The following is a 144179-nucleotide window of genomic DNA, read 5'->3' as shown; positions in this document are numbered from 1 at the left end:
CCCATGAGGTGGACACTGGTGACAGTCTGCCTGTCATGAGTAAAATCTACAGGCAACCTGACCACGGCAGGGACTGCATAAAGACAGAGGTACAGAAGATGTTGGAGCTGGGAGTTATTGAGCCTTCAGAGAGCCCCTAGGCCAGTCCAGTAGTCCTTGTGCCACAGCCTCATACCCAAGATGGTAAGAGAGAGATGTGGTTGTGTGTGGAATACAGAGCTCTCAATGCTGTCACTAGGACAGATGCCCACCCAATTCCCAGGGCAGATGAGCTCATAGACAGATTGGCTTCTGCCAAGTTTTTGAGCACATTTGACCTGACAGCAGGCTACTGGCAGATCGGACTAGCTGATGATGCAAAAGCCAAAACAGCATTCTCAACCCCAGGAGTTCATTACCAATTTGTGGTGATGTCCTTTGGCTTGCAGACTGCACCTGCCACTTTCCAAAGGTTGGTGAACCAAGTTCTCTCTGGGTTGGATGACTTTTGTGCAGCTTATCTTGATGATATTGCTGTCTTCAGCTCCACCTGAGAGGATCACCTGATCCACCTGAAGAAAGTTGTGGAGGCCCTGCAGAAGGCAGGCTTCACTATCAAGGCCACTAAGTGCCAGATAGGTCAGAGTAAGGTTGTGTACCTGGGCCACCTTGTAGGTGGGGGACAGGTTCAACCACTGGAGAGCAAGATCCAGACCATCAAGGACTGGGCTCCTCCAACCACCCAGACACAGGTCAGAGCTTTCTTGGGCCTGCATGGTTATTACAGGAAGTTTGTTAAGAATTATGGGTCCATTGTGACACCACTTAATGACTTAACCTCAAAGAAAATGCCAAAGAAAGTTCAGTGGACAGTCAGCTGTCAGAAAGCATTTGATGACCTGAAGCAGGCCATGTGCTCTGCACTTATTCTGCAAAGTCCAGATTACTCCAAAGAATTCATTGTCCAAACAGATTCTTCTGAGTTGGGTGTGGGAGCTGTTCTTTCACAATTGAATAAAGATGGTCAAGACCAGCCCATTGCTTTTATTAGCAGAAGGTTGACCCCCTAGAGAGAAACGTTGGTCAGCTATTGAGAGGGAGGCCTTTGCTGTGGTTTGAGCCCTGAAGAAGCTGAGGCCATACTTGTTTGGTACTCACTTCAAGATTCAGACAGACCATAAGCCCCTCTTGTGGCTAAATCAGATGACGGGTGAAAACCCCAAACTTCTTAGGTGGTCCATTTCCCTACAGGGGATGGACTTTACAGTAGAACATAGACCTGGGACTGACCATGCAAATGCAGATGGACTCTCCAGATATTTCCACTTAGAACATGAAGACTCAACTGGTCAAGGTTTTGGGGGGGGGGGAGTTTGTGTAGGAGAGTAGGGTCTGCTTCCTATGGTCACCCCCGCTTTTTGCTTTGCTTTACTCATTTTTTTTTACTTTAGTGTGGCTGTGAGCCTGCTGATCAGACCCACAGCCCAGCTGTTCTCTCTCTAAATTCATACCATGTACTTTAGGTACATATCCAATTGGGAATTGGGTCACCTTGTGAGCCCCTGTATAGTATACCTTAGGTACCCAGGACATAGGTGCATCCAAGGCCTACCAGGGGCTGCAGCATGTATTATTATGCCACCCCTGGCTGGCCATCCACATTAAGAAACAAAACAGGTATGTGGAGGGTTGAGGGGAATCTTTAACGACCTGTCTGCTCATACCCCTTATGCCAATATTCAATATACAAAAAAGCAGACCAGGTCTAGGAACAATGTGTGGCTCTACCAGTCACCGTGGTCACACGTAGTGTGTATGCAAGTGAGGATTGTTGTCCGTATAGATTCATTGAGAACACATTATAACAACAATTATTGAACAAAGACTAAAGCGATTCCCATCAGATCACCCTTCTTGGTGGATTTAGCGTCATGTGGGGATCGCTGAACATTCCATCCGACCATGTAGTGCCGGTGTGGGAATGAAGTAACAATGATGTAGTCATAATACACATCCCAGAAAGCTGTTGGTGAAAGAGTGCAGTGCTACAGTGATGGTGATTAATAAAAATGACTACACAGACTCAGAACATGGTTTAAACAAAAGTCCATGTGCCAGAAGTTAAGAAAGCGCCAAGTAGTAAGGCTGCCTACTGGCGCAGTGCAGAGCGGTCGACATGTTTCAGCCGTAGGGGACAGTGCCCCGGCTTTCTTCAGGACCTTGTAACATAAAATGGCTACTGCACCTACATCGAAGTGAAGAATATGCAAAAAATGTACTACAAACACAATATATAAATTATTGTCTACCAGGAACTCCAATACTTATGTGTCCACTGGAGGGAGATCAATGTGTTTTCTTCCTATCAAAAAACATGAAAACATTTCATCAGACAACACTAGACTGTACATAAACAACCACATGTTTACACAGAGACCGATTGGCCACAACTGCAAGAATAATTTGCATTTTGCATTTTTAACATTTATAAACAATTATAAACAAGCATACTAGCTTCATCCCCATGAGGCATTTCCCCATGGTGATACTCACCCAGCTTTGTGTGGGTGAAGACCTCAACTCGCCCGGCGACCGCTCGGGAGTATGAGGCCCCGCTCTGTAGTGTAGAAAAAGGGGGGGGCGGTAAGTACATAGCTTCACAGTACCCAATCAAATTACTCTACACTCATATCCCAACAGACGTGTGCAAGCGATCCTTCTTCCCCAAAAGGAAACTGCCCAAGGGGGTCCCGTAAACCATATGGGGACCACATAGCCTGCAATATATTTCATTTTGCAGGGTATCATATAGGCACTAATGTGCATATCTGGATGACTAATCCTTCAGTAGCATTGAAGGTCTGTACGCTGACCTAGCACCACTGTACATTGACATCGGTGGGAGGTACTATAAGGCACCAAAGAATGGCCAAATTGTGACATCCATAATCATATTGTCCCCTCATTACTAAGGAGCAAAAACGACTAGAGACACATAAAGAGTTCACCTAGCACCACTGTGCAATTACATCAGTGGGAGGTACTATAGGGCACAAAAGAATGGCCGAATTGCGACATCATTAATCACATTGTCCCCTCATTACTAAGGAGCAAAAACGACTAGAGACAAATAAAGAGTTCCAGGGAATACTTGCTGCTTCATTCCCCATTGCCTTACGATAAATGTGCTGCCCCTATCTTCGCTACACGTACTATACCCTTAGGGTGCATGTGTTGGCTCTAGCTGTTACGTAGGAACCAACATCTCAAAATTGTATAGACCGGAGATAAAGTTAAAAACAGGGACAGCAGGCGGCTTACCTCTCCGTCGGTACCTCCCGTCTTGTTGCGAGCGGAAGTGGAGGTGTAGGTAATGCCGCCTAGTCCCCATAAATAGTAATCGGTAATTGGAAGCCGGTTGTGTGGAATTTTACCGGAAGCGAGTGCGAAGGGAAGCACTGCTTATTCGCGCATGCGCGATGGTCGAAACGCGCTGTTTCACCGCATCTGCGCAGTAAAACGTTGACGCCCAGCTTTAGCGTCAGGGCTTTAGCGCTCTCGTAATAACGAGAAGAATGCCTTGAAAGTTATCATTATAAACCAGGGTGAAGTGACCTGGCATGAATGGGTCTAGCTTTGTAGTCATCATATTTTTATTTTACTTGGTCAAACATCGTGTGGCAAAAGAGCACTTTCACTGAAAAGGTCATGAATCTCAAATAGTCTCTAGATATATGTTGTACCATAGTGAAGTCTGTCAAAGCCTAAGTAAGGTCAGAGATTGCTAAATCAAGCCCCTTCATTGGTAATCTTCAATTAGAATTTTCACACAGTGTGTGTTGTTATATTAGAATGTTTAGGAGAAGTAGGAGGGCGGCTTGCACAAATGAGTTGGGAGAGCTATGGAAGCGAACAACGCTGTGTTCGCATTTATGTGTAATGACCCGCAACTGAACAGTTGCTCTAAACAGTAAGAAACAAAACAGGTATGTGGAGGGTCGAGGGGAATCTTTAACGACCTGTCTGCTCATACCCCTTATGCCAATATTCAATATACAAAAAAGCAGACCAGGTCTAGGAACAATGTGTGGCTCTACCAGTCACCGTGGTCACACGTAGTGTGTATGCAAGTGAGGATTGTTGTCCGTATAGATTCATTGAGAACACATTATAACAACAATTATTGAACAAAGACTAAAGCGATTCCCATCAGATCACCCTTCTTGGTGGATTTAGCGTCATGTGGGGATCGCTGAACATTCCATCCGACCATGTAGTGCCGGTGTGGGAATGAAGTAACAATGATGTAGTCATAATACACATCCCAGAAAGGTGTTGGTGAAAGAGTGCAGTGCTACAGTGATGGTGATTAATAAAAATGACTACACAGACTCAGAACATGGTTTAAACAAAAGTCCATGTGCCAGAAGTTAAGAAAGCGCCAAGTAGTAAGGCTGCCTACTGGCGCAGTGCAGAGCGGTCGACATGCTTCAGCCGTAGGGGACAGTGCCCCGGCTTTCTTCAGGACCTTGTAACATAAAATGGCTACTGCACCTACATAGTCATTTTTATTAATCACCATCACTGTAGCACTGCACTCTTTCACCAACACCTTTCTGGGATGTGTATTATGACTACATCATTGTTACTTCATTCCCACACCGGCACTACATGGTCGGATGGAATGTTCAGCGATCCCCACATGACGCTAAATCCACCAAGAAGGGTGATCTGATGGGAATCGCTTTAGTCTTTGTTCAATAATTGTTGTTATAATGTGTTCTCAATGAATCTATACGGACAACAATCCTCACTTGCATACACACTCCGTGTGACCACGGTGACTGGTAGAGCCACACATTGTTCCTAGACCTGGTCTGCTTTTTTGTATATTGAATATTGGCCATCCACATTGACACAACTGGCTGATCACTCAGCTGGGGCAAGGTCATGTAATCACCCCTTGCTTAGGTATAGTATCCCTATACCTCACATTATATATAGACACATATGCACCTATAAGTCACTCCTATGGCAGGCCTTAACAATCCTGAAGGCAGAGTGCTTGGTTTTATGTGAGATGGTGCTCTAGCATGAGATGAGCCAGTCTGCGGCTTTCGGAACCATGTCCCTATAGCTGTTCTATGATATAAAACACAACAAAAAAGTGGCCCTTGGTAAACTTGATAAACTTAACTAGTAATACCTAGACTTCAAACACACTCCATTCATACTGGTGTCACAAATCAAAATGCCCCCTTTGTGTGTACAAGTATACAATCTAAAAAAGAGGTATTTGCAGGAAAAATTTAAATTCTAGTACAATTTATTGATGCGAATCAATAAAACCTTTTAAAACAATTTTATACATACATGATCAGCCTATTTAATACAACAATATAATATCAGAGACAAAAAAGTGCATTTTATACAAAAACATCAAAATACATTAATCCGATTAGAATCTAAAGGGTTATATCCCATAGATGTTCAAAGATGGCACCCTACTCGTTCCTCTGATTTAAATATACTTGTATACACATAGGGGGCATCTTGATTTGTGACACCAGTATGAATGGAGTGTGTTTGAAGTCTAGGTATTACTAGTTAAGTTTATCAAGTTTACCAAGGGCCACTTTTTTGTTGTGTTTTACTTTGGTACCCAGTCCCTTGGTGGTGGGTCGCTCCCGAAACTCTTTTTTGTTCTATGATATAGCCATACGATATACTCTTAAGTGCATTATAATCCTCGCGGTTGAATGCTAGCTTTAATTTGGCTTTATCAAAACATGTTGTGTAAGGTGTCATACGCTTTGGAATACTACCCCCTCGCCAGTTCTGGCAACGGGGTAGCATTCCACCCTTCTAGAGGGAGAAGGCATTTTGTTCCTGTTAATCCCGGTTAAAGTTAACCAGAGCCTCAGCATCACAAAATGGATGCTACTGCCACAGACACAAGTCTGACCCCCGCTGCTGGGAGTCCTTCCAGCGAGGGAGGCTTGGACAATAGGTTTCCTGTTTTGGGAGGTGCTAGCACCACCCCAGACAGGCCATAGTGTATTGGGGCAGGGAGGGCTGAATGAAACGAGACACTGCCTGGGTAACAGAAGGTGCTCCATGCATAGTCTGGTTGAAACCAGTTGCTGGGGCACTCCAGCCCCAGCTCTGGTGCGAAACTGGACAAAGGGAATGGGGTGTAACCACCCCCTTCCCTGGTCCCACCCATAGGAGGGACCTAGCAGGTAATCCAGCCCTTTTGATTAGTATATAGGTAGGAGTTGAGTCTAGAGACTTTAGATTATCCTGATCTAAAACTTGAAATGAAACTCTGGACCTTCGACATTCTACTGCAACTAGAAGACTGAAGAATCTCCCATGTGGTCAAGGAGTGACCACCCTGTGCAAACAGGCACTATCCAGCGATCTGCGGTTTTCTTTGTCGATGCTCCCGCCAGAGCCCATGCACAGAGCCTGACAAGAACCAGACTTCCAGACTTCTTTGACCCCGATCCACAGCCACAGCAAAGCTGAGACCCGTGGAGGCGACGAGAGACGTGGGACCAGCCATCTTAGAAAACTCGCTCATTGCTACTTGTGCAGCTTCTGAGGCACCCTCGAAGTTGTGCATTGGGGATTGAGAAGCTCCAGCCCTGAGCACCTTTTGCACCAACGCACAGCCCTCCACACTCCACGAGTGCCGCTTGGGGCCTGCTAGTGTTTTTGTGCTTGATGCGTCTGTCCGGTCACTTGCCCGTTGGCTAGTGGCCTCTGTGACGATGAACCTTTGAACTTACACCACTGGCCTGGTTGTTCCAGGCTGGCCCCTGCTTCCCTGAAAAGGAGAAGCCCCCAGACCTTGCTGGTCTGCTACAGAAGCCATCTTTGATTCCTGCATGGGTTGCCTTTGCCAAGGCTTGCTAACTCCAATATGGAAGCCGACACCGCCAAAAGCGAGATCCATTGTGGGACAGTCCGTATCCAGCTCCTGGTTGTCGTCAATGCCTCCTGGTCCACATGGCTGCAGAGACAAGCTTCACGACATCACCTGATTGCTTCACAACATCGCCTGGTTCCTTCCTGGTTCCTTCCTTGTCACTAGCTAGTGACCCAGACTCTGTCCCCTCTGCTTTCAGGTACTCTTCATCCTCGATCCACCCTTGGATCCAACCGGACACTTCTCTCCTGGTCGCCTGCAGCATCTTTTCACAGGTCTTCATAGGATTCAGCGACGAAACCCGACACACTTTGACACCTATGCACCCGGCTCCTGTGGGTGAGGTAACGCGAGTACTCTGGTGCTCCTGTGGGTATTGACTATCCAAGTGTCCTAGTTTTCAGTAGCTTTCTCCTAGTTCATCCGGAAGTGTCCTAAATCAACTAGTTTCTAATTCTTTCGTTCCCATTGCATTCCTATGAGAACCTGTGTGTGTGTTTAGACACTGCACACGCTTCCCGTGGGCCTCCTGCTTCCTAAACTTTGGCAGTTCAGTGTAGCCCCAGCGATTCCCTAGGCCTACTCCCTGTTTGTGACGTGGTTCTTCTACCACTATTTTAGCATATGGTTTGCAACGCCCCTAGGGCTCGACTGTATTTTGTGCAACTTATTGTATGATAATTAAGTATCTTGTTATGTGCTTGTGCCTCTGACCTCATAAAGAGTTCAGAGGGGTTGTGTTAGTAATAAATACATATATATTTTGATATATAACCTGTGTGGTGTCCTTTCATTTGGTATTAAAGGGGTTACATATGGTAAAACAGCTGGCTTCACATGCTCTCTGAAGTTTTAGCCTAAGACTGCTTTGTCCATGCTACCACTAGGATAGCTGGTCTATAAGGTTGACTTTACAACCATCACCATAAGGGTTGTTTGGACTGATACAGGGTGCCCACTAGAATAGTGGACATCATATATCAGGCCAACTTCTCACAAAGATGTAAAGGCCTTCTGAAGAGTCAGAATATGGTCCTCCGACAGGGTGGCTGGTGCTAGGCATCTGGCCAGCAGGCCTGCCCACATCATAGGCTGTAGGATGGCCAGCAGCCAGCTGCAAGGCTTGTCAGAAAAGATGAGTCTTTAAAAGCTTCTTGGATCTCAGAAAATTATTCCCAGTCCCAGATGTGATGAGAATGAGTTCCATAAGAGTGATCCCCGGGAATGAACAGATTTACTTCGCAGATACGTCTGATTTAATCCTGAGTTTCCTGGAGTAACTCACACCTATTCATTGAATAAAATGCATGTGGAATATATTGATGGGTCGCCCGGGTTTGTACCTTTTCGTAGATGTGAAGTCGTATTGCATATTGTTGGATTGGAAGCAAGTGTGGGAGTTCCCTGCCAGCGCCCCAAGTGCGTTCTGGATGGGGACAGAGAGGGAGTCAATGCGGATTTAGAGATATCAGGAGCAGACAAAACCATCCAGGCACTTTAAATCTACCCACTTCCCATGCTGGTGCCACTGAGCCTACAGCTCTGTCTTTGTCTCCATTGAGTCTCCAGCTCTGTCTTTGTATACATTGAGTCTCCAGCTCTGTCTTTGTCTCCATGAGTCTCCAGCTCTGTCTTTGTATACATTGAGTCTCCAGCTCTGTCTTTGTCTCCATTGAGGCTCCAGCTCTCTCTTTGTATACATAGAGTCTCCAGCTCTTTCTTTGTATACATTGAGGCTCCAGCTCTCTCTTTGTAGGACTGCTCAGTCTCCAGCTCTCTCTCTTTGTAGGTCAGCTCAGTCTCCAGCTCTCTCTCATTGTAGGTCTGTGCAGTCTCCAGCTCTGTCTCTGTCTCCATTGGGTCTCCAGCTCTCTCTCATTGTAGGTCTGCTCAGTCTCCAGCTCTGTCTCTGTCTCCATTGGGTCTCCAGCTCTCTCTCATTGTAGGTCTGCTCAGTCTCCAACTCTGTCTCTGTCTCCATTGGGTCTCCAGCTCTCTCTCAATGTAGGTCTGCTCAGTCTCCAGCTCTGTCTCTGTCTCCATTGGGTCTCCAGCTCTCTCTCATTGTAGGTCTGCTCAGTCTCCAGCTCTGTCTCTGTCTCCATTGGGTCTCCAGCTCTCTCTCATTGTAGGTCTGCGCAGTCTCCAGCGCTGTCTCTGTCTCCATTGGGTCTCCAGCTCTCTCTCATTGTAGGTCTGCTCAGTCTCCAGCTCTGTCTCTGTCTACATTGGGTCTCCAGCTCTCTCTCATTGTAGGTCTGCTCAGTCTCCAGCTCTCTCTCATTGTAGGTCTGCTCAGTCTCCAGCTCTGTCTCTGTCTCCATTGGGTCTCCAGCTCTCTCTCATTGTAGGTCTGCTCAGTCTCCAGCTCTGTCTCATTGTAGGTCTGCTCAGTCTCTAGCTATGTCTCTGTCTCCATTGGGTCTCCAGCTCTCTCTCATTGTAGGTCTGCTCAGTCTCCAGCTCTCTCTCATTGTAGGTCTGCTCAGTCTCCAGCTCTGTCTCTGTCTCCATTGGGTCTCCAGCTCTCTCTCATTGTAGGTCTGCTCAGTCTCCAGCTCTGTCTCTGTCTCCATTGGGTCTCCAGCTCTCTCTCATTGTAGGTCTGCTCAGTCTCCAGCTCTGTCTCTGTCTCCATTGGGTCTCCAGCTCTCTCTCATTGTAGGTCTGCGCAGTCTCCAGCTCTGTCTCTGTCTCCATTGGGTCTCCAGCTCTCTCTCATTGTAGGTCTGCTCAGTCTCCAGCTCTGTCTCTGTCTCCATTGGGTCTCCAGCTCTCTCTCATTGTAGGTCTGCTCAGTCTCCAGCTCTCTCTCATTGTAGGTCTGCTCAGTCTCCAGCTCTGTCTCTGTCTCCATTGGGTCTCCAGCTCTCTCTCATTGTAGGTCTGCTCAGTCTCCAGCTCTGTCTCTGTCTCCATTGGGTCTCCAGCTCTCTCTCATTGTAGGTCTGCTCAGTCTCCAGCTCTGTCTCATTGTAGGTATGCTCAGTCTCTAGCTATGTCTCTGTCTCCATTGGGTCTCCAGCTCTTTCTCATTGTAGGTCTGCTCAGTCTCCAGCTCTGTCTCTGTCTCCATTGGGTCTCCAGCTCTCTCTCGTTGTAGGTCTGCTCAGTCTCCAACTCTGTCTCTGTCTCCATTGGGTCTCCAGCTCTCTCTCAATGTAGGTCTGCTCTGTCTCCAGCTCTGTCTCTGTCTCCATTGGGTCTCCAGCTCTCTCTCATTGTAGGTCTGCTCAGTCTCCAGCTCTGTCTCTGTCTCCATTGGGTCTCCAGCTCTCTCTCATTGTAGGTCTGCTCAGTCTCCAGCTCTCTCTCATTGTAGGTCTGCTCAGTCTCCAGCTATGTCTCTGCCTCCATTGGGTCTCCAGCTCTCTCTCATTGTAGGTCTGCTCAGTCTCCAGCTCTCTCTCATTGTAGGTCTGCTCAGTCTCCAGCTCTGTCTCTGTCTCCATTGGGTCTCCAGCTCTCTCTTTGTATCTCTGCCCAGTCTCAAGCTCTGACTTGTCTTCACTGAGTCTCCAGCACTATCTTTGTCTCTGCTAAGTTCCCAGCTCTGTCTGATTCCCCAGCGCTGTCTATGCTCTTACAATGAAGGAACATATTTAGAGAGTACGTGTAACTTTAGTATAATGCACAGAATAATTCAAACTTTAAAAAAACAAAGAGGTCTGCTTGATTTATAACCACCAAACTCGCACCTGTCGTTGAATTACCAGTCTTTATAGAAGGGGGAAAACTACTGGCTGAGAACCCCCTCTTTTCAGGTTACAACCTTGAAAGGTTATTTGTTGTAAGGGTGTAAGGTTGTGCTCACAGGGCCGACTGAGTTGCCCTGCAGGCCTTTGCATATGAAATGCAGGCGGGCGAATCCCGAAATGCACGATGCTTCTTTTGAACGTCAAGGAGATGAATTTCTTTTTTAAGGAGACCATTTCCTCTAGGACAGTGTTTCCCAAACTGTGGTCCGCGGACCCCCAGGGGTCCGAGACACATTCCCAGGGAGTCCTCAGGCAGTAATATTAAAAGCACAACTAAGTTCCTTGTAGAATTTGCAGTTTTCCAGCAACAATAAAAGTGTTAAGATAACATCAGTGATTAATGAACCTGCTGAAGAGATATGAGAGTTTTGTCAAGTGGCAGCTTTGACTTATCTAATGTAGCACAGAGGGTTAATATGCCTACTGCAAAGAACGTGTACCATGCATTTTAAAAAACTGTTTTTTATGTGCATAGGTTTGTGGTTACTGCTTTTGTCACAGAGATTCTTTTGTTACTGTGCAGTTCATAAGTGACGATCGTAATCTAGCACAGGGACCTATAAAATGTCATCAAAGAGCTGCTTTCAAACTGCATGGTACAAGTTAGAAACATATGTCATTTCCAAGTCTTTCATTATCTGATGCTGCTAAAAAGGTTAATTTTGGTGGAAATACATTTTTATTGTTAAAGTCAATGCTAACCACTGTGTTATGTTCTGAGACCTGAGTTTGTGCTTCTCCAGACCAAGTACTCTTTAAAAATGCCTGCCAGTATGAATGATATGTGAATCCTACACCTTATAGTCGCATTTGCCTTATGTAACATTTTCTATAAACTGATTTACACGTATGAATCATTGTCACAACGAACCCTAGCCAGGCGGCCACCAACCTCACGAAGTGGATCAGCGACTGCGCAGACGAGCTCGCCCCCTTGAGGACCCCGCCCAGCAGACCCGGTAGCAAGAAAGCCCCATGGTTCACCGACGAACTCAAGAGCTCCAAGAAGAACTGCCGAGCCCTCGAGAGAACCTGGCGCAGAGACCCAACACTGGACAACATGACGGCCCTCAAGCTCGCCACCCGAAAACACCACCAACTCATCCGCGCCACCAAGAAAACTGCATTCAAGGAACGACTGGATAACAACGCCCACAACAGCAGGGAACTCTTCAACATCGTCAAAGAGCTCTCCAACCCCAACGCCGGAAACAACGACATCACCCCATCGCAAGACCTCTGCAACTCCCTCGCCTCCTACTTCCACAACAGGATCGCGGACATACACAACAGCTTCAGCACTCAACCGACGATCACCACGACCGAACCACCGACCCCCACCACCACCCTGGACTCCAATCAGCACCGAAGACACCGTCCGCACGATGAACTCCATCCACTCCGGATCTCCGACCGACCCCTGCCCTCACCACGTCTTCAACAAGGCCGACACTATCATCGCACCCCACCTGCGGGACATCATCAACACCTCCTTCGACACTGCTACCTTCCCGGAGAGCTGGAAGCACGCCGAACTCAGCGCTCTACTCAAGAAGCCATCGGCTGACCCCACCGACCTCAAAAACTACCGCCCCATCTCGCTGCTCCCGTTTCCTGCAAAAGTCATCGAGAAGACCGTCAACAAGCAGCTGGCTGCCTTCCTCGAGACGAACGGATCCCTCGACCCCTCGCAGTCTGGCTTCCGGGCCAACCACAGCACCGAGACCGCCCTGATCGCAGTCACCGATGACATCCGAGCGCTTCTCGACAACGGAGAAACAGCGGCCCTCATCCTCCTCGACCTCTCCGCGGCCTTCGACACTGTCTGCCATCGTACCCTAGTACAACACCTCAGCAACGTCTGAGTCGAGGAGAAGGCACTGGAGTGGATCATCTCCTTCCTCGCCGGAAGGAAACAGAGAGTCCGCCTCCCTCCGTTCAGATCAGAAGCCACCGAAGTCATCTGCGGCGTCCCTCAAGGCTCCTCGCTCAGTTCAACCCTCTTCAACATCTACATGAGCCCCCTCGCAGACATCGCATGCCAGCACAACCTCAACATCATCTCCTACGCCGACGACACCCAGCTGATCCTCTCCTTTACCAACGACCCCGCCACCGCCAGAGCCAACCTTCATGAAGGGATGAAAGAGGTAGCCGAATGGATGAAGAACAGCCGCCTGAAACTGAACTCAGATAAGACGGAAGTCCTCATCCTAGGATCCTCACCCGCCGCTTGGGACGACTCCTGGTGGCCCCCCGCCCTAGGCAGCGCACCCAAACCAACAGACCACGCACGCAACCTGGGCTTCATCCTGGACTCCTCCCTCTCCATGACCAGACAAGTCAACGCCGTCTCCTCGTCATGCTTCAACATCCTGCGCATGCTACGTAAGATCTTCCGGTGGATCCCCACCGAGACCAGGAAGACGGTCACCCAGGCCCTCATCACCAGCCGTCTGAACTACGGCAACACCCTCTACGCCGGAACCACCGCCAAACTCCAGAAGAGACTCCAGCGGATCCATAACGACTCATCCTGGACATCCCCCGTCGCAGCCACATCTCCGGACACCTGAGAGATCTGCACTGGCTCCCGGTAAACAAGAGAATCACCTTCCGTCTCCTCACCCACGCACACAAAGCCCTACACAGCCAAGGCCCAGGATACCTCAACAGCCGCCTCAACTTCTACGCTCCCAAACGCCAGCTTCGATCGACCAGCCTCGCCCTCGCCGCCGTCCCCCACATCCGAAGAACCACCACAGGGGGACGGTCCTTCTCCTACCTCACCGCCAAGACATGGAACTCCCTCCCCACCCACCTCCGCCTGACCCAGGACCACCTCGCCTTCAGCAAGCAACTCAAGACCTGGTTGTTCGAGCAGTAGCAGATCCCCCCCTCTCCCCCCCAGCGCCTTGAGACCCTCCGGGTAAGTAGCGCGCTATATAAATGCAATGATTGATTGATTGATTGATCTCTATGGGGCAGATTTACAAGGAAAGTGACTCAGTATGTGCCGCAAGCCAGTCACTTTCAAAGCACAGGGATGCAACATATTTACAACAATATGTTGCATCTCTGTGCTTCCCCCTGCGCTGGCGCACAAACGGCTGCCATGCGCTTGCACAGGCACATTTACACCATGATTGTAGGATTCCTGCGTCGTGGTGAGATGGTTTATATGCAGAAAGGGTTCCCTTCCTGCACATAAACAATCAGAAATTGTGTTTTTCAACTTCTAAGTGTGCTGCATTAGCACACATAGAATCTGCAAAATGTCATTGTTTTACTGATTGTTTATGTGCAGGAAGGGACACATTCCTGTGCATAAACAATCACCAGAGGTGATATCCTCTTTCTATGCGTGCTGCAGAATGCAACACGCATTGAAAGAGAACAAAAACGAGGAGAAATTAATACATTTCTCATTGTTGCGCCTCCCTACTCCTCCCCTGGGGAGGCATAGCATTCACACATATTTCAAGATTCACGATTTCTAGTAAATCTGGAAATGTGTCTGGTTTCATGGCTGTTGCGTAGGGACACCAACAGCAACACCCAAGGATCACCCCTTTCACGCAAAGTGCTGTGTGCATATGGGCCATATTTACAAGACCAGGAAAAGTCATGCACTGTGGCTTTTCCTGCCTTGGAAATATGGGGCACTTAAATGCACCACCTGTGCGTCACTTTTTGTGACGCCCCCGTGGCGCAAGGGGCTTGTTAACCTGCCCCTATATGTGTGTGATGTAAAGTGCCTTCAATGGTATGAGAGATGCTATAAAACGAATGAAATACATGTGAAAGAGGTACTATGGAGAGATGAGTCACTGTTGGAGGGTGATAATAAGGGAATCATTGAAGAACCCCAACAAAGATTGTCATATCCTCCTGGTGCATAGTAAGGCCATCATTTACTATTCTTTAACCCTTTCGATGCTGATGACGAGCTCAGCTCGTCATCACCCACGGGTGTCGTGTGCTGATGACGAGCTGAGCTCGTCATGGTGCCACTAAAATGGCATTTTCCAGCACAGGGGGGGGGAAACGCCCAGCAGCCATGTGGTTAAAAGCTGATACAATTCAATATATAATGATACATTTGTTGCAGAATGCACTATTGTTTCCTACATTTTCTTGGAGGGAGAGCCTCCCAAAGCCCCCTTTGTAGTGGTCAGGCTCACTCACTGCACTTGGGGTGCAGTGTATGGGGACTGGTCTGAAAACATTTGCCAGGGCTGCTTTGGGTTTCCAGTTCGGCCCTGGCAGGAGCCTTATACTGCACAATGAAACCAATCATTTAAAAGTTAGTCACAGAGATGCAGCACTAACCTTCCTGTTTTTTGCAAATTCTTCCAACATAAAATACTAAAATCCTTAGTAATTTGAGTATTTATTTTGTGTGCACCCGTGTGTTTATTGTTTTCGAATTACTGTTTTAATGTTTGAAATTTAAATCATAAAAATTGCTTGGGGGTCCCCGGCTTCCAGTGGTGACTCAATGGGGGTCCTCAGGAGTCAAACGTTTAGGAACCACTGCTCTAGGAGATGAATCCATATCTGTTGGATACCGTCAAACTTCTGGGAGGAGATACTCGCCAAACCCTCGGAGTTGAATGCCTATTTTAGGCGAACTGGTAAACTTCTTGGAGAAGTATACCTTCCTAAAACACCGAAAGATGATTACTTTCTATCGAGACCATCTCCAAACCCCTGGAGGGGGAGGGGGGGGATCCCTTTCAAAACGCAACTCTCGGTGCACATCTGGAAGATGAATCCCTTTCTATAGGAGGACATCCTCCCTAAACCTCTGGGCAATTCATGCTGTCCTGGAAGAGGCCCCTTTACGCGGTCAGACGATGAATCTTTTCCCTTTTTGCAGAATGGATGAACCGAGAGAGCAGCCCCAGTTCTCGCGATAGTAGAAGTGAGTGAAATATACATTCTTCGCATAAGAAGGACTAGGGTTGTGGAGTTTGGCGAGAGTGTAGTAGTGTTAGGGGGAGGGGTCCCCTGGCACATACGGCCTCCAGTGAGACTTCTCATTCACGGCTTTCTCACATAGAACAATCAGGGACTTTGTTGGCGCACCCTCCCCTCTCCTTCCACCCCCCGCCCCCCAAAGGATGTAACATTGGATCCTCAGTGCTGAACGCTCTTGTTATTCCAAATTACCAGGCGCCCCCACCCTTCCTGCCACAGCCTCCTTCATTTGCGTAAATGCTAATTCCTAATGGCATAACTGCAACCAGATCCCCGGCCCTCCCCCGCACGGGCCAAAACGCGCACGGAGGGTGCCCCACCCACGTCAGCACCCACCCCCACCTTTCTCCCGTGGTTGACATGGAAAATACCCCCTCCAGATCTCAGTGAAACGGAGCTGTAAACTATCCGCTCTAGTTCTCTTGAGGTCAGGAAGTGCCCTCTTGCCCACATCTTTATTTTCTCTCTTTGGCACTGAGACGGACGTTGATAGCCCCCTCGCGTGCTCATAAGTCTTATGAGGTCAGAGGTCCACATTGTGCAAGCAGCACGAGTCTTACCTCAGGGGTGGTCCTTATGTGCTCCTTTGTGGTCAGGTGACGTCTGAGCACAGCGCTGCGGGTCTGCCCGGGGGCTATGAAGCCATGCACGAATTATACCACACTGGGCCACGCGCCCATGACGCACCATTTATTTTATGGAACATTATCAGGGATTCTGATGGTGGCCCACCTGCGCCGTTGGGGGTTGCAGGGGCATTTATTATACCGGCTTTCGCTCCTATTGCATTGACAACAGGAGCTTCCTGAACCGTTTAAGGAAAAAATGAACAAACTATTTGAAACATTTTAAGTGCTTGAAGTTGAAACGCCTTTGGTGTGGCACATGGGGCCAGTTAAAAAACATAGGCATTGAGGTCCCGATTCACAGAACTAACTTAAGACAAAATTCTAAACTTACTACCCTTTTGTTATTCACAGAAGGCAATTACTCATTTCGGTATACACAGAAGTTCGGAGTCCTAACTTTAGGACTCCTAAATGCCTTCTGTGAATACCGAAAGTCTTAAAGTTAGGATTTTTCTCAGTTTAGGAGTAGTAAAGTTAGGACTCCTAACTTTAGAACTCCTAAATTCCTTCTATGAATACGGAATGTCTTAAAGTTAGGATTTTTCTCAGTTTAGAAGTCCTAAAGTTAACAGTCCTAACTTTACTACTCCTAAACTGAGAAAAATCCTATTTTTAAGACTTTCGGTATTCACCGAAGCATTTAGGAGTCCTGAAGTTAGGAGTCCTAACTTCTGTGAATACCGAAATGAGTAAGTGCCTTCTGTGAATACCAAAATGAGTAAGTGCCTTCTGTGAATACCAAAATGGTAGTAAGTTTTGAATTTTGTCTTAAGTTAGTTCTGTGAATCGGGCCCAGACAAAGTCGGTAGGCTGGATTAATCTGTTATCAGGTAGGGACATTTTAAGGATTTTAAAGGCCTCTGTTTGGAAAAGCTTCGACTTTATGATCCAATTTCAGCTCTTTCATGCCCTCTTTGGCCAGGTCACTGACACTGCATGGGCAAACTGGCCCAAATTCTAAATGTGTTTCCATCTAATATTCAGGGATAGTGAGGTGTCTTATCTTATCTTATCTTAAAAGGGACTTGTATAGCGCTCTGTCACCATAGGTTTCCTGGCGCTGGGTGGTACTGAGAGATGTAGAGAGGGGGAGCTAGCCAGACTGTGTAAAAAGATTGGTTTTAAGAAGTTTTCTGAATTCCAGCAGAGACATGGAGGATTTGAAAGATAACGGCAACTGGTTCCAGAGTTTGGGAGCCAGATGAGCAAATCTGCAACCACCATATTTTTTGAGTTTGATTGGGACTGCGGTCAGAAGTTGACGGTGGGAGGACCGAAGGTTGCGTGCCGGACGGTAAGGAGTCACTAGGGACTTCAGAAAGACGGGGGACGTACCAGTCACAGCTTTGTAGGTCAGGCAGCCGATCTTAAATGCGGCTCTCTGTTCGACCGGCAACCAGTGGAGTTTACAGAGTAGTGGTTTTGCAGACTTCCACTTCGGGGTCTTAAAGGGTAGTCGGGCCGCCTGATTCTGCACGACTTGCAGCCTATGAAGCAGGTATTTCGGTAGGCCATGATACAAGGAGTTGGAAAAATCCAGGCGGGAGAGCACAAGGGCGATTAAAAGTTGTATCAGGGCTTGAGGCGAGAGTAGGTGGGAAACTTTCCTGATTCTCCGAAGCTGAAACATACACGAGGATACAACTGCACCAACCTGAGGCTTGAGGCAGAGCTCTGAGTCTATGATAACCCCCAGGCTCTTTGCCGATTTAGCCGGGATGGGCGGGGAGCCCAGCTCTGTAGGCCAAAACTGTGGGCCCCAGTGAGTGGAGCTACTGCCAGGGAGAATTAGCTCAGTCTTCCCTGGGTTCAGCTTGAGCTGATTATGGTTCATCCATTGCTGGATATGTAACATGACCGCCTGACAGTCGAGAGCTGCGTTAGGGGTGTTAAGAGGGAAGATGATTTGCAGGTCGTCTGCATAATTGAAGACGGTAATGTCCCAGCTCTTCAGGGAATGGATGAGCGGGCGAAGAGAAAGATTAAAAAGCAGGGGAGACAGCGAGGAACCCTGAGGCACTCCACAGATGAATGGTTCCCTAGTAGCCGTGAAAGGACCAAGGTGAACAGCCTGGGTTCTGCCTGTCAAGAAGGATTTAATCCAGACCAGAGCCGAGCCCCGGATACCGGCTTGCTCGACACGGTGGAGAAGGATGTTATGGTCCACCGTGTCGAACGCTGCCGACAAGTCCAGAAGGATCAGGGCCTGAGGAGACCCTTTGTCGGCGTTGCTCCTGAGAGAGTCCATAACCGCTAAGATCACAGCCTCAGTAGAGTGGGCAGGTCTGAAGCCAGCTTGGTTAGGCTCAAGGTAGCCGGAGGACTCGATGAACTGAGAGAGGCAGCAGGTGACATGTGCCTCCAAGATCTTAGAAAAATAAGGCAGGAGAGAAATAGGCCGATAGTTGGCAAGGTCCTCTGGGTCGACTCGGGTTTTTTCAGCAATGGTACCAAGGCAGCTTCCTTGAAGGAGTTGGGTACGATGCCGGCCTCAAGAGAGGTGTTTAGTAGAGGCAAGATGCAGTTGGGCAGAGCCAAGCAGATGTCCCTGAAGACAGAGGGAGGGCAGCAATCATTGGGGGAGCTAGATTTGACTCGGGAGGCAAGTTTGGCGAGGGAAGAAGAGTCGAGGAGGGGAAAGTGTGACAGTGAACATGGGTTACCAAGGGAGGGGACAAGTGGAGCAGCAGGGGGGGCGGGGGATAGTGTTCTTGATCTTAATGATCTTTTCAGTGAAAAAGCTATTTAGAGCATCACAGGATTGTTGGGTGGGGACCTGGGAGGGGAGAGTTCTGGCATCAGACGTCAACTCGCCCATAATTCTGAATATTTCCTTGGACTTATTGGGGGCGACAGAGATTCTTTCGGAGAAGTATGAAGATTTCGCAGCTATAATTGCACTTTTGTATATTTTTCGTGCCTCAACGTAAGCCTCTCTGTCGAGTGGTAAGTAGAAACGCCTCCACCTGCGTTCCATCTGACGCAGTTTGAGCTGCTGGGATTTCAGGGAGGTATTGAACCACCTGTGTGAATTGCTGTGGCGAGAACGGGGAAATTTAGAGAGGGGGCAAAAAGATCACTGGCTTTGGTGATCCAACTGGAAAGGTCGTTTTCCAAGGCCTGGACTGTCGCATTGCTGCGCAATGGAGGTTGAGTGTCAGCCAAGGAAGATAGGAAACCTTGCAAATCAAGGGTGCCCCATTTGCGAGCGACCCTGCCTGCTACGGCAGGAGCTTTAACACGGCCCCTGACTGTAATCACCGTGTCGATTAGGTGATGGTCCGACCAAATACAGGGGGTAACCACAGGACAGGAGAGAGTGAGATTGTAGGTCCAGATGTGGTCTAATATGTGACCCCTGACGTGAGTGGGGGAAGAGACAAGTTGATTCATGTTGAAGCTAGAGAGGACTTCAAACAGCTCTGCAGCATGGGGGCCAGCATCGCTGTCGTTGTACCAATATTTAAAATCACCGAAGATGGCGAGTCGGGCAGATGAGGTGATCAGATTGGCTAATTGTTCGCTAAAAATGGCAGGAAACAAAGGCATAGGGGACGGGGGACGATAGAGGACAATGAGAGTAAGGGCTCCCTCTCCTGTTTCAAGACTGATGATAAGATTGTCTACATCGATAAGAGTGAAGGAGGATGTGGAGATGATTTTAAACTCCTTCCGTATGATAGCTGCCACCCCACCACCGGCGCGGCCGGGGGGACGATTGATGTTAAACATATAGTAGTCAGGGGGTAGGGCTGCCAAAATATCGGGGAGTGAGTCATCAGTTAGCCAAGTCTCAGTGATTAAAAGGATATCAGGGCACTCATCAGTGAGTAGGATAAAAAGGTCAACATGATGTTTGACGAAAGATCGTGTGTTTAAGTATAAGACACGTATGCGTGACTCTTGATTATCCGTGCATACTGGGAGATGGGCACTAGGGTGAGGAGAGGAGGCAGTGCGCGCAATGCCCAATAAAGAAATGCGATCACGACAGGCAGGGGGTAGGTTGCAATGTTTGGGTTGTAGATTTCTCAGGGCAGAGGGAGTATATGTGACAGCGGTGACAGAGTCCCTGGCCCCTGAGCCCGTTCGGCCGCGGACGGGCGCAGACGGGCAGGACTCTGGGTGTGTTCTCAATATTGTAATATAGGAGTAGGTCACCAATATTATTGCAAATAATCTCTGTGACCTGTTGCCATTTCTCATATGCGAGGACAGTTTTGATCTAAATGGAACTTTTTTTTTTAGGATGTTGCATGGTGTTGAAAAATAAACAACATTTGTCTGCAAAATGTCTGTAACAGACTCCCATATATCACTTGCTTTAGAAATAAATTAAAGGAAAATGGTATTTAAAACAATCTATCTTTAAGATTAATTCAAGGTCATGAGGGCAGGACTGTGTGGAGAACAGCACTGGCTCTATCAGAGGGCCCTCCTGATAGGTTGGGGCCCTAGGTCAGAGCCCACTTTGCCAATGCTTTAAAACGTCTCTGATCACAGGTAGTTCTTTCTAACAGATGATTAGAGTTCGACAAGTGAGAGGGTGTGGGAGGAGCTGACAGAGAGAAGTATAGATGCAAAATAGTTCCTCATTCAGTTAAGTGGAGGTGAAAGCAGTACCTAATTTGAGCCAGTAGTTTACGGTGCTCAGAACTGGCACATAATCATCGACACCAGGCTTTTCATGGGCACCAATTAAGGACATATTCATTCATGTCAGAGGGAGATTAAGTGATTGGCCCAGAATCACAGGATGTTGAGCCAACGCTGAGATTCGAACCTGGTTCCCCAGCCTCTGAAATCAGCATGTCTGGCCATTACACCACATCCTCTTCCAACTTTCATGGTTGGCAGTCGGTTCTGTTTTAGGTGGTGCTAACGGGAGAAATGTGCTGGTGCAATTTGCCTCCTGACAAGAGCAAAAGACACATAATTGATGGACGGAATGCAGAACAAATCAAAACATTCACCCCCAGTCAAGAGATCTGGGGTAAATCCATCATTCTTTTGCTCACCATGCCACCCCAGTTTAGACATGACCATATGCAAATCAGTCTTGACCCTGTGCCTCATGGGAACAGTCCAATCCGAACTGCCAAGCCAGGTCCTCCCTGGACCGGAAACAAGCTTCCGAGGACCGGTTTCCGGGTTTCACCCCTCTTCAGCCAGGGTAGCTTGAATTCAGTGGCGCAGTGAGCCCAGGACCCACGTCTGGGCATACCCGGCACACTTAGGGCGAGAAAGCAAAAGACACAAAATTGATGGACGGAATGCAGAACAAATCAAAACATTCACGCACTTTCCATTGAAAAGGCATTTTTGATTACCCACAACTTTTTTAACTTGTATACAGACGTCTAAGAAATTTGGCAAATCAGTGCCTTAGATAGATGCTAATCTGCATGCAGAGCCATGCAGCGGAAAAAGGTAAAGGGGTGAAATTAGAAAAGATCTCCTATTCTAATTCCCTTAGAATGTTTTGCTTGTGCCTACAAGCCAAACGGGTAAACTGATTTGCATCCGACTTCTCATGAATGTAAAACTTTACTCAGAAAATGTGCTTTTGTTTGTTTGGTATAAGTATGTTGAGTATATTTCAAAGGTATGAGCAGTTCTAAAATAAGTTGCAAAAAAAGGCAAATTATGCAGAATAACGCAGCCCGTTTGTAGTAATAATATTTCATCATTTCATCATTTTTAAACTTCGTAACACTGTATGGGCATTGGTTGCACCTCATTAGTACCAGTTTAACATCAAAATATAGCTTTAAGTTACAGAAAGTTAATCAGTCCAGATCTGCAAAGGGCCTTTGTTAGACCCAGTGGTTTGGGGCTGAGAAAGACGCTTCAAACCCAGTCAGACTCCACAGTTCCAAATAGGACAGTCCAGGCTCAGGTTTCCCCAACACCCCTTGGACACCACATACTCTGGTTGCAAGCAGAGGTCACTCAGATTCTGCAAGCTTCTCTTGTACTCCTCTAATTCCTCATGTCCATGCACCTCAGGTGGCTGTTGATCTTTGCGCCCACTCACCTCTTGCACAGCAAGATGATGGTGCATATCTGGACTGTCCTTGTCCCAATCACAATCACTTCCGCCTGTCTCCACTGCATCCAGTACGGTCCTTATGATCTCGTAAAGATAGTCAGAGCCTTTGCATCCCTGGGATCTTGTGGACAGGAGGCCAGCTCACCGGCCCTTGGAGAGTACTTCAAGCCCAAGCCAAGACAGTTGGCAGAAGCTGCAGGCCAACAAAGTCCAGGCGAAATCCATCAAGTGATAGTCCCCTTCCTGGAGCATGACAAGTTCCAAGCCAAAACAAGTCTGCGGATAGTCCAGTTGCAGTCCCCCCTGTCCTACTGATTCCTCATGTCAATGTCCCAGTATTGAACCAGCGTAGTATGGTTCCAAATGCAAAAGAACCTCTACTTTTGGATGCAGAAGCCCCAGTAGTTATTCCCACTATTGACTTTGAAGATTCAATCAGTTCAAAAGGCCACCTTTGAAATGCACAGGCCCACTCTAAATGTTATCCTGTCTGCCATCCTACCCCGGGAGGTTTCATCACAATCTTCAGTGGAGCCCAGACCCTGTCCCTTTAAATGCCGGTGCCAATTCCATTGCCACGTAACCATAAAATGCACCATTTAGCAACATTTATTTCTGGTGGATATATACGGAAAGAGAGCGATTTTCCTGATTGTGTGCTTGAAAGGTTGGTAGATTTGAGACTAAATCTATCACCTTTTTTTCCTCTTCCCTCCCCAGTTCTTACCTCCTTATCTCCTCTCCTCTTGGCATTCTGTTTTTTCTTTCTCTAAATCGGACTGTGTTAGCCACCTTCGTTTGTTTTCTATCCCTCCCTGCACTGTTTTCCTATTTTTTATGTTGTATTTTTATCTCTGTTTTGCTTCCTTACCGCCTTCCGACTATGTAATGCAATGTTCTTCTGTCTTTACTGTGTGTATGTAAAGCGCGCTGATACCCACCGGTCAAGCTAGCGCTATATAAAACTTTTAAATAAATAAATAATAATAAATAATCCCAGAAAGGCCTCTCAGACTCAGAGGTCCCCAGTCACCTGTGAACCCCTAGTTTACAACCCTCTATTAGGAATGCACTGATGTAGCTGTTCCCTAGCACCCAGTTGTGAATTAGGAGACAAGCCGCCAGGCACACTACACACATGGAAATGTGCACTTTTTCAAAGTGACATTTCCATTACATTAATGTCGAACCCAATCATACTACCGGAGAGGATTCGCCATTACGAACTCATCAATACCAAAAACTATACTGTTACTATTCCCCCAGTAAGAAATAATGCTCAAGAGCCTTTCCTACCTCAATCATGCTATTCCAGTGCGAGAAGCAGGCCCTGTCATACCCAACATTCCACTTGAGGCCATTCATGACTCTTGCATGCAACGCACAAACACACACGCCCAACTTCTTCCAAACACTGTACCCTGTCACCAGGGAGAACTCAGATATTAGCAGGAGACATGCAGAACCTTGACACATAGCTTTTTAAACGCCAAACCGAGAATTAGTACCCCATGCACACAGGCTCCACCAGGGCAAACCTGTGGCACAATCGATGCGCTACCTCTCTGGATGGCACAACCAGTCCAGCAGGCCCACGGAGGCCCATTTGAGATACATGCCCCTGGTAGAGGTCTTATCCCATGGCAAGGGACTTACAGCTAACTCAAAGCAGCCCATCATATATACACTGCTCCACAGTATGTATATGATGAGCATAGTGCTTTGAGACTGCACTGTAGTGCTAGACGCACTCGTGTCCTAAGGCTAACATCCAGAGCACCAGAAAACTGGGAAGGAGAAAAGCAAAAGGTTGAGAGAAACCACCTTAGAAAGAGCCATTTCCAACAGCCTGCCACTGTGTGGCAACACGTGGCGCCACATTTTAATCTTTTGAACGATTAAGCTAGAAAAAAATTTGGGGATAAAATCTGCAGATTATGTGGCAGATGATGGATTTTGTGGTGAATGCGACAAATCTATACTAATAGGAAAAACGCCGCACAATCGCATAATTCCAGTGGCTCTGCAAATACCAGCCACCCAAGCCATTCTTATAGCTTTGGGGGCCGCGAACAATCTGAAATGTCACACTTGTAGCAGTGGGTGGCGCAAGCTGTGGTGGCCTTCTGACGAGGGCCCTGGCACTTTTTTTAATATAAATTAAGCATTGGGTATAAGCATTTCAGAAAGTTGTTGCGCTGACCTTAAGGAGTTATCATTTTTAGGTCTCGCCTGTCGATGCGCATGCGCATCGAGCAAGCGAGACTATTGCGAGTTATCCACTCTTTATCCACACTGCAAGGAATCGTGGCGATTCCTTGCAGTGCCCGTGACTTTTAAGGTCAATGCGCATGCGCATTAAGCTTATGCGCATGCGCATTGACCTTAAAAGTCACGGGCGCGTGCATGTCCGTCTCTGTTTACCCGCTCCGCCCCCTCCCCTTCCCGCCGTGTCGCATTTCTCCTCCCCCCTCCCCTCTCTTCCCTCCAGCTTGTTGTTTGTATAATTTAACCCGCTCCGCCCCCTCCCCTTCCCTCCGTGTCGCATTTCTCCTCCCCCCTCCCCTCTCTTCCCTCCGGCTTGTTTGTTTATTTGAGCCGCACCGCCCCCTCCCCTTCCCGCCGTGTCGCATCTCTCCTCCCCCCTCCCCTCTCTTCCCTCCGTCTTGTTAATTTTAGGATCAAGACAGCACTTCCACTGTCCTGCTACAGGCACAATGTTTTGTGAGTAAAGGTTTTCTGCGCAACTCGTGTTTCTGTGCGCTTTGTGCAGCACCCAGCCCAGCCGGGGCCAGAGGTCGTTAGTGCGTGGCACGCCTTTGATTAATTCAAGATGCTGTGAACAGTTTACCGCCTTCAGCCCTGAAGATTTGTAGGCGTGCGCACCTCTCAACGTGTAGCCTGTATTAAGTCAAGCCTCAATTGCTTGTTACTTATTTTCTGGATCGCCTTTGTTTGCCTGAGTGCAGTATAACATCTGCTCCGGTTTGGGATCCTGTGATCTCTCGGGCCACTGGGGTAATCCGGGCTTTTGCTATAGCTGTCATCTAACCCGAGCGCAGCCAGTTGTCGCGGTTTCCAACCAGCACTACTTCACGTTGGCGCCTTTAGGCTTACTTATGAGAAGTAAGGTGAAACTACAAGTCCCAGAATGCTTAGTGCGGGTAGCAGAACACATGGGACTGGATGAAGGTCAGTTCTATGAAATGAGATGATTTCACTGCTATGTTTTGCTGGCAGTTTACTGTCCCTGCTGGATAGTAAGATTAAGTCACAGTCATTGGTCAGCCACATGCTGGCACACTGGACTCGGAGTCTTACCTCTACTTACCTTTGATTTGAAAACACGGCGCATGAGTCACCCCTGCCTCTCCCAGTTCTAAAATGTTACTGCCCCTTCCTTTTGCCCTGCACTCGCCATTCTCCCTACGGGATAGTAAGATTAAGTCACAGTCATTGGTCAGCCACATGCTGGCACACTGGACTCGGAGTCTTACCTCTACTTACCTTTGATTTGAAAACACGGCGCATGAGTCACCCCTGCCTCTCCCAGTTCTAAAATGTTACTGCCCCTTCCTTTTGCCCTGCACTCGCCATTCTATTAATAGGGCCATGTATCTGTGCACTCTGGCGCTGACTGGTCGAGCGGAACAACTTTCAACGCAATACTGACTAGAAACAATTGGTAAATTGTGTAAAAAAGTTGTCTGGAGCTATTTTTGAAAGCAACAGTTACTCCCTTGTGCTTCATAAAAGCATGGCTGATGGCCGAGCCCTCGCCCCACGCAGGGGAGTCACTGCCTCTGCCAGACGAGGTGTTTCACCACTTGAGGAATTCCCGCCTTACGGATGTTGTGAGGCGCTCGCTCTGGAGAAAACACCTTTCCTTCAGCTGCCTGAGTCATCGCATGAATGGTGTATGAATGCACTCGGTGCTCACGGAAGATGGCCGCAGACAGCTGCAGGGCCCGGCTGGCCAGCCCTCGTCATGGAGCGAATGTGCCTGGGGCTGGACCTTCTTTAATTGTTTGCTTGCTGAAATTAGCAATACTATTAAAAATAACTCGACCAGAAGGTATTGCATAAGGACTGTTTCCTGACATGCTTATATATTGAAAAAAATGTGGGACTGCTTCTGTAGAGTTTTGTAAATATGGCAAAATAGAATGCAAACTTACCGGCCAGAAGCATTGACTAAAAGAGCGCCCAATAGTAAGTTGAATCCAAAGTAAGGAAGCCTATTGCCTAAACGAGACAATCTCATTGCGTGATCCAACTCGTTCAGCCAATCAGATTGGCAAATTAACAAGTGTGGGTGAAGTAATGCTGGAAGTCATTCCAACGATAGGTCTTTATGGCTCCATTTCTTCCAATCTATGGAAAAGATATGCCTGGTAAGATTTAAATCATAAATCTAGCACCCGTAAATGGTTGGGTCATCCCAAAGTGCATCACTTCCTGTGATAGAGAAACCTATGGCATGGTCTCTTTAGTATGAAAAGTCGATTATTGTGATCCTTGTACTTGGGCATTCTGCATTAATCTGCATCCTTTGATATCCCATTGGCCGCTGTTTCAATATTACAAATCTGTAGTTAACTCCAAACATGAGTTACATGTCGGGGAGGTGCATTACAACATACAGCTGTGAATAACATACAGCTGTGATCACAACCCTCTGCTTCTTCATGAGAGCTTGAAGACTGATTTACTAAAACAAACATTGTCTATGTAAAGGGTGTCTGGTTTACAACTTTCTTCGCCTTTAATCTAGTCTATATCAGTGGTTATTAATATAAGTGATCAATGAAAGGATATGAAATATTATGTTTTTTTTTATTTACACATTTTGTGTCTCAACATGCTTTCTATAAAGGACGCTGCGTAAAAATCCTATTTTGAACGACAGACACATTTCTAATTGTTTCAAGGGTGGGCCTTTTGCCTTTGGCAATGCTTGTTTTCTTTTGTGATGGTTTTGTTAAAACTTTATTGTTGAGTAGGCTGACTTGCATTCAGCAATACAAAAATAACAATGTTGCCAAAAGCAAAGCCTCACCCTCACTCACCCTCACCCTCACTCACCCTCACTCTCACACACCCTCACCCTCACCCTCACTCTCACTCACCCTCAACACCTCACCCTCAACGCCTCACCCTCAACGCCTCACCCTCAACGCCTCACCCTCACTCACCCTCACCCTCACTCACCCTCACTCTCACTCACCCTCACTCACCCTCACTCTCACTCACCCTCAACACCTCACCCTCAACACCTCACCCTCAACACCTCACCCTCAACGCCTCACCCTCACTCACCCTCACTCACCCTCACCCTCACTCTCACTCACCCTCACTCACCCTCACTCACCCTCACTCACCCTCACCCACCCTCACTCACCCTCACTCTCACTCACTCTCACTCACCCTCACTCTCACTCACCCTCAACCCCTCACTCACCCTCACTCTCACTCATCCTCACTCACCCTCAACCCCTCACCCTCACTCACCCTCACTCACCCTCACCTTCACTCACCCTCAACCCCTCACCCTCACCCTCAATCACCCTCAACCCCTCACCCTCACCCACCTTCACTCACACTCACCCTCACTCACCCTCACCCTCACTCACCCTCACTCACACTCACCCTCACTCACCCTCACCCACCCTCAACCCCTCATCCTCACTCACCCTCAACCCCTCACCCTCACTCACCCTCAACCCCTCACCCTCACTCACCCCCACTCACCCTCAACCCCTCACCCTCAACCCCTCACCCTCACTCACCCTCACCCTCAACCCCTCACCCTCAATCCCTCACCCACACTCACCCACACTCACCCTCACTCACACTCACACTCACCCACCCTCACTCACCCTCACTCACACTCACCCTCAACCCCTCACTCACCCTCAACCCCTCACTCACCCTCAACACCTCACCCACCCTCAACCCCTCACCCTCAACCCCTCACTCACCCTCACTCACCCTCACCCTCAACCCCTCAGCCTCACCCTCACTCACCCTCAACCCCTCACCCTCACTCACCCTCAACCTCATGCTAAAGATTTACAAAAAAACCCATAAACAATTCTAAAAGCACTAACTCTAATGCTGCGAGACCTATTGCATTTCTAATGCTTGTTGTAGATAGTGGCCATTGTATCTGATTCCCGCATATCCACAAATATAAAACTTAATAAAAACGAAAGGAAGCCTATTGGATGAAGGAGATGCAGGTCAGAGCGCGCTGACTGGCTGGCAACAAGAATATAATTTCTCTTGTGGTCACCATTTCAGGAAACAGGGCCTAGGCCTAGGCCCTAAATCAAATTTCAAAGGCCAAATAAAGGGGCATGGTGAGCACACCCTGATCCCCAGGTTATAGTAGGGGGACAATCATGGGGTCAGAGAAACTTGCCCTGGGTATGAAGCTTTTCCTAAATTTGAGCTATCAAATCAGGGTCCATTAATCAGAAAACAAAATTGGACCTTGTTAAAGGTCAAGCTTTAGGGGGGTCAACCCAATTGATTGCCTCATAATAACACCCCTAAAATTCACTGGACTTCACTTCACTAGCGCTTGGACGCCTCCGGGCAACAATTCGCGCTATATAAATCTGCAAGTTTACAGTTTACAGTTTACAGTTTACTGGAAAAATCAGTTAAAAACTGAGCCATGGCTGTGACTCCAGTAGGAAAAAATCACTGACATTCCCCAGTTATGGTGTACAGTGAACATCCGACCACACATGTCCGCCATGTAGAAAATAAAGCAAAACACCCGTGTCAAAATTGGAGACGAAAAAACAGACTGGCCACCAACAGCAAAACATGACGCGTGACGTAAATTAAGGGATGTGAGTGAGAATAAATTCATAAATGCATATGAATGTCCAAAATGTGCAGGCATTTGCTTGAAGGGGGCATAGAATGCTCCAGAAAATGAATAGAAATGTTGAAAAGGTTTGAAAAATGCATCCAAACGTTGCACAGTTGCTCAGAAATAGCACATAATTGTGCGACAATTGCTCAGAATTGTTCGAAACGTGTAGAGAAATCTTTAACGACTATACAGAATTATGCAAAATTTCTCACAGTTATCTAAAGAAGTGTTCAGATTGTTCGAGGAGTGAGTCAAATTCTTCAAAAGTTGCACCGAATTCCATCTCTCATCTGCTCTGTGACCAAGCAGTATCCGCTTGTGAAAGACGCAGGCAAATAGAAATAAAACGAGAGAGAGCGAGAGATGGAGAGAGAGAGGGGATAGAGAGACTACAACACCCAGACTCCCACAGTCGCCCCCACCTCGCGCCCCCGCCCTACTCAGCCTAAGACCCAAAAGGGAAAACAGTGGCTGAAAGCACGCCTGGAATTCGCTTCCTGCGACTTTCCTTCCAGAGGAGCTGGACAAGAGGAGGAGCTGAGGATGGAAGAGCGGCCGCTAGAGTTGGGGGGCTGCACTCCAGGGGGGGCTCGGGGACCCCCCTGTCCGTCCTAGAGTGCCCCCACCAGTTTCCACCATGGCGGAGCCTCTGTTGAAGAAGACATTCTCCAGGCTGCGGGTCAAGGACCGGCTCAAACGCAAGAAGTCCGATGCCAAGGAGCGGGGTAAGGCGCCCAGAAACTTTCATAGGGGGAGGTAAAGTGCCTAGAAATCCCAGGTAGGGAGTTAAGGCGCTTAGCTCCCAAAAACTTACAGCGAGTGGGGTGAAGCGCGCTGAAAACTCTAGAGAGCAAGGTTAGGCGTCCGAACACTTTCAGAGGGAGAAGTAAAGTGCCAAGAAACGTTTACAGGGGTAGATACAAGTGCCCCGAAACCTTCAGGGAGCGAGGCAACGCGCCTGGCACCAAGAGACTTTCAGAGAGCACGGCAAGGCAGTCAGAATCTTTCAGAGACCAAGATAAAGCGCCCAGAAGCGTCCAATGTGTGACGTAAGGTTCTCGGAGCCAGAGAGGTTGACAGAGTGAGAGAAAGCTCCTGAAATCGCCAAGGATGGGTTGCGGCAAAGCGCTTGGAATGACACTTTAAGATTTGCAAAGAGTCTGGTAAAGTGCCCTGAAACCTCGGAATGCACTGCAAGGCGCCTGGCACCCAACGATTTTCAGAGAGTGCGGCAAGATGTCCAGGGACTTCCAGAGATTGAGATCGGAAGGAGTGCAGACGCCTTCAGAACGTGATAGCGGCTAGAAACACCCAATGGGTTTGCTAAAGCGCACGAGCGCCTTCATACTGTGGGACACAACACTCTGACTTTTTAAAGGGTGGGCATAGATGTCAAGTAGCCCATGTCATTTATAACTTTAGGTTTTCCTGACTTTTTAGTATACAGCGGCACTCTGCATGTGATTTGAACAAATTCCATTCTTATACCGTTAAAATTGGAGCTACAAGTCCAATTAAGCAATGTATTGTTTATTGAAAGACCCGAACTGGCTGTAAAGTTCACACATGACATAGGCTGGGGTGTAGCTTGGTCAGTAAGATTTTGGGGTGGGAGGAGGGGGGGTGACTTCGGATTTTCCAATATTCACGCTGGCATATAATGGCAAACTATATTATTTAAGAGGGAATAAAGAGGCTTAAGGGGCAGTGGAGAGGGAGAACAGTGCGGATTAGAAGGGTCTGGTGGCTTAGTGGACTAATGTCCCCTGTAGGGTCCTGTGTTTGATGTCATGGTCACAGGTTCAAATCCCAGCAGGTCCACTCACACTTTCATCCTCCTGAGGTCGATAAAATGAGTACTATTGATTTGGGTAACAATAAACATCGGCTATCTATGCCAAGATACCCGTTGTGGTGAATGTGCACTTTACAAATACACCTTATGTTATATGGGTTACTAAAAACACAAAATGTTGTAAAAATAACCAACAGTTTTAAGAACTTGCACTGAACTATACCCGACAGAAAGCAGCTGTATCCAACTATTTACTAGAGAATCCATTTAATAGGGTGTGGTGTAACCCCCGAAGCTACACCCCTGGTGATAGGTCTGTTTGGCTGCTACCAGTGAGGTAAGGCAACCAGAGACTTCAATGGAGGGAGGCCCACAAAACCTTCATGGAATGAGGTTTGGGGCCCGCAGGCCTCAGGGGGTGTACAAGGCTTACATCACTCTGAAATCATAACTGAGTGAGCTGAGGAGAATAGGGACCCCTGTATATTTAAATAACGCGCTCCAGAAACGCCCAAGGTGGTAAGAAACATTAATTGAAACGTAGGACTTAGGAAACTGTAGATGCATTAAGGGGGGGCAGAAACTTTCAAGTAGTCCCTTAAAATGTTCAGTGAGATCAGTGACTCAAAACCATTAAGTGATGTAAAGCGCCTAAAAACCTTGAGTAAGTGGTCAGTGATCCAAGCTCCATAGAAACCAGAGTGGGTTAGGGTGCCCCATGTCAGGAGCCTTGCATGACACCTCATGGGAGGCGAGTAGGCCAGAGCAGTTAAGAGTGATGTAAAATGGCCAGATGGCATGAGATGCGTTGCAAGGCGCCTGGAATACCTAAAGAAAGGTGCTAGATGCTACAAGGCTGCTAGGGGCAGATGAGGTAACGAGCTGCAAGGTTTCCGGGGGCATGGGGGGGGGGTTATCCACTGGGGGTGTCAAGACAGATGAAGGCCCTGGTGATGTAAGGCAGGCTAGAGCCACCAGGAGGTCAAGTGAACCATCCTTACCTCGAGGCACTTGGCGAATATGTCAGGGAGAGCTTTTTCCTTTACATTAACTTTATCTCACACCGTCAAATAAACAGTGACTGGGCTTTTCATGGAAATGTGAAAATCAAAGAATGACAGCTAGAAGTAAATTCTGGAACATTTACTGCACAAGAGGTTCAATCCAACGCCCCCTGCAGGCGTGCAATGCATGCCCCTGCAGCGGAGCGGGTGGGGATGCCACTCTCCATGGGCCCCCCTTTAGCCCAAGGCCAATGAGTGTCTGTGAGCCATGGGAGAGTCGGGGCGCCTCAGCACATTTTGCAGGGGTCCCATCATTTTGCCTTACGCCACTGCCTCCCTGGGGGGCACACTGGGTCAGTCTGGGTTCCATCGCCTCTTTCAAACGCACTAACTAGGCACAGGATGCCCTGTCCATTTTAAAGAAGCAAAGGTGGTGAAATACGTGTTTAGCGACCAATGGAAGCTTTCCCAGTCCCACCACTCGGGCGTTTTAATTGGATTTCGGCAGGAAACTAAATGAGAGCGAAAAGAGAGGTCAAAGGGCACGTTCAGTCCCCAAAATATAGGCTGTCCTTAAAGGAGCATTCAGGGAAGTGTGGCAAGAGGCGACCCTGGCACGGGACACGTCAAGTTTGCTTGTGAATTGCGCTGGTGAGCTGCAGTGTGAGGCCGGGGAGGGGTGGATTTACAGAGTGAAAACACTGAAGTGCAAGCAGAGCGGATCTGCCTTTGAGCAGTGTTGTTTGCAGGATGGTGTGGCTTTTTGCAGGTTGTCGCGGGTCTATGGACGCAGTGGTGCAGAGATTTTTCAGCCTGATCTGAACTTTTGCGTTTGCGCAGTGTGATCTTGGACAATATCATGAACAGCTGTGCTGGCTCAGAGCAGAAATGGGCGCCTCTGTTGTGCATGTACTCTCTTTACAGCACAGCGGTCCAAGTGCATAGAGAAAAGTATGGGAACTCTAATCCTGAGCGCAATGGGGCGGGTCTGAGACATGGCTAAAGAGAAGAAAATATTCTGTAACTATTTTGTTGGCCTTTCACCTTGTGGTAACTGTATATAAAATAAAATGCAGACATCTTCCATAGTTGAGGCCTGCTATATGTCCTTGCGCCAAGACGCCTTCGGGCAATCGCGCGCTGTATAAGTTGATAAATCAAATCAAAATCAAATCAAATCTTAAATGAAAGAAAAATTCAACTTGCATTTACCAGTGGGAAATGCATTTTCTGGTTGGAAAGCTTGGCTGGTTAATGCAATCACTTCATATGTCTGTAAGTGTAACTGGACGGTCACTGATTTTGAATCCTGGTTGGTGCACCGGGGAACTAGTGATGTGTATTTATAGTGCTTAGAGTTCCAAACCCATGACAGAAAGCACTGCCAATACACAAGTCATTTATTTAATAAAATGTAGTGCACACAGTATATGATATATTTCACAGTTTGTTTGTTGCAAAAAAAGTGCAAAAAGATTGTGCTTAAATGTTTACAGTGCTTTCCAAAGTTATGTTTTTATTAGTAATATGCAGTGGCGACTGCTCGAAGTGGATGGGCAACGCAAACGCAAACATGCATGGGAGAGGAGTAAAAAATAAACTAACTCAATTACCTGCCACTGTGGCCACAGCCTTGGTGCTTCTCTCCTGACGCTAGTGCACTGCACAGGCTCCCATGGTCCAATCACGGCACTGCCAGCATGAGAGCAGCGCCCTGATTGGCCTGAGTGTGCTGACTTGATGCTCGCTGAGGCACAGGGAGTCTGCGCTATTTCTCCACACCGGCTACGCAACACAACTGGGTTAGAGTAAGTAAAGTTTATTGTGTTGATTATTTAAAATCTTACAAGAGATATAAGTGCGCATGTCGGTTTGTTCGGCCGTCTTAGTAGGGCCAAACTGACATGCGCACTTACAGTGCTCTCCCCCCCCCCCACCACCCACACTCCTCCTCTCTCCTGCTGACGCAGTGACGGTCCCAGGATGGCCCTGCCCCAAAACTCTGCTGGGAATGGCAAGGTAAGAACATTTTTAATGGTTTTATTATAATTTTATTTTTCACCTTCGCTGCCTCTCAGCAGTGGGGCGACGCTCCTCAGCAATAATGGAAGAGCCAATTGTACCTTGTACAAACTTTTTTACAGGTTTATGTTAAAAGGACAGATTCCTGATTCTACTCATTAAAGCATATACCTGACTTCCAAGCAGCCTTTAGAGTTGTTGATTAATCTAATGCACACATTTACTTGTAACTCAGGTAGCAGGCACCCTGGAGAGAAGGCTTGCTTCTTCTTGATCTACCCAGAGCACTGAACATGGGAGGTGTGTACAGAATGCACCACGGATCACAACATATCCCTTCACTCACAATGAAGGAGACTCCAGAACTCTCCTTCCAACATTCTGCAACTCAAACTTTTTTTTTTAAAGTTAAAAAGTACGGGAACTGTTTTGATGAAACGAATACAGTTTGGGTTCCCCTGGCCTGCACACTTCGATCTTTGCTAAAGCTCATATATTTCACTCGGACTTTCTCTGAGTCCGTACATGAACTGCCGAGATGACTTTCTGAGATTTTGTTTCATGCAATAACTCGGAGAAATGTTGAGGTAAATGTCTGTTCCTTGGAGACGGCAGATGCAGAGCATACAACAGGATCTCGGCTCTATCCGAGTCGCTGCAGCTGTTCGTGCCCGGGCCCCATGGGTCTTCCACGGGGCGGTTCTGTGTTCGAGGGTTGCAGACGGATCTTTGGGTGGACGGTTTTACCGTGGCGTCCATAGGCGCGGGTGTTCGAGAACCTTCTACCTATGTTTTTGAGCGGAGGTTCGGGGAAGCTTACAGGTGTGCTGGTTCCGAGCACAGGAGCATGTTTATAGTTGTTTGCAGTGTCTGATAAATAAATACAAACCTTTGTCCTCCTCTATCCTTCTGCTATCATTCCATATCCAAATAACTGACTAACCTATCCACCATTTAAAATGTACTTGCATGTTTCACTATACTAATTCAACACTAATCCTCTATGGGTCCCGGAGTAGCGTGCTACCCGCCGAAAAAGCGCTTCGACAACTCGTCAGGGGTAGTAAGCGCTATATAAATGCAATTATAATACAATACTCTAAAGTATATAGATTAAACTCGCACTATGAGAAATTCATAGTAAAAAGTCTGTCCTTTAGATACTGCAACAAAACAGGCGCCCGCCTTTGCATTAAGCCTGCATTTTGTTAAGGCTGAGTCCGGGTCTGAGCATGGAGCAACTGTTTTTATTCGATTATTTTAAGATCCATGGGGCAGTGGTCCTTCCTGTTGCCCTACTGGTCCTGTCTTTGCACCGAGTGGCGAAGAATCCTCCTGTTTTGCCGCAGGTGCCTGGACTGTGCGTGTTCCTTTTCTTCACGCACCCTGGTCAGGCGTTTGTGCTGGACAGAGGATGCGTGTTTGGCGGGAGTTTGGGGGGAAGATTACTGACGGCACCGAGAGGTCAGACCTTGTCACTGAGGATTCTGTTCTTGGGCAGAGGGTTCAGACTCTGTGGACTGCGGGGTTTTGTTTCTTGATAAAGGGGTGTAGCTTCAATTGACAGTTGGGGGGGGGGGGGGGGGGGGGTAAGGGGGTGAACACGTGGTTTGGTGGTTCGCAGGAACGAGAACTCCACGACTCGGGGCTGCTCCAGACTGCTGCCCACAAAGCCCAGACCGTTATGTGCAGGGAATTTAACTAGCCGACGGGGAAGGGGAAAAAAACACAAGTCTGGCGCGCACACAAGGCCTTTCTTTCTCCCTCTTAAGGGAGTCTAGGGAGCTAGTCCTTCCCAGGACACAGGCCTGCTTTCAGGGTTTTTGTTTGGGGGGGGGGGGGGGGGGGGCTACATTGAGCATAAGCCCACAGCACCCATTCACTTCCAACTGTCCTCCCGAAGAATAGTTTCACTGTTGAAACATTTACATTTAATTTTTCCTGTTTTTTTGAAGTGCGCTGTTATTTGAGGTTCTCTAGCTGACAACCTAGTGCAGTAGGTTGAGCTCATGTTGCAGCTGTTTGTGTAACCTGCTGGCCATTAATATAATACTCAGTTAAATTGACCCAGTCTTTCGTCTTTGCCTGCCTTTTGGCATTTGTACTGTTCAGTAATAAACTATTTTCTTAGAAGAGGCCTTTTTCGCTTTGCACCATGTCACTGTGGTACGTCACCAACATGCGTACCGCCTACATGGCTGTGAAAGAAATTATGAGAAATGACTGCCAGAAAAAAAAAATTCCAAGGGTTGGCTGTTTGAAGCACAAGCTATTTTTGGAAACGTAAAATGCGTTCCATTCTATGTTGAAATGTAAAAACAGTGCTGGCCACAGACTGCCTGTTTTCTGTTCCCAAAAAGCGTTGGAGGGAAAAAAGGGGGGGTCATTTCCGGAAGCGCATCCACCCACCATTGACTTTAAAAGCTCACGAGGGTTGTGTTAAAATCAGGAGACGACTGATAAAATCTGGGTAGTAGAATTAAATAATGAGATTTTTTCATATTGTAAGGCAATGTTCTGGTTCTCTGGGAGCCGTACAACACAGGGAGTGGGTGGGGCGGAGTGCCTGAAAGGGGCGGGGCGTCTCAGTTTGTGGTGTGTGTTTGTGTGCCTGACGTGTTTTTTAGGTGGGTGATGTATGTGACGGTGGTATGTCTCGAGTGGTGTGTCTTTTCTCCACCAAGGATTTCTTTGCGTTGTTTGCTTGTAGAGCTGTGTGTCGCCTGTGTGCGGAAGGGATGGTTTGTGTGGTTCCTCTTTGTGGCTTGGATAGTTCTCACGCAGAGGCACTTTTTGTAAAACACGTCATGTCAGGGAATCTGCCTCCGTATTTTCCGAAGCCTTCAGTGTGTCTATTCGAATCAGTTTATCCCTTGCACAGTGCTGCCTGGGGTCAGTGTCACGGAGGCTGGGAGGGCCGAGCAGAGTCAGTCGCTTTCTTTGAAGTTTCTGGCTCTATGTGCCCCTCTTAGCCTCCAGGGTTGCCAACGAGACCTAATTCCCTCACTCTATGTACTCGAGATCACATGTTCATGTCTCCACTGCGTCCATGTTATTAAACGGGGTTGTTCATGATTGGCACTAATCGTCGTGACGGGTCATAGGGCGATCACGCGGGAGGGGGAGGTGGCAGCTGTCTCCACCCTCAGCCCCTGTGTTGCATGTTCGTAAGTGCACCCGCTGAACTCTGAGACACCCGACACATGGGTGTGCACGTCCGAGGCCCGCTACTTAGCGTGACCTTCAGTGGCATGGGTGAACCTGCTTTCCGGGGTCGACATACGTCAGCTTCCTGGCTCTCCAGTGCGCCGTGGGAATTGTAGTGCACCGTGTGCTCCTGGACAAATGCATCCGTCTCTGTTCGCCTAGTGTTCTTAACTGTAAAAAGGTGGGAGAACCAGGGAAGCGCTCAGACCTAGTATTGATTGATACATACAGCAAGCACTGGCAAAGCCAATGGGTCTCGCTTTTTGGCTCTGTCCATGCTTTTGCTGATGCTGTTCGATTCCTGATGTGAGTCGTGGAAGTATATATTTCATGCATTCAAAAAGGATGGTAAACATTTCTTGCTGTAAGGGAGGTAATAAGAAGCAAGCAAATGAGTGTCAAGCAAGCCGACCAATGATAAACAATAGGCTGGTCCACAGCAGCCCACTCCAAGTACACTGTTACATAGACAATAGACCTTCTACAGCAGGCAGCCAAAGCTGTCTGGTAGCTATGACGTCAAAGATGGGCTTTGGAATGGACATACTCAGAATGCACCACTGTGCGAAGCAGAAGTCTGGGATTGGACGAAATTGGGGGCGGGGATGCAGGCATGGACCTAGGAGAGGAAGCCATATCCCCAGATTGAATGACAAATAGCCGCCCATTCAAACATGAGCTGTTCACCAAGCAGGCCAGGCATGCTGACCACATGACTTTATATCCCAGAGAATGTCATGTTTACAGTCACTTCAAAACCTACTGCATTGTGGGAATTGAATTATTTGTTTAGTTCCAGGAACGACTTTGACTGTATGAATGAATGAAATGGCATTTGTAATGCGCAGCTATGCCCAGTGGGCGTCAAGGCGCCTAAATCAAATAACAGGCTGTCAGCAGTCAGAAACAGAGCTTACTGGTATGCTTTAATAAAAAGCCAAGTTTTCAATGACTTTCTGAAAAGGTCAAGAGAAGGCAGTGACTTGATCTCCAGGGGGAGTGAATTCCACATCTGGGGTGCCAGTATGGAAAAAGCTTTGCTCCCCCATCTAGCCTTCTTGGCTCGAGGGATTACCAGTTGATTGAGCTCACTGGAGCGTAGGCATCTGTTCGGGACATATCTGGTAAGTAGGGATCCAAGGGTATCGGCCGGACCTGCAGTTAAAGCCTTATATGTTAGACAGAGAAGTTTGAACGTGATCCTTGAGGGAATAGGGAGCCAATGGAGATTCTTCCTCGCCAAGGTCATAGATGACAACCAAGGCAGGGCAAGGGCAAACCGCGCTGCCGCATTTTGTATGACCTGCAAGCGCTGCAGAAGGCCCTTGTTGGCCCCGGCGTACAGTGAATTACAGTAATCGAGCCTTGAGCCAACAAGGGCGATCACCACCTGTTTCCGTGCCTGTGGAGAAAGATAATGGACGATCCTTTTCAGGATCCTGATGACGCCCCAGCAGGTAGCCACTGTTCTGTTGACCTGAAGCTCCATAGAGAGCTGGGTGTCAAAGATGACGCCAAGGTTCCTGGCAGATTGTGTAGGTGTGGGGCAGATGCCTAAAGAAGGAGGCCACCACTCACCTGACCACATGTCCTGATCTTTGCCAAAGACCAGGACCTCTGTCTTGTCCCCGTTCAACTTTAGGGAGTTGGAGATCATCCACTCTGCAACAAGTTGCATGCAGGCCCTAAAGTTTGACGCGGCTTCATTAACAGAGTGGGTCAGGGATACCATAATCTGCGTGTCGTCGGCATACGACACTACCTCCATCCCCTGAGATCTTACTAGTCTTGCAAGGGGGGCCACGTAGATATTGAACAGGGTCGGGCTCAATGCCGACCCCTGTGGCACCCCACATTGCAAAGACTTAGCAGGGGAGAGGTACTCACCTAGCATGACACGCTGCTCTCGTTGATGTAAGAAGGAGCTCAGGAGACTGAGGGCCGGTCCATCTACCCCTGCCTCCCTTAACCTGGTTGTTAAAGTAAGGGGAGACAGGGTATCGAATGCTGCTGTAAGGTCCAGCAGCACCAGCACGGTGGTTTGACCCAAATCCACTTTTCTGCGGATGTTGTCCATGACCTTAGTCAAGGCAGACTCCGTGCTATGCAGCTTTCTAAAGCCATGTTGGGACCCGTCCAAGAAACCTGAGGCATCAAGGAAGTTAGAAAGATGAAGGTTCAAATGGGTCTCCAACATCTTGGCAGGGGCCGGCAGAAGGGAGATGGGTCTAAAGTTCTTCAGTACTCTGGGGTCTAAGGTGGTCTTTTTCAGCAGCGGCTTTACAATGGCTTTCTTCCAAAGTGAAGGAAAAATGCCTTGTTCCACGGCTCCATTCATTACTTCCAGCATCGGAGGAAGAATGATATCCCTACAGTTCTTTAGTTGTTTCAAAGGAACAGGGTCAAGTGGGGAAGACGATTTCGTTTTGTCCAACAGGCTATTAAGTCCCTCCAAAGAGAGAGCAGGGAAATGTTCGAGGGACTGGGGGGTGTCTCTGCTCCAAGATTCCAGCAGTTTAATTCGAGAAGAGTCCTCAGAACTCAGAGAATTCCTCTGTGATTGTAGAGCTATGAAGATATCATCTATTTTGTTGTAGAAGAAGTCTGATATATTGTTGCATAGCTCCTGTGAAGCAACCACAGGGTCTGGTACCTGGAGAGAGCATAGTGAATCCACTATTTTAAAGAGCTCTTTAGAGGATGTTAGAGAGCAGGTTAGGTTGGTAAAATAGTCCTGTTTTTCCTTGATCACTTTGTTTTTGTACTCTCGTAACAGGCTCTTATAGACTTCTCGATCTTTGGGATCCCAGGATTTGCGCCATCCACGTTCCTTCTGTCTGCATTTTTGTCTAAGAAGCCTCAGGTCAGTTGGCTTCTGTCGAGATACAGATTTCAGGGAGGGAGGGGCTAATTCGTCAGCGGCTCTGGTGATAGCATCAGTGAGTTCTTGAGCCGACTCATCCACCTTCCGCTGAGTTGTGATATTGGTGTTAAGAATAAAAGGGGCGAGAGCCTCATTTGTAAAATTTCTGAAGTTCCTTTTAGAGTATTTTTTGCCAGTGCCCAAATTAACATCAAAGCAGGGGATGTCTAGGGACAATGGGACTGCTAGGTGGTCGGACCAAGTAATCGGTACCGGCGTTCCAACATCTAGTCTAGAGTCGTTGGAAAAAATCCCATCAAGGATGTGCCCCGCCTTATGGGTCGGGTAGAGAACTCTTTGGACAAAGTCGCACGCCTCCAAAGAATTAAGCAAGGAGGAGGTATCTTTCGAGGCCATATCCTCTAAGTGGAAATTGATATCCCCCAAAATGGTAAGATGTGGTCTGCCAAAATAGGGTTCCAAAATTCTAAAGAGTTCTGGGCAAAAGTTAACCCTAGACCCGGGGGGCCTATAAAGTAAAATACCAGAAAAAGAGCTCGAAGGAGCATGCACAATACAAAAGTATAGGGCCTCAAAGGGGTCAGTAGGAACCGATAGGGGTTTTATGGTGCAAGAGAGAGTGGATTTAATAAGAATAGCTATTCCACCACCTCTACAACGTTCTCTATCTAACCTCAGGAGGGTGTATCCTTCAGGTATGGCCAAAAGAAGATCATGACCAGAGGAGTCAGAGGCCCACGTCTCGGTAACAAAGACCCAGTCCGGATGCCTCGTGCTAACAAAGTCATGAAATTCGATCCCGTGTCTGATCAAAGAGCGTGCGTTGATCAAGAAGCCCTGTTTGGATTGGGAGATATGACTAACAGACGCAGGAGGGGCAGAATGCCTACAGGCCCGAATAGAACAATTAAAAGATATTTTACAGGAAGGACACGCACGCGCCTGAAGCAGTACCTCCGGTCTGAGCCGATGATGACAGAAGTGCGCAGGGGGTCTTAGTAACAGCAGGTTGCGAAACAAATCATCCCGGGTGGGGGACATGGATACGTCAGGAGTCCCAGGGTCCAGCACGTCCTGCAGCCCGTCCTCAGCGCGGACGGGCGCAGACGGGCTGAACTCTGGCGTAACTCCGGCGTCAGTCTGGCGTCCCCGCTGCGCGTATCCGCTGCGCGTCAGCATGGCTCGCTTAAGTACATGCCTAGCGTCCTACTGGCGACTAGAGCGCTATGCCTACCAATCAGCGCTAAGACTCGGCACCATCCACACCCAAGATGGCGCTGCAAAGCGGAACTACGCCGGGAAGCGGACCCGCCAAACAGGTGACAACCAGGGACCCTAAGGACCCCTGCTCCCTTTAGATTGAGTGATGCCATGCCAAAGCGGAAAGTGTTGCCATGCTCTAAAAACAGCAATCCTTGAAGATGCTCTTCAGCATCCCTCAAAGAGGTTCAGCGGCCACAGGCCCCTTCTGCCCTGTTTGTTGTTCTTCTGGATTGGCCACCTGTTCTGTGAAGACAACCTCCTCGTTCCTCAGGTCTTATCTTGTGGCCACTTGTCCTTCATGCCTCAGAGGACCCTGGCCCACCTGGTTACCTCGTGCCCTTTGGCTACTTAGTATCTACCCTACCCTTCTCTCTTCCTGGTGGCCATATATCTGATTTATGCCTGAGGCAGGCCTCTGCTGTAGACTTTGCACTATATGGAAGGTGTCTTTACCCATCTGGAGATAAGTAATCCACATCTGGACAATGTGTTGAACAGGAGACCACCAAAACTGGGCACGCTAATCTAGATTACTCCTCTTGGACCCAACACTATACCGCATATAATGTATTTTGTGTTATGAGGCCTCTAAACTGATATAGTACTGTGACAAGGACTCTAGAACCGGACACGAGTCCAGAGGAGGCCTCCAAAATGTGTGTAATAATCTAGATTAGTCCTCTGGAACTAGAAACTGCTTTGCAAATGACACCTGTACACACCCAGGGTCTCTGGTGCCACTGCACTTGCTGCACTATTGATAGCAATGCCTCTTTGTAGATGAAGCCTAGCACAGACCACTGTACTTTCCTAGAAGGCCTTTAGAACTAGGCATAATCCTGCACACAAGACTTCTGGAACTGGGATTAGAACTGTATAGACCATCCAAAGAAATGGAGGATGTACTCTAGATGACAACTCTAGAACTGGACACAATGCAAGTGGGGTAGGATGGAATAGTGTATGATGCTTCAGGTGAGGCCCCAGGGTACAGTGCCCTCAGTGAGATCTCTGGAGCTAAACACTCTACAGCAGACAATACCTGAACACAATACTGCATTAAGGCCTGTAGAGCCAGATCTAATAATCCTTATGAGATCTCTAGAACTGGACAGATTAGTGTAGATGAGATCTCTAGAACTTGATCTAGACTTCTATATGATGACTCCAGAGCAAACGCTGCTCTGCAGATAAAACCTCCAAAAATGTACGGATTGCAACATTGAGGCTTGGAGGACTGAATGCAGTGCTTTGATGGGACCTCTGTAACGGGACAGAACGCTCCAGATAAGGTCTTAAATGCAGGGCTTTGATGGGACCTCTGGAACGAGATAGAACGCTCCAGATGCGGTCCTAAATGCAGGGCTTTGATGTGACCCCTAAAACGGGATCGAATGCTCCGGATGCGGTCTTGAATGCAGGGCTTTGATGGGACCTCTGGAACGGGATAGAACGCTCCCGATGCGGTCTTGAATGCAGTGCTTTGATGGGCCCTCTGGAACGGGATAGAATGCTCCAGATGCGGACTTGAATGCAGTGCTTTCATGGGCCTTCTAGAATGGGATAGAATGCTCCAGATGCGGTCTTGAATGCAGTGCTTTGATGGGCCCTCTAGAACGGGATAGAATGCTCTAGATGTGGTCTTGAATGCAGTGCTTTGATGGGACCTCTGGAACGGGATAGAACGCTCCAGATGCAGTCTTAAATGCAGGGCTTTGATGGGACCTCTGCAACGGGATAGAACACTCCAGATGCGGTCTTGAATGCAGGGCTTTGATGGGCCCCCTGGAACGGGATAGAAAGCTCCAGATGCGGTCCTGAATGCAGGGCTTTGATGGGACCTCTAGAACGGGATCAAATGCTCCAGATGCGGTCTTGAATGCAGGGCTGTGATGGGACATCTTGAACGGTATAGAAGGCTCCAGATGCGGTCTTGAATGCAGGGCTTTGATGGGACCTCTAGAGCGGGATAGAATGCGCCAGATGCGGTTTTGAATGCAGTGCTTTGATGGGATCTCTCAAGCAGGATAGAATGCTCCAGATGCGGTCTTGAATGCAGTTCTTTGACGGGCCCTCTGGAACGGGATAGAACGCGCCAGATGCGGTCTTGAATGCAGCGCTTTGATGGGCCCTCTAGAACGGGATAGAATGCTCCAGATGCGGTCTTGAATGCAGCACTTTGATAGGCCCTCTGGAACGGGATCGAATGCTCCAGATGCGGTCTTGAATGCAGGGCTTTGATGGGACCTCTGGAATGGGATCGAACGCTCCAGATGCGGTCTTGAATGCAGGGCTTTGATGGGACCTCTGGAACAGGATCGAATGCTCCCGATGCGGTCTTGAATGCAGTGCTTTGATCGGACCTCTGGAACGGGATCGAATGCTCCAGATGCGGTCTTGAATGCAGGGCTTGATGGGACCTCTGGAACGGGATAGAACGCTCCAGATGCGGTCTTGAATGCAGTGCTTTGATGGGCCCTCTAGAATGGGATAGAATGCTCCAGATGCGGTCTTGAATGCAGTGCTTTGATGGGACCTCTGGAACTGGATAGAACGCTCCAGATGCGGTCCTGAATGCAGGGCTTTGATGGGACCTCTAGAACGGGATTGAATGCTCCAGATGCAGTCTTGAATGCAGGGCTGTGATGCGACATCTGGAATGGGATAGAACGCTCCAGATGCGGTCTTGAATGCAGGGCTTTGATGGGACCTCTAGAGCGGAATAGAATGCGCCAGATGCGGTCTTGAATGCAGTGCTTAGATGGGATCTCTCAAGCAGGATAGAATGCTCCAGATGGGGTCTTGAATGCAGTGCTTTGACGGGCCCTCTGGAACGGTATAGAATGCGCCAAATGCGGTCTTGATTGCAGTGCTTTGACGGGCCCTCTGGAACTGGATAGAACGCTCCAGATGCGGTCTTGAATGCAGGGCTTTGATGGGACCTCTGGAACGGGATAGAATGCTCCAGATGCGGTCTTGAATGCAGGGCTTTGATGGGACTTCTGGAACAGGATCGAATGCTCCAAATGCGGTCTTGAATGCAGTGCTTTGATGGGACCTCTAGAACGGGATCGAATGCTCCATATGCGGTCTTGAATGCCGGGCTTTGATGGGACCTCTAAAGCAGGATAGAATGCGCCAGATGCGGTCTTGAATGCAGGGCTTTGATGGTACCTCTAAAGCGGGATAGAATGCGCCAGATGTGGTCTTGAATGCTGTGCTTTGATGGGCCCACTAGAACGGTATAGAATGCGCCAGATGCGGTCTTGAATGCAGTGCTTTGACGGGCCCTCTGGAACGGGATAGAACGCTCCAGATGCAGTCTTGAATGCAATGCTTTGATGGGCCCTCTGGAACGGGATAGAATGCTCCAGATGCGGTCTTGAATGCAGTGCTTTCATAGGCCCTCTGGAACGGGATCGAATGCTCCAGATGTGGTCTTGAATGCAGGGCTTTGATGGGACCTCTGGAACGGGATAGAACGCTCCAGATGCGGTCTTGAAAGCAGGGCTTTGATGGGACCTCTGGAACAGGATCGAATGCTCCAGATGCGGTCTTGAATGCCGGGCTTTGATGGGACCTCTAGAGCGGGATAGAATGCGCCAGGTGCGGTCTTGAATGCAGGGCTTTGATGGTACCTCTAGAGCGGGATAGATTGCGCCAGATGCGGTCTTGAATGCAGTGCTTTGATGGGCCCACTAGAACGGTATAGAATGCGTCAGATGCGGTCTTGAATGCAGGGCTTTGATGGTACCTCTGGAACAGGATCGAATGCTCCAAATGTGGTCTTGAATGCAGGGCTTTGATGGGACCTCTGGAACAGGATCGAATGCTCCAGATGCGGTCTTGAATGCCGGGCTTTGATGGGACCTCTAGAGCGGGATAGAATGCACCAGATGCGGTCTTGAATGCAAGGCCTTGATGGTACCTCTAGAGCGGGATAGATTGCGCCAGATGCGGTCTTGAATGCAGGGCCTTGATGGTACCTCTAGAGCGGGATAGATTGCGCCAGATGCGGTCTTGAATGCAGTGCTTTGAAGGGCCCTCTGGAACGGGATAGAATGCTCTAGATGAGGCTTAGTGCTGGACCTAATGCTACAAAATGAGCAGATGAGGCCTCTCGAACAGGACACACTACAGATGTGACCTTCAGACCTGGAAATGTATAGTGCATGTTATACATAAGGCCGCACACCTTTGGCATATGCCTGCTGATTTTTCTTCTCACTGCACCCACCTATCACTGGATATTCCTGCATACTGCCCAGGTCTGCACTGCCCCACTCTTGGCAACCTGGCATTCTAGGACTGTTGGCCTGGGCTCGAGTGGGGGGCTCACGTTTCTTGCCCCACCTACGTTTCTGATTAAATTTGCAGAATAAAGAACATTTTGCTAACATTAGAGTTTTGTTTTCCACCTTTAAATTCCATAACGTGGTAGATTACACAAGAGCGCAGACTGCGACGCTGCGCACATGACCCAAGACGCGGCAAGTGCTGCATTGTCTCGCATGTGCTCGCTTTAAGAGCGCGTGTAAGGGGAGAGGGTTTGGCACATACTATTCTCAGCACATAGCACATTGACTCCAGCCTATGTCAGGAGAGCGAATCAAGGGCTTTGAAAATATACTTTGTGTCAGTATCGTAACAAGGATGCCATGGCCCCTGGTGCAGTACAAAAGGGGGTGGTGATGGACGGAGCATCTGAATCAATCAAACACTCACACCCAGTCAAAAGATCTGGGTTTAATCCATCACCATTCTTTAGCCCACTCTGCCACCCCAGTTCAGACCTGGCCATATGCAAATCAGTCTGACCCTGTGCCTCATGGGAACAGTCCAGCCCGAACTGCCAAGCCATGTCTTCCCTGGACCAGAAACAAGCTTCCGAGGACCGGTTTCTGGCATTCCAGCCGTCTTCAGCCCGGCTTGCTTGAATCCAGTGGCAAAGTGAGCAAGGGACTCACGTCTGAGCATACCCTGCCACACTTATGGCGGCCAAAAGCGGTACAAAAGGGGGTGGCGATGGACGGAGCATCTGAATAAATCAAACACTCACACCCAGTCAAAAGATCTGGGTTTAATCCATCACCGTTCTTTAGCCCATTCTGCCACCCCAGTTCAGACATGGCCATATGCAAATCAGTCTGACCCTGTGCCTCATGGGAACAGTCCAGCCCGAACTGCCAAGCCATGTCTTCCCTCGACCGGAAACAAGCTTCCGAGGACCGGTTTCTGGCATTCCAGCTGTCTTCAGCCCTGCTTGCTTGAATCCAGTGGCAAAGTGAGTAAGGGACTCATGTCTGAGCATACCCTGCCACACTTATGGCGGCCAAAAGCGGTACAAAAGGGGGTGGTGATGGACGGAGCAAGCAAGGAAAATGGCCCCTTTTGCTGCTGTTGGGTTAGTAAAATAGAGCATTGTCAAGGTTCAATGTCCCCCCCACCTCCCAAGGGGCTCTAGGCCCCAATGCACTGCAACTGCTGCACCAATGCTCGCTACGTCCTTGCTTTGTGTCCAACATAAATACAAAATTCAGGGTAATCCGGAGACCACGGCCCAGTGCCAAATGCACCCAATACCTCCAGTAAATGGGGTGTACAAAAACTTATGATGTCACCGACACACGCTGGCCTTTTTCTATAATGTCAAATGATAACGTGGTCTAACTTCATCTGTATGTCCATTTTCCATACTGTATTTTCTGCCAGAAATGTACATCCACCATGCTGACAATCTCGCTTGCTCACCATGGTACAAAGTCAATGTGTGTTCCGCAGTATAATGGCCACTGTCTCAAGGCTCAATATGTATCCATCCACCGCTTAATTTGTATAGGAATAAGCGCCTGGCCCAAACTTTTGCTCAAAAGCCTGCAGCACGTGCTATCAAAGGTGAGGGTGCCAAATACCAAGGATGCATCGTCTTTATTCCACCTCATGCCTCTTTAATCCACCACCAGACACTCCTTTGCTCTTTGGGCCATATGTATGAACACATTTTCCCATAGACCCAATATGGGTAACACCCTTTGATACATCTGGCCCTTTATCTCTCTGTTGCTGGTTCTTTTTCATTCCTGCTTTCTCCCTTTTCACTGTTTTGTCTTTCTCTTCCTCATTCTGTCCCACGTTTGTGTTTCTCTCTCTCTCTTGTTCTGGATCAAAGTTTGTTGAGGGAAAATCAGTGACGTTCCCAAAAATTAGTGCCCGTGGGTCCGACCCGCAACCACCAGCTCAAATTCAGCACTGCATCCAGCTATTGATATTTCTATCATCCATCTTTTCACTCTTTCCTCCATTCTTTCACCCATCAGTCCATTCTTTAGTCCTTCCATCCTTTTATGCAGTTTATTTAATCCTCATTTCCTTTCACTCTTCCATCCTACCGTTAACATTTTCTTACTTTTTCCCAGTCACTCGTCCTTCGTCCTCCTATGCTTTCTATCCTCTATCTCTCTACCATTGTCTATTTTTTCCCCTCATGCTTACTTTTTCTCTTGCATTCTCATTCTGTAGGTCTTGCTTACCAGAGGGCATAAGCTGTCTTGGTGTTTAAGACCTATTGTGAATTTACAGTAGTCTAAGAACCTACCCATTGCTTACCTTTGGTTGGGTTTATTGTGACTCACATTTGCTTGCCTTTTATTCAATGACTTGCCTTCCTCTTCTTGTGATTGTCCTTCCTCTAGAGGACATTCTCTTTGCGATCATTTTGATTGGCTGACCTGTGTCCTTTCATTACTCAGATTTAGGGAACTACTTGATCTTTTTCATTCAGCACTCCATGAGAGTGCATGTGTTTTTATCTCCCTCTTGTGCTGCTAACCCCTGCCCTTCAAATATCCACAGCCTTACACTGTGTTGCTCCTCACCCCTCCAGCTTATCTGTAAAAACACAGCAACAGCTTTATTTTTGTCTGATTATGGCAGAAGAGCAGACTTTAAGAGTTGGTTTTGCTTTCTTATTTTGCATGGAAGCACACACTTTGGCACACACATTTATGTAGCAGTGGAAAGGGCCATCTTCTGCACTTGCTCTTCTGGCCTCTGAGACTGAAGGGGTACTTAGCATGACACTTCTCCTGGTGGACCTCCTAAATCTGCTCCCTGGCTACTACAGAAGACCAAAATGCTGATTTCTATAGAAAGTAATTAGGCATTGGCAAGACTTCCCCATTACATTCTGACACTACCTTGTTATTTTACATTTTCATTCAGAGTTTCCTGAATGTAAAGCATTTACAAAATAAATAATGTCATTTATAAACACTAAAACCATAGAATTCTATGTCAGGAGGACCAGAGGTGAGAAATGTGCATTTAATTTCCTTTATTCCAACTCCACTAGCACTCAAAAGCTTCTTCAAATAAGTCTTGTCACAGTAATCAAAAGAAAATTTGAGCAGAAAAAACAACTCCCAGGCTAACTTGCGCTACATCTTCTCAAATCAGGATCCTGCTTTCCCCATAACAACCACTTTTCTTTTAGAGTGGTCTTCTTTTCTTTCTGCTCTGGCACCAAGATAAATACCTCTCAGGGGTCCTGTGGATATAGGTACCTGTTGCCGCCCCACCCCCCAGTATATTTTAATATTTGTGCTTGATTTGTTGGCTTCCTTGGCAGCATCCGGATCTTTTGTGTGCTTGGTGGGTCAGAGTGGCTATTGGATTTGAGTGGGAGGCCACATGGACATATGGCGGGGCGGTCCTTCTGCTACCTATGGGTGCAGGAAATCCGGACTCTCAGTGGCGTTGGTGCATGGGGTATAGATTTGCCTTACAGACGTGGAGTGGCCAGCTCAGCCTCATTCCCACCTTTCTTACAAGAATTTGTGGCAGTGTGAAGATTGGGCCTCTGATCTTTCTTTGATCACAAGATGCAATCATTCCAGAAGATGTGATACCGGTGCTCTCTTTTAACTCTCAATCGAGGCCTGGATTCCCTCTCTTGGGTCCCTGTCTTGCAAAATAGCCCTTAGTGAGAGCCTGATAGGCATTTGTGAAAGCTTCTCTGATTATCATGGCAGAGCTCGTAGACGAGGACCTCTAAGATGAGGTCATATTGATTCTTATTTCCCTGAAAATGCCCTTCCTTGATTGATGGGAAGAACAGTATTGTCCTACGAACCCCAAGGCTAAGTCCAATCCTGACCAGGGAAGACCTCTATTCTATGATGCCTTTGATCATCTGATGGACAGCTTTCTAAAATGTTTCTGCCCAGTGGTTACCTTACCCTTTTATTAATGGCCTTAGGGATGCCTCAAGATCAGAAGGGGAGTTCGATGAGTAACCAGGCCCCAGTACCTGAGGCAGTCTTCTCCACTCTGTAAGTGACACAAATTACTATACCTGGTTCCAGTTGACACCTTGAGCGAGAATATGTTTGAACCTGAAGACCTCATCACCCCAGGTCCTCGTAGTAGTCTTCTGTGAGGAAACTCGCCCAGAACGTGGGCTGCCTCAAAGGGGACTGCCCCCGCCCTTATTTGTAGGGGAATGTAGCTGCTGCCCCAAAGATTGATGGGGAAAATGGCCATTTTTATATCTAATCTTGTAAGTGACTCTTAAGAGATTGACAGGTCTGGAGTTCCTTTCAGGAGAAGTTGTTAGATGAGATAGGGTCCGTCAGTAAGATATTAGACATGACAGAGGAGGCAAAGGCAATTGGGGAGACCATCACCCTGTAGGTCTTCTCTGGTTGGGCGCAGCAGGAAATATGTGTGAAAGCAATACTACTGTGCTGTCTCTGCAGAGCACAGGGGATGTTTCCTGGTCAAGATTGACCCCAGATTGCAGGAGATACCTTGAAGTCCGGTTACTGATAGGGGGCCTCTTTCGGAACTTTTCTTGAGAGAGTTGAGTAGATTTGCCACTACCTTTGCTTCCTTGGATACATGGCAGTCTGCCATGAAGCAGATGTTTGTGCTAAAGATTTTTGCCTATGCTGGTAGAGTTAGGGAGAGCTCAGTCAGCCACCGGCTCAGACAAGACTTCCAAGGATATCAGTCTGCCAGAAGATCAGTTCAGCTGCAGGACCAGTCCATGTTCAAAGTAATTTCCCCCTCCAAATGTGATCAAGGCCGAGTACATGGAGACTTCAGAGGTGAAGCAACATCCCAGGTAGGGTTACACGTAAGGCGTGTTTTTAATCCGAACTCACAATAGGAGGAAGGCTGGAGGCTTCTCTGCCGGCTTGGAAGGCTCTCCTGCAGGATGCCGGGGTTCTGCAGGGAGTGACTGGCTTCAGTTTGGAGTTCTACGGTACTCTGAGGCAGGAAAGTGGTCCCTGTCCTCTGATCTTTTCAGGTGATCAGCAAGTGAAAGTGGTAGTCTTGGAGTCCAAAGGGGCTGTTGTGAAATCTCTACAACCCATGGGCAACCTCTTTCTGGTGCAGAAAAAAAGAAACTAACGACGACTAATGATCAACCTCAGGGAGTTCAATGGTTGTCTGCTCCATCATCATTTCAAAAGTGAAGGGTTCCACCTTCTCTGGGACAATCTCCAGCATAACGATTGGCTGGTCAGGCTGTACTTAAGATAACCCACCTTACCGCCCTTGTTGTCAGCCCTTACTGCCAGTTTCTAGAGTTTCTTGGTGAAATCAGGTTTTCTAGTTCAGAGTGCTTTCTTTCGGTCTGGCCTCAGCTCCTTGGTTTTTCCCAAGCTCATGAGGCCACTGTTTGAGACCCTACTGGCAAGAGAAGTCGGATTGATTGTGTATCTAGACTATTTTCTACTTATGGATCCGTCGCCGGAACAGTTGCTAACCCATCTGGAGAACACAACTGCTCTTCTGCGGGGTCTTGGTTTTGTAATCAGAGGAGAAGTCAAACCGGACACTTTATAAATCCATCACCTCTCTGATTCCTGATCAATCTATCTCGGCCTCTATACGTCTTCTAAAATCCAAGATCTTGGCCATCGGGGTGGGGAGCTGCAAGTCCGAGAGTCTCAGTCTCTCTCTCTCTCTTTCTCTCTGTCTCTGTCTCACTGTCTCTGTCTCTCTCTGTCTCTCTCTCTCTTCCCCCTCTTCCCCCTTCTCTTCTCCCTCTGTCTCTTCTCCCTTCGCTCCTCCCTTTCTCTTCACCCTCCCTTTCTCTTCTCTCTCCCTTTCTCTTCTCTCTCCCTTTCTCTTCTCTCTTCCCCTTTCTCTTCTCTCTTCCCCTTTCTCTTCTCTCTTCCCCTTTCTCTTCTCTCTTCCCCTTTCTCTTCTCTCTTCCCCTTTCTCTTCTCTCTTCCCCTTTCTCTTCTCCCTCCCCTTTCTCTTCTCCCTCCCTTTTCTCTTCTGCTGTCAATGTTGGCCAAGACTTTTTGTCATTTCTGCCTAGCCACCAATATTTCAATGGAGCGGAGCACCGTCTGGGTTCTTCCAGTTTGGTGGTGGGCTGGGACTCCTGATACCTTTGGGACTCCAGTAACTGGATGTTGCACTGCCCCATCTTCTTGAAACTGATGGACAGGGCGTAGCCTTGTGACCTTAATCTCTCTGCTTCCCACCGGCTGGAGTAGTTCTTCAGATGACCTCCAGATCTGGAAGTCTGGGCTGTGAATGCCTTTCTGCAGGACTGGGAGAAGATGCACAGTTATGCCTGCCAAGGAGCACCCTTTGGTCTGTAAGTTGTTGTGGGGAATTTGTCCAGTCAGACCACCAGAACCGTGTAAATAATTTTCTAGGATGTTAATTTGATCCTCAATCTCTTCTTGTCCTGGTGCTCTAATCCGTTCCTTTCTCTGAAGCTTTCTGCAAAACTGGCGCTGTTTCTGATGTAAAGGCCCTTGATTAATCAGGCACAATGTTCACACCGTGAGGAGTCACTGCCATGACTGCTAGTAGAACTCATTCTAATACCAGGACAGTAACTTACTTCTTTTCCCGACTCTCCTAAGGTATGTGTTGTAAACTGTCTTAAAGCTTATGAAGAGAAAATGGTTGAGTTCCAACCAGCGGGGTTTAATCAGCTTTTGATTTTCATCAAAACATCTTTTAGAGCAGTACCATCTCCAACAATTGCAAGATGGTTCCCCTGGGTCGTGTGTGGAGTGGGCATTAGTACGTCCTGTTTCTGGGTGTATTTGCATGGAGATTTGTTAGTCAAAGGCCTTTGGGCTTAGAGGTACATTGGAAAACACTATGAATGTGTTGAGTTGGTCAGTTGAATCTACCTACCCCTCTAAGGAAACTGTGGTTGTTATGTGGAATGCTGGATCCCGATTGGCGGAGACATGGGGCAAGCTGCCCTGAGAGTTGTAGCTTCTTCTTCTCTTCTCTTTGTGTGGTTACCATGAGAACATTATTTGATGATGCTTTTGCGGGCTGCTGGAGTTGGAATAAAGGAAACTAAATGCATAATCCTCTCCTCGGTCTCCTTAACAGAATTGGAACTTTCTGGCATGAGGGTTAGGAAGTTTTACATTTAATGTACAGTTTTGAGATACCATAACATGCGTTGACTTTTCTTTTAGTGTTTTGAAAGTTGATTTTTTGTGTTGTATTTGTAAGCACTACTATCCAGACACACTTTAGCAAAGCCAACAGCTTGGCACTAACGTTAGAGTAGCAAGACTTCTTGGCTTTGCCAATGTTTCTTTTACTTGTTATTCTATTTTCTCTCATGTATATAATTTCTCTTAATTTTAGAAAATGTGCACGTTAGCTCATGACCTACATCTCTTAGTCATTCTATTCCCTCAGTGTGATTTTTGAGAATGTTGTCTGCAGACAGAGGCAACCCATAGCTAAATACATAAATAATGTTTTAGTGGTACCCATTTGACCAACCCAGTGGCAGCCCTGCCTTAAGCTTCTAAACTAGAGGGGTTCACTACACCACTGGCTAGAGAAGTACTTGCTAGCTGTACATGTGTTGTAGAACAGCAGGACCGTATCAAGGGCTGCTTGCCTCAGCCCCTAGATCTTATACATCGATTAGGAGGCAGGTAATGCCAGTCGCCACTAGGTGGCACGATATATGACATTTTTCAGGGCATTTTTTGAACGACTTGCTCATGCACCAGCAAGGGGCAAGCCCCACAGAAGCTTCTGGTGAGCCTCTCTCACAGCTGCACATGCCGGAATGGTAGACTTGTTCCATGCCAGTATGTGAAAGCAGCTCTTCGGGTGGTGACTGTCTTATCGTGTGACACACGATGGTACCGTGTGAGTCAGGCAGGTCAGCCTCTCAAGTGAAGCATGCACACGTGAAGTGCAAGCTCCCACGTCTAGGACCGGTGCCTTTGCAATGTTTCATCCAGAGGCCAAGTTATTTCTACCTCAATCCACGAAATAATCCTACAGAATCGCTGTATGGGGCCGCTAAATACGGAGCTGCTCTTTAGAATGTTAATGACGTAGTGTGTTCCAGGTTGCAGCCCCCCCTCCCCCCCCCTTTCTCGTTTTGCGTCAGCAGACGGGTCAGGGCCTCTCGTGAGGAAAAATGTAAAAATACCAAAGACATGACTGGGCAGTGGTGAGATTTGAGCTACAATACTGGTCCTCCCGAGAAGAACAGGAGACTAGTGAGGAAATCGAGACGGCTGCCAAGAGTTGAGACATATTTGTTGAACCCGAATTGTTCAGCAGTGTTGGCAGGATGCAGGGCGCAGGAAGGCGCTAGGAAGTGGCGCGAGGCCCGAGGGTTCCGGGATGCCGGTGTGGTGTTAAAGATACAGATCTTTATTCTTCATTGTCGCCTCTCCGGCCACCCACTCCCTCCAGGAGTCATCTTGGAATAGGATACTCTAAAATGAGAACAAGTTGGGGACATTTAAGGATTTCTATCTCATAGCACCAAATGTTATCCCGAGGCCTCGTCGTGTGATTGGTCAGAGGCGTTCCTGTAAGGCTAGCTTGATGTCTTCTCGTAGGGATGATCTGACATCAGCGCTTAATTTGCAAACGAATAAGTGGCGGGCCCAAAGTTTTTTTTCTCTCTTTTCAGAAGCCCTCCTGTGCCGCTTCCGAATTTCGGTATTTCCAAGTACCAAGGCTGTCTAGTCTTGATCCTGCCTCATGTCTCTTTCATCCTCCACCCTTTTCTCCCTGCCACTCACTTTATCTTACTTTTTGCAGGTTAGTTTTGTTCCCCACTTTCTCACTGTTTTCTGTCCTTCTATTCCTCTTTACTGCCTTTATCTCTTGATCTAGACCAACGACTGATGTAAAATAATTTCCATTCCTCTAATATTACTGCTGGTGCTCAGAGTCGGATTGGTAATGCGGGCACTCGGGCAATGCCCGAGGGGTTGGTGTCTAGTTCCAGCTGTGGGCTGCTTTTTTGAGCAGTGGAGGGGAGGGGGATTGGGGAGCCCCCCTTTTTTTCAATAAAACTTCGCTGAAGCAGTGCTTTGCAAAGGAAATATGCAAATGTGGGCCACTTTTGTCGTGGACATCTACGTTTACATTTAATTACATCCGAAAGCGGTACTATTGGATACTGAAAAGATCGGGCCCTTGTCCCGATACACCTAGAATGACCACACAGACACCGGGAGTTATTATCTGGACCCGACCAGGGCACGTGCGCCCGGCTCCTTTTATTGGCAAGGTTCACATATCTTGTGACACCTGTGACAGATGATTGTGGGGTGAGTGTGGAAGCCAGCCCTCTAGGAGTGGCTGGTGGAAATACCTTACTGTGAAACACTAGAACGTGACCAGCCGGTCACTACATCCCTCCTAACCTTTACAAAAAAACAGGACAACAAGCCCAACCTGTGGGAGCGAACAAAATGACAAAAACAATAACTCCACTAAGTCCATTCAAGTTGCTGGCAGGACAGGATAAGTGGACAGGTGTAGCTAGGAGCACCAGGCATCACGGAACGCCTCCTTCGTTTCAACCAGGCTACTCTGGAAAAGAATGACCGTGTAAATGAAGTACGGAGTTCTCACTCATCAGTCCAAGTTGTTACAATCTTCCAGTCCAAGTTGTTACAATCCACCTGGGCACTGTGATCCCTGTTCTACCTGGTCTCACTGCATGGAAGTCTATTTACAATGTTCGCTGTGAGGATGCATTTGGAGCAATAGCAAAGTCTGTGGCTGAGACAGCTTCAAAGGCTCCCTGGCTCTGTGGCTAGCAATCCTTCAAGGGCAGATAACGTACCAACGACTGTCGAAGGTTCTACCTCGGATGCCCTGTGCTTCCAGCTGCCCGATGGTGGGGCAACTTCTGGCTTCCTTCTCTCACCAGGATTCCCATCTCTTACTAGGATTTCCTTCTCACAGGAATCACCTGAGGTCCTCTTTACTGGGCTTCCACAGGACTGTGTGGACTGCGCCGTGTCAATCCAATGCCAAAATATAGGCCCATGGAGGGATTGCTATGAGTCCACCTTCAAGTCACTTACTCCGCCTCACGTATAGTTGTTTCCAGGTCAGGGTATTCCTGCCTTCCGGACTCTGGTACACTGGCATTGATAGGGCAGTCTTTGGGGTAGCCAGACTCTGACCAAGACCTTCGTGCTTCCTTGTACCTGCTGGGTAGCTGCTGCAGACGCATGTCCTGTGTCAGGATTCCTCCTTCACCGGAAATCCCGGGCGCCCTTGCCCCTGGATTGCCACGAGCTGGTGAGGAATGCTTGGATCATCTTTTAGGCCCCATAACAAGGTAACTCAGAACGTCCGAACAGGACCACCACCAAGTCTCATGTGCAACCCGAAAGGTGGATAGCACTAATGGTTCAGCTCACTCTCTTCCACAGGCTTCAGGTTCACTTGGTCTAACCGAAGGTTTCTCAGCGGCCAGTTTCGCACGGTCTCCCAGATGCCACACTGACCTCTGGGTGGTTCATAGGCACAGTACTCCACTCTAGATGTCCAATGCTCCTTAGGGATGCACTTGTTGGCTATAACACTCACAGTTCATACTCTGTACTTGGCGGTGTGCTAGGTGACTACTACACACCATTCCCTCCATCTCTTTCTTCACACTCTGATGCTGTGTCCTTGTGCCACACCTTTCTCTTTCACCTTCTTCTTTTGATTTAAACTTGTGGCCTCATGCCACTTCTCTTTCATCTTCTTCCTCTTCACGACACTGTCTGGTGCTATCCTGCCTTATTCTTCTTTCTTTTGATCACACATCTCCATGTGACATGCACTTCACATGGGTCTCCCTGGCCATGTCCTACCCCTAGGACTGAGCCTTCTCATCTACAGACCTGACCTCCCATTGTGACTTTCTTTTCATGACCTCTCACAGGTCTCCGTCGACCTCTCACAGGTCTTCTCTTCACTTGAGGAGGCACTCCTTGCATCTCAAGGTTAGGCTGTCGCGGTACTCTATCTGCCTCCACTCAGGCAGGCTTCGCAGGGTCTGTCACACTGTGTAGCAAGTGCCCTCTTCACTCTCGGGCTCCTGCCTGTGCAGTCAACTTCTTTGGTGCAGTCTTTGGCACACTTCTGACTATCACACAAGCTGAGAACCACTTCAGAGTCTGCTGACCTTCCAGCCAATGCGGGCGGCCTTGCAGATTGCTGGGGGTGGGGGGGGTATTTGATGTCAGTGCAGCCTTGAGTAGTCCCTGGCTGGTGCTGTTGCAGGCCCAGTTTTACTGCTGCCTGAGTGCCACATCAACAGCCAACAGCACTCATGAACAGTGGAACGGCACCCGCCATATCGCCCCCTTCTCTCACAAACACTGTGCAGCCTAGAGCAAGCAGGTGAGTGATGATGGGGGCACGGATGGGTCCACGGTGGCCCAGCTGCCCCGGTGTCTCTTCATTTTCAGGCTTCATAAGCCGAGGTCTCCACTCTGGGCCTCCTCCCAACCCAATTGCACTATTCCTTATCAACAGTACTTTGGGCCACACCGGGGGTGTGCAACGGACTAACAGGCAGCGTACTTTCTATCCGCCCGACTCTCCACACTGGTGGGCCCTTCACCCGCTTCACTATCGGCGCCATCCTTTTACCTACCCACATGGGCATTTCATGTATGGGGGAGGCCTCTTGCCTCTTGCAGGAGGGTCAGTAGAGGCTGCAGGGACTTAATTTGTGGGCACCATCAGTCACGCTTCTCCCTCGCCGCACTCTCCTTTCTTTAACCTTCCTAGCCACAACGCATCGGCGCCCGGCCTTTGTGCGGGCTATGTTGCGATCCCTTCATCCCCGCTTGTAGGCTTCATCAGGGGGCGCCTTACTCCCTCACGCAGAGCTTTCACTTCAGCAGTACTTCCCCCACACTCAACCTGGCATTGTGCTGTGTTTTTGCCCACGCAGGCACTTTAGGTACATGTGTGTCACGCTTCATGCAGTGTGAGTTTCTTTTGTCTGCTGCTGCACTCCACCCCCTCCCCCCTTTCAAACACCGTCCCGGCTTCACTCAGTTGGACCCACGGGCTCACCTCATGCCCGGCGGGTATACGGGCACATTGTCTACTCCTTTTCGACCTTTGTGGGTTTCACCATATGGAACTTGGAGCCAGCTCTCCCTCCCTTGCTTCAGGGGACACCACTTGTTGGTGTTCCAACACGAGCTCACGGCAGACAGCTACTGTAGTGTCACTCACTTGCACGCATCGTCAGTCCTAGGACCCCATACACCTAGAATGACCACACCAACACAGGGAGTTATTATCTGGAACTGGCCCAGGGCAGGTGCGCCTTGGGCCTTTTATTGGCAGAGTCACAAGTCCTGTGACTCCTGTGATGGATGGGTGTGGGGTGAGTGTGGAAGCCAGCCCTCTAGGAGTGGCTGTGGAAACACCTTACTGTGAAACACTAGAACGTGACCAGCCGGTCACTACAGCTACCTCTCTTCTTAATTAATTAATTCTAAACCGCTATTTTTTTGCATTGGAAGTCCCCTTTCTATTTCCACTTATGATGGTTGCAAAAGGAAATGATTCTCCCTGCACTGATTTTGGCTGCTGTTTTTTTGTCTTCGCATGAGGAAGTTTATTTAGGTGGTTGTAATGTTGTGCACGCACAGCAGAGGAGACCAATATAATGAAACTCCTCTCCATCCACAAGGTTGGGCAGTACAGGAGGACATAAGTAGACTTCTAGCATAGTCAGCAGCACCAGGGCCGGACTTGTAAACCAAAAGCAGCCCTGGCAAAAATGCTCAAACATGCCCCACTCCCTTCCTCTATTTGCGCAATCTCTCTCTTTCCATCCAGTATCTTTCTCTCTCTCCTCGCCCTCTCTGATCGCTTTCTCTCTTCCTTCCTTTTCCCTCACTCTTGCTTTGTCTCTTGAAGCCTCTTGTGCCTGCGCACCCAACCTCGGGGAGCTGGGGAAAGTGAGCCAAGCACAAGGAGCGGCCCTGGGCTTTCAAAAACCAACCTCCAAGGTTCCAGCCCACTGGGGAAATGCCCAGTGGAATAAAAGGCCTCTCCAGCCCTGAGCATCACCCTTGTTCATTGGGTGCACAGTGCTTCTGGCACCTTTAGAAGTCTTGGCATATTAAGAATTACTCCTGGCATATTGTGTTGTGCCCTGTGCATACCTGAGCCGCACTAAAGTCAACAGCCTTATTGGCACGTTTCAGCAAAACATCTTTTATGCTATGATTGGGGCAGCTGAACTTATGCTGCAATGAAGGACCGCTTTACACTGCAGAGCTGAACATGCAGAGGGAAAAGGCACATTTTGAGATACACTATGAAAGAATTAGCTTGCTGTTTTGTCATTCTAGCATAAATGATATCCCAAGGCTATTGCAAAATACAAAGGTTTCTCGAGAAAGAAAAATGTGCACATTCAGCAGAAACTATATGAAGCTATTCACCTACAACTATCGATTTTTGTTGTCTTACTTGGAAGCACAAGAATAGTTTGTGCAGGACATATAGTATTTCAGTTCGCATCCCGCCGGAACACACTTCAGGTAATGAAATGTGTGTGTCCTTTATTGTGCGTATCTAGTTATGTTTTGGAACTGGTCATCAGTTTTAGTTTTATTATCTGCCCATTTTAGGTTTACGATGGGCAAACTTCTTGTCACATAATAAAAGTTTGCAATCAAGAAATAGCCCTGCAAGAAAAAAAAAATCACACACACCACCACCCACCCACCACCACATATATTCCGATCTTTGGAGTATTAGATGTTATCCGCTGAGATAGCACCCTTCCCTCTGAGGCTCTCTAAATCAGGGTCCTAGTGTGTGTGTGGCAAAGGAAAGGGCTACTCTGTCCAGCGCCTTAGTGTGCCCCAAAGGGTAGGTACCTTCTACCATCAACAATTTAACATCAAGGGTAAAAGTAGGAGGCACCTCAAAAAATTATTTCAAAATACAGTTGTTTTTTAATCCAAATACATAAATGTATTTAAACCAAAGAGTTCATTTCATTCACAATATACGAAAACTCAGATAATAGTTTTATTGAAGTATTTCAAAGAGCTCAGTTTATTATTCGTTGTGCAGTTCTTCCAATAATATTATAGCCAATACGTGTTGTTGCGAAACTTTGTTATATCGTGAATTAAATACATTCTTTGATTTAAATAAATAAGTATTTTAGACTCGGAGCAGTTGTGTTTTGAAATATTTTTTGGGGTGCCTCGTGCATTTACCTTTGATGCCTAAGTGCATGTGTGCTGCTAACCCTATTACACTTTTGGTGGGAGATCCTGAGAGCTCTTGCATGTATTCGTTTTCTGTATATTCTTTGCCCGTGTTATTGAGGTTTCTTTCGGTGGTCAGGTGTTTTCATTCTATGGGTGTTCCTCTCGCCTTGGTGGCTAAACTGTAGTTGAGGGCTATCATGGCTGTGCTAGTTAATGTAAGTATCCAGTGATTTGAGAGGCCTGTTGTACCCCTGGTGTGCTGCTGGGTGTGCGTCGTGTCTTCGTGTTTTTGAGGGGATTGTTAGACATGAGTGGTGTTGATGTGCAAATGTTGTGCTTTGCTGTCTGGCATTGAGATGCCTCACCTGTAATCCCCAATGACTGTTGCCCCCAGAATGACTCAGTTGTAGGCGTCAAAAGTGCAGGAATGCGTTGTAAGCTTCTCCTTAGCACCTGACATACTATGTGGCACCGTAGTGCATTGGGTGGGACCATCATGGCTGCCAAGTTTCTCAGGTCCATGCGCGATGTGCTGCACCAGTCCATGTTTTTTTTGCTTTGAATTCTGGGACTTGTAGTTCTGTTTTATAATGGAACTAGCAGCCCGCCCCGACGTTGTCCGGGGGCAATCAGGCTTGCTGGTATTCCACCCGCCGACATGTAATTGCACTGGTCCCGTACTTTTAAGCAGAGTTTTGGGCGCGATACTTATTCTTAACTCTGCTTAACCCCAGGCTCACTTCCATTCCCACGTTGTCCGGGGGCGATCAGGCTTGCTCCCAGCCACCGAAACCCAGGCCCCCAACCACCTCCTCAACCCAAGTTCACCGCCACCTTCAGTGCCCCCAATAATCCGCACACGCCCTGCTCCCTAACACTGTGGCCACGCATCCGACGCTGCAAACGAACAAAGACAGTATACACGCCCCGCTGCAGCGCTAAACTTTACCTGTCATCCCGCTCCAGTCCGCCTTACTTCACCGCTCCTCCCCGCGGTTCACGTACCTCAGGCCGCTCCAGTGTGGCTAAGTTCTCCGCTCCTCCCTGCACTGTTGTCTGCCGCTCCTCCCCGCGGTCCTGTCCGTCGCTCCTCCTCGCGCTCCCGTCCTCCGATGATGATGTCAGCACGTACGTGGTTAGCGCACACGGCCGGCGCTACTTCGAAGGGACTACCTTAGTTTTATTGTAAATTTTTTAAATAACATATATATATATTTTTTTTTATATAGCCTATTTCCATCTACTGGACCTTCCCTTTCCAACGCTGTATTGGGTGTTGCGATTGTGGTGTACTTTTCGAGTTTACCTGGCTCAAAGGACACAGTTCTCTCTTTATAATAGTAGTATAGATAAACAATACTACAAGTCCTAGAATTCAATTTCAAAATACAGCACTCATGCATGGACCTGGGAGGCGTGGCAGGGGATTTACCCTACAGTATTGGATGGGACCATAACTTGTTGCATGCCACCCCTTGCCCATTTAACAGGCCTTATGTGATCTTGAGTGGCACCCCTGGCAAATTGGTGGTGATGTGCACAAACTTGGGGTATTTAGCCGCACCCTGGCACACCGCTGCAGCAATAGTTTTATTTTAGGTATTTGCTACAGATCAGACATTGCACCTAGAAGCAGCCAAGAACTTTAAAGAGTACATTTTTATTGCAGCAGGAACAGCATCTCAGACACGAGGTATAGTACCTTCAACAGTAGCACAATAGATTGTATGAACCAGGATGTGGTGTGAGGGGCATTCGGAAGCAGTCAGTGCAGTGCACTACCTAGTGCTGCGACAATTCCGTGTTCTGTTTGTTTTTTACGAGGCATAGTTGTACAGTTTTTTTTATTTTGTTTACTTTTTATGAAATTCCAGACATTAGTTCAACTTGAGGCACAGAAGGATAAAGTGAGCTGCCCACAAATACATAGCTGTTGTTTCAGTGCAAGAAGGCAGGATTTGAACCCTCCAGTCAAGGTTCAAGTTAGGTCTGGGTGGAGTTTGCTGAGTCGCACTATGCAGAGCTCTGCACAGTGTCGAAAAACTCTGCCACGCTACGCGGAGTTCTGCGAGCAGTGGAGTCCAGTACGTTGCGCTATTTGCACTGATTTTTAGCATCAGGAGTTTCTCCTGCGTTGTAAAATCAGCACGAACAGCATCACGTGGAGCGCCAGAGGGTGCTCTTTCTATCTGTTGCTTGAGGATATTTTCTACACAAAGCAGCCCCTTCCTCAACACGTGCAGCAGCTTTCTCAACGTGAGCAGTAGCAACCTGCCGCGACCGCCTGCGTTTAGAAATCTCTCCGGTAGGTGGTCTAGCGTGCAATTTCTCTCTCTCACTTGAGAGAAAAAAACGGCAAAATTCTGCAAACTCCGCCAGCGGAACAGAATTGTTCGCCAACCCCTAGTTCAAGTGCAGAATGTTCCGGAAATTTCTCCCGGTGGGTGTTCACTTGCTTTGTATATAGCAAAGCTCAGAAAAAAAAGGTGTGTGGTTGAGATGCAGGGCCTAATTTGGTCAGAGGTTGCATTTTGGTACCCATTGGCCCTCATATTTGGAGACAGGGACTTATTTTTCCTCAACAGACGAAGATAATAGCAAGAGAAAGAAAAACAAAAGGGGGAAGAGGGAAGAAGAGAATGCTTGGAAAACAGTGACAAAGATGGAAGGCAGGGGTCAACAAGCATTTAGAATGCAATGGTTTCGCCTTTGGAAAAGTTTGAGCTATTGGCATTGTAAATGTAAATGACAACATTTGTATTTATGTGTTGGTTTTGAAAACAGATAAATAAATGGCATTGTCATTTACAGTACCTCCCTACCTCGAGACCTTAGGTCTCGACCCCTGCGCACATTTGCCAATGGGATATACCCAACTATAGTAAACACTCTCTATTAATCATACAATTTATTTTTACTACGTAGTTGAACATTTATTTTGACACCATAAATATTCACTTCTTGTACTTTATGTCAAATCATAAAACTTGTATTACATCCAGTACATATCATGCAATCATTAATTCGTTACAATTTAAATTCTGACAATGTTCTTCTGTGTTCATTTCAAGATGCTCTATGCATTTCGGGTCTCACAGGACCCTTCATCATAAAAAATTGTCATTTACAGTGCCATTTGCTTAATCTCTCGCAAATGTGAGACCTATTGTACCCTACGGACGAGCTCAGCAGACAGCAATTACTAGCACACACACACCCAGAGCCACACAAACACAACCAGAGCCAGCCACACACACACACACCCAGAGCCAGCCACACACACACATTTCTGCAGTGAGGGTGAATATGCAGTGTGCAGTGCTGCAGAGGAGAAGACAATGTGCAGTGCTGCAGAGGAGGCCACCGTGTGCAGTGCTGCAGAGGAGAAGACAATGTGCAGTGCTGCAGAGGAGGCCACAGTGTGCAGTGCTGCAGAGGAGAAGACAATGTGCAGTGCTGCAGAGGAGGCCACAGTGTGCAGTGATGCAGAGGAGGAGACTGTGTGCAGCGCTGCAGAGGAGGCCACAGTGTGCAGTGCTGCAGAGGAGGCCACAGTGTGCAGTGCTGCACAGGAGGCCACAGTGTGCAGTGCTGCAGAGGAGGCCACAGTGTGCAGTGCTGCAGAGGAGGCCACAGTGTGCAGTGCTGCAGAGGAGGCCACAGTGTGCAGTGCTGCACAGGAGGCCACAGTGTGCAGTGCTGCAGAGGAGGCCACAGTGTGCAGTGCTGCACATGAGGCCACAGTGTGCAGTGCTGCAGAGGAGGCCACAGTGTGCAGTGCTGCACAGGAGGCCACAGTGTGCAGTGCTGTAATTAGAGTCGGTCTGGGCAGTGATGTAATGATTATCACCTTGCAGTGTTGCCCTCTAGTGCAGTGCTGCTGTGGGGGTTTACTGTTTGTAGTGTAGTAACGAGGATTATTCTGTGCATTTCTCCATTAAGCGCTTTTTTGTGTAGTACTGCACGGAGGGCTGTTCTGTGCAGCCCTGCAGTGAGGGTCACGCTCTACAGTGAGGTCTCTCCAGTGCAGTAATAATGGCGGTACCTCTGTGCAGTGCTGCTGTGGGGGTGTCTTGGTATACTGGAGGGATGCTGTTCAGCCCTGCAGTGAGGGTCAGGCTCTACAGTTCTGCAGTGAGGTCTCTCCAGTGCAGTAACAATGACTGTCACTCTGTGCTGTGCTGCGGTGAGGGTGTTTTGGTATACTCGAGGGACGCTGTGCAGCCCTACTGTTGCTTGGACACTTAACCTCTCGGCTCCAGAATTGAGCCCACCTTCTCTGCTTCGGGGAAGCACCTATAAGCACATCTGTTCCCCAGTGCGTAATTTGAGCCAGTGGTTTCCGGTGCTCGGCAACGGCACTTAATGTTTGGCACCAGCATTTAATTGTCTGCACCGACATGTAATTCCCGACACTGGCACTTATGACAGCCACCACATTATGATGCTGTTTGTATAAATTAGAGATGAGCAAACAGCAAATGTTTATTAATTCAGTACACTTTAAAAACAACAAATACCTGCTGCCCAAGCTATTTTTATATCTTTGGGGGCCTGGAATAGACTGAATTGTCGCACTTGCAGTGTGCTAATTAGTAGTAGTTGTGTAGGTACTGCCATTGTTCAACAAATGTTCTCCCCACTCAGAAACCACGACCTGGTCTGTGTTCCACCTCCCAACTTGCTTGCTTGTTTCCAGGCATGTCTTTTGTAATTGTGTGTAACTCCAGGGTTATTTGTAAAGCATCCTAGCAACTGGTGGTGCATAGGCACTATATACGACTGTTAAGTAAATACACCAATAGCTGTTCAATCACTTCCCCAGTGTGTGCACACAGACACGCTCTCACCCCCCGTTGCCTGTCACTTCACTGTATCTCCTTTCCTTTCTCCTCCCCCTCCTACATCTCTCCCCTTCCAGTCTTTCCTATTTTCTTGCCCCTCACTCTCTCATCCCTTGCCCTCTCAAACCTTACCTTCGCCCCTTCTTCCATCTTTCTCTCAACCACTCCTTCTATTCCCACCCATTCTGTCAGTCTTTCTTGGGGATGGAGGGAGTTTTATATAGCGTGAACTCAACTCGAAGGTATCAGAGCACTTTATATGAGCACCCGTTGCGTTAAAGAGGGACCCATTCATTGTGTTATGCAGGGGGAGATTAAATGATTTGTCCAGAATCACAGGTGAGGTTGTTGGGTGTCCGTGCAGAGACTCGAACCCCGTTCCTCAGCTTCGAGGCCGAAGTTTCTTGTCGGAAAGTGGTCCCATTTCATACATTTTTATCAGGCTCTGCGTTTTGCCTATAGCCCGCACTCTGCCTCCATGCAACTTGGTGTGTGTGTCTGTGAGGGAGGGAAGGGTGCTGGGGGAGAGTGAATGGTTCACTAGAGGTAGAGATTTAAAAAACAAGTCCATTGTATTCAAAATATTCATGTTCCCTGCTTTCAAATGTTGGTGTGTACTCAAGACCTAAGAAAGTGACATACGGGAATCTTAGGGACACCTCGGTATATTTCGCAAAGGATCTGTCATTTTAGGCTGTGCCACTGCAGGTAGAAATGACAGAATTAAATCTAAAATGTTGCGGAGCCTGCAGCTGGTATCTATTGACCCACCTCAGTGAACCAAATTGGAAAAATACATTTGAGAAGTTTAAAACTGAAAAATAAAACACAACATTTTTTTTCATTTAAATGACTAAACAATGCACCGGTCGACTTGAACTTTGGGAGAGATATGGATGGCTTTAGTTCACAATCAAATGTCTTTCATGCCCCTTTCCTTATTGGCGCAATTACGGTAGGTATAACGCACAAGCTCTGCCTTGCTGCCTGTTAGCGCAGGGTTTCATAACCTTCAAACCGGAAGAAACAACAGGGAGTGGAAAACGACAGGCTCCTCGTTGGAAGGTAAAAGGACGGAGCAACAACATTTGCACCTTTTCCTCACAAACTAGGAAGCTGCAATCACATTAGTACGGCCACTGACTGCCAGATCAGAAGGAGCCGACTGTGTTTTTTTCCTGAGCTTAAAAACAAGCGCTTGAGTGAGACGCGCTAGAGGAACATTTATGAAGGGACACCCTCCGTCCGCCCTGAGCCTGTAGAAAGCGCTAGAGTGAAACAACCTGAAAAGGGCGCACACTCATCTGACGGCTGGCGTCGGGGAGCTCAGTCGAACACGATCATATCTAATGCCCGAATCAGTCACTCGAGAGCCTTGAGAACTGTGCTCGGACGGATGTTGCTATGCTGCCAGGTCGGAAATCAGCGGCGAGGCAGGAAATATCTTAGCCAGCTCATGGGTGCTCCGTAAGATGAAGCAAAGTGGAGGAGGAGGAGGACACAGGTTTCCTTTAAACAGGAGCTCACATGACACCACAGGCATCTGTTGCACAGAGCGAGTCAAGAACACATTACAGCCCGTGCGTGGCGCGTGCAGCAACTCATGGCCGCCCGTGCCGATAGAGGAGAGGTGTGTTTACCTCTCTACTGCAGGGGGCGGCTCTGAGGTGAGATGGGGGAGCCTGCTGCGCAGCCTACATTGTGCCACCCAGCTGGTGTATAGGTGCCCCTGTTGAGTGTTTGGTGCTTCCGAGGAGTTAGGTGCTTGATGCATGTCTGAGATTCTTCCTAGAGTATTTAGCAAACTGCTGTTTAAAACAAGCACGGGAGGGGGGGCGGGAACGGGGACACGAACAGCGGGAGGGGGTGCAGGAACAGTCACACGGACAGTGGGAGGGGGGGCGGGAACGGACAGCGGGACATCGCGCAACCCACCCCTGAAAACGACACTTAGAAAAATGCCGAAAACAAAGCTGGAACAAATAAATAAACAACCCGCCCACCGCTGAGATGACGCGCACAGAGGGGCGGAGAGGGAAGAAATCGCGGGAACGCCCACGAATCTGGTCCGGCCATGACGGACAGATCTCTGTTCCAATGGCTAGCCTCCATTTATGGAGCTAGCCAATGGAACAGAGGGGCGGATTCCCAAGCCACACTGTTCTAACATTAGATTTTGCCTGCACCGAAAAGCTGCGCAGTGCGCAGCTCTCGACGAGGCGACACCTAAAAAGGACATGCAAGAGTGAGATAAAGAGGCGGGAGTGCCTGGTTAAGAAAGAGGGTTGAGGGGAGGAGCCAAGCAGGCATTCGAAATGGCCGCATAGTCGCTCGGCTCCGCGAGCCCTTTTGCCCCACACGTCTATCCTGACGACTATCCTGCGTAACGAAGGCATACTTTGATAGAGGAAAGAAAACGAGCACCTACCGTTTGCTTCCGGAGCTCCTGCGTGCAGCCGATCCTGGGAACTGTCCCCGACTGCTCTGCGGCCCGCGCGATGATGAGACCAGGGCGTTGATTTGGCGGGGCCTCCGGCCACAGCTGCAGCACCAACGGCCATTGATGGCGGTGGGGAGCCTGCCGGTGGGTGCCGATGATATGAAGGACCACTGCTAGCGGTGAAGACCCGATCCGCTTGTCGGCGACCCTTGAGGGGCAGTGTGGTGGCACAGGATCGGAGGGGGCGCATGACTCCTGCCCCCTCCCCAAATTTTGTTGCCCGGGCATAGCCAAGCACTGCCCCCGACATAGGCGGGTGACTCCCGGGGCCCGGCGGGACTTTAGCCTTTTGGTGGCTCTCCTTTCTGGACCCTGCCCCACAGTTTGTTTGCCCTGGAGACGCATCCCGCGGCGCCCTCACAGTAAGGCCTGGTCCCTGAATATGGTGAAGAGGGACGGGCCGACTGGATTAAGATGGCGGCTGGTGCCCTTCTCTACGGCCCACACCCGTGTCGGACGGCTGTTGCAAGAATGGGGCCGAGATGCTCGCAACACACTAAGGAGTTCACATCCTGGGACGTGTTGGCTGTCCTGACAGTTGTGCACGAAACCATGGATTGCCATGTCCGAGACCTGGGTGCAAGGATGGACGCCATTGCTGTTTCGCCATCTATGGCGGCCACGGTCCTATTCCAGGGGTCTGCCGATGCACTTGCTGCTGAGTCCATGGAGGAGGTTTCAGCTCCTTGGGGGCACCGAGGGCTGCTTGAGGACCAGGCTCCCGTGCCCGCGCGGGCCGACTTGATTGCTCGTGTGGATGTATCCTTGGGACACAAGTCCGGCTGGCGGCTGGGGGTGGAGCGCTGTTTTCCTTTTTGGACTGGCCTGGTTGTGTCGCGGCGGTGGCCGGACTGTGTGACTCTCCTCTCCTGGATGGTGTTATTATCTGTCCGCTTTGGGAGGTTCATGGGACCGGCGTTGATGTTGCCTGATCTTTGCTGTCTATATTTGGATGGATTTGGATTACTATGCTATTTTATGGCTACGCCCCGTCCGGGCCCATCCATACTGTTTTGACCCTCAGTACTGTGCTTTACATTGATTAACGAGAGGACTTCTGGCAGTACTACTGCCAGACAGGGTCAGGGATGAGGTGTCTCATAGCCCATTGGCTTTATTACTGGCAGACGGTGCAGTGGGTATATTAGATCGATATTTCATTGTTATTGTGCTCGGGATTTGTTATTTTTATCATGGTACTAATTCCTTTTTGGGATTTTCGAGGTGTGGGGGTGAAGGGCGGGGCCGGGAGGCACGATGAGGGCCCTCCTCTGCTTATTTTCTCCTCTTTTCTTCTTTCCCCTATCTTTCTATATTTCGGGTTCTATTAGGGCGACAGGCACGTGGCTGGGGGGGTAGGCCATGGCCTTCTGCGGGTGTGCAGGGTGGGGGGTTGCGGATTGGGTGTAAGATTAGTATTTGTTTCTATGGCCCTTTAGTCTTTCTTCTCTTTTAGTGTCGTCGCTCATGCTCCTTGCGGTATGTTTGGTGTTGAGGGGCGGGGGTTAGACTTGTTACATGATGGGGTTGTGCCTCCACTTCTCCTGTTTTGTATATTTTATCCCCTGATGTTCCCCCGTATTGCTACTGTTTCCAGATATCCTGATTTGCGCGCTATCACGGGACTGTGTGCGACTGTGCGGCACTTCTCTTTAGTTCTTTATTGAAAATGAACCTCTTAAATCCTGATTCAAGCTGTTGTGTCCGCTTACAAACTATGTACTGTTATTTTGTTCTCCTGGGCTCCGAATTGTAATAACTGTGCATATTGCTTGCAGTATTTTAGTTTTATCTAGCGGCCGTCCGGGATGGTTGTAGGCCCCTACCTGTAATCACATGTACTACAAATAAAGGTTCACAAAAAAAAAAAAAAAAGAGGGTTGAGGTGAATTCAAGACTAAGAAGCCTTGGTTCTCGCACCCAGACTTTCAATGACACCAGCCGAGGGCTCCGTGAGCAAAGCTTTGGGTCCTGCGTACTCTAGCTTGTACAAGAGAAGCACTCGAGAGATGTACAGGATGTGACCCGTGGCATCAGTGATAAACTCCGCAAATGATGGAGGTCTGTGACGCACATGCTGTGTGTGGGGCAGGAAGATGCCGGGGTGCAGGGACATGTACAGGCTGCGGATTGGTGAGATCTGAAATGTATGTGGTGTGATTGATGTGGTCTTAGTGAGGGAGATGTACAATGTGAGACCAATGGATCTCTGAGAAGTGCGTTTCGTTTTCTCCCGCTCCGCTCTCAACCATATTTCTCCCTTCGTGGCGCTATACAGTCCTGTCCTTTCTGCCTCTCATTTTGTTTCTTGCTGTGCCTTTTGCACCTTTCTCTGAGTCCCATTCGGTTTCTCTCGCTCCCTGTTGTTTTTTCCCGTCTCTTTAATCTTATTTCTCTCTCCCTTACCCTCTCCGCCTAGGCCTCCTTCTTTTACTAAAATAGGCAAAAGTTCTTAAGCAGGAATGTGAGGCCTGGTGAGGGGAGCTGGCCCGGCCCTCCGCAGTATATTCCTTCACAGGAGGAGGACTGGGCCCCCTGTCCTGTGGCCCCAAGCACAGAGTACGGGTGGGCGCCAGACTCGCAGGGACGGCCACAGGGGCCCCACGCCCAGGCACACATGGAGTTTCAGGGCCCCATGCTCTGATAATCAGTGCCCCACGTCCAGGCTTCAGAAAGGATTCAGGGCACCATGTTAAGTAGTTTTTCGAGGTTGGATTTCACCGGCTGCAGAGAACAGGCGGCAAAAGGCAGCCCTCTTCTCACAAACCCTCCGAACCCCCCCCAGTGCCAGGATCGCAGCTTAATATTCCTCGATTTTTCGGAGTCTCCTGTTTCTTCTGCGGTTCTAACCCGGAGGGATTGGCGCGCTCCCTTGACGGCCCCCTGCGCCCGTCGCTTCCCTCTCCTCAGCACTTCTCGCGCGCAACCATTTCTCCATCCCCTCTCCCTTTGGCTCCCATTTCTTTCTTCCGCTATTTTCATCCCCCCTTAGCTCCACTTGCTCCATCCCGCCCTCCCTCCTCTGCACTTCGTGCTCGCCCTCGTTTTCTCTGTCCCATTCCTTGCTTGGTGTACCTCTCTGCCCATCCCACATTTTCTCTCTTTCGCAGTCTCTTCTTCCCTTCCCTTTCCTGGCTGTCGCCTTTTCTCTCTTTCTCCGTGTATCTCTCTCTCTGTCACACTCGCTTCTCTCTCTATCCCTCTCACTCCCCTCTCCTTCTCGTTTCTTTTCTACTCTGCCCCCGCTCGCTGTCTCTCCTCCCCCCCCCCCCCCCCCCACCCCCCTGTGTCTTAATACCCTGCGGTAAGAGGGGCCGGTCACGAGCTTCCAGGCCCCGCTTTCATCCTCGTCTGTTAATTATTCGTTGGTCACTGATGAAAAGCCGAGACTTTTTTTTGGTGCAATATTAGCACATTGAAAGCACTCTTACCCAGCACAGAACTGAATCCAATGCTCTCAGTCTGATATTTCTACCCCCACCATCATTCTCAGAAACATCTGGAAATAAATTCCAGCGCTCCCTCCCGCTCCCCCGCCCCACACCCCCCAGCTCAGCTGGATGTTAGTTCACAAGGGTTCACTATTGGAAGCCGAGGCGGGGACAGAAAGCTGCTGTTCCCTGGCCGGCTCTGTGTGCCTGGTCAGCCGCCAGCTGTGCCCTGCAGCTGGCAGGAATTAGTTCCAGCCAGAGGCCTTGCTTTGTCGAACTTTACCAACGAAGCTATGCGTACTTCTAAGCATTGGAAACCTCTGCTTCATCTGCTAATAGTGTCGTTTTTTCAGGACCCAATCGCGCAGACAGTGATCTTCTTGTTCCCCGATGTCTCAAGAAGGGTCTCTGCTGGTGACGTAACACCTCTCCCTGAAGAGGGGTCTCTAGCCCTCATCTAATGTTAGCAGATTGCTCCATTTCATCAGGGGGAGCATGTTAAGATAAACCAGAACTACCATTCCCACAATGCTTTTAGAAGACTATGCGATACCAAAGGGGATGATGGACGGAGCGCTTGAGCAAATCAAACTCTCACCCCCAGTCAACTGATCTGGGTTTAATCCATCATCATTCTTTAGCTCAGTCCACCACCCCAGTTCAGACATGGCCATATGCAAATCAGTCTTGACCCTGTGCCTCATGGGAACAGACCAGACCGAACTGCCAAGCCATGTCTTCCCTGGACCGGAAACAAGCATCCTGGGACCAGTTTCAGGTTCATATCCCTCATCAGCCAGGCAATAAGCCCGAAACCGGTCCTCAGATGCTTGATTCCGGTCCAGGGAAGACATGACCTGGCAGTTCGGTCTGGACTGTTCCCATGAGGCACAGGGTCAAGACTGATTTGCATATGGCTATGTCTGAACTGGGGTGGCGTGGTGAGCAAAATAACGATGGATTAAACCGAGATCTGTGACTGGGGGTGAATGTTTTACAATGTTCAACATTCTGTCCATCATCTTTTTGTTTTGCATTTAGAAGGCTATGGCTGGTAAATAATACTCAACATATGTGACGTAGCTAGGGTACCCTGGGCCCTAGTGAAAAGCAAGGATAACGGGCCTTCTGACTGCTGGTTGGGTAGTAAAATAAAGTAGTCAGTGGCCCCTTCGTATATCTGGCCCCCTGGAGCCACTGCCCATGCTTCCCGTTAATAGCTATGCCACTGGTTCACATCCCTGCTCAAAGAGGTTTTCTTGGTTGTATTTGACTTCCTTGAAATAAACTTAATGGAATACCATTACTGAGAAACCATTTTACCCAATCTGTTTAATGGAAATTTTCAGATTGACTGGCATTCAGCATTTCATAGAAAACAATTCATAGCATGTTTTTTTGCTCGAAATTGGCTTTTGCTTGCTTATTTTTTTTTAAGTGTAACTACAATGTTTGCACCACTCCTGAACCCTTAAAGCCCTTTCTACTCCTGCGCTCATCCCCATCCTTAAATGGTAAATCCTCTCACCACCACTATACTCCACACTTTCCTGAACCTTAAAAACCCTTTCTACGTCCAAACCGCACCTTCCCTGACCCCTTAAAACCCCTTACCATACGCAAACACCACCCATCCCTGAACCCTAAAAACCCTCACGGCCTTTAAACACCACCAATCTATGACCCCTAAAAATCCCTACCCACCCTCTATTTCTGAACTCCACCCATTCATGACCCTAAAAACCCCTTATCCCCCATAATCATTACCCTTCCTTGAACTCAAAAACTCCTCACTAGTCCTAAACTACATCCACGTTTAATGGAATTTTGGATTTTTCCTTAAAATGATCTTTCCTTTAAAATGTTTGCTTTAATTTTCAATTTATTTGTATGTCCTTAAAATTGTCTATCTGTAAAATAGTTCCCTTGACTCGAACGCCTTGGACTATCGCAATTGTGGCCACACTGAAGCCACGATCTCCAGCTGATCATAACCCGAAACAGTTGTTAAACCTATTTATGTAAATGCAAAGAATACTGCCTCCTGCTGAGTGCATCCCTACCAGACCATTGGCACAGGCCTCCTTTCTGAGTAGATTCTGATGATGCCCCTTGCCCCTGGAAAACTTCCAGAACAGCATACACCCATAGTTCTGGTTATATCCAGAGAAGGGAGAAGTAAGCATAAGATGTGTAGTGCAGTGGAACGGGCGAAAGATGCATGTTCAATGAAGTCCACAAGGCACGTGGTGCGTGGCAGTGCATCAGATTCCTAGAACCCTGGGACCAGGATTTGTTGCCAGAGTATGATGGCCCTATCTGGTTTGTTGGCTAACCAGGATGCGAACGGAGGATAAAATCCAACAGTGTGCAGCATAAACTTGAAAGAGTGTTGTGGGTAATGGTCTGGCCTCCTACTTGTTTCTCCTTTACTCTAGTTTATAAATCCAAACTATGCATGCATGACTGAGATCTACAAGTATGTCTATTTAGGGTCAGTGGTGTAGGCCCCTTGGAAGCTGGACAACCATGGAATCGAATTCCTGCCGCTGAGAGGAATATGGCGGCTGGCCAGCGGAGACTGGCGGTTCTTGGCAATCTGCAGGCACCAGCGAGGACTATCTCAAGCCCTTCAGGCCGTGCAGGGTGTGGAATGCTGCTTGTAGGCGCTCGCTTCTCAGAACCCTTCTAGATTGAGGTGGGCACCAGATTATCTTTTTCCGTTCTCCCCAATCCATGCCAGGGATGTGACAGTCAAAGCGTACAGGTCCCGCCCCTCTCGCTTGGATGGTGATGTGCCAGTGATGCTGTTCAGGCTCCAGCCCTGTCACTCGGGTAGTGTTGCGTCTCTTCAAAGTGTCCTTCCACTGGGAAGTCCACTCACCACCTGATTAAGGTTAAGAGATTTGAAAGACCAGAGGCAAGGAGTGGGTGTTCTGTTGTCAAGGACTCCACAGTATTTCTGTATTACCATTAAAAGCTCATCTCTCATTAGAACATTCAGTGTTAGTTTGATTACAGCAGATACATTCTTAGCATGCCTCAATAGCATCAGAGTGAATTTTCATTTGCAAAGCCATTGGCGATAGACAGAGTCCGCAACATGTTTGATAGCGGACTACTGCCCGTAACGGACTTTCTCTCCAAGCATAAACTAGTACACAAGTAAGGGGTGCCCCAATATTCCTGGGAACCTGGGTAAATGTGTAATTGGGAAAAGCGGTGGTTCCCTCGGATTTATAATCAAAAGCACCAATTTGTTTTACAGAAGAGGTGAAAAGCAATGTTTTTACATACTGCTGTATTTTATATTTTAACTAATGCATTTCCTACATGCACTGTGTAGGAGCAGCACTACTCGGATGTTCCAGTCAATATCTGAGAACCAGATTTTGCACAGTTATCACAGTAGTATGAATCAAGCTTGGCTTGACATGATACCTACATATGGCTTACACAATAAATGATGGTCTATTTTTTTTTTTAACTACAGATACAAAAGGAATTACATGATCACCTTTCTGAGTCGGTAAATGTTGAGGTAAATCTGCAACATCATCATTCAAAGTAGTCATTTCAGTCAAAATGACACAAGTATATTTCAAATGGGTAGCAAGTGTTTCATTACATTGTTGGACACTATCATTGAATGTCCTGATGAAGAACCCGCCTGTAAATAATTGAACTGGGATCGAAATGTTAACACAGTAGTTTGTTGGCTGAACATTTAATGCTGCAAGGCTGAACCCAAATTTAACCCTAAAGTGTCAGAGTATCAAACCAGTCAACATTCCATTTGACTTTCACTATTCAGTTGTGCACGTTTTACACTCATGTCACCATTCACTAGCACTACGCAATCGCATGCAATACCTATACGTTTTTCTAATGTCTACGCAAGTCAATAAAATTAGATGAACTATGCTCTACATTTAACTTTGGTGCTATCTTTCTGATTTATTCAGAGTAGCTAGCTCAATAATGTTTTAACTCTCGAGTAAAACAAATTGTACTTTTGATTATACATCTGAGGGAGCCATTGTTTTTCCTAGTTTCTCCCAAGCCTTTCAGCGTGTTGTGTTGTAAGTCAGTTCCATTGTAGATTGCAATCACTCTGCCTCGAAGTGTTATAATGTCAATGAGAGTGCTTTTATTTCGTCAGACATTTGGTCTTGAGGCAAAATCAGCACACTCACAACATAGATTTTTTTATTTATAGTTAGGATTTAGACATGTTGCCGGCACTAGGCTAATGCACAGAGATGTAGGCTGATAATGTGAGAGGCTTTCTGTGCAAGGTGCCTGGCACAACTGGGCTAAATCATGACAATTGAGATTTTGCAGTGAAACCAGTACAGATGGACCAAAGAAGGGAACAATCCCAGTACCTTGGGCAGGTGACCTTTCTCACCTCAGAAGTGGTATATCTGGCCTAGTGTTGCCCACATTTGTAAATTGAATATTTGGGACTTGGGACGTGGCAATGGTATGTATGACACCTGGACTTGGAGAACACACAGCATATTCATTTTCAAAATCCTTAGAGGAAAGAGGCAACACTTTAGGTATGTCTTTGAGACAGAATTCCAGATGGCAACTGACAAATAATAGAGTCTAAGTCCAGGGACTTTGTACACATACAATTCCAAGGCCATTATGACTGCCTATAGAAATAAATGGAGGCTTAGTGGGCCGGGAAAAGGCACAGTTCTTTGAAATTATTTCCATAGGTTCCAGAAGGAATAGTATTTGCCTTAATAGGATTAATGTTATTGATTAATTCTTGTAATAGTTGCACGGGCCACTGTGCCCCGGCGTAGTGTGCTAGGGGATTTGGTGAGATGGGAACATTCTTCCAAATACTGTGGGCCTGTCCCAAAATTCAAAGATTCTGGAAGGGTTTGGCTCGTGTGATGACAACGGTGGTGGGGGATCAGGTCCCGGTAGAGGCGAGATGGCATATCCTTGGGGTGACAGGCGAGATAGTTTGGCCCAAGTGGGCTACCACCTGGCTTGCCTTGGCAGGAGTGGTGGTAAAACTAAACATTGTATCAGTGAGTTACTGATGTATTTGTATCCATGCGTGCCAGACGCCTGGGATTATGGTTTCTTTTTCACCCGTTTCACCGGGTTTACTTTTACAATCTTTGGGTCACATTTCTCGAGCATCGACATCACGAGCGCTCGCATTTTTTACCAGCACCATAGCTTGTTTTTATCCTCACATCACTTTTCCCCAATGATTTTACCCACGAAGCATGCATGTATTCCAACAGTCACCATAGTTATTCCACACTCCTGTGCGTTTAATCACAACCGTGCATGACGCTTAGCACCATTACCATTCCAGACTCCGGTTGATAGCCATTTCTCTCTTTTTCTTCTTGTAGAGTAATCCCCTGATGAAGGGCTGAAGGATAGCCCGAAATGCATTGGGATAAGCAAATTTGATGAAACGTGCATTGGATAATATGTTCGATATTCTTGCAACCATGAAAACAATGTGTTGATATAGAGACAATGAACTAAAAGACATTAAGTACATTTTTTGTGTTCTAAAAACTTTATTAAATTCGCTCAAGTGATCAAGACTTGTTCAGTCTGTCTTGCAGTGCTTGGAGGAGTCTTCCCCCTTGTTGGGGCAGCTTTGTAATAGACTTTGTTACCACATACGCTGTAGGGACCAGACAGCCACACCTCTTCAGCACGCTACAGAGCACAACATAGATAACCATTTATGAACTGAGCGGTGCAAGCCCCATTCACTTTCTTTGTTAAAACTAAACATCTCCCAAGCATGGGGTGCCAGTGATGTCCCAACAGTGGAGTCCTAGAGAAATGATTTGGACTGGTGCCAACGGGCTGAGCAGGGAGTATATCAGAGCAGAGGATGCCCAAGCAAATGGGAAAAGATATGGGGGGCCTGGGTGAACTATAGGAACGGATAGCTAATAGAAAAGGGGGCTTCAGACACTACAGGGAACATATGGATTGGTTGTGTCCTACGCCATGTTGGTTGGGAATGTGGGCCACTGGGAGGTTTAAACTATGGATACTGCTATGTAATTGTGTATCCCAAACCACATACTATGTATACTGTAATATTTTCACTGAAGAATGGGTTTAATGCTTAATAAAAAGAATAAAAAAAATTAAAAATCCTGTAATAGTATGAGCAAGTGGGAGCTCCTAACCAGACTTCTTGGTAGGTAGTCAAATGATGGCTACAGAGTGTTGTTTTAAGAATACTTGAAACACATTTATTTTCTAAAGGGAGCTCACTGCACAAGAACGCTCCTATAGACCAGGTCAGAAATCTTAAATCCTTTTGCACTTGTACGGATACTAGTATAAACTTTACATTTTAGGTCAAGTGATTGACTTTATTAAGCGCGAGAACCAATTTGGTATACAAAAACAAGTTGTAGGAGGCAATATAGTGCTTACCTGTTCTTCTGTGTAAAAAAATCATATGTTAAGTCTTGTCGCAGTTGTAAGAAATTACATTATTATTATTAGGGGAGGGTGTATACCCACCTCAAGGCATAATCACAACTCTTTTAACGGTGAACCCTCAAAGTCACTAAATGAACGTGAACTAAACCTCCTGGTAGCTATGGCACAGAGCAGACCAGCTTAACTTAAGGCAATGTGAAATTGTGTATGCATTACCAAAACAGTAATAACGTTGAAACGGAAAATAATAAAAATCCCAATACGAATTAGAAACAAAGTACAATTTTAAAAAGCACAATGATATCAGGATGACAAAAATCCAGTAAGGGAAACTGGAGATATGATTAAAAAAAAGTTTTAACTAGGTATAGTGCCAAGAAGCATAAAGTGCTAAGCTAGTGGGTGGGAATGACTCTACCAATGGGGTAAAAGTTCCTGAGGCCAACCCCACCCACTTTGGGCATTTTCAAGAAAGCAAAAGTCTTCGACCACTCTAAACTTGGGCTCTGAGGACAGAGGTGTGTTTGGGGAATGTAATTCCATATCTAACATCAAAATCCAGTGTGAAGCAGCCGCAGTACACCCAATAAACCCAGAGACAGAAGTGTGGTAGAACAAAGCAGGGTTTCCAGCAAGCGACCTCACAGTGGATGCACACAAATTGTTTTACCATCCTGTGCCCCTTCCTTTAGAGTTTGAACCCAGAGTTGTATGTCAATCCCAGAGACAGAACTCAGGAGGAACAAAGCATGTCCTTCAGGAACCAGAAATTGGATACACAAGAATTATCTTAGCATCTGGTTCTTTTCTTTCAAGTGCACCCCAAAAAGTTATATGCAAATCTAGAAGACATGTCAAGCAGTATTGGAAACTCAAGCAGGATATGTCAATGCAATGTAAAAACAAATGATACTCATAGCCCCCACCCTGCATATTTCCTTGCATATTTGGGGAGGTCAGAGTTGTTATCTTGGCCCATTGAGGTCAGCCTATTGTTTCCTACTGGAAGGCACTTTGACCATTGGTGGCTGCTGTTGAAGAAAAGTGGTGGGCAGCGCAGGGAGAAAGGATGCCTAGAGGAGTGGAAGAATGCAGTCTGATCACAGTGAAGGGGCCAAATGTAGCAGACTGCAGTGCTTAGCACACCGCAATGTGTCTTGTTCTAGCGCCATGAAGCCTCTGGGTGGAAGTTTAGCTCTGTATTCGAATCATGAGCCACAACATCGGTAAAAACAGAACTCGGGGATTCTAGCATTATTGACAGTATAGCGATTCCATTTTTCTAGCTAGTTAATACCTTGTATTGGTAGTTACTGCAATTTGGACTTCGATTGGGTCTGCCAAGCGCAATCCAATAATTGCACTCCTATATCTCACACATTCCTAAGTTCAGCATAACTAGCACTAAGATGTCAATTTTTTATAGTGTACTTTAAATGTAACAATGATATTTAATATGTTAGACCACATCCCTAGTTGGACTATACAGCCTGCAGGGGTATTCTGCCAATCCTGACACATCTACAGAACTCCCACAAAGCAACTCTCTTCTAATTTACGGTATGAGCCAGAACTGAATATTAATGACACCCAGAATGGCGTTTACTTTTCAGTACATTGTCCTCCTTCATGATGGCACCCTAACCCCCATGCCCTAAACTTACAATACCCATTCCTCCGAGAATATACTGCCAGCACCATTGCATCAATGTGATTGAAAGAAATTCCATCTGCCCCTATGGAAAACATTGTGTCGGCACTTCATCACTATTGCGGCCTTCAAGGGCTGGATGAAGATAAGCAGAGCTTGAGTGAGCCAAGCTGGGGCAGATTGCCATAGCCCTCACTTTGTCTAACCTTTTGCGTCAATATGGGCATAGGAGTGAAAAGGATTAAATCGCACAATTTAGCTTGGATGTCAGACGATTGTGGCAGAACAGCTGGAACTTCCATAAGTTGAGGTAAGACCGCATCCTTCTGGCGTCATGGTCGGTGGCACCAAATTACACCACAAAGCTAGAAAATGACATTAGTAGGCTATGGGGAGCACTTCAGAGGTAAAATTAGATTTTGCCTGGGGCCATGAAACCTTAGTACTGTTTCTACATGCCGGCACAGTCCCCTCAACAAGCCTCTGAAGCATGGTGGCTGGCCAGACAAGTCCCATTATAGCATGTGCCCTCTTACGTATGATTATGGGGCAAAACAGGGAGAGTAAAAAGTAAAAATAACTTGCCAGCTGCAGATGCCACCTCTGTGCTCCTCTCCTCTTCTCTTGTCCTAGCAGTCCATCGGGGTGCATTGGCTCCCAGCCTCCCCTGCGCCAACCAGATGCTGCTCTCTGGCTGGTAATACTATTACTCCGCATGAGAGAAGCGCCAGGATTAGTCTGAGCAACTTGGTTTGGTGCTCACTGAGGGGCTGGGAGCCTGTGCCTGTTCTCAACCCGACTGTGCAACACAGCTCGGTTTGGAGAAATGTAAGTGCCTATGTTGGTTTGGCACTCACGAAGACCGCTGACCAAACCGATATGCGCACTTGCAGCGACCACAACTCCACCTAACTGCTGCTGTATGTAAGGATGCCCTGCCCCTTCCTGGACTCGGCTTTTCAGCATGAAAAATAAAATGATAGTAACATTGATTTATTATCATTTTATTTTTCATGTTTGCACTGCTGAGACAGCAGTGGGGCGACTCTCCTCCATAATGAAGGACCTGCCGCTGACTTTGACCATTTTCACCCTATTCAAATGCTAATTACTGGCTGGCAAAAGTGGGAGAGAAAATGGAAATTAGCCTCAAGGGAATTCAGGAGGGTAAAAAGGAACTTTCTAAATGTTACTTTTCCATGATAGTTAGTAAAATCCGACTTCACTGTTGAATTGGATTTTGAATAATTATTAAAAATAGTTTTTTATTTTGTTAACTAGTCTCATTCCTGATATAATAATAATGATAATAATAATCCACATTTGTAAAGCGCGAACCATCACCCTTTAGGGTCTTTAGGCGCTGGGGGCCGTCGGGAAGATTAAGCAAGCTATTGCCCAGAGTCACATGGTGCTGGGCTAATCTGCCGCCGGCCCCGGGGAACGAACCGTGATCCCCAGATTCCGAGTCCGTCACCCTGGCCGCGGCGCCACACCTCTCCTCGGTATATGGTATTATGATTTTTTTTATCTGCGCTCTAGTTTTCTTTATAGGACAGCTAAGCCTGCCACATTGACAATAGCATTTTTTTTGTTTGCTAGTCACTGTTAGGACGTTAACATTACATTTTTTTACATGTCCAACTTTTAAAAACCATGCACCGTGCCTTTTGGGCGACAAGGCCTTAATAGGTGTCAATTATTAATATTTTGAAGGGAGGTTTTTACCTGTCAAAAAGGTTTATTTTGGTAGGTCTAATTCAAATTTTTACACTCCTACCGTCAGGTTTTAACGGTAGGCCTGAAGCCATGTTTACATAGTGATTGTAGTGGATGGCACAATAGGTGCTGCATTCTACTAGCAACTTTAAGCTTACAGGCCCTGTGTGCATTTTGTACCATATACGTATATGTAAGTTAAATATAACAATTAGAAATATGCCAATTCAAACGGGGAGCACAGGTACTTTACCACTGGTTAGCAGGGGTAAAGTACACAGATTCTAAAACCAGCAAAAATATAGGGTCTAGCAAAAGGCAAACAATATGAGGTGACCATGTAGAAATGTCAATTTCTTACAATAGATCCCTCTATGTGATGAAATGCAGTGTTTTTGCCTCTCATGCCTTCACTGGGATAAGAAACCAGAATTAACACGATTGATTGCGTCTATACTCTGCACTGAGTGACATTAAGAACAGGTTTGGTACCTCTGTCAGTGTTCAGCCATGGACTGGCTAGTGCCTGAAGGCTGCTACTTGGGTAATGTATATAATTACTCATATTCTAGGCCTTATGAGCTCCATTCTTTTACATGGAGTTGTTTGTATATACCATCATATTTCTTTCAGAAGTAGAAATATTTGGTGGGGTTCATAATTTAATGTTCATACTTGTATACATATAATAACCAAGAGTAAGAAAAACAAAGGGCATATGAAGGATTTCACAGAACCGATATATCTTTATGGTCTGTGAAACCACACTTTAAAACGACTGTATGTATTTAAAGTACTCCCAGAGCAAACCTCTGAGACGGCCATGACCCTTTTACCTCCAAGTTATTTATTTTGCTTTCTTTCATCTAAAATTTCTTATATACGGTTTCAAAAATGAATACCTACTATAAACAAGCTGCAAGTACAGGAGATGTACTTCCTGATGTCAGAGAATCCATGTAGAATTGTGGCTGTACAAGGGTGGCCACTTCTATTCGAGTGAGTATCATTCATAAATACCACACTCTCTTCTCCCCCAATAAGAGACAACAGTTCAGATGGGCACAGAGGTCGAACTATACAAAGCACTTTACTGAAACGACAACCCCTGCTAGTGCTGCCAAAGTAAACACATAGAGAGAATAAAAATAATTTGGAAATTACAATTGTGGAGATTCCAGCTTCCAGGCTGTGGTGTTTATTCTTGTTTCGTGTTCATATCTCGCCTGGTGACACTTGAGGAAGTTTTGGCCTTCCCTTCCTGCTGTTCCCAGCAGGGACTCAAATATGCGGGCGAGAGATTCTTCCGCCAGGCGTTGTCTCTTCAGAGTATGGTGAAGCTAGCATCCAGAAGTCTTTGTACATGTCACTAGCAGCATACATGGAGCATACTCTTGGTCCCACGTCCCCCCTTGTCACTATATCCAGTTGATACTGCTTGAGCGCCTTGATATGTGTTTGATGGTCTTTTGTTGCCAACCTGTGCAGGGCCGGCCTTAGGCATGTGCAAGCTGTGCACCTGCACAGGGCCGCCAAACCCCAGGGGCCGCCACACCAATATATATCCTTAATATAATAATCCTCTGAGGTTGGATACATATTTGCGTGGTGGCCCCTGTGGCAGGGATTTGGCAGCCTCCGGCTCTGTTCCACTTCCAAACACCCTGACCCCTTTCCTGAGCTCCGGGGGGCTAGGCCCGCCAGGACCCCCTCTTCGGGGCCCCCTACCTACGCTCCCTGCCCAGGGGTGCCATGAGCCTAGAGCTGCCCCTGTGGTCCTTAAATCTAGAGTTGACGTATATGCAAGGATTTCCAATTCTGACCACAGTGCAAGTCTGTTTATATCCTGTAGATGCCTCCTGGTTGGCCATGTAGCAAATGTGCAGGTTGGACCATTCCTGCTTCAGCCTGTGCGTCCCAGATTGGCTGTTGGGATTGTTGGGATGTGGGTGAGGTTCAAGGGGAATCCATGAGGATGAAGGAATGACAACATTTGCCCACACAAGCAGAACTGTTAAATCCACCAAGGAAGTCTGTAGCCCCATTTAGGAAGGTTGCTTGCTAAAGAGCCTTCAGGTCCTTCCTTAAAGTCCATTTAGAAATGGCAGGTCTCATGTTTTAGTATGGGCGGTGGTTTCACAACTTTGGTGCAACATGTGACAAGTGTGGGCATCCTAGTCAACACATCTGCAGTTGGGGAGAGCATTAACCTGTAGACAGTCAGGTCGCAGGATTTGTGTGTGATGTTGGATGTTAGGCAGAACAATGGCTCACACAGCATGCAGAGTGAGTTAACTTAGCAGTGGTGCTTGTATGGGTGAGTGGGAAGCCACAGCGGTGGTGATGGGGCTAGGGTTAGTCTAGACTCTAGTTTCAAAGAAGCCTGGACTTAACCTTGTACCAGAAAGTGGAAAGGTAGCGGAAGCTTGGTTTGTACTTCCTGTAGGGTCCTGTCTGCTTTTCTATTTTGATGCAATCTATGAGAAGCTTTCAGTGGAGAGGAGACACCAGAGGTGGACTAGCCTATCATGGAAGTGGAATATTTTTGGATCAACCAGTTCTTGTAAAAGATCAGTCAGGCCAGCCCAGACCTAACCCTCGCAAGCCCCAGTCCCAATATCAATGGTGACTACTTGTGTCGTCAGATTCCATTGGCCTGGTGGGATCTTTCCACCCATTGCCTGTCTGCTTTTGTGATATCCCCATCAGCTTTGAACTTAAATAGCACTGGAGCTTCTCCGGATCCTGCAGCTGTTACTGTAAACAACAGGAAATCCACCTTGGCGGGAAGTCAGCACAGCTGCTCAGACTAGGTTGATGAAGTATGCTTGGCCCGTGGCTCCTCCGTCACATAGTTCAATATCTGGCCGCTAGCTTCTTTTGCATTTTTTATATTTTATGTTCAACAGATGATCTGTGTTCACCTGGAAGGGGAACACCCAATTCTCCCCCGACTCCAAGCAAATGTTAGCACTGCCCATTAATTCCAGGTTTTGATGTCAATTTTGGAGGCAAAGATTATTGTTCAGGGGTACAGGACATTCTAGGTGCAACCCTGGTGGAGAAGCCACCTGTAGGAGGCAACCTTGTCCCCTATAGCTAGGGTCCCTTCTCTATACTCACAAGTGGGGCATATGGGGCTAGTGTGTGACATATATAGGAATGCCAAATGGTTACGGTGAACGGAACATGTCCGTTTAGCGTGGCTGCACGAGCTGGTAGTTACGCTGCCACTACACTTGTCCACGGTGGACAAACAGCCTTGTGTCTCTGCAATGAGAGCCCCTCCCTTAAACCAGTGGTGTGTGGTTGCCATTGACTCAGCAGAGCAAGCTTTCTCTACTAGAGTGAATGTCATTCCTTTCCCTCTCTTCTTGTGTTATTGGTTGCCACCTAACAATGTGGGCCTTCTGTTGGCTTGAGGGGTGCTGGACTGCTTTGGTTGAAACTCAGCGACAAGACCTCAAACCCTCTGTAGTACCAGTCTTGAACCCAGGCCCAATGAGCCATCGATACACAGTGCCACAGGTATGTTTGCATCTCGTTACCTTATATTCCCTTGGCTTACACATCTGTACCACTGCCCGCCCTTTGTTTACCAACTGCATAATAAATTCAACGCGTACAACTGAGTGCAGCACCATAGGACATCTTTTGCCAAAGGGACACTGTTCTAGCTAATAGCACGTAAACGCTGTTAGAAATGTTTGGGGTCAGATCTCAGGCCAATGTGGTGCTGACTCTACTAATTTTCAATGTACATTACAATACTAAAAGCTCATCTTTCGCTTGAGGGAGAAGCGAGGACGGTTTATAGTCAGTTCCTCCTTTTGGCCTACCCTTGGGGCACTTCGAGGCTCAGCAACGTCTATTGAGCTGGTGCTTCTGTGGCCTGGTGATCTGTCCCAGCACCCAGGGGCTCTTTTCAGATGCCGGAGAGGGCAGATATAATGGGCTAGACACAAGCCCTGCATTAGGAACAGTGTACCTTGTCTCAGACATTCCCAATTTATGCTATTAACTGCCTCAAGTGTGCTCTAAGGCACATTGTAAGCCCGAGCGAAACACGTCAGTTGTTTGGCTGTTTCTGTACATATCATAATTAGCGATTTATCCTATTTTACCTTTTTTTCTTTAAAAAAAAAAAAAAAAGTTACTGGTATCTTTTTAGAAAAGTGCTGAATTTTAAAAAGCATCTGTTATGTTTTCCTCCCTGTACAAAAGGTTCTATTCATTGTAGAGCTGGCCATGGCTGAACAATTCGTCCCCCAGTGTTCCTCACTGTGTCATGGCATATCTACGTTTCTAACTGCTACTACCCCCGAGAGTAAGACTTGTTTACTGGATTTTACTACCTTGGAGATTCGAGTGCCGGAAGGCAGTAACTTGGTTATCCAGGTGGAGGGCAAGAGTGTTGGACTTGGAAATTATAATGCACACTACATACTCTACCCACTAACCACGGACTGCCCTAAGAACCCAAGAAAAGGCCTTATTTTTTTATATGATGTATATTTGCATTTGCAGTTCTGCACTTGCTTTGAAAAGTGTTGCCCCATCTCCTGCTACGATCTTGTTCGACTCTTCTCTTTCAACGGGTAGCGGGCTGCATCAGCCACCTTCGCTGTGCACCTTCCAAGTGAGGAAGTGGTCTTAGAGAGAGAGGATGGCCTGCCATGAGGCTGTTCTTGGTGTCTGTCCACCGACAAACTTGCATCCGACGGAACGCCTAGAGTGGAGGATGCAGAATACAATGGTCACAGTAACTCGCGAAGCGTGCAAGGCCATATCCTTTGCAGGCCCCAGCAGGGAATTTGTATGTTGGTTTTTTGGCCAACTTCCATGACAGGATGGAAGGAAGTGGGTTTCACTGGACTCTCCTGGGGCTCTCAGGGGGATGTTGGTGCGTTTGCTTCACAGGTCACCAGCAGGGATTGCAGAGCTTGGCCTTCAGACATTTTCCCAGGCATGGGCAGAGTCTGCAGTCTCCAGAGAAAGCCCCTTAGCAGCTAGTAGTGCACCAGCATGCACTCCTTGGTAGCCCCAATCAAGGACTTTGGACGTTGGTCTTGATGCTCACTTGTGTGCATCAAGCAGAACCGTTATAGATTTGTTGAACTCGGGAGTACTGCTGTTTTTAGGTTTCGCTGCCCCAAGTATAGAGCTGGTAGTTCCTCTCTATTCGCCACATGCGTGAAAACTGCAGATTTCACTATTATTGAATCCAGGGGTGTCTGTGCACTTGGGCTGCCCCAGCAGACATCGCAGGTGTGAAGACCTGCCTCAGCAGGGCTCTTCAGCTTTGAAGTCTGCACACTCTAGCTCCCGTCAGCAGTGCTAACTTGTGTGGGCGGGGTCTGTACCCTTTATTAGCATCCATAGGTGTTCTCCGCTGTCAGTCACACAAAATTTCATGCACAATATTTTTTGCCTTATTGTAATTAGAGTTTTTCTTGGTGGGTGGTCACCTTGAAGCACTTTACACAGGCAAATGGTGCTTAGTGAAAATAGATGTGTGCTGAATATCTTGGTTGAAAGTGGGCATTATCGAGTGTTGCTGGGAGACTGGGTAGAACAGGTTTATCTCTCTGGTTATATCTGCAAGGGGCAAACCTAAGAATTCAAGACTTTTCCACTGAATGTGTAGCCCTTGGCTGGATGGACAGTGAGCAAGTCATGGGCGAAGGACCTCTCTAGGGCGAGGGACCTCTCATTCATGGCTGGAGCTGAAGCCTTTGGTGAGTAGCCATTAGAGCACTGGTAAAATATCTTGCATTCTTGGCAAAGTTCCTTAAATTGAGATCTGTCTTTCATTTGGAGCCAGTTTTAGACCTTCGGGGTAGTGGTGATGTGGTTTTGAAGTCTCCGACTGAGTCTTGGGAAGTAAAACTCCAACTGAGCTGGTGGAACTTTCAGGGACACTTCACCTTCTCGGTCTCTATTACCCAGTAGAGGTGAGCGGGCAGTAAAGTCTACCTCTGTACTTAAGACTCCCTGCCCCCAGGAGGGCACTTGAGAGACTGACTCCAGATCTCTGTGGAGATAATTACTGGGTGGTTTGAGGCCTCAGCTGAAATGTGTCTGCAACCAGAACTCCTGCTCTTATCCCTTACAGAGAAATATTCTAGGTCAGTAATAGTTTGAACATGGTGCCTCTCATTCAGGTCTAGATGGGAGCTCTACCAGAAAGGTCCAGGATTGAATGATCGTGGAGACTTGTCTCCCCCCTCACCCTCAGACGGTGTCTCCTAGACCAGGTCTGTGGCCCACGGTCTCACTAACCCATTGTTGACATAGCCTGGGTCTTATACTTGAGGAATATCAAGATATGAGATGCTAGTGGTCTACCTACCTTGTTCTAGAGCAGCTGTTTCTGCCAACAGACTCTTGCAAACACTTTAAGATGGGGCCCTTGGGGTGCATTGACAGCTTCTGGTGGCTGGTGATGAGACATTGTTGGTGATGCAAGCCCTACTGGGCTGGTGTTGAGGTTCTGCTCATGGCTAGAGCCTTGTTTCCTGATGATCCGGTCATTTTTGTGGTGCTAGCCCTGTTGTGATGAAGTGCTACTTTGTTCGTGATGTGAACCCTAGTAGGCTGCTGTAGGGGCCTTGTTGATGACAAAAGCCATGATTAGCAGGTCAAAGCCTTTGTTCACGCTGTGTTTGTAGCTTGCGGTTGTTTGTGTTGGTTATGTAGCTCCTGCTGGGCTGGTTATGAGTCTTTATTAAGAACATGAGCTGAGATGGGCTGGTGTCTGCCCTGCTCGTGACATGAGCCCAGCTGGACAGGCTCTGAGGTCTCTTTCATGTCAAATGCTCTGCTGAGCTGGTGATGACGTTCTGTTTGTGACATGGGCTGCGGTGGTAGTGAAGCTTTGCTCATGGTTTGGTTGTAGTGAAGTCTTAATTGTGTTACATTTGGAGCAAGGCCCTGTGTATGATTCATGCCCGTTCAGCGAGCTCTGCTGGTCTTGTGGTGGGGCCTTGTGTGCCTTCTTGCTGCCCGGTTGGCTTTGAGGTCTGCCAGCCCTGGCTGTTGGCGCCCTGCTCCGGATTAGCCTTCACAGAGGGCCTTTAGTTCTTGCGTCACAGACCCGTCTTTGTGAGGGAGCGTCGTGGGGTGCAGCCGACCCCGGCCACAGGAAGGTCGACACCCGCTTAACTCCAGCAGACTGGCCGTCTTTCTGTGACTCGCGCGTGCGCACACGGCAGACACTCCAGCACAGGGTCGGACTGAGGCGCCATAAAGGTGGGAGATTTCCAAGTGGGCTGGCTGCTACGACGCCGGTGGTTTTGCTGCTGCTGAGGGATAATTCCATTGGATACCGTGGCGCACCCAAAAATAGAAGTGCAGTGTTTGGCCCCGTTTTTTTTTCTTTCAAAAATGTGTCTGTGGGCGCTATATAGAGTTCTTAGTAAAACGTTTTCAGTGGTGCTTTTGGATCCAAGCCCCGCACAATAAACATATAGATGGAGAAGTATGGGAAACGTTCACCTACGTAGGTGCCCAGAAGTAACTATGGCCAGCAGCGCTGGCTTGCAACAAAGCCAGGCCTAAATGAACTTTTCCACATAATGGGGAAGCGGCTTAAAGGTAATGAATGGCAATCTGGGTAAACATGGCTCCTTTTGGAGTCCCACCGATTGACACACTTGATACGCCAACCCCAATATTATGAGTGTGAGTCTTATCTAGTACTTAATTTGTACAAAAAATAGGGTCCAATGACAGTCCCAACACAACTACCATTGCACTCACACAAGTGTGGCAATTCAGATTATTCCAGGCGCCTAACACTATAGGAATGGCTTGGGTGGCATGTATTTGTCTTTTTTATTAATGTATATAGCAGTGGTTCCAAAACTTTTTACTCCTGAGGACACCCACTAAATCACTACTGGAAGCCAGTGGCCCCCAAGCAATTTGTACGATTTCAATTTATTTTTAAAACGCCTTTTGAAGTAGAGGCAATTTCAAGAGGGAGACCGCCTGAATTGGGTCTATTGGCATGGACATGTATGCATACAGCAGTGTATTATTTAGTGGTACCCAAGGGCTTGTGGAAAGTGAGCAATCAGACAGCAGCACGAAAATCCTACTGCTGATCCTGGCTGCATCGATTTTTACCTGCCTGCCAAGTAACTGTAACCTATACACATGTGCCTTTCAACGTTTTATTGCTTTTATTGTATTGCCTGTATTTTCATTGTTGTGTCTGTGACTGCTGTTGTCTGTCTTCCCCCGCTGCCTGTACGTGGTCCGTACCCCTTTTTCTTCCCTCTGTTCCCCTTGCTGTTCCCGTGCTCTCTCTGCCTGGTCTTTCCTTCTGTACTCCATCGCTGCCCCGTGTCTCTGCCCGGTTTTCCCTTCTGTTTCCCTCGCTGCCCCCGTGCATCTCTGCCCGTTCTGCCTGCTGTTCTTAGCTGCCCCTATATTTCTGTATTCAGTATTTTGCCTGTGTGCCATTCGTTTTTTGTGCCCGTCTGCCCTCTGTGCCACTCGTTTTTCCCTCGTTTTTGTGCCCCTTTTGCCTTCTGTTCCGCTCGTTTGCCCAGCCGCTGTGCCCCCTGCGGCCCCGCCCCCCGACTGCCCACTGCCCATTCGCTGCCCCTGCCTCCCGATTGTATTGTTGTGGTCTCGCTGCCCCTGCGCCAACATTCACAGCTCTTGTGTGCTGTGAGGACGCATGGGCGTTTCATATTTTACTACGACGACAGGCACTCGAGTCCTGGGGACCCCCTGGGAATGGCTCACGGACCCCTGGGGGTCCGTGGACCACAGTTTGGGAAACGCTGGTATATAGAATTAATAAGACTGTTGTGCTCATTGCTAAATTAGACAGACAGTGCCACCATGTGGTAGACTGTCAGAAATGCTGGTGTTGACAATTAAGTGCCTGTGCTGAGCACCGGAAACCACAGGCTCAAATTAACCACTGCTTTTATCTACATGGATGTTTACCGGATGGTCAGGCAGCCTGCATTACTCACAACACAAACCTCTTCTTTTCAAACCCCAAGGCATAAAATATTGTAGTGTGTTGTAGAATTTATGGGGCACTAATGAGGCCGTGTGAACCATAATTCAGTAAAAAAGAGACCTTTATCGTAAATAGTCTTTAAACTTTCCTGGAAATACTTGTTGGGATCTACCAATCAGACCATGCTTTCACCGACATCTCTATCCTGCACATCCCATTGCATTGTTGCCTTGCCATGTGAACCTCTTCACTCCTAAACCCTTTTGAAGTCCTTACACTCATCGCTTAGAACACTTTATTCTTCATGAATATCAGAATACATAGAGAAGTTACTCTAAACAATACAAAGTGTCTCTAGTAGTTGAGTTCTGACTGTCCCTCGATGATTCTATTGCTTTCTAGGTTTTGATTTTGTCAATGCTTTTGTCTAGGGGCCCATGGCTAACAATGTACATTGAGCAGATGTAATGCTATCTGATGTGCAATATCACAGAGGAGGGTATCCTGGTGCGGAGCAGGTATGAATTTAGCCAAACCTATGGCTAGTGGAGGATTCATCTTTCACCTAAAGCCATTGCCTTTTCAGGTGTAACCTTTTGCCTCCGCTCCAGTATAGCTTTGAACTGCACGAGGGACCACTTGCATCTGTCGTTCTTTCTCTCCGCTCCTGCTTGCTCCCTCCCATTTGTCTTGTTTTGAAGTGTCAACACTGCATGTGCTGGCAGATTAAACCCAGACCTGTTGGCTTTGCCAGTGCTTGTTTGACTAGGTAACGGTCCTGCACACTTCACAAGACAGTTGTAATTCCATAATTACATACCTATCGGTGTACTGCTTACTCCTACATCTCCACGAAACATTTGGGTCAAGGACCAATCCTCACCTTTTCTGTCTATAGCTTTACAATGCACATATTCTTTGTGCACGAATTAAGCCCATATCTTTGCATTATTCCTCTGGTTATATTTATTGTACTAATCTTGTGATCTTGTGATAACTTCAATCGTTATTGATCGCTTTCCTGTCCCAGCTGGATTTGTTTGTGCTAACCACTCACCCCAACTTCAACTTGGTGATCAGAAACGTGCCTCTAAGTGGGTAAATGCTTCCTCATAGTGACGGCCCTATGATAAACTGCACACTCTTTAACCATGTGCCACTCAGATTAGTTTTACATCAAGTTCATTTACTTGTGAGTGGTACATCAGTCTATTTTTAGGTTTGCGTAAGAATGCAAATGTGCTGACTGTTTCCAGACATATTGTTTTCTTACAAAGTGCTTAGAGCCCACCCATTGCTTACTATTGGTTGGCTTTGGTGTCTCTCTCATTTGCTTGCTTCTTATTTGTCAGCCTCCGTAGGGTTTCCTTCCTCTTTATTGTGTCTGTTCCTTCCCTGGAGCATGAATGCATTACTTGTATCCTTCCACTGCTCATTTTTTAGGCGCTACCTTTTGTTTAAGCGCTCTGCAAGTGAGTGCTTGTGTTTTCCAGCTGAATATCTTGTGTACATCTCCCTCCTCTGTGTTCTTCTCTCGCCTTACCTCAGTTGTCATTCTTGCTTTCCTGCCACCCCCATGTCTATTTGCTACCAACGCCTTGCTTCCTCACCCAGTGCTGTCCACTTGCTTCCCAAGCCCTGCCAGCCCTTCATCGTCTGTTCACTTCCCCAACCCCTCATGACTTCTGTTGTCTTGTGCTTCCCCCATCCTCTCATGCCCGTGTGCTTCCCCATCCCGTCTCACCTGCCCTCCATGTCCTGGGGCTCCCCTACTGCCACCCGCCCTCCATTGGGCGGGGTTGGGTTTCCCCAGCGCCTTGTGCCACTCTCCCTTGTCCATCTGCTTCCCCAGCCTCTAGAGTAGGGTCATCTCTTGGTCCCCAACCTCGTACCCAGCGAGTCGTCCATCTATTCTTAGGACGCAAGGACGACCCACGATTTCCAGGAAAACGGTGATGAACCCTAGGTCTCCTAATATGGCGCTACTGTTGCCCTTGTACTTCCTGCACAGTATCCCTACATTCCATGCACTCCAAGAGGTGCTGGTCCATCCATGCATAGTCTCGTTTTCTCACAACCGAGGCCTGCTGGGGTGTTTTTTCCCAGCCAATCTCCCGCCAAATCTCTCCACTCTTATACCGAACAGATGGTGATCTGTCCAGGCCGGCGGCCAACGAGCGCATGCACATTTTTTGGCCGCCCGACACCAAACCACAATGATTCAATGACTGCCTGCCTCTGTGTTGGTTTTTCTGTGGGAGCGGGGGCGGGGGGGGGGTCGGCTTTAAGGATCAGAGTCTTTTTTTGAAAAGGGGAGGAGTGCAACCCGATGTCATTTTATTTGGGTGGCGAGGGGCTGAATGGGCGTCCTAGAGAGAGAGACAGACACACAGAGACACACAGACACAGAGAGTGAGAGAGAGAGAGAAGGAGGGGAGAGCGATAAAGAGAGAGAGAGAGAAGGAGGGGAGAGAGTGATAAAGAAAGAGAGAGGGAGGGGAGAGCGCGAGAAAGAGAGACCGAGAGAGACCACAGATGCCTCAGATCTTCCTCGTGACGCGATGACGTTGTTTGCTTTTCAATTGAATCAATTATTTCATTTTATTCTGGGGGTTTTCAAAGAACCCTGTAGGAGAATTTGATTCAAAGAAGTGGGCTAATTAGACCGATAGCTAGGGTCGAGGAAAGTTGTGGTCGGAGGACCATGGTGACGCTTTTCAGGTCGGTGCTGCAGTTATACTGGTAAAAAGAAAAAGAAACCAACAAGTACTGCGCTGTATTTAGATGTTGTGTAATTCTCTAATAGAAGATGGACATCTTTCCTGCTTGTTGAATTTTGCCCCCCACGCATCCATAGGGATGGGGACGTTCCGCCCAGAAGTTATGCCGGTGCCTGACGTCATGTATGCAGACACCTCCTAACCAGTCCAGGGCCATCGTGTCATCCTGCATGGCCATTATGCTGGTTTGTCTGATTAGTTCAATTGGAAGCAATGAAGACTACAACTCCCAGGATGAACTGGTGTGTTAAATGAAATGCCAGAAGGCCAGGGCAAGTTAGGCAGTGATTTGTGACCGGAGCAGGCATTATGAGATAGGACTCTCACTAAACCCCACGAGAGGTAGGCCTGTGTGCCCATTTATTGAATAGGAGTCTGCCTCATGCTGGGTGAGTATCAGCCTGTGCCGAACAGGCGCTTGGGCCTCGGTGAGCTTGATGGATGCTATGACCGTGGAGTCGCTTGTCCAGGACAAGTATGAAAGGTGTTTAGGCGGTCTGGGTCACTTGTAAACCTACCCAGCTGAATCCATACGTCCTCCACTTTTTATACACCAATTCAAATTTATCTATCCAACCAATCCACTGTGCCTGCAACCTCATCTTCTACTCCGCCATCAACACTCCTGCCTATCTCTCCATCCACCTGTGAGCGAGTAGGTTCCAGCCGTGGCCCACCAGCAGGGGCGGCTCTAGGCTCATGGCAGCCCTGGGCAGGGAGCGTAGGTAGGAGGCCCCAGAAGAGGGGGTCTCGGCGGGGCGGAACGTGGAGGCCAGTGAAGAGGGGGGGGGGGTCGGGGTGTTTGGAAGTGGAACAGAGTCGGAGGCTGCCAAATCCCTGCCAGGGGCCGCCACGCAAATATGTATGCACCCTCAGAGGATTATTATATTAAGGATATATATTGGCGTGGTGGCCCCTGAGGTTTGGTGGCCCTGTGCAGGTGCACAGCTTGCACATGCCTAAGGCCGCCCCTGCCACCAGCTGCCCGAGGGTAGGACTGGATTTGTCAGTGGCCATCACAGCGATCGAATTATTATAGGCTGTTAAACCGTCAGGACTAGCAGCACGAGGACTGTCCCTGCTTTAGGCTGTGTATTACGTTACTTGAACAATGTCATGCTCTAAGAATTATGATGGTTGGACTGTTCTGAACCATACTGCCCAATATATACGAAAAACGTGTGTTCAAAATGCACCATTTAGCAACATTTATTTCTGGTGGATATATACGGAAATAGAGCGATATTCCTGATTTACCAGTGTGCTTGAAAGGCTGGTAGATTTGAGACTAAATCTATCACCTTTTTTTCCTCTTCCCTCCCCAGTTCTTCCCTCCTTATCTCCTCTCGGCATTCTGTTTGTTCTTTCTCTAAATCGGACTGTGTTCGCCACCTTCGTGTGTTTTCTCTCCCTCCCCTGCTTTCCTATTTTTCATGTATTTTTATCTCTGTTTTGCTTCCTTACCGCCTTCCTACTATGTAATGCAATGTTCTTCTGTCTTTACTGTGTGTATGTAAAGCGCTCTGATACTGATAAATCTTTAATTATGGATGTTATTGGCTCTGTACCATCCTGTCTTCCAGAAGTGCCAGCCACATATGATTGACTAACTCTACCCGAGCCCTACCAGCCTTCCAGTAGTGTCAACCATCGGATTGACTCTGCCCCAGCACGTCTGGCCCTTCAGGAGCACCAGTACTGAATTGTCTGTACTCGACATGTCTGATTGCCTTAGCCCTCTAGGTCTTCCAGACTTATAGGCCTGACACGAGACTCCACCAATCGATCTGCCGGAAGTACTAACTTTTATTTATTTATGCGTTTTTATACAGCGCGGACTTTATCTGAAGGTGTCAGAGCGCTTCACAAAAGGAACAGAACTGATATAAGGGAACATTACAAGTGAACAAATTACAAAAGCAAAAGTTACATTACATGAGGCAAAAGTGACAATCGTGAGTGAACAAAATACAAGAGGTAGCAAACGGTGCATTACAGGAGGAAAAAGTGACATTTGTGCAGGTTACAAAAGCGTACAAAGTACAAGTAGAGGTATAATACTGCAATAAATGGAGGACACTCAAACACAAGAACAAACGTTACGTAGGCAATGGTGGTACTTGTGCAAATATCGAAAGCAAACAAAAAGTAAGAGGTAGCAAACAGTGTGTTACAAGAGAAAAGTGACGTGTGCATGTTACAAAAGAGTACCAAACACAGGTAAAAGGGTAGTACTGCAATAAATGTCAGTCTCTCAAATCACAAGAACACACTGAGAAGGCACTTCCATAGTCATGCAGAATAGAAATTTTCTATACTCAAAGGTCTTCCTTCAGATAATAGAGGGCATGAATTAACTTTGGAAGTGTCTTTGAAGGAGGAGAACTTTGAGGTCAGTTTTGAAGGCCTGGGAGGAGGTGGTGGTCCAGAGCGGAGGCGGAAGTGAGTTCCAGATTCTCACTGCGTTGCCTGAAAAGGATTGGGCCATTGATCTTTCCTTCTTGAAAGTGGGAGGTTCAAGTAGTAGATTTTCCACATTTCGTGATGGTCTAGAGCCTCCAGAGAGTTTCAGTTTATTCGCCAGATAGTTAGGAGAGGAGGAGTGCAAGGCTTTGTGGGTGATGCAGGCAGTCTTGTAGATAAATCTTGCCTCAATGGGAAGCCAGCGGAGGGTGGATAACATGGGTGTGATGTGGTCGCTTCTTTTGGCCCCATAAATGAAACGAGCTGCTGAATGGAGAACAGACTTAAGGGGGGGACAGGTGGGATTTGGGGAGACTAGTAAGAAGATAGTTGCAGTAGTCCAGTCTGGAGAGGACCAGCAATTGCACCAGGGTTTTAAGGTCATGCTCCGGGAAGAAGCGACGAATCCCCCAAAGAAGGCACAGTTGGTATCGAGCAGACTTTGCAATTGAATTAATGTGGGAGAGTAGATTGAGTTTAGTGTTGAGTATGACACCAAGGGATTTTGCGCTGTCGACAATGATGGGTTTATTGTTCAATAGATTCATCTGGTCCATCCATGATTGAACCGGGGGAGGAGAAAGTGAGGAGGAGGAATTCAGTTTTGGAGGGATTCAGAATCAGTTTATGTGTTGACATCCAGTTTTGAATGGAGTCCAGAGTAGAGCTTAGGACAGAGAGATCGTGAGTGGAGGCAACCTTGAGGTAGATTTGAGTGTCGTCTGCGTAGAGATGATAGTGGACCCCAGATTTACTTAGGAGATTTCCCAGTGGTTCCAAATAGAGATTGAACAATGTGGGTGCAAGTATAGAGCCTTGAGGAACACCTTGACCCACCGCCAAAGGAGATGAAAGACTGTCCGCTATTTTGATCATTTGGGATCTATCAGAGAGGAAGGAAGCAAACCATTTAAGTACAGTGCCCTCCATGCCCATTCTCTGTTGAAGAGTTTTAAGGAGGGTGTTGTGATTGACAGTGTCAAAGGCTGCAGAAAAGTCAAGGAGAATTAGAAGACAAGACACCCCCCCCCCGAATCGAGTATCCGCAGCACGTCATCAATCACTTGCAATAGAGCTGTTGCAGTGCTGCAGTTTTGGATGAAGCCAGACTGAAAATTGTCAAGAAGATCATTGTCCTTGATATGACGAGAGAGCTGTTTCGCACACATCTTTCTGTGATCTTCGCGAGAAGGGTAGGTTAGTGATGGGGCGGAAGTTGTTGATGTCATTTGCATCAGCAGTGGGGTTTTTAAGCAGAGGGGTGACCTGCCCAGTTTTGAAGGAGACAGGAAGGGAGCTGACTGCTACAGCCCCAGAATCCTTTCCAGGCACTGGATGTTAAATGTTTCTTTGCTTCTGCCATTCCAGGGCCCTGAGAGGAGTCTGAGGGGAATCTGTAAGGTTAGGGAGGAGGGCAGAGTCTGGGGTCACCTGGGGATTCAGTAGTCTCAAGCCATCTGTCTTCCATTTGCATGGAATGTGCTTCCCTGAAGAAATATCTCACTCAGCTCCTCTTGAAGGGGGGACCCGGGCCTTGTGCGTGGCTGGCGGTCATGGGCCTGGGGGCTGCTTCCTTTCCCACACCCTTCGCGTATCCCTCCTCCCTCACTCTCTTCATCCGTTGCACTCTCCTTACAACTTCCGCTTCTCTCCAGTAGCTCGTTCCTTTTCTTTACCCCCCTCGCCCCACCTTTTCTTTTACAATTGCTGTGCTGCTTGCTCAGGCCATTTGACTTTCCATTTTGTACTCCTCCGCTTCTAGTCCATTGGCACTCTTTCCCTTCCAACCCTATTTGGTATTGCATTCATAGATACGTACTGCAAAGCTAGCTAGGGACAAGATGGGCGATGCCGATTCCTGGGGGAGTGGTTCATACTGGTCAACCTTTCGAGTTTCCAACTAGTGTGCGATCGAGGACTTTTGGGGGACGATTCCCATAGAAAACAGTGACAATATAAGGAACACGGGGTTTGGGCGCTGTGGAGGTTCTCAGGACGGTGATAACATTGACATCTATGAGAGAGCCATTTTTTTAAATCATGGGGGTACAGGGGGCATAATCCAAGTGAGGGCGAGTTGTGGGTGTCGGAGTTAAGTGGGTGGGTTAAAAGCGGCAGGAGGGAATGATTGGAAATCATACAAGCAGAGGGTGTGGCGTAAGGGCCAGAGCTGCCGACTTTGGAACTGGGCAACCAGTTTCGAGCCTCGGTGTCGGCTCAACTGTCCTGTGATTCTGGGCGAATCACTTCATTTCATTGTGCCTACAAAAATTAATGTGTTCTTGTGTAATATAACTGGTGCTCATTTAAAGCGCTCAAGTCAAGCGCTCAAGTCAAATTCGTGCTATAAAACTGCAAAAAATACATTCTACAAGTGATGAGAGAGGGTAGTTTCCTGTTTGGTCCCGAGGTCACGTGAGCAGCACTGCTCCTTAAGGGCAACATGGGGTCTGCATCAGTGCAGCACGGTTTGGGGTGTCTGTATAAGGGGTGTAAAAAGAAAAAAAAAAGTACCTCCTCGCCACATCTCTCCTCCGTCGTACCTCTGTAGTCTCTTCCGGGCCGGTACGGAACAGGAAGCACCCAGGCTTCCCTGAGCCAATCACAACTCTGCAATGCCGTGGTTCGGCGCTCAGACGGGGAACGGGAGCCTGGGCATGTTCCCCACCCAGGCTGTAATACAGCCTGGGTAGAGAACATGCAAAGTGCGCATGACTGGCTCGCCCTAGACGGCTGGCCAAACAGTCGTGGGCACTTAGTGTGCTACCACTCCTCCCCCTGCTCCTCTGTCACCAGAGCAGACCCGCACTCAAAGCTACCGCAGCAGGAGAAAAGAATGATGATAACCCTGAGTTATTATTTATCCTTTATTTCACTGCTGCAAAGGAGTGGGTTGACGCTCATCTGCCTTAGTAGAGGAGCCGCCACTGGTCTGCATGTCCAGGACAGAGAGGAGAGGAGGGCGACAACCTGGGTAGCCGTTTCTGTGAGACATTCTAAAGTATTGTTACTCCCTTGATAATTGGAAGATTTTAGTTTGCAGGTTCTTAGATAAAATGCATGCTCTTGAAGCAGTACACAGGATACAGGCCTCTATGTCCTGCCCTTGACCGAGGGTGGGGAGGTGGAGCAACGTGATACACCTGCATTATGGGTTCCAAATTTGTAGGCTGTTGAAGGAAGATCAAGGCATTTTCTTTATCCAGAGACATTTCTGAAAATGGTTTACATGTTACAATACATTTGGCTAATCTCTTGTATTTTGCTTTACAGACCGGCCGGCCAAGACCTCTGAGGTGGGCTGTGTGAACTCTGGTCAGGATTCCAACAAAACTGTGCCTGTGGTCTCCGAAGATGTCTGCCCGCGAGGACCAAGCATCACTGTGGCCAAAAAACAGAACTGGGCCAGGTTCTCTTCCTGCACTAGGGAGCCTAGGATTTCCTTTAGTAGGAAACATCCCTTTGGTCACCAGACAGCTGCAAATCCTCAAAGCCACTCGGACAGGCTGTGTGGACAGCCACCTGAGACCTGCATGAACTCAAGTGTCCCGGAGGTAGTATCCACCTCAGGGGACCCAAGATGTCCACTGAAGACCAACGCGGACCATCTCTCTTGTCCCCATACCCAAAACCCTCTCCAGGAAGTGCTGAGGATTGAGGAGTACCCGTCTGCAACTTGTTCTCCTACTCTAGTTATGAAGTTTACTGGGCACCACCTCAGCAGCATGGAAAGCAAAGCCAAGGTGTCTAACAGCCACCAGCAAGTTTGCAACTCTTCTAGCACCATTAAGTACAGTGGCCATGGTGCCTACCTCCAAAGTCTGGAGCGAAGCAGCAGGGAATGGGTGCTCTCCTCCGGAAAGGGCCCCGGCTTGGAAGAAGGTCAAACGATGACCATGACATCTGTGGATGAGCTTAGGGAGTCTATTACCCTGTCAAATGAAGGAGACATCTGGTACAACCCCATCCCAGAAGATGAGGACCTGTCCACTATGTTGGACAAGACGGACCTTTGGAAGAAGTGGGGGATGGTGGCAAAGGAAGGAAACATGGCCCAGACAAGTAGCACTAAGGCAGCATCGGGTCATGATGACTCCACAAAGAGGTCCAGCACTGACACAGTGTCTACCAGCAGTTTAGGATTACAAGCGCCTGCAATTGTTCCTCAAGCCGTAAATGGCTTGGCCGACAGTCCCTCCTTAAGGGCTGGCCGTGACCAAGCAGTGTTGACTGGAGCATTGCAACCACAGAGTTTGGCTGAAGACAATCTCTCATCAAAAGCTGAAATTACTGGTTAGTCAATATGTTTCTTTGCACTTTATTCTTACATATGATAACTCCACGGTTTTGGGTGAAGTCATATAGCGTCTTGTTAGTAAACTTGTTTCCTCACCAGAAGTTTATCCCCAATCCTAATGATGAACGCAAATGAGGCTTATTCGTGCTTACCAACCTAGGCAAATTTTGACACAAGGGAAAATGTATTTCTTTTGGTGTTCTGCATGGCCATTACAATCATTCTACAAAGACACAATAGGGCTCATTTCGACATAGGTTGTCCTCCTCTGGTCATGAGGCTTATTTTTTCATATTTATCATCAAGAGAGTGTTGGTACCGTAGTCCTGGAGACCATTTTAATGTATTTTCTTTTCAATACAGTACATTTGTTAAACACTTTTAGCTTGTTAAAAAAAAACGAAATGAAACCTCATTTTTATATTTATTTATATTTGTTATGCAATGTTAAGAGAAAATTGCACAAACATCCATGGCTAAATTGATGGGAAAACATCGGCCTATAATCTCATAAAACCTTTCTCCTAGTCGTGCACTTTCGACAATCACTGCTCATGATGTAAATGGCTAATGCAGGTGGGGAGGTAAGCCTTTTATATTCATATTGGTTTTCTAACAAATTATCAGCTTCATGCTGCTGTCATTATTAAGAACCAAATCATTTTAAGGATATGAATATTTTATTTTTCCTGTACAGAAGAAGCAATCCCTGGATGATAATATTGGGAGTTATTGATCCAAAGGACACTTTATAGGGAACAGTTTGAATAGCTAGTCTGAATTAATGGTGTATGGGGAGCTGGTAGGGGCATCAAATATGGTAGGCAAATAAATAAAATATCATTAAGACATTAATCTGAGATTTAGGAGCACAATTGTTGCTGATGGGAGACGGCGCCGTGCGCTTTACAAATGTGGATTATTATTATTATTTTATATTCATAACTTTTTTTTTTTACTGTGCATTTCTTTCTTTAGATAAGACCTCTAGCCCGGTCCTTGCCAGCCCGGACCTTGAGGATGTGAAGAGTCCTGCCCCCGGGGACAGCCCCCAGGGCTCCAAAAAAATGAGCGCCATCAGCAAGATGAAGTCCCCAGGCACGGTACGGCGCCTCTCAATGAAGATGAAGAAGCTGCCGGAGCTGAGGCGCAAGCTGAGCCTACGCAGTTCGCGCAACAGCCGACCTGACCCAGATGGCTCCTCCCCCAAGGAGTCCAACAATGTCATCAGCCGCTACCACCTGGACACCAGCGTGGCCACCCGGGAGGCCATGCGGCGCAACAAGGCGGGTCAAGCTTCGAAGGCCGCCAGCAAGGGTGGTTACCTGAGTGACGGGGACTCCCCGGAACTTATTGCCAAATCAGACAAGCGTAACTCCGGGGGCTCGCGGGAGGACAAGGGGTGTGAGCTGGATGTGGACGCCTTCCGTCATTATTGTATAAGTGATCACCCGCGCTCCGTCCAGCACCTGTCGGGCCTGGTGAGTGTCCACCTGTATGGGGTGCAAGACGTGAAGTCGACCAAGACGGATTCAAAGGACATCTTTTGTGCGCTCCAGGTGGATGGGGTGAACAGGGCCCGCACTGCCCTGCTGACCTGTCGGGCGGCCTTCCAGAGCCTGAACCACACCTTCAACCTTGAGCTGGAGAGTGCCCAGCTGCTGAAGCTCGTCGTCTTCTCCTGGGACCCTGCCGCAGGCAAGAACAGAGTCTGCTGCCACGGCTCGGTCAGCCTGCCACACATCTTCAAAGGTGAGGCCTGGGTGCTGGTGGCTATCTGGATATAGAGTGGATAGGGTGCCCTAGAGGTCTGGAATATCAGCCTTTCAACACAATATCACTGCTTGCTCACACTTGGTGTAACCTTGCGTCCTTCGTACCACATGGCACATTCAGTACTCTTGTGAACCTGCTATGTGCACAGCACACTATAAGGCCTAAGGACATAAGAGACCGTAGATTAAATGGGGGTAGACCTGAGCTCACCTCCCCCATCCTATACACACACACAGGTGATCACAGGAGAGAGATCCCAGGGATTAAACTCTCTTGGGCCCTGCTACTCCATTCATTACCCAGTTATTCACTCATTCACCCCGTCTCACTCATTTATCCATCTGCCCACCAATACAATCTTGTGACAGTTTCCTTGTGTATACACCACCTCACTAACCCTTCCACACATTCCCTACACTCATTCATCCACGCATCGTTCCGTTCATTGACTCCTCATACATTCGCCATCTGAGGTCAGTATTTTCGTTCCTTCAATATCCAGTCCATCATGCTGTCACTGCCATCTCACGCTCACTCATTCACTTTCTGCATACACACGGGTTCCAGGGTGAATGTTGTGAGCGTTCACCCTCGCTCTCTAACAGACCCATTTATGTATGTACTCATGCTCACATTCTGAGGTGCTCTCGTCGTTTGCACTCACATTCGCTCTGAGACTTACACCCTACATACATTCTTGCACCTGTTTATGCAACGCCTTCCAGGCACGTTTATACACCCTTATTGTGAAACATTTACCCTCACCCCTTATCATATCCTTCTGTTACCCACTCCCTTTCATTCCTCAGCGCTGTCATCCTTTCTCACACCTCACACATGTACTCACTTTTCATTTGCACATTGTATTGCCCTCTCATTCAGTCACTCACTGACTGCAGCTTTAGCTTTTTTGCTCCCCCACACACTCTTTAGCTGTTTAATGTATTTTCTCGCCCTTTGAAATTTCTCATCCTCAAACTCATTTCAAATCACTCCTTGACACTCACTCATCAGCTTAATCTCATTTAGTCTTGCTGTCATCATTGCTCACCAACTCACTGTTGCCGATTCATATATTCATTTACCTTTTACACTTTGTAACAGGAACTCATATTCTTTGTCTCCTTCAGTCATTAATGCATCCACTTACTAGAACACGCATTCTCTCATGCGTTTGCTTATATTTTTTAGCAGAACGCTCACACTCTCTGTGGGTTCTTTTCCTGTCTAATTCTCATGGTTATCTTGCACTCTCAGTCTAACCTGCTCTTTCTCTCTCTGCATCTCTCTTGCCGTCCCTGTCTACATCGCTCTAGTCCATCTCTTGGGTTCTGGCTTGGTCTCTGCTTCCATTGTGCCATAAACTCTTGCTCTCTCACTCGCAGCCTCCCGCAGGGGTGTTGGCAAGCCGCTGAGGCTCAGGAGGGCTCTCACCCTTTAAAGGGTCCCCATTCAGTCTAAATACACCATATTTCTGGTAGATATGGGAGTCTTGGAGCCCACCATCACATTTTGCGTGGGGCTATCTTTTTGCTTTACGCCACTGGCACCCCTATCTGTTGGCTTCACACCTTTCCTAGCATACTGTCACTCCGGTGTTGCACTTTCACGCTACTTTGCCAACTCGCTTCTAAAATCCTAACATATGGAAAATGCTGTTCGGAGACACAATGTCCTTCAGTGAACACAGACATCTTTGGTTTGTTGGGTTTGCAATAGAAATGCCTGTATAATGTTATACTAAATTCTTATGAGCAGTCGTTCAAACCCCCCCCCCCCCTCCAACAAGTGATGGACCCACCCAAAGTGCTGACTACGTCTCTTTGACCCCACAGGCTCAAGGACGCAACTGTTGGCCGTCAAGCTGGAGCCCCGTGGGCTCCTGTACTCCAAGCTGACCCTAGTGGAGCAGTGGGATGCCATGCCTAGTGAGGGTCAGCGGGAGCCTCGCGTCTTTGGGGTTGAGCTTCAGCAGCTGGTGGAACGCGAGCAGGCAACTGTGCGGGTACCGTTGCTCATCCAGAAGTGTGTGGCTGAGATTGAGAAGCGTGGGCTGAAGGTAGGCGCGATATCCCATTTTGATGTATATGGAAATATTGGGTGATGTGTGGCTGTGAGGGGCAAGAGATGACTACTGGCTGGAGATGAGGCCCACCATCTTCAATAAGCTATGCTTTACTTTGAGGGTGCCTGTCCTCTACTATTGGATATCAAGTGATAAAGGGGTCCTGTCATCAACAATGTGAAATATTTCTTCTGTGATTAACCTTAGTGTTAGGTCCTGTCTAGACAGCGCTTCTGCTGTCTCTTCAAGACCTTTTGTTTTTTAACAGTGGGTTTAGAGGTCTCCCATTGCTTACCACTGGTTTGCTTAATTGTCCCTCATCTGCTTGCTGCTTCTTGATGAGCTGCCGTAAGCTTCCTTTCTCTGTGTTTGTCCCTCTATAGGAGCATGAATGCATTGCTTGTGTCCTTCCACTGCTCATTTTTTTAGCCACTACTTTTTACTTTGTGTTTAAGCACTCCAGCAGAGTGTCTTTTTCAGCTGGCTCCCTCGGGTGGTACTTTCCCCTCAGTGTTGTTGCCCCTGTACGCTCTCCTGCATCCATGTCGCTTGCCTCATCCTCCTTTCTAGTCCGTGCCACTTGCCTCTGCCTGCCATGACATATCTTTTTCACTTTCCCCACCTCCCTCGTCCATGTTGCTTGTCCTTTCCTCCCTCGTCTGTGTTGCTTGCCCCACCCACCCACCCACCCTCATCCGTGCCACTTGCCCCACCCACCCACCCTCATCCGTGCCACTTGCCCCACCCACCCACCCTCATCCGTGCCACTTGCCCCACCCACCCACCCTCATCCGTGCCACTTGCCCCACCCACCCTCCCTCATCCGTGCCACTTGCCCCACCCACCCACCCTCCCTCATCCGTGCCACTTGCCCCACCCACCCAACCTCCCTCATCCGTGCCACTTGCCCCACCCACCCTCTCTCATCTGTGCCACTTGCCTCACCCACCCTCATCCTACCCTCCCTCGTCTGTCACTTGCCCCTCTCACCCTCCCTCGTCTGTCACTTGCCCCTCTCACCCTCCCTCGTCTGTCACTTGCCCCTCTCACCCTCCCTCGTCTGTCACTTGCCCCTCTCACCCTCCCTCGTCCGTCACTTGCCCCACCCACCCTCCCTCATCCGTCACTTGCCCCACCCACCCTCCCTCATCCGTCACTTGCAACCCACCCACCCTCCCTCATCCGTCACTTGCAACCCACCCACCCTCCATCATCCGTCACTTGCCCCACCCACCCTCCCTCATCCGTCACTTGCCCCACCCACCCTCCCTCGTCCGTCACTTTCCCCATCCACCCTCCCTCGTCTGTGACACTTTCCCCGCCCACCTTGCCTCATCCGTGTCGCTTTTCTCCACCCACCAACCCTGGTCCGTGTCACTTTGCCTCCGCCCACCCCCCTCGTCTGTGTTACCTTTCCTCACCTACCCACCTTTGTTCATGTCACTTTTGCCGACCTGCCCTCGTCCATGTCACTTTTCCCAGCCCACCCGCCCTTGTCTGTGCCACTTTTCCTCATCCGTATAACTTTTGCCCGCCCACCCACCCTCTTTTGTGTCACTTTTGACCGCCCACCCACCCTCGTTTGTGTCACTTTTGCCCACACACCCGCCCTCTTCCGTGTCACTTTTGCCCGCCCCCGTTGTCCGTGTCACTTTTAAAATTCGTGTCCATTTTGCCCACCCGACCTGTCATTTTTGATGCCCCGCCCTCGTCCGTGTCACTTTTGACCGACCACCCTCCCTCATCCGTGTCACATTTGACCGCCCACCCGCCCTCGTCCGTGTCACTTTTTCCCACCCTTCCTCACCCATGTCACTTGTGCCGCCCGCCCTCACTTGTCCATGTTGTTTGTCCCGCCTTCTCTCCCCCGTCCATGTCACTTGCCCAATAATCCTTTCTCGTCCATTTCACCTACATCTACCTGCCGTCCCATGTCTGTGTCACATTTTCCCACCCTCCCTCATCTGGTGCTTGCCCACCCACCCTCTCTCATCCATGTTGCTTGCCCAGCCCACCCTCCCTCATCCATGTTGCTTGCTCAGCCCACCCTCCCTCATCCATGTTTCTCACCCCGCCCGCCCTCCCTCGTCCATGTTGCTTGCCCCTCCCACTGCCCACGCTCCATTTGTGTTGCTTGCCCCTACTGCCCTACCTGTGTCGCATGCCCTGCCTTCCCTCCCTCATCCGTGTCCCTTACCCTGCCTTCACTCTCTCATCTGTGTCGCTTGCTCCCCCCCTCCCTCTTCTGTGTTGATTGCCCCACCCTCCCATCCTCATCTGTGTCGATTGCCCCATGGTGCTTGCCCCGCTCTCCCTCCCTTGTACATGTCGCTTGCCCCATTCTCCCAACCACGTCCGTGGCTTGCCCCACCCTTCCTCCCATGTCTGTTGCTTGCCCTGCACACCCTCCCATGTCAATTGCCCCACCCTCCTTCTCCCGTGTTGCTTGGCCCGCCCTGCCTTCCCTGGCTCAGCCCACGCTCTCTCGGACGTGCCGCATGGCCCTAACCTCTCTTGTGCTTGGCCCCACCTGCGCCTCTCAGCCATGCTGAATTGCCTCACCCATGTTGCTTGTGCCTGCGCACCCTCCCTCACCTGTGCCATCTGGCCCTGCCTACCCTCCCTCGTATGTGTCACCTGGTCTGCCTGCATGCCCTCCTTCACCTATGTCGCTTGGCTCTGCTTCACAACCTAGTCTGAGTCGCCTTGCCCCGCCCTCGCCTGTGTTGCTAGACCCTGCTAGCCCTTGTCACGCGGCCCTGCCCTCTACCTTGTTGCTTGGATTCACCCGCCCTCCCGCTCCCATGTCACTTGACCCCACCCGCTCTCACCTATGTCGCTTGGCACCACCCACCCTCCCTTGTGTTTTTTGGCCCGGCCTACCCTTCCATGTGTCACTTTCCCCGGCCCTCCCTCGTCTGTGTTGTTTACCTCTGCCCCCTGCATCCGTGTTGTTGCATGCTCTGGTGCTTTGTGTTAGAAACAGTACATGTGCTCATTTTTTTTCCAAGGACACATTTCTGCATTTACGCTGCTTGAAATGAAAAAATAGAAGTGCAGGTACCCTATACCAGAGTACCAGCTTATTTACTCTCAAATTAATAGTATAGCACCTCTGCTGAAAAGTGCAGGTATTCTTTCTCTCAACGTAACAATTAAATAAAGTGCAGGTATCCGGTACCTGGCAATACTGGCCCATTTAAAGCACTGTGCATATCCAGCTCGGACACCTGCAATGTTTTGAAGATTAAGCACATCCAAGAAATCTGTGTCCAGAAAAGTTAGTCCAGGTCTGAAAGTGAGACTGAATTGAACCTGGCCAAGATGTTTCAACAAACGAGCAAAAGACTGGAAAATAAGTGTATATTTTTCTCCCAAGTAAACCAGTACTTACTTCGGTGCTAAAAAGTGATATGAACATTAGCCAGTGAGACTCTTTTGGCTGCTTTATAATTTGAGGGTGACTCTTCAGGTCGTATGACTAATAATGAGATTATAAATCGAAATAGTTCTATTACAAAAATGTCACACTTGTGGGAAATGGAAACACTGCTATGAAGTAAGATTCCGGAAAAAAAGCAAGCTAGAAATAATCTGTTTGGAACATGCTACATGTCTGGTCTGCCCTAGCTGGCTTGCCGATGTCAGTGATGCAGTATTTATTGGTGGCAATCTGCCTCAAACCTGCACTTTACTACAATTTAATGACATTCGCTGGTATGAAGCTCATTCACAGTGTTCATTTGGCCCCAGGTCGTCGGTTTATACCGCTTGTGTGGCTCGGCCGCTGTGAAGAAGGAGCTGCGTGATGCTTTTGAAAAGGACAGCAGCGCAGTGACATTGTCGGAGGACCTGTACCCGGACATCAATGTCGTCACAGGTGAGGAGTCCATCGCTAGGCACAAAACATGTGCGAGCAGATCCTGGCCTGGGTTCTGCATTGCATTGCATTGTATTGTATCGTATTGCATTTATATAGCGTTTATTAACCCTGACGAGGCGTCTAAGCGCTTTTTCGGCGAGTAGCATGCCACTCTGGAACCCATAAAGGATTAGTGGTGAATTAGTATAGTGAAATATGAAAGTAATATGAGTGGTGGTTATGTTAGTCATTTTTGCAGCATGAATCTTTCTGGATTCACTATGCTGAGCATTATTCTGTGGTCTAGTGTTTGGGTCCGGAATCGTAGTCTTTTCTTTTTTTTTTTTTTTTCCGTCGCCCAGGTGGGCGTCAACGTTCCACCTTTTGGTGTACTTCCTGTGACGTCGGCATCCTTCATGCGGAAGCTCCCACCTTTGGGCGCCATCTTCAGATTCTTTTTTCCGCCGTTGGGGCTCCAGAGTTTTGGAGGGAAGAAGATGCAGAAAAGTCTATTTTTGCACGGAAAAGACTGAGAAGACGACGAGGAACAACACCATTGAGCCGGGACGACGAAGGAGAAGGAGAACTTCGAGAACTTCGACGTCCAACGGAGAATGCGCAAACAGGGGGTCCCCTGAGTGCCAGAAATGGACAAGACACCCTTTAAATTCTGCCGTAACTGCCACCACAAATACGTGCAGAAGGACCAGCACCTGGTTTGGAACCTCTGCCTACCGGTGGACCACGAGAGCAAGGACTGCAACGCCTGCTCCGCCTCACACCGAAGACTCTCCGGGTTAGAGAGCGACAAAGAAGAGTCAATTACAACATGCAAGGCAAGGGACAACCACCGTCCCTTCGAGACCTGGGGCTCTCGAGCGATGAGGAGGACAACGTCGCTGGAGAAGACGACGATGACTACACAGTCGTAGAGACCGATAAGAAGACTTCTAAAGAGGTAGGAGAGTCGACAACCCCTAAGCCCTCGACAGATCCTCGAAAGTCTGAGTCAGACTCTCGAAAAACAGAGTCTAAGTCCTCGAAGGGAGCACTGGCGCCGAAAATATCGACGGCCGCAGCTGCATCCAGGGACGATCAGCCCAGCGGATCTTTCGAAAAGGACTCCCAGGCGGTGAAGACCGGTGAAAAACCAAGGTTGTCTAAGCACGTCCCCGAAAAGGAACGTTCATCTTCGAAAGAAAAATACCCGAAGGTCGCTTCGGCGTTGACGTATACATCGAGATCAGCCGAACCGCTCGACGCCGAACAGGCCGCCAAAATGGAGAAAAGGAAAAGACGGCTCAAGGTCGAAATGGATAACATCCTACAAAGAAAGATGGAGTTCGACGAAAAGTTTAAAAGGTTCGCAATTCCGTCGAAGCCAAAGACGGTGATCGTCGAAGTAGAAGAGGAGGAGGACTTTGAGGCCCAAGAGCTGCCGAAAAGTCCTGAGACCCAGGACCATCCAGAGGAAGAAGCCTTCTACTACGAGGAGGAGGGCGACGACGATCAGTGGACGATCCTCGGCTCATTATCCTCGGGGACACAGGACCTGGAGTGGCAGGACCTCGACACCAAAAGCCCTGAAGAGGCCGTGGACACGTACCCTTCGAGGCCTTCGCCACCAGATGACATTGGGGCCTACAACATGGTCATCTAGAACACGGCAAAAGCTTTTGGAGTCAAGCTAGATGAGCAAAAACCGAAAGTAGACTTCCTCTTGGAGACCCTCTCCCAACACAAACTAGGAGCCAGTACCTCCCCATGCTTGAGAGCGTCATGGCCCAGGGGAAAGAGGCGTTCAAGGAACCAGCAACATGCAGGTCAGTGACGCAGAGGACGGAGAAGAAGTATAAACACTCCTCTAAGAATCCTCCCTACATCCGAGGATCAGTCACGGCGAACTCCATTATTGCGGCGACCGCCAGGAAAAGGGCAAATGTGCCAACAAAATTAGGGCCACCACCAGACAAGGAAAGCAGGAGAATGGACCTAACGTGGAGGAAGATAGAAAGAAATGCAGCCACGCACTGGCGCATGGCAAACTCTAACACCCTGCTTAACAGGCACCAGTACCAAATTCTGGACGAGATCGAACAGCTGCTCAAGCACCTCCCAGACGAGTACCAAGAAAGAGCTTCACACCTTGTGGAAGAAAGGAAAAATGTGGCAAATTCTTGTCTCAAAACAGCCCTGGACGGAGCTGACACGTCCAGCAGGCTGATGATGTTGGGAATCACGGAGAGGATGGGGGCCTAACAATTCAGGGGGGGCGAAAAGGGGTACTCCATCACGGAGACCGAATGGAAGAGGGGGAAACCAGCCAGGAACGTCACACCAGACTTTCCAACAGTCCCACCAGGGAGACAGCCAAACACAACAAGGACATCAAAAACAAATCTGGCACTACCAGCAAAGGGGCCAGTCCTTTCGCGGGAGAGCGAACGGACGTGGACAAAATAAGAGGGGGCCAACAACCCACCTCTAAGTGATTCCATCACGCAATACGTGCCCACCCACAAAATTCCTCCCAGGTTGGAGCACAACAAGACCAACACAGGGTTACACGGCCAGAACATCAACGAACATGTAACACCAGTAGGAGGCAGGCTAAGTCATTTCTTCCGGGAGTGGAAGAAGATAACCACAGACAAATGGATACTCAACATCATACAGTTCGGATACTGCATAGAACTGGAAAAGACACCGCCAAACAGGAAACCAAAAAGAAGGGCGCTGTCAGGAAAAGAGCTAGAGCTACTTCAAAAGGAAGCGAAGGAACTCCTCCAGAAGGAGGCCATCGAACCAGTACCATACAGAGAAAGGAACAAGGGAGTGTACTCAACCTACTTCCTGGTACCAAAGGTGGACGAATCACTGAGACCCATCCTGGACCTAAGGTTCCTAAACAAGTACATAAAGACACAAAAGTTACAGATGACGTCCCTACAAGAGGTCATTCCTCAGATAGGAGACGGAGACTTCATGGCCACCATAGACCTCAAAGATGCCTACCTGCATATCCCAATGAACAGGCAGCACAAGCTTCTATTGAGATTTACCATCAACAAAGATCACTACCAGTTCACAGCCCTTGCATTCTGACTAAAATCCGCACCAAGGGTCTTCACAAAGTGCCTCGCAGCAGTGGCAGCGCACCTAAGGAGGGAAGGGATACATGTATACCCTTACCTGGACGACTGGCTAATAAAGGTAAGTTCACACAGGACATGCAAAGAACACACACAGCGCGTGACAAGTACACTGGTGGACCTGGGATTCTCCATTCACTGGGGGAAATCCTCAATGGAACTAGAGCAAGTGAAAATCTTCCTAGGAGAACAGATCGACACCATACAGAGCAGGGTGTTCCCCAGCGACAAGAGAACAATGGCCCTGCTGAAGGAGACACGCCTCTACCAGAAGGGGCGAGCTCTGACAGTGAGGACAGCGAGCAAGATCATGGGCATGATGGCCTCCTGCATACATCTGGTCCCAAATGTACGGCTCCACATGAGACCATTCCAGGAATGGCTGCAAGAAAAATTGTCACAAGCTACAGGAAGTTGGGAAGATCTAGTGGTTGTAACGCATGCAGTCCAGGACGAGATGTCATGGTGGAACAAGGAGAACATAACGGAAGGGAAGCCTTTAACACCACTGACCCCAACTGTGACAATCACCACAGACGCATCCCAGAAGGGATGGGGAGCTCACATGAGCAAGCTGAGGGTGAGGGGTCTGAGGACTCCAGCGGATGCGGTCAAACACATCAACTACCTGGAACTAAAGACAGTGTTCCTTGCCCTGAAGGCCTTCCAGACAAAACTGTTCAACCAGAGAGTGTTGATCCAGACAGACAACACGACAACGATGTTCTACATCAACAAGCAGGGAGGAGCACAATCAGCCCCGCTATCGAACCTAGCACAGGGGATATGGAGATGGGCCATCCCACTAAAAATAGACCTGCTCGCCATACACCTACCAGGGAAGGACAATGTGGAAGCAGACTGGCTCAGCAGACAGACATCGGCCTCCCACGAGCGGGAGCTCAACAAGCAGGAAACGCAAAGGCTATTCAGAAGGTGGGGAACACCGACAATATACCTATTTGCAACACGCCAGAATGCAAAATGCCGAAACTTCGCATCCAGGCAACCAGGGGAAGGGTCCCTGGGGAATGCCCTATGGATAAGCTGGTCGAAAACATTTGCTTTCGCTTTTCCCCCGATACCTCTGATACACAGAGTACTCAACAAGTGCAGAACCAGCAACATGACTCTGATCCTGGTGGCACCCCAGTGGGAGAGGCAGACCTGGTACTCACAGATAATGGAAATGGCACAGGGTGCACCCCACAAGTTCGGGATAAGGAAAGACTTACTCTCCATGCAAAACGGAGAAGTACTACACCCAGAGAGCCTCAGCCTAGCAGCATGGCTCCTGAAGACATAGAGTTTGCACACCTGAAGTTACCTGAAAGCACCCTGCGGGTACTACGATAGGCAAGGAGACCTAGCACACGAAGGTGCTATGTGGCAAAATGGAAGAGGTTTACACAATGGTTCAGCAAGAAAAAACTACACAAGAAGATGACAGGGGAATCAGCGGTGCTAAAATATCTCACATAACCTACTGAAGGCAAAACTAAGTTCATCCTCGCTAAGAGTACACCTATCTGCATAGTAGCCTACAGAAGAGGAGAAACAGGGAAGAGCTTCTTTACTTCACAGATAGTAAAAAGATTCCTGGAAGGGGCAAAGAGGATCGCACCACCAAAGAGGATGCCACCACCGGCATGGAACCTCAATTTAGTCCGAACAGAGCTCATGAAAGCGCCCTTTGAACCTATTCATAAGGCCACCCTACAAATGCTAACAATGAAAACAGCCTTCTTGGTGGCAATCACCTCGCTGCGCAGGGTGAGCGAACTACAGGTGCTAACGTTACAAGAACCCTACATCCAAATACACAATGATAGGGTAGTAATGAGAACTGACCCACACTTTATGCCAAAGGTGGTGTCAAGGTTCCAAATCAACCAGACAGTACAAATACCAAGCTTCTTTCAGAAACCAACCACAAGTGTAGAGAGGGCACTGCACACTCTGGATGCTAGAAGGGCAGTAATGCACTACATAGAAAGAACCAAGGAACACAGGAACACAAAACAGTTCTTTGTGTCCTTCGCAAGCAGTTTCATGGGTAGACCAGTAACAAAGAGAACCATCGCACGATGGATCGCACAAACTATACAATTCTGCCACAGACAGGCAGATCAAGAAATAGCGGAGGGGCCACGGGCACACTCTACTGGGAAAAAAGGGGCAACGATAGCCTTCCTGGCTAACACACCCATTCAAGACATATGCCTGGCGGCAACATGGGCTTCAGTGCACACGTTCACTAAGCACTACTTTATGGATATACAAATGAACAAGGAAGCACAAGTAGGACAGAAAGTGCTTCAACATATATTCAACAACCAACGCTCATCTTCCACCCAGCCGCCACAAACATAACAAACCGCTACAAAGTCTATGCACAGCATAGTGAATCCAGAAAGATTCATGCTGCAGCACGAACAGTTTCTTACCTGTCGGTGTAGTTTTGCAGCTTGAAGATCTTTCTGGATTCACTAGCGAACCCACCCACCTCCGCCAGAAAGATGAGGCTGGAGAAGCAGGTGGTAATACAAGAACAATGCAGAAATAGACACCTTGAAGGACAAAGCGGATAAATCTCTTCCTTGAAAAGAAATACTGAACATTGCCAAATGATTCGCAAACAAGAACACAAAACAAGAAAAAAATAATCCGAAGATGGCGTCCAAAGGTGGGAGCTTCAGCAGGAAACATGCCGACGTCACAGGAAGTACACCAAAAGGTGGGACGCTGACGCCCACCTGAAGAAAAAAAAAAAGAAAAGGCTACGATTCCGGACCCAACTACTAGACCTCGGAATAATGCACAGCATAGTGAATCCAGAAAGATCTTCAAGCTGCAAAACTACACCGACAGGTAAGAAACTATTCGTTATTTGGATTGAGATGGATAGTGGAGAGATAGGAATGGGAAAAAGGTTTGCATTTATATAGCGCTTATTACTCCTGATGAGGTGTTGAAGTGCTTTTTCGGCGAGTAGCACGCTACTCCGGAACCTATAATGGATTAGTGGAACTGGGGAATCAAGTTTGAGTCTCAGCATTGCCTTAACAGCATTGAAACATTTACATTGATGTCGAGCTGAAAAAATGGACGTGCAGCCATCCTGTTCAGAAGGTGGAACGATTTAAGTACCAAGTTTACGTCAGGCATTAAATGTTGTAATTAGTCATCTGTTTCTGGGACTGAACGTTGTCAGTGCAGGGTCCAGTTCAGAGTAGGAAATTGCCAGATCTATTACAGAGAGCAGATTAGAAAGTGGTTACTCGAAAATATATATTCCTCCAGCCCAGTGTTTTGGAGCCATTAGCACCACACTTATGAATGAATGAAAAGATGGTTGACTGACGTCTGATTCCCACAGGCATCCTGAAGGACTACTTGCGTGAGCTCCCCACCCCGCTCATCACGAAGATCCTTTATGAAGTGGTGCTGGAAGCCATGTCGAGGCGGCCACCTAAGGGAAGAGGGCAGGATCAGGAGGCCTGGTTCCTGGAGGAGACGGTTGGGCTGCTGAACTGCCTGCCAGAGATTGAGAGGGTAAGATTGGGCCTGCGGCTGAGTTGGTTACTGTGGTGCTGGAATAATTTTCAGACTGGTGGTGCTGGACTCGATCTTAGATCACTGAAGTCATTGAGAATGAAAAATCAAAGCATCACACAAAGAACAAAGGTAGCAAATGAGCCCCTCCCATTCCGCTGGAGAGTGGTAAAGGTGTGGTATGTAGCTAGTGGTGCATTTTGGAGCACACTGTTGCAAATAGATTACTAAAGCATTGTGTAATAGCAGACTACCCATTATAGACGGCACATTTCCTATTTAATTTGCCTCCAAGTTTGTACAGACATTCAATTTTGCTGATAAAACTATTTCGGGCACAAGCGATAGCTGGGGTGTGGAATTTCAGCAAATATTTATCAACTACCCATCACCAAGTAGAGTGTCTTGATTTGTTTTCATTGTCTTAAAACCTTTGCTTCCATCGCACTTCAGAATGATAAAGTGTTTAATTTGTGCTTTCCCAACTGCTGAAATCTTTAAAAATATTTCAGTGGTCCATTGACCGGTATTTAAATTTTACTGGGTGTCGGAAAAAACATAGACATTCAACAGATTTTCCTTTCACATTCTGTTTACGCCAGCATGACTGTTATATACTTCACTTTTCTAAATCCTCTCACTTTGTAGTGAGAGAAAGAAAAGGAAATAGCTAAAAGAATAAGCAGCAATTACTCAGAAGACATAGCCTAGATTTGACCTCTGTCTGTGTAGGCCCAGCAAATTTGACCAGATGAAAACAACATTTAAATGCATCTTTATTGCTTATTCACCATCTCTACTGCAGTATGGTTATTTTGGCAGTCCCTCAACTTCTGTGAAGCCCTCCTCTTTGAACCTCTTACTTACAGTGCCTATGGTTGGTTGCTTGACAGTTCCTGCTTGAGGCATCATAGGACACAAAGTTCCACATGCTGGTGTGTCTTGGATTAGTGTTTGTTGTCTCTTTCATTTTACGCCTTTTCTCTTCATGTGTCTCTCCACTACAATGCATGTGCATGTGCTTTCAAGTTATTGTTTACAATTAAGAGCTTGGAGCCCGCCAAATACTTACTATTTGTTAGATTCAGTGCCACTGTTCTTCGCGCCTCCAATTGGCCAGCGCAGGCCAATTGTCCCTTCAGTTCCTTTCTATGGAGCATGGACCAAGCACAGATTGATTGAACTTAGTTTGTGCCCATCCTCTGTTCGCGTTGTGATTGAGATATTACTTCTTCACCCTCACCCATCCCTTCTCTTTGTGAATGTCTCCGTCTGATACTTCCTCTCTCCTCCACTCTTCTCCCTCACCACATTAAACAAAAAAGTTCTTTGACTTGGCCAGTTCTGGCAACCTCTTAGCGCTTTTTTAATTTAAATTTCTGCCTTGCTGTGCTTGGGCAGCACCGATTTCTTAGAATGACAGTTCGGCAACTGACCCACAGTGCAGAAGGGATAAATAAATACAGTTAAGAGGTAGAGTTTCAAACAGCAGGGACAGTGTGACTGACTCAAGACAGGGCGCTGAAGCTCCTTGTCACTGCTGTCAATTGTTCTACTTGTTCTTTTTGCGTTTGTCACCCTAAGTGGGAATGGTATGTCCAGACTTGGGTCCTGTGCTCACTACCCCACCAATTTCAAGCTAGCCTGGCTGATGAGGAGTGAAACCCTGAAACCGGTCCCAGGATGCTTATTCCTGGTTTAGGGAGGACTTGGCATGGTAGTTCGGGCTGGACTGTTCTCATGAGGCACAGGGTCAAGACTGATTTGCATATGGCAGGTTCTAAACCGGAATGGCGTGGTAGGCAAAGAAAAGATGGATTTAACCCAGATCTGTGACTGGGGGTCAATGTTTGATTAATTCAGCATTCCGTCCATCACCTGTTCTGTTAGTCAATTCTGCTTGTTTGTAGTTCTGCAGTGTGACAGCACAGTTGACAATTACCTCATGTCACATCATTAATCTGTTTCCTTGTACACGTTTTCATGCCTTTTTACATGTTACATTACTATTGTTGGTTTTTGTGTGTCACATCAATGTAAAAAACGTCACTAGGATCACAACTGTTATTGTTCTCATGGAATTCTTTTCTTTTTGGTAGTCTTAGTCACAGCCAGTTGCCTTATGGGACATCACATTATCAGCCCTCATGTATATCACAAGGTCAATTTCCCCATGTGGTTTTGGCTCTTTGAGTTTCCGTTTGTTACATGACTTCCGAATGTGTCCTGATCGAGCATCACTGATAGCAGCTGCCATGCCTGATATTGCACGTTTTGTAATCGCCTCTAATGACCTCACTATTAACAGTTTATTTTCTCGGTTGACTAATGTGTTATTTCGTAACTCTGATGGCAGTTTCCTTACGTGGTCGATCAGACATCAGTGATATCACGTAACCTCGCCTCTGTCAGTTACTTCATGTGCCATCACTGCTGATAAGTTATTAATGTAACATCATCACTCGCTCTTAGGTCCTCCGTGGAGGTATGTCTTTAACTGCTTCTCCCTTGTGTGCTGCCTTTGCTAAGAAATCCCCCACTGCATAATCTGTATTGCTCCCTCTTCCACCTCCTGAGCTCGTAATGACACGTACACATCATGGCACTTTCACTTTATCAGCGGATGCTGGACAATATCGGCAAAAAACAATGGCAAAAGCAAAAGGTGAGACTTATTGACTTTGCCAATGCTTGTTCTGTCTGACCGAATCTTAGCATTTCTCTCTCTTGCCCCTCGCTGCCCCCTCCACGTCCAACATAACTCTTCTCTTAGCAGTTTCTACCCCCCCCCCCCCCTTCATCCTGTCTCCCTCCTTGGCATCAGCCACTCTTGCTCTGCTTACTTTTGCATGCCGTGTGCCTCACTCTTTACTCCTTCTCTTAGCTGTTTGTCAGCCTCAAGTTTTCCAAAATTATCATGCAAAAAATACCTTCATATATAGGGGCTCCCAATCAACATCAGGCCATTCCAGCCATTGGGTGCTTTCAATTTGAATGACTGCATTTTGCACTTGCACATGTACACATAACACCTAAAAATAGTTCCCCCAAAATAGAAACTGTTAAACGCTCACTCTTCTCAATAACTGAAAACCCCTATGCGTTATAAGGTTGGTTCAACTATCTTCATAACTCTCAAGACATATATTGTAAATTACAGTGCCCATACCTTAATATGTATTAGCTTTGGTATATTGATGTATCCTAATGAAAATGAGCACAAGTCATTAAAGTAGGTGGAGTTTATATTCAGGATTTTAGATTGAAGCCATGCCCACCACAGGTTTGTGACTGACTTTTCAACTACTTGTATCTGACTTGAGAAAGCCCTCTTGTATCTACTTGTCGTACTGCATCTCCACTGTTTGAGTATTGTATGAGCACTATCAGTATGTAGAAAACACTACACTCAAAGACAAAGCGTACACTCACCAAAGCATAAGTAGCCAACATAAACTATCTAATTGTACTTATAATTACTAGTGAACTAAAGTTACTATAAGTAGGGTGTGGTCAAAAACGTAAACAAATCCTTTCTGCTTTGTTTTGCCCTCTTCTGCTCGGTTTTGCCTTGTCTGCTTGTTTTTCTGCCCTCTGTTTTGTCTTTTTCTGCTTGTTTCTTCCCTCTTCCCACCCAGCACCAGGTCAACCTCCCCAGGGTGATTTCAGCCTCTGGGACATCCCCGGGGACATATACCTGGGAGCCATGGCACCACCCAGGGCACCCAGTGTGCTTTGATGGGGACCGCAGGGGAGTCTTCATGCTAGTGTGATCCCGGCTGGCTCCCCACCTTTTGCGGGAGCCGGCATTGCTCTCGCACCCAGGTCCCTGTCAACTGGAGCAATCTTTCATCAGTTTCCCTGCCCACATGACACTGGGCAGGGCAAACGGATGAAAACTCCTCTCCCAGAAAGTGGGAGCAGTTTGACAGCTCCCTCTAGCTGTGAGAGGAGTTCGTGTTTGTTCTCGCTCTGCGAGAGCTGTCACAGCTCCCGTCAAGCAAAAGCACACAGCTGTCTCCCGAGAGTGGGCATTTCCGGAGATAGCAGGAGATGGCCCTATGGACTGTTGGTCCCCAGGGCTTTTAGTGGCTCCAGGAGGGCAGTTTGGCCCCACTACTTTAGTATGAATGGGCCGGCCCCGGGGAGGGGGTGGTTCCGTGGGCCTTATACGGCCCAGGAGGAAGGGTGCTGTGCGGCCCCTCTCCCAGTTTCAAATAGGTACACCACAGCACCACTACAGTATTACTCAGCACACAACAATATCGCTCAGAACCACCACAGCATCACTCAGCAACACTCACCACCACCACAGCATCACTCCGCACCACCACAGGATCACTCAGCAACACCACATCATCACTCATGGCTAAGGATGCATCACTCAGCACCACCACAGGATCACTCAGCACCACCACAGGATCACTCAGCACCACCACAGGATCACTCAGCACCACCACAGGATCACTCAGCACCACCACAGGATCACTCAGCACCACCACAGGATCACTCAGCACCACCACAGGATCACTCAGCACCACCACAGGATCAGTCAGCACCACCACAGCATCACTCAGCACCACCACAGCATCACTCAGCACCACCACAGGATCACTCAGCAACACCACAGTATCACTCTGCAACACCACAGTATCACTCTGCAACACCACAGTATCACTCTGCAACACCACAGTATCACTCTGCAACACCACAGTATCACTCTGCAACACCACAGTATCACTCTGCAACACCACAGTATCACTCTGCAACACCACAGTATCACTCTGCAACACCACAGTATCACTCTGCAACACCACAGTATCACTCTGCAACACCACAGTATCACTCTGCAACACCACAGTATCACTCTGCAACACCACAGTATCACTCTGCAACACCACAGTATCACTCTGCAACACCACAGTATCACTCTGCAACACCACAGTATCACTCTGCAACACCACAGTATCACTCTGCAACACCACAGTATCACTCTGCAACACCACAGTATCACTCTGCAACACCACAGTATCACTCTGCAACACCACAGTATCACTCTGCAACACCACAGTATCACTCTGCAACACCACAGTATCACTCAGCAACACCACAGTATCACTAAGCAACACCACATCATCACTCAGGGCCAATAATGCCTCACTCACACCACCACAGCATCACTCCGCACCACCACAGCATCACTCCGCACCACCACAGCATCACTCCGCACCACCACAGCATCACTCCGCACCACAGCATCACTCCGCACCGCCACAGCATCACTCCGCACCACCACAGAATCACTCCGCACGACCACAGCATCACTCCGCACGACCACAGCATCACTCCGCACCACTACAGCATCACTCCGCACCACCACAGCATCACTCCGCACCACAGCATCACTCCGCACCGCCACAGCATCACTCCGCACCACCACAGAATCACTCCGCACGACCACAGCATCACTCCGCACCACTACAGCATCACTCCGCACCACCACAGCATCACTCCGCACCACCACAGCATTACTCCGCACGACCACAGCATCACTCCGCACCACCACAGCATCACTCAGCACACAACAAAATCGCTCAGGGCCACCACAGCATCACTCGGGGCCACCACAGCATCACTCGGGGCCACCACACCATCACTCGGGGCCACCACAGCATCACTCAGAGCCACCACAGCATCACTCAGCACCAACACAGCATCACTCAGCACCACCACAGTATCACTCAGCAACACCACATCATCACTCAGGGCCAAGAATGTATCCCTCAGCACCAACACAGCGTCACTCAGCGCCACCACAGCGTCACCCAGCGTCACCACGGCATCACTCAGCGCAACCACAGCATCACTCAGCAGCACCACAGCATCGTCACAATAAAATACACTGAACATAATCTTCACAAAAGTTATTTACAAAAGTTTAAGCTATTGCCATTATAAATTACAATAACTTTTATTTAAGTATTAATTATTAAAAAAAATTAAAAGCCATTGTTATTTGTAATAGCAATACATGTAAGTCAGGTAAATACAACACATATTGCATTACAAATGCGATAGGTGTCACATTTAAGAAAGTCATAATTATTGGCACTGTAAATGACAAAGCTATTAATTTCGCTATTTTCAAAACCAACACATAAATAAAAAATGTGTCACTTACAATACCAATAGCGCAAACTTTCCTAATGCGAGACCTATTGCATTGCAAATGCTTGTTTTAGTGTTTTTTTTTGGGACTCGGCTGAGTCCGGGTCACAAGATGGCTGCCAACACTTCCTGATTTAAATGTTGGCAGCCAATCAGATCAATAGACTAGATCGTCAGGATTCATGTCCCTAGATATGCAAATCTGTTTTATATTTCATAACTTTAAAACTACTGAATGGATATATGCTTTCTGGACCAACATCTATCTTTCTGTCAAATTTGGTGTAATTCTGTTAAGCGGTTCGGACTGTGGTCATGTCTATAATTCCTATGGTAATTTACCTGGGAAACCACATTTTCAATCTCCCCCCTCCTTTTTTTTTTTCTCGCCCCCCACTTGTTGGATCACCCCAAAAACTTTCCATGCACAGCAGGACCCAGCTTGACACTTTTTTATGAAAAGTTTGTGAATATTCGTGTGAAAGATATAGGCAAGTCAAAAATACGTTTACAACTATAACTGCCTACCAGTAGGTAAAATATAAATGTGTGTGTGATATATATATTTTTTTATTCTTCACCAGATATCTTTAGCTTTTGGCCTGCATTTTGCTTCCAATCATCACATCCCATAGCATAAAGCAGTGGCCCTTTTACTGGGACATAAATATAGAACCACTCAAAAAAACGATTTCTGAAATATACGTTTGATGGCACTTGACTTAATCAGTGATTGCTAGTACCTATTTATACTAGGTTTTCTTTACAGGTGTGCTACATTAATCAAGACATTTATTGAAAATCGCAATATTGTTTGATTAGCATATACCAGCATTGGCATATTTAATTATCCTATTTAAATCTAGCACACTTTAGGAGTAGCAAAAGTAGATATAAAGCTGTGTATGTTAAAGCCACACCCCCTTAACTTTATGAAGGACATTTTAAGTAGGGGCATCATACTCAAGAGGGACATTTAGTAAGAAATTGAGTTATTGCAGCGTTGTGACAGATTTTTTAAGCAGTTGCTTCTGACTTGAGAGGGAGACCTACTTAAGTTATGAAGGGATGTAGTTTTGTTAAAGACTTAATACATTTTTTTCTGACTCAAAGCACATCTAGTAATTACTTGAGGTAACTGTAGCTATTTGAAAGGCCTTACCAATTGGCTTTGCCGATACTTGTTTTTTTAATATTATTAGCGTAGTGGTGTTTCTGTACTGTGAGAAAGTTAGATGGCGTGTCACATATCTTTGTTCTTCCTTTGGCTGCATCTAGTGCTGTGCATTAGTTTGCAGTGAACATTGGCCTAAACATGGCACAGTATCCTTGTTGGATCCATCCACATGCATTGCTAGGCTGGTACAAGAGTTGCTCATTTCCAGCAATATGAGCTGTAGCCAGTCTCTTATTTTGACTTTCATGCTTTTTCCTCGCATTGTGGAATGGATTTTTTAAATCTCAGCTTCTGGCTCTGCCCCGAAGTTCAGCAGGGTGATTCTGGCAACCATGGCCAGAAGCTCTGTACAGGCTTGAGAAGGAGCAAAACATGGCTAAATCTGAAGCGACAGGGAGATGTTTTAATAAAATTATTTTGAAGTCATCCATCTTCACTCTCCCTCATCTGTCCACTGACCCATTAGCCCGACCACCTTTCCCCGCATATTCATAAAGAAATATCTACTAGCTGACTTTCTCATCCATCCATCCGTCCACCTATTACCAGACTACCCAAGGTTACCATTATCCATCATCCCCATTTGTCCAAATATGCATATGCACTTAAATCTTTACCCATACATCAAATTACCAATCCACATGCACATTTACCCATCTGTAAAGAGTACCTTTCACACAACACTTCAGCCAACCACAATACGTCACCCATTCATTCATTCAATTCACTCACTCACCAATCTAGTAAGTCACACATCCATTCTCTCACTCGCCCATTCATCACCCGCTCGCCCATACTCGGTTCATCTATACACCCACTCCCCATCAATAGGCCCAGTTCCCCATCCACCTTAATTGCACACATGCACCCTCACACTCGCCCAAATATAAACACATATTTTCACACAATAATCCACTCAGACTTCCAGTAACTTACTCATCCATCCACCCATCCATTCACACAAACTCTTGCTACCCTAAACTTCCACACAGGACTTACGGTGTGATGTTCACAATTTAAAACAATACGTTGGATGTGGCCCCTAAAACTGGGCACAATACATTGTATGGGGTCCCCAAATCTTCACACAATATGCAAGAACAGACCTTCAGACCTGAACTCATTATTCCAGATGTGGCGTCCATAACAGGAGTCAGTACTCCAGAGGAAGTCAGACGTTTGGGAAAAGCATTTTGCAGAAACGTAAACAACGCTACAGATCTGCTATTGGGCAATATGTACATTGTGCCAGATGACTTCTCTAATCATTTTAGTTGTGTTCACAGTGGTTAATGTGTTTTTAAAAAAAGCAACAAAAAAAAGCAAATGCCAGGGCCCAACCTATTTCTCAGATAGCCACTGGGGCTCACACCATCCGCTGCCCCTGCTAGGTCTACCAAATGCCACTTTTAGCACTTACTAGTAACCATCACACTGATACAAGTGTGACATTTTGCACTATTTGAAGACACCTTGAGTTGTAAGAATTGACTAGACACTCTAGTTCATCATGGTTTTTAGTACATGGAACTATAAAATACTTTGCTGGTCTTAAAAAAAAAACCACAAAATAATCTCAGCCAGCAATGCGCAAGTGCATTGGCAGGCCGAGACCTAAAAAGGCAGACTATGCCACCATGTCTGCCTTTGCGTAAATAAGTGTCGGTGCAGAGCCTCGGTAAACACTCACAGAAATGAAGCACTGAATTCCAAAAAATTCATTGTGAAGTAGAAACAATACTCTAACTGAAACCCTACTGCTGATGTATACTTTGGAAACGTAGCCTCAATTTTGTGCAGTTTATGGCTATCCCGCACACCCCAACATTCCTGTTGATCTCCTGCTGCCTTGTCATATTGTTTTTCAAGGTTGAAGTCCTCCGATATGAGAACTCAATAATACCCAAGGACAAGTTACGCGTGCCATGCTGCTGCTTGTGCAATTACTGTTCTGTGTATGCTGTACCTGTGTACGGAAGTCTGCACGACTTCATCTTGTGTTATTTATGTTCACTGTGTATGAGGGAATCGTTTACTGCTTCTGTCTACATTGTCAATGTTCTGTGTATGAGAGAGAAGCTTGCATTCCTGCAGTAATGCTTTATTTGTTCTTGGTATCTGAAGGAAACTTCTGCTGCTGCTACAGTATTGCACCTGTTCTCTATATGCATGAGGGAAGAGTGTATAAATGTTCTATGTGTGTGTGAGGGAAGCTTGTTCTGCTACTGCCTACAGTGTAACTATTCTGTGTAAGCGTGGGAAGCCTGCACTGGAGCTATAGTGTTGTACTTGTTCTGTCTGCATAAGGAATACTTGGACTGCCCGTGCTGCCTGTTCTGTGAATGTGAGGGAAGATTGTACTGATTGTGGCTGTACTATGACTATTGTGTGTAAGTGAGGGAAGCTATTGTGTGTAAGTGAGGGAAGCCTGAACTTTATCTATAGGGCTGTACTTGTTCTGTCTGGATCAGGGATTCTTGAACTGCTAATGCTATGTGGTGTAAAAAATGTCCCGCAGTGCGGGGGATGTCCGAACTCCAGGCGACTCCCTCAGCACAGTACCGTGGCCAAGGAGATCCTGAGTGAGTCTGGAGGAGGGCCCCCTCTATGTACTTTGCAAGCCCCCCCCCCTCCTTCAAGTTTTGTTACGCCACTGCTTATGCTACCTGGTCTGAGTGTCTGTGGAAATCTTGCAGTGCTGCTGGCTGTTATTTACCTGCTCTATGCGTTTAGGAAGCTTGCGTTATTTATTTGTGTTGGTGCTGCCTATGCTGTACCCTTTCTGTGTGTTTGACGTTCACTGTTGCTGCCCATGTTGTATCTATGTACTGTGTGCGTCAGTGACGCTTGGCAAACGTTTTCACTATTACAAAAGCCAAAATCACTGACTGCAAGTGTCTGTTTCTCATGTGGTGTAATCCTTTTTTTTAGGTCTCGCCTATTATAGCCCGCAGGGATTAATAGGCGAGTATGTAGTAGGCAAAACAAAATCTCTACCAAGTGCGGATTACGTCCAGTTCATGTGATGCACTCGTGTGAGACGCGTGTGCACGTCAAACCCATCAGCCTCGCACCCATTTGCTTCCCGAGCCAGGCATCAGAAGCATCAGACTTCAAAGGAATCCCTTCCGCTCCTCCGCCCCCCTCCCCGCCACACCAGCCACGTCACAAACCACCATTTGTCGCATCATCGCATCAGACCAGCCACATCAATGCCGAAAGCTTCAGACTTCAAAGGAATGCTCTCCCCCGCCCCCCTCTGCGCAATGCCAGGGTTTTTTAAAAATCATTTTTGCGCGCCACTCACGGGCTGTTAGTGCCTTACAATCCCTGAAGCACTAACAAACGTCATGTCCATACAGTTGTGGCTCTGACTTGTTTTCTCGGGCATCTTTCATTTTCATTGTTGTTTTTAATGTGGAGCCAGCTGGGGCTGAAATCAGAATCGGTTTTCAGTTTGGCATTCACACCATCGCGCTTCAGACTTCAAAGGAATGCTCTCCCCTGCCCCCCTCTGCGCAATGCCAGAGCCTTTTTTTAAAATCATTTTTGCGCGCCACTCGTGGGCTGTTAGTGCCTTACAATCCCTGAAGCACTCACAAACGTCATGTCCATACAGTTGTGGCTCCGACTTGTGTATCAGGCATCTTTCATTTTCAGTGTTGTTTTTAATGTGTAGCCAGCTGGGGCTGAAATCAGAATCAGTTTTCAGTTTGGCATTCACACCATCGCCCGGGGGATGAAAGCATAGTAAAACGTGCAAATAGCAGCAATTTTGTGCGGGTACTTGAAACCCGACCAGTCTAGTTTTTTTTGTCGTTTGTTTTCTTTCAAGCTAATTACAGTGGAGGAATAAAGGTGATTCAGTCTATCGACTTTGTCTGGTTTAGACTTTTGTTTAAAGTGTATGTAAAAAAGGTTAAGTTAATCTATGTCATTAGTATTTATATTCCTGGCTTTTGTCATGGCTCATGGCGCCTTCACAACTGCCCCTACCCCACCCCCACCCCCACCACCGAGCACGTCTCACGGCCGCGCAGCCGTGTCTCTTTAAACTTTTCTTGTATTGCTATTGAGTTCTATTTATTATTAGGCACCCAGTTTCACCACTGGGTATGACAGAAAGTAATTTGCATGCTGTTTGTTGTAAACACGAAGGCTTTTACATGTGATGAATACGGCAGGATGGATAATGTGCATGTTGGCGGGGATGTGTACATCCGGTGCTGTGTATTCTATTAGTAAAACAAACGTGAAATCTGCCCAGTGCGAAATCACGCTCTCCCTAGAGCTTCTACATAAAAGGAAATGTATTAACTACAAAAGTGTACATGCGACCTTCCTGACCATTAACTCACAAATAACCTGTAAACACCACCAAGTAATGACACACTGTCTACACTAAAACTGTCTACACTAAATGTACAATGACTCCTCTATCCACTCATATTATGGGATCATATTAATCTGCTTTACACACTCGCTGCGAAGCAAGCACCACAGTAGCTTTTTAATGAAGTTGCTGTGCATCTATTCTAATTAAGCACTGCTATTTAATGTATATATTTGTTTCATGCAAGTAGATTTTTTTTCATATAGGCGAGAGAGTATGTCTGTGTGTAATACGGGAATACTATTTTTGGTTTGATGACAATGTTATGTTTTACTGATCAGTGTTGTTTTCGGGATTATTTTCCGTGTTCAAATAGAAATATGCAACAACATAAAACTTAGAAGGCTATTCCATTTGTTGTACAGCGTTTGTTGTTCTATACACCGTGGTCCTCCAAATCCAACTCCACCCTCCAAATCCAACTCCACCCTCCAACTCCACCCTCCAACTCCCCCTCCAACTCCAGCTCCCCCCCTCCAACTCCCCCCCTCCAACTCCCCCCTCCAACTCCACCCTCCATCACTCAGGGACACCACCACATCACTCTGGGACACCACCACATCACTCTGGGACACCACCACATCACTCTGGGACACCACCACATCTCTCTGGGACACCACCACATCTCTCTGGGACACCACCACATCTCTCTGGGACACCACCACATCTCTCTGGGACACCACCACATCTCTCTGGGACACCACCACATCACTCGGGGACACCACCACATCACTCGGGGACACCACCACATCACTCGGGGACACCACCACATCACTCTGGGACACCACCACATCACTCTGGGACACCACCACATCACTCGGGGACACCACCACATCACTCGGGGACACCACCACATCACTCAGCCGAACCATATCATCACTCAGCCAAACCACATCATCACTCAGCACCACAACAGCACTGTCCTTGCTTGCTACCAACAAGCATTGCCATAGCCAATAGGACTCGCATTAGGAAAGTGTAAGCTATTGGCTTTGTGAATAACAATGCTATTAATTTATATATTTTCAAAGCCAACACATATTAAAAAAATGTGTCATTTACAATACCAATAGCTCACACTTTCCTAATGCGAGACCTATTGCATTGCAAATGCTTGTTTATTTTGCACTTTATCTCTCCCTGCTGTCCCCACGCCTCTTCTCCCCCTCCCACCCCACTCTCCAGGTGAAATATCTTCTCTTGGGTACCCTACTAGAGGCTCTAAGTGATTGCAACGCTGCAGTTTATAACGAAGCAATAACGACTCTGACTGTAGAAGGAAAATGGACACCTCTCTGTGTTCTAAACCTGATACTACTATCTGCTTTTTCCCCAGGCCACGCTGACCATGCTTCTCAACCACCTGAGTATAGTGGCCTCTTACCGCGACTACAATCGCATGAACGCCCAAAACATTGCTGTGTGTTTTGGGCCAGTTCTCCTGACTCAGAACCAGGACCCCCTGAGGCAGGGCTCCCAGAGCTATGCGCACTGTGGGGAGATCGCCAGCGCTGTGGACTTCAAGAGACACATCGAGGTGCTGCACTACCTGCTGCAGGTCTGGCCAAGTGAGTACAGGGGACTGGAGGCATGCCTTGAAGCCTGTGCCTTGCATAGGTACATTGATGCATATGCGATGTATAGACTGGTGCATGAAAGATATGGAAGACATGTTCAGAGTACAAAGGGTTAGAATTCAAAAAGTGTGATGGATCTCATCAGCTAGAAGATAGAAGTTCATTCATAAAAACATGGTGAGGCACAGAAGACAGCTGGGGAGAATAGGCACAAACAGAGAAGAAAGTAAACAAAATCTAAATAGTCATTGGGTGAGAGAGTAAATTTAAGATATAATAAAGTGGATACTAGCGAGCAAGAAGGTTGGCCCGAAAGCTTTGGAAGCAAGCGTTGGTAATGAATCGGTTTCTACTATGTGATGAATAAAAAGCTGTTTAGAAGGAAAGAGTTCCCTGACCAGTAACACGAGAGTGGAGAGGATGTGGCGCAGCCGTCAGAGCTGCTGACTCGAGAGCTGGGGATCCCGGTTCGAGACTCGGCAGCGCAGCATCCTGTGACTCTGTGCAAATCACTTGATCTCTCCCTAAGTTGCTCTATAAATCTGCTGCAAGACGGAAAAACGGAGAGAGGCAAAACTTTATTAAAAAATAGTTCCACCATAGCGGATGTTAACAGTATTTCGGCTACGGTAAACTGATGAGAGAACATATGCTGCAGCCAATAGAAATGGAGGAAAAGTAAGTTGCACACACAGGAACCAATGAAATGCCAGGAAAGAGGCGGGATGGAAGCCACTTTTAGGTTGATATTAAAAACAATAGATTTCATGCACAACTTAAAAAGAAACACTGATTCAATCTGTTTGAGAGTATAATGAGTGAATCGCAGCTTGATATACCCCAGATGGAGACCCTGGAAACTATGGCTTATGCAGGCTATCAGCAGAAAAAAACATTCTGTCAAAGGCGGCTCAGAGGATAAGGTCTGGAGTATGCCCTACGTTGGGTGTGAAGATTACAGTAGATTTCTGCACCCTGTTCTGTTCTTCTCAAAACACAAGAGCATTCCAGGCAAACTTTAGAAAGGTAAACACAAGATGTTTTAGGCATTAAATGAAGAGCATAGCAATAATTGACCACATTGTGGAGTTATAGGCAGCTGTAACGTCTATTTTGAGTCCACAATAGTCTGTCTTGAGCACAGCTAACAGGACAGGCATGGTCAGATAGCTGTCGGAGGGAGTTTACATCTGAAGTGGTTCTCACCGGGCCAGCAGGAGCCATTTTTGGAGGTGGGTGGGGGTGAATGAAACCCCATCTCCTTGGCGGTTATCTCTTTGTGTGGGAGATCCTCCTCAGCAGTAGGTCTCAGAGGTGATGCAGGCCAACATGAACACATAGAGTAGGTCTTCTGGGTGAGGCTGATCATGTCAGAGGACGGAAAATTGAAAGCTTTCTCAAATCTACACCAGCACCTTTTTTTGGTTATTGATCTCTCGAACTTCGTAGTCAAGGAATCTTTGGGGCAGATAAACAGTTTGTGAAAGAGAACAATTCTACCGAAGGGTAAAGGGTACATGAGTGCTGTTGTGGGAAAAAGTGGTAAATGTAAGCTTCCAGTGCTGAACAGACTCCCAATAATTCTAATTATATGGGTGGCTTTTGCCGGTAGGCAAGCAGTGATACTAGACTATTTAACCGCAGAGGCAGAGTAAATAAACACGTGGTGTTTGCTACATTGTAGATGCTAGCAGCACATGCCTCATCATATTGGCATTTGGCCTTTATGTGACACACATGCAGGGCTCTCCAATTATTCTGCTACATGTAGTGTTCAGTAGTCTCACTCCAGTACTACTAAAGTGAAGGGGGGAGAGGGGAAGGAGTTATGACATGGGACACATACGTCTTTTCTCGTTAAGTAGTAAAAATGTCCTTGGGTGTATTTAATTCATATAGAGAATCATTACAGAAGGGAATTCATGCACTTTTGAGGTGATGGTGCCAGAATGCTGTTCATTTAGTTAATTGTACCAACCACAAAAGAAGAGGGTTGCTTAACCAACACGAGTGAAAGCCCAAAGGTTGGGTACGGATGTGGTCTACTGTAGTTCATGTAGGGCCATTCAGAATAAGGAGTTCATCCTTCATGGAAGAGGATGCCTAACACACAATATTGTGTCATGCTTCATCATAGGCATCCTCTCCCCACCCTGGTAGGATGGTACTACCAGGGCGAACGCCACCTCAGCGAAGACTTAACGGTAGGAGGGAGTTCTTAGATAAAACTTAAAGGACAAAGTTTGGATCCTGTTGAATTAAATATACCTTCAGGTTCCTCGGTTGTCACCTTTATTGTTGAGGACCTGAGGTACACTAAAATCTATCAAGGTGATGGAAACCAAAGAGCATGATGACTCTAGTCCATCATAAAACTAGCCAACATGTTTCTGCGCACATTTAAAGCCTAATCGGTCTGGGGCATTCGTCAGGGCTATCTGATCCCTATCAGAACAGTAACAGATGTCCACCGCTTTTCTACGTGCTAATGTGAGGAAGTACACCTAAAACACAACCCCAGTGGGCCCCACCTGGGATATTAATATACACATATCGTCGTTCAACTGCATTAGGGAAACACAATACACAGAAACAGTGAAAAAATTACGAAATGTGTTGCTCATACACATGCCGAAGACCATTCTCTAGTGAACCACCTGACTACGTACACAGACTTCCTATCAAAATTCTCACCACACCCAACATGTGCGGTCAATTACAACAAAAGTCGTGAGTGCGAGAGGTCAATAAGTCTCGCAACCGTCAAAGGGGATGTCATTACATACAGTCAATTGGTTGTAGTTGAAGTAGGTTCTTGGCAAGCCCAATGGTGCATCACATCTACCGAACATAAGTGCTCACGATTCATAAACCTTGGTATATCAGAAGCAATGCATTTCTGGAAGCAAAAAGTTTGAAAAAATATATATATTTACAAACGTTCTTTCGGTTGTGGAGAAACTATTGACCATAGTTACCAGAAATAATCCATATCTATCGTGGTAAGTAGGTTATAGAGAGACTGGGCCCATGGGTACCACATGTAATGCATACTAACACACCCGGTCATCTGGGAGGAAATTCTGCGAGTAATCCGGCGCCGTCAACAACAGTTCTGTATTACTTCAAAGCATTAGAGATAATGTCAAGGATCTCACCCCCAATTTGTTTTACATGCCTGATTTTTTTAGGAGGATTGTAGTAAATAGTTCTGCAATCGCCCAAGGTCGGAGCCCAAACCGGAGCGGCTAACTGCCCCATTAACCACTTGCTAATGTGTGGCACAACCAAGGCTTGTTGTCAACATACAGAGCCCCGACCCGGCCCCCTGCTTCTTAGTTCATCAGAAGGCACGCCACTCTTTGCCACCTACAGCGCTCCTCACCCTGCTGCTTGGTACGCTGCATTGCCAGCATGGCACGGCTAATAAGCTTACTAATTGTAACGTGCCGGTGTCCACGTGAGTGGGTAGCCCAAATGTTAAAAATCACAACTGTTATATGTTATCAAACTCTAACTGGTTAGTTGTCAACTTAATGTGGCACCCTCGCACCCGATCACCTCCTCAAGAGAGTAGACCCTAAAATGGACTTCACGAAAAACGCTAACAAGTCCCAACAGGGGGGGTCAGGATGATGTAGGCGTGTGAGTTATCAAATATTACTCTCTGTAAAATCATCAAATAAACTATGTGTGTGCCGCCCCTTACATCATTATCAATTTATAGGGGCATGGAAAGGAGGCGACCATGTGTCTTGATGAAACCACACCACTGCCAGTGTCTCAAGGAGTTACGAAGTGTAACTTGCCTGCACCCAAAATATCTGACCTATGCTGGTAGGTGGTCCTGTCTACAGTGGTCATATGGTGAGAGATCTTGTTATCGAAATCTACATGTTCACATGGCCCCAAGTAGCTACTAGGACCATACTAGATTATCATATGTGTGTATCTCTCCACAATGTGTGTCAACATCTGTAATGGTGCTGTGACCACAGATGGACTCTGCATGACCCCCCTAGTAGAATAGTGTGTTTACACCTATTTGTACACTCTGGGGTGCTTATCATTATTCAGCAGTAGGACTTTATTCTCAACCCACCACTAAACTTCCCCATGGGATATCATCTTTGATTTCAAAACGGTCTGTGTGGAGCCTATGCATCCCTCTTTGTTAGAAAAAGAGGAGGGCGTTTGTCATGTCCGAATGGTTTGCTGACAATTGTTCCACAATAGACCACTCTAACTTGTCGGCATTATGGCCCTTCTTGATGTTGTGGGCAGTCAGCTTGGTGGCGTTCCTCTTGCATCTGATTGTGCTACGGTGTTCTGAGATGCGGACACGCACCTTGGGCCTTGTCATCCCAATGTACGGCAACCCACATGGACACTTGATCATGTACACAACATTTGTGGTATTACAGTTGGTTAGAGTTTTTTGCCTCCATGGTGTTCGCATGCCCAAGTCCAATTCTTTTGTCTTTCTTGTAAAAGGGCACACACTACAGGAGTCACAGGTGAGTTACCCGAGGGGGGTTGAAGATTCCACAATATTGTTTGGCGAGTCACTGGAACCTTTGTTTTAGGTCTCATGTGCACCACTATGTCTCTTATATTCCTTGCTCTCCTAAAGGAATAGATTGGTCTTTCTAGGTGCATACCTCCAGAATGAAGGATACTCCAGTTTTTGTTGATCCTAGTTTTGAACCTGTTTGACCTGGTGCTGAAAATAGACACACAAATAAGTTTGACACATGACTTCTTCGTTTTGGGAATGAGCTGTTGTTCTCTAATATTGTTCAGTGCACGCTTATTAGCTCTTTTTATCAGTCTTATGGGGTCTTTTTAGCAACTAATTTCTGTGTTAGTTTCTGAGAATGTGCCCGGTAATCACCCTTCTGTGTGCAATTACGTCTAAGTCGTAGAAATTGGCCCACCGGCAGGTTCTCACGGAGGCTCCGTGGGTGATAGTTTTCAAACCTCAATAGACTATTGCGGTCAGTTGGTTTGTAGAATATCTCGCTGGTTAGTACCCCATCCCTCTCTCTTATGGCCAGGTCTAAAACGCCAATTCCTTATTACCTATCATTAGACTGAACGCAAGGTTGGGGTTCTGTGCATTTAACCATCTCCCAAACTCATGTAGCTTGTCCATGTTTCCTGTCCAGACCAGGAGGATGTCATTTATATAAAGCTTCCATAGTATGATCTTTTCAAGAAAGTGGTTGTTCAAATTTTGGATTACCTCACACTCAAAGGAGTGTACATAGAGGCAGGCAAGACTGGGAGCAAACATGCTCCCCATAGATGTCCTATGCACTTGCAAGTAAAAATCCCCCTCAAACTCAAAAAATCCTTTAGCTAATTGTGCCTTAATATGAACCAGAAAATATATATCTACAGTCAATTGTAAAATAAATGATCTTTTACAGTAATCTATTTTGTTACCCTCCTCGGCCCCATATCTGATTCTGTTGTCTGAAATTTACATGTGTAACCTATTACAAAATTACTCTAGAATAGGATTTTTTTTGGCTCTTCTTGACTCCTACATGGGTGACTCCCTAATACCAGCAGCTGCCCTTCGTCCAGTTCAGTACCTACATTGCCGCACAGCGCATGCTGCAAACAGTGCCTAATTTGTAAAAAAAATAAAAATAAGCGCCAGGGACCTCGTCAGGAGGCCACCGCAGCTTGCAGCACCCATTGTGGCAATGACAGTACCTACTCGACTACTAAGCATCGCACTCCTGCACGTGTGATAATTCAGGCGGTACGTGGCCCCTAGAGCTATAAGAATGGCTTGGGCGGCAGGAATTTTGTAATTTTTATTTTATCTTGGATTATTAAACAACTGTTGTTCTGCTCATGTCTAAATTACACAAACAGCACCACCACGTGGCAGCTGTCATAAGTGCCGGTTTTGTCAATTAAGTGCTGAGCATCGGAAACCACTGGCTCAAATTAAGCACTGGCTGCAAGATGCTCTGGCACGGACTAAATATGGCTTAATACACAGTCTCATTCTTGCAGGAAAAGAACAACTTGTTCCAGTTTTCAGGACCGAAATTGTTGCCATACATAAAGTTTAGCAGTTGTACCTCACCACTCTAATATTCAGGTCATTGTGGGAAGCTGCACATGGCACACACAGATGTACAGCAAGTTGTAACACCTTCCAATCAGGCAAGGAGGCTGCAAAAAAGTAGGTAGTAGAACTTGTTATTGATGCAGAGTCCTTATTGTGTTTTAGAAAGCATGTGCTGAAAGTGTTTCATTGCACTGGACTTGAGAAGCTGCTTTCTAGAAGCAGTAAGCTCAGGTCTGCTTTCTACAGGTTCTATATACTTTCATGAACAAATTCATACTCTGTATGTTTATTTAATTAAACCAGTAATCTTGCATTTACAGAGTAGGAAAAATGAATATTAAACCGTAGCTACTGATGCAGTCGAGACATAGTACCTAGCCAAACAAAGACCATTATATGAGCTGGGACAAGGCAGGGGAACTCCTAGCATGGCTAAATATCAGCGAGATGGGGCAGCAATACGTGAGAGATATTAGCGCAGATGGTCACAGGGTCGTTGGAGACAAGGAAATGGCAGAAACATTTCCAGATTATTTAGAAGAACTTTATTAACTCCAAACTATGGTGGGCCAGCCCGTTTTGACAAAATTAATCTTAGACTGCCCTACTAGAACTTTGACTAATAAATGCAAAATGAGGTTAGAAGAGGAGACAACTAAACAGAAATAAGAATGGCACAAACACAACTACAGTAGTGTGAAGCCCCAGGCCCAGAGAGGCTACCAGTGGAATTCAATAAAACAAATGGCCAGATTAAAGATTAAACCTATGTTTGTTCTGTTCCTGAAGGTCTATGAGAAAGGCAAAATGTGATCAGACTAAAGAACAGTTCAGCTACACAAGGAAGGCACAATTAAAGATACATGTATATCCTATGATCCGATCTTCCTACTTAACTGCAACACCAGCATTCTGGCTAGTTTATTTGCCAATAGATTAAAAGGGGTATTCACAGAAATTGTACATCTGGCCCAAGGAGGATTTGGGTTCCAAAGATCTACCAAACTAAATTTAAGAGGACTTCATAATAATGCAACCATGAACAGATGAAGGAAACCAATCCCAATGGTCTCTTTAGATGCTAATAAAGCATTTGACTTAATAGAATGACCTTTCTTATCCTCTACATTACAAAGAATTGGGGCTGTGCCCATATATTTGACCTGGATTAAGTTATTATACCAAGAGGTATTTGCCAGAGTGAGGGTGAACTTGACTCTATCTAGGGATTTCCCAATACAAAGGGAAACACTTCAGGGATGTCCTCTATGCCACTGTAATTTGGACTAGCTGTATAGCCGTTTGCTGAAAGTGTACGTACAGTCACTTGTGTGAAGGGAGGAGTCTGGGGTGGAGCCTGGGATGAAAGAATTTCACTATATGCAGGCAACATCCTCCTGTATAAAGCAGACAGAGTCCTTCTCAGAAAGACTCAAAATAATATTTGACATATACAAGAAAATATTCTGGCCTAAGTATCAACTGGGATAAATAATTAGTATTCTTTCTCGGATGATAGACCGCAGGGGTTACGTTCTCATACCCCTCAGAATTAAACAAAATCATGTAAATACTTTTGAATAAGAACTAACATACTGGAAAGATAACCTACAACTATTGAAAAGTAAATTAAAGGCTAATGGCTCTCACAGGCACAATCTTCCACTGCCAATGCTCAGAAGAGCAGCAATTTACAAATTTTTAGCTCTCACGAGATCTTTGTATGTATTACAGAATACTCCATATGTAATCCATAAGAGCTTAGTTAGGAAACTAGACCATATAACTATCATTGGTATAGGCAGGATGTTCCCCACACATAGCACTACAGACAATACTGAGATTGACATTTGAAGTGGGAATTGCGCTTTCCAACATTCAGAATTATGAACCACCACAATGAACGTTAATAAATTAATAGGCCTAGGGGTGAACTAGATGTGCCAGCATTTAAAATGGATCACCATCTAATTGGACTGAAAGGATACACATGCACTCTTAGCACTACACTCATTACCAACACAGTAGTCAAATCTTGGAACAACTTGATCAAACCGATGGGGTGGGAGAGCAGTTTGACCTCCCCAGTACCCCATGATGCCTAGGTACACGACTAAAAGCAATGGGGAAACTGCAGGGGTTCGGGAAATGGGATGACACAGGCATCTCAACCCTGAAAAAAGTGCAGAACCACATTTGAATGGTATCATTCGACTATTTTACAAACTAAATATGAGATGAACAAGACAAAAATGCTTAGGGATGTACACCTCAAACATAAACTAACCAATGAAATTGACATGGACAAATTAACTAAAGAATACTCCAGCCTAGCAAGGTGATTGCTGTATCCACAGCTACTGACCAAAGCTATATCTCTAATATATAGTACACTATATTAAATTCCCAAAAGCAAAAAACTAAACACCATGAGTTTTAGATGTCCGTAATATATTGTTGAAATGGACGAGTATATGTGTGTAAACACTATAAAGAGTCCAAAAATAAATCTCAAATAGAGTGAACTTGAATCTGATACAATTGAAAGTGCTACATAGAACATACGACACGAGAACACAACCACATAAAGTTGGCATGATTACATAGATGTCGACAGAAGGGAACATTTTTACGTATTCTCTGGGTATACCCCCAGATTAAAAAAATCCTGGGAACAGAAAGAAACATGTTTAGACACAATGATACTGACTGAGGCATTGGATGCACTGCAGGGAGTCGGGGAGAACCTTAGACCTGAAAAAGCATCACCAATAAGTAGTAGTTCAGGGATATGCAATAGTTAAAATATATTTTGCAAAAAATTGATAAAAGCAGAACAACCAATAATTTTAGATAGGGGAAAAGAATATGGGCTGGTGCATGGCTGCCAAAAAAGGTGAGCGGATGCCCACAGCAATATCAGAAAATAAGGGAAAACTAGGCAGCGGGGATTCTGGGAGACTAAAGATCTCAGTATTATGATATCCTATCAAAGGCACAATTAGTAGTAGAGGACATACATGACTAGACATCACTCAGTAGAAGGAACAGCTGTGGATAAGGTCCTAAAGAAAGGAAGAAACTAAGCACAAAGTGGGTACAGTGGAGTGTACAAGGGTGTACACCCACATTGATACCTGATGTTATCCAAATGTATGATGATGACAGGAAAGTGGTCAAATTGTAATGATCTTCCATTAAAGTCATAAAAACACAACAGCATGTTTATAAAACCTACACACACAGAAGTCTCCTCCAACTTCATCAAACTCATGTAAGCAGTTGCTAGAAAGGACAAGTGGTGTCGCGAAACTGTTGCCTTAGCCAATCAGACATGCGAAGTACTGAGTCTGACAACAAGGTGTCGAGGACCAGCTGGGCTTGTCCACATTCATTGCCACTCATTCACAAAACCTTTTGTGACTGAAGTCACTTGAAAGAAATATGGTTCCAGCCCACATTTCCTAGAGAGCATATCACAAGTACAGGAAGGAAATGTGGATCCTGCTATTGCATGAAGATTGTGTGTGTTTCCTTTCTAAAGAAAAACAAATGTGTTTGTGACTTCCACTGCTGGGTCAGATGTTACAGTATACACTAACCTATCAGGGGGCGTTCAGAATTGCCTGCTCGCACTTCCCGAGGGGACTCATATGTATTCCATTCTTCTAGGGTTGCTTGTGAGCAGTCCAAACTAGAGCCCTCCTCTGCCTTCAAGCAGTTTTTGAGTCTTTCGTATCTTTGGTGTTTGAATGAGTTTTTTTAGGTCTGCTTCTAATCGTGTCAGCAACTACAGCTCAAAGCCGACAGGGGCCTTTATATAATCTGATGTTATAAACCCCCTAAAAGCGGCTGTAGTACTCATATATATATATATATATATATATATATATATATATATATATATATATATATATATATAATGAAAGGTTTGCACACTTGTGTAGAGGGCACAAGGAAATAAAATATTGCATGCACAAGGAGGAAGTGGTGCAAACTTTGAAACACCTGCAACCCAATGCATTTATTTTATTTGGCAATGTGACGAAAAGTAAACCTGTTAACTAGGTCTGGCAAAAAGAATTGAGGCATTCACTGAGCCAATTCTTGCTGAAAAAAGTGTAGATTACCAATAAAACTAGTTTGGTAGCATTGGCAATCCTAAGAGGTGGGATAAAGGTATTAAGGTCGATTTAATGTATTGGCTTCAGAAACAGATGCAGTGTGAATTGGGGGACATTGGGGTTTCCTGGTAGGCATCCAGCAAGCCAAGGTATAGACTTTGCCTCATTTCAGACCAGAGTTAGTGTCCAAATAATTACTAGTTTTTTTCAACTCTGGCTTGTATGCAGTCTTTACCTGTCTGCTGTTTTAAAACAGAATTTCGAAAATGTGTCATCCGCAAACCTCACAAATGTTTTTTTTTACAGATCCAAGGAGAAAAGTTGAAGACTTTCGGGATAAGTCATTTGCAAAACCCACAGACTGCCTGAGACAGAAAACCCAGCTGAAGCTGGACCTCTTTCCTAGTGAGGTGGTGTCCAGAAACCGCTGCCGGGGGCTCGAGAGTCCACCCAGTAATCGCTATGCTGGGGATTGGAGCATCTGTGGGCAGGACTTCCTTTTGGTTCCAAGTGCGAACCTGGTGGATGCGGACTACGACGAAGTGGCTGGAACGGACAGTGAGAACGAAGAGGAGAATGCAGTCCTTGATCTGAGGGAGGGCTTTCGGACTCAGACTGGGACAGTCTTTGTTAGGGACTTTGCACTGGTGGATGACCCTGCAGAGATCGATTTGGAGACTCCCTTTAGCCCTCGGCTGAATCTGAAGGATTTCGACGCTTTGATTTTAGACCTGGAGCGGGAACTTTCCAAACAGATTAACATCTGCCTGTGAGCCCAGATGACTGTCCAAAAATATGTGCTTTCTAAAAGCACCTGGGATCCACATGAGAGCCTCCATAGAGGTCCTTGTACAAACATTAAGTATTGACCTCCTTGTGCATTGAAAATGTCCTGTTGTACGCTCTCTGAGAGATATTTGGTTGATGTCTTCAAGGTCTTACTGCAACTGCTTGTTTCTGTTGACGACGAGTAAATGTCTGAGTCAACCAGAGTTAGTGATATGATGCCAGCATCTACCTGTGGTTTTCTGATTTGCTAAAGTTGTGGTTCAAGACATGAGTTAGTCGATAGAGACTATGAGCTGTCGTGGTATCCATACCCAGGTTGCTGGCAAGGAAAGGGATGGATTAAAACTATGCAAATGACCCTCAAGACCAAAGTAGGAAACATCCCCTTAATGTAGGGGAGCCAATCCTTACCCTCGGTTTGGTGTTAGAGTTCTTGGATTGGAGCTTGAATGTAACAGGCAAATTGTGGTGTTTGGGACCACATCGTTGTAGTTGGAGGAGTAGTTTTGGGAGCCGCAACGCAAAATTAGGAGTCTATCCCATGCGTTGGAGTCTCCGCTCTTTGTTAAGAAAAGGCACTTTACTTCCTTTGTATCTGTCTGTATGTTATCAGACCTCACGCCCCCACAAAGGCTCACAAGACAGTATAGGAATCACTGTGCTTGATAACCCATGCCCGGGGTTGCTACATGCATTCTTCTGTATTCCTATAATAGCAAAGCACTTTCAAATTTTGTTTGTGTGATTGGTGGCTTGTAATATCAAGACCTCTGCTCACGAGTGCCTGTTGGGCTTTGGGTAATAGTCCTGTGATATTTTGAGTACATCTATAAAAGTTACCTTTGCATATAGTCAATCTAAATTACAATAATGTATATAGTCAGTAGTATCCTGATAACCTGCCGATGGACATCCCTTTCTTAGCAGAACGTTTTTCTCTTCTGCTGCGACTTAAGCCGAAAAATAGTGAGATATATTTACAAAGAATGGAATGGGCTGGACTCCGAAATTTGAAGGTAAGACAAAATGGACCAAGTTTTCTTCCAATGGTTGAACGGATTGAGGCTTTGGGGACATTTTGTTACAAGTATAATCTTTCACATGATGTGAACAATTCCACACGAAGGGCCTCTTCCTTTCCCTGCTAATGTGGCTTGGCGGACACCAGTTATGCACATAAAATGTGAATTGGGATGAAAAAGGTTCCAAACCTGACCAGCAAGGAGTGAAGTCTTCGGTGTAAACATCTTAGGTAGGCAAGTGTTCTGCAATGCCATGTTGGTTGTACCTCGATATAAGTACACTAGTTTGGATAGGCATATGTCAAGCAAGGCCAATTCCACACGTTAGAGAGTATGCAGAACCCTTCTCTAAAGTCAGGATCAGGGCTACACTTAGAAGGATATCTGATGCCCTATGAAAGTTGGCCAAATACCTTTTCACATTTTAACCTCGGGTAGGCTCAGTAGCAATTTAGTTGTGGTGTCTGAAGGATTGTTTAAGATACCCATTTAGAATTGCTTTCTAACCTGTCCGATAGGTCCTTGTGTCATCAGCACAGGTGTGTTTAAGTAGAAGGTTGGGGTGGGCATCAGTCCCAGCTCCACAAGACTCCACAAGACTCCCTGATGGAAAATCATCCACACATTTGTTTAAAGTTGATGCTGCTTATTCCGTGGGTACAAAAGGGGGTGGTGGTCCATCACTACCCCCTTTTGTACCGCTTTTGGCCGCCATAAGTGTGGCAGGGTATGCTCAGATGTGAGTCCCTTGCTCAGTTTGCCACTGGGTTCAAGCAAGCCGGGCTGAAGACGGCTGGAATGCCAGAAACCGGTCCTCAGAAGCTTGTTTCCGGTCCAGGGAAGACATGGCTTGGCAGTTCGGGCTGGACTGTTCCCATGAGGCACAGGGTCGGACTGATTTGCATATAGCCATGTCTGAACTGGGGTGGCAGAGTGGGCTAAAGAACGGTGATGGATTAAACCCAGATCTTTTGACTGGGTGTGAGTGTTTGATTGATTCAGATGCTCCGTCCATCACCACCCCCTTTTGTACCACTTATTCAGTGGGGGCCACTGTGGTAGGAAGTATCCTCTCACAGAGCAAAACAATCAAAGACCTACCCACCTGACCCCACCACACCCCATTTCATCTTACTCTCATGAGGAACCTTTCAGAGGCATTCTGAACTCTTTAGCTTGTATTTCATCCTGGAGTCATGAGGGGAACTACACCTACACCACAGATGTTGCTTAAACTGTCGGAAACTGTTTCCCTTACTCATGTTTGACAATTTCTTGGTACCGTAATGTTAATCCAAGGCGCTGCTGCGTACACAGCTCTGTACCGGGCAACCATAGATTGTGGGAGGATTGTGGTGCATTCTCTCACCCTAAGGAAGTTTTACAGAACTAATGCTGCTCCCTTTCTATTGTTCTCAGTGTCCATCAAAGTCACAAAGCACCTGCGTATTTTTAGAGTGGGCAACACGTAACCACATCAGTGGTGCTGTCACACTATCTATGAGACGACAGATGGCTTGTATTATACACACATATAAGCACATGCCCCCACCTAAATAAAATGTATATACTAAGAAAAATGACTGCATTGTAAATATACAGAATGTCCTCTGCCAGAGGAAGCAGAGCACTTAAACTTTAAGCAAGTAAATATACCGTCACAGTATTATAAATATTGCACCTTTAGGGGCAGTGCTACCCATTGTAGCTGTGCTTCTTTCATGCAGGGTCCCCCTATCAAGCTTAGTATACCAAACAGTGTTATAAGTCCTGAATTCCTTACTTCCTCTCCGTGCATGTACCTCTTGTTTTCACCACCGCGACCTCAATCTGCTGTAGCCGCAATGACTAATTTCGTCAGTGTAGTGCATAGGACTTCTGTGGTGATAGAGGGGATTCTACACATGCGAGTTGACACACCAAGGCAACTGAGTACTTCGACGCTAAGAGCCGAAATGTTCTTTTTTGATCCATCCCAAAAGGGTTATAGGAGAGCATCTCTTTGGTGATTTTACTTCTTGTCGTTGTTAGGCTGGCGTTCTCCAGGTCTTTATTAGTGCTTTATACCTGCAGGTCGCATAGTCTTTAAGCACTTGCGGGTTAGGCAACCGCAGGACTTGAAACACGAGGAGATTGTGATTTCCACAGGATTGCTATTTGTGGTCAAGGGTTGAAGTCTTGATTAGAGCTTATATCTCCTGAGTCCCCAGTCTGTGGCATTGGTGGCAGACCACATCTTCAGGATTTTGGAAAATAGCTCCTAACAGTTGTCAGCTGGGTCTATATGCTAGGACGGGCAGAATGCAGCCATTCTGAACAGCACTGTGAGACTATCAAGCACACCCAAGTCATCGCATCTCGTGGTCTTCGGAAGCTCCAGCTTTACTTGTGGCTCTGGGATTCTAGCCCTCTATATTCTAGACAACTGGTATTTATTTTCTGGCTGGGATTTCTTCAGGTTGAAGAAAAAAAAACGAAATCTTGACGGCTTTTATGCTGATAGTTGAGCTTTCTAATTGGGATGTTGTGAGCTGCGTGAACCAGTGCCATGCCTTTGCCAGATCGATATTCATGGCTAGCTGTGATAATTTAAGTTGCACCGGTTTCTACCTTCTTTGGGTGATATTGACCTCTCTGGTATGTTTCCATTCATCAGAATAGTTTGGGCCCAGTGATGGGTAAAATTCAAACTAACTCCAGTATAGAACACACAACTGGCATAGACGGTGGTTATTTATTGCTCAGAGGCTACTCGGTTGGGGAACTCAGTTTTTAAAGGGGTGCAGCCCCTTTCATAGCAATGTATAGTTTCTATTAATGTTTAGCTTCTGCCTTAGTTCCACATCACAAATGCTATGTGTTCTGGCTCTTTTGTAATTATTTAGGTCTTGTTTTGTGAAGCAAGTTCAACTCTGGAAACAGGAAGTGACATCAGTTGGAAACATGAAGTGTAGCCTGTAAATCATTGCAATAGCGACGATGCAATACACCAAGAACAGACATTACAAATCCTACAAATACTTCAAAATAAGTTTCAAATTTAATGTGCAACGCATGCAGGCCCAAGGTAAAAAAAACAACCAGGAATACTGAAAGTGGAGGACAGCTTAAATAGGTGCAATACTTGCAACAATTAAATGCGGAGTAGATTGCAAAACTCGGGTATTATTAAATCTGGCACAAAATAACTGTTTAATGGTAGGAAAGAATATCTGTATCATATTCTCATGCCTAGTGTCACTGAAATTATGATTCTGCTGGCCAGGGTTTTACACATAATGGTAGATTCACACCCTCTCCACACAATGAACAATCTACTGCATAATTTGCATATATAAACAAAACAATTACTTTCTAGCTGAAATGGATCAAAAGTTATGTTAAAAAAGAACTACATGGTGCTGCACAGAGGCAGATCCTTTGCAGAAGTAAACTGGTTACCTTTTATTTGCCGATTAATGTATTCCGGTGTCCACCCACTACCATTGAAGTGCAACCTGTGTCCAAGCGGTATTAACGTGTGGAAATGACAAAATAATATTGCCACATGGCACCTCATTAGGACTCATAATTTGCCTTTTCCTGCAGCATGACTTGGCCATCTCTGCTTCATAATGTATTCCTCTCATTTCCCATAATTCCAGTGGACATGTAGCCATGCAAAATTCTGGAAACTCACAGGCACGCTTTTCGAAGAATTTCCGCAATTTGAGGAACATACTTTTCTTTTGTGTCATTGCATTTATTGAAAATGTGACCTCCTCTGGCCTATATACATTCAGATCTACCAGAACGTGCTGCTTCCCAGTAGCATATACTGGAAACTGTGTGTTAAACTATATATAAAAGTGAGGCCATTGGAACCTGACACACATGTTCCTGATCTGCAGCCCTGGTACCTGTGTGTAACCCCCACTGTGTGTCACACCCCTGTTCCTTTTCTACACCTGGGTCTCCCAATATCCCATCTAATGTCAGGGAAGAATCAACTTCTAACCTTCTCTTTATTTGTACTCCACGTCTGCCTACCTGCCCTCAGATGACATTGTCACCCACCACAACTTTTAATAGGAGCAGTTTAAGCCTATTTTTGGTACTATGGGATCACAGATTTCCAACAACATGTTGGGACTGTTTAAAATGTGAATCACTCTTGCTTTGTGCACAGTTCGGCGATAGAGTTCACCTGCCATTTTCCTGCAGCCAGGGGACACTTTGTTGGCTGCATTTGAAAAGGTGACCTGAAAAGTATTATGGCCATACCTTAAAGTATTTTTAAGTTATATGTTTTAATATTTTGTTCAGTTATATTTCTTTGTACTGTTATGCATATATGTTCAATAACTCGTGGCCCATAACATTATTCGGGCCACCCGAAGTTCATAGGTTTATTTTTGCATATTCACCCTTTAAAAATGCACAGTGTTCAGTATACAAAGCACATGGTCATTATGTAATTGTGCTCATTTTTGTGTATTTAAGATGCTATGAAGATACCTTATTTTTGGGGATTTGTGAATTTCTAAAGTGAAAGTCTATAAGGTACAGATTTGGAGCGCGGTGGCTTCATTGTAGTCACTCTTTCACCACTCACCATAATATTCTCAGTATTTTACACCATGAGCAATAAAGAGAAATAAGATATCCGAAAAAGTGACTGTGTCTTGTTCCTAGGTTTAATGTTCCACCTCACAGTGCATAGTCCTGATGTTTCCTAGGACAGTATAATTTCTACCTGTGCGACATGTGGTGCTTGTACACATATAGTTTAATGAAAACAACAAACCGTGTGTTCTTTTAGATGGCATTAGCTGGTGAATCTTCAATGTTCTTGTCGTATATGAGCGCTCACTTCACTCTCAAATCTTTGGGAACTGCGTGCTATAGCGTGCTTGTGACTTGCCTCTCGAAGCCTCAAGAGTGGCGGGGCCATATTGCACAGGTCTTCCAGGTCACACTTTTCACTCCTGCTAAGCAGCCATAGCTGGAAATCTGTAAAAATAACAATTGATGGACAGAATACTGAACAATGTCATACATTAACCCCAGTACAGAGACCTGGACCTAAATCCATTGTTTTTTTGATCCCCGTGCCATTCCAGTTTAGACCCAGCCATATGCAGATCAGTCTTGGCCTTGCTCCCCATGGGAACAGTCCAGCCCGAACTGCCAAGCCTGGTACTCCCTGGACTTGAAAAAAGCATCCTAGGACCGGTTTTGGAGTTTCACCCCTCATCAGCCAGGCTAGGTTGACTCCAGTGGCATGGAGACCATGGGACCCACGTCTGGGCATATCCGTCCCACTTGGGGTGACAAATGTAAAAAGAACAATTGATGGACAGAATGCTGAACAATGTCATTCATTCACCCTGGTACTAGCC

General features: G+C 47.1%; 1 protein-coding gene across 2 annotated transcripts; it reads left to right on the top strand.

Annotated features, from left to right (window-relative positions):
• Positions 1-29674: 29674 nt before the first annotated feature.
• Positions 29675-143451, top strand: SYDE1 (synapse defective Rho GTPase activating protein 1). 2 transcript variants are annotated; one of them, XM_086960571.1, is made up of 9 exons: positions 29675-29949; positions 98024-98246; positions 98280-99043; positions 100026-100799; positions 102659-102882; positions 106642-106768; positions 113282-113457; positions 126532-126763; positions 137294-143451. In XM_086960571.1, the coding sequence occupies exons 1-9, from the start codon at positions 29862-29864 to the stop codon at positions 137758-137760; spliced, it is 3075 nt and encodes a 1024-aa protein (XP_086816697.1). In that variant the 5' UTR covers positions 29675-29861; the 3' UTR covers positions 137761-143451. The 2 variants fall into 2 exon arrangements, with proteins under 2 accessions (XP_086816697.1, XP_086816688.1); XM_086960562.1 differs by having other exon boundaries at positions 98024-99043.
• Positions 143452-144179: the final 728 nt, after the last annotated feature.

Source organism: Lissotriton vulgaris, chromosome 1_1 (assembly GCF_964263255.1).
Source record: "Lissotriton vulgaris chromosome 1_1, aLisVul1.2, whole genome shotgun sequence".
Taxonomy (NCBI): domain Eukaryota; kingdom Metazoa; phylum Chordata; class Amphibia; order Caudata; family Salamandridae; genus Lissotriton; species Lissotriton vulgaris.
The sequence above is the reverse complement of the archived record's forward strand: the minus strand, read 5'-3'. Positions and strand labels throughout refer to the sequence as shown.

Excerpts from the sequence above, each read along its gene's own strand:
- SYDE1 (XM_086960562.1), top strand. The coding sequence starts at position 29,862 with ATGGCGGAGCCTCTGTTGAAGAAGACATTCTCCAGGCTGCGGGTCAAG. Across the intron at positions 100,800-102,658 it reads CCTGCCACACATCTTCAAAG|GCTCAAGGACGCAACTGTTG; the intron begins GTGAGGCCTGGG and ends TTGACCCCACAG. Across the intron at positions 113,458-126,531 it reads GCCTGCCAGAGATTGAGAGG|GCCACGCTGACCATGCTTCT; the intron begins GTAAGATTGGGC and ends CTTTTTCCCCAG.